Consider the following 144,179-nt stretch of genomic DNA (forward strand, 5'->3'; position numbering starts at 1 on the left):
CAGACAGGGAGTATCATCATCATCTAATATCATATTTTTGTTCTATTTTATAGACATTGACAATGAATTATGCAGCAATTAATGACCATGGTAAAGATAATGTAACCTTTCAGTGCACAAGATCTCCGCCACTCAGCAGTAACCAGCTCACGTGTGAGGTGAAAGTGAAACATACAGAGAAATTTGTGTTATTTTATTTAACTGAAATGGATAATAGGGTAAGTTAAATAATTATTCAGACATTAACTTAATATTAATTTTGAAACTTAAAAGGTTTAGGGTTAAATCCACAGAACTGATTACTTCAGAGTTGAAATCAATGCATATTAATTACCTGTTATTAGTTCCATGTGTCCTTCTAAATATGCATAACTGTAATGTACTAAGCACTGCTGCTATAATGAAGACATCTGACAATGTGATATGACTAATGTATCTGATTACTATATATGGTCATGTGACCTCGATAATATGCATAACTGCAATATCTTAAGTACTGCTGCAGATAGGGACATACCACAGGAACGATTATTGCGACATCCCCTGTGTAGTTGGTCATAGTTTTGGCCATATTTTATCATTTTAGGCCAAATTTTTACAATAAAGTGGTTTTCTGCATCTCAACAGACATTGTTTTATTTTCCCATGTGGATCTCAGTAGTCATATTATAGATCGTCAGGCCCCTGTGGGACGTACAACCGGTGCTAGAATTATGTTGTCTGACAAGATATATGACCAAAATATCAAGTCATCATATATGGTCATAATTTCATTAAATATTTATAATTGTTAAACCATAATTACTTAGAACCATCCTGATTATTGCTTGCAGTTATATTTTTGAATCCCGTTTGTGGGTTAAAATATGTGCATATTAATTACCTAATTTGCATAATTAGCCAATTTTTGTCTTTCACTGATCTTAAGTTTTAATTATTCCATTTCAATGAAACTTGGTAATAGATTCTTTAGGACAATGCACATACCTCAGCTTTTGCTTTTGCTTAAAATCTGTTCATATTAATTACCTAATTTGCATAATAATTCATAATTTGTCAAATAGGTCACATGACCTAGCCACAAGCTGTTTGTGAAATTTTGTTTTGCATCTCATTTGCATAATTTTTGACGAATCCACTAAGTTTGAAAGGTCAACTGCCATAGTATTTATTTCTAAAATGGCAGTCTCAGGCGATGAGCCGTTTTTTACAAGAAGATTTTAGAATGTTTTTCCATATTTTTTTCTCATATCCTGCAAAGCATCATGGGAAAGGAGAGGGCCCAGTATGTTCTGTCTGAAATATCTAAAGCACTGTCCAGATAGGGACATGCAACCAGTAAAGTATCAAAGCTTTTGAACAATAGATGTGATAAACATTTGAGAAGATCATATATGGTCATGCAACCTAATTAATATACATAACATAATATCTCCATTACTGTTTCAGATACAGACATACAGGCAATGCACTTATGATGGTGTTTGACCAGAGAAATTACTATTTCTTTTTGCTATATATGGTCATATGACCTAGTTAATATGCATATCTGTATTATCTTACACACCGTTACAGATAGGGACATGTAAAATGTTCAGTATGAAGGTTGTGCAATTTCATTAATGTATTTTTGTCAATGTTAATTTTGGAACACTGCTAATAAGTCACGCATGGCTCTAAACCCAACATTGTTGCAGCCTATCTATATTTAGTTTTGGGTTTATATACATCAATAATAAATACCTAATTTGCATAATAATTTACTTTTCAGCTTTCGACCATTTTTTTAGGATTAATCATCACATTATAATGAAACTTGGTACATGTGCACCCTGGAACAACACACAGACCTAAATCTATGCATAATTATTGAATAATTTGCATAATAATTCATTTGGTTCATTGGAGTAATCGACAGACATGATTAGTTTAGTATTCAACAACATGCCGATTGATTATCTAGCTAATTATTATTAGCCCATCTGATATCTCAAAAAATCAGATTTTAAAATAAATTTGTCACAGAGGTGTTCTGAAATGAATTAGACTGAAAACCACATTTGTAAAGTCAAGTATTATAAATTTCCATAATGTAGATCACATTGTGCATCTCAAATAGCAGACAAATATTAGTTGCGAAGGCTAATCTTAAATTTTGAATTAATTTTAATGCGTCTCCAATACGGGAGTTCTTCTTAAGCTTTCTTTGAATATTTGCTCTATTATAAGCACAAGGACAAATACAAGTCTATGGTCAAAATAAGACATACTTCAATGATTTTGCATGTAATATACACAATTTTTGCTTTACGTATCTTGAAGATGTGCTTCTAATACAGTAAATGGTCCTTATTTGTACTTCATGTTTCCAATACCTTCAGCGCACAAGAGTTCTTTCTAATAATGTACATTCTTTGATTTTAAAATATAGGAATCATTAAAAAAAGACACACCTGTGGGTCGGGTGAATCAATTTCCATATCTGACAGAAATCTGCAATGCTTTGGATCAAAATAATAATTGGAAATTACTTGCCAGCAAATTTCAATTACAAGATTTGAATATTACATCAGCTCAAGACATCAGTCCGACCCGACTACTATTAGATACTTGGATAGCGAAGCAGTCAATAAGCTTAGAGGGGAAACGAATTTTAATAGATGTTCTCAAGAAAATTAAAGAAGAAGTGTTGGCTAGTAAGATGCAGGATTATGTTCGAAAAGGTGAATATGTTTGATCTCTGATACTTGCTATAATCAAGTATAAACATTACATTATTCACTGTACTGTTAACCTTTTTTAAAGGCGCTACAGTCATCACACAGCGGGTGTTCGAATTTCGTGTAAGGGAACCTTTCTCTTTTATGCTATCAATAAAGAGCCGTGCTTGAAACTTCTGGCTATTTTGAATAGTTAATTACCAAATATTATCTACGTTGTTTACTAGTACATCACTGTGGGTTTCATATTGAACACTACGTGGTGCGATGACTGTAGCGCTTATAATTACTGTAGCAGAGTTGTAAAGTATTATGAATTTGTATGTTAATTTGACTCATTAATTGTGCTCACACACAGGAGGGAGCAGTGGTTAACACAGACTAAGGAATGCCCAAACTTTTTAAGAATATACAGAATCTTTAGTCATTTTAAATATGATTACGTAAATAAATAAATAAATAAATAAATAAATAAATAAATAAATAAATAAATAAATAAGAGTACAGTAACTAGGGAGGTATCCATGTTAATTCTATGGTTATAAAACAATACCAAAGCAAATTCAGAAGTGTAGATTTATTTGCAAAATAACAGGAAGTAGCACAGAGTCGCATAGTCGGTTCATTTTTTTCAAGAACAATATCTCTTTATATGCTTGCGTTGATTGTCATTGTCATGTACTGTGCTAAGGATCTAGATCGGGTCTTAAGAACAGGCCAGATGTAATCCTGGCTTAGCGTTTCTTAGCCCGTGCTACACGTTCTTGCACGCGAAGGTATTTTACCTATTAGTCCATGCTAAGAAGATGTGCGTGAATGATACAATGGAATGATGTGACAGTAAGTCATATATATATATATATATATATATATATATATATATATATATATATATATATATATATATATATATATATATATATATTATTTGCGTGCCCATGAAGAAGTGAAGGGAATGTCATAGATAGTAGTGGCAAAATGTCTGGATCACGGTCGGCGTTGTAGTAAATTTTTTTGTGGGCGCGATAACTACAACAATATTCAGCTGATCACTATCAAACCTATAAATATATGGTTAGGTATATTTAACTTTTACCTCTTACCTTCATAGTGTAGTGGTTGGGACCTTTGCCTTGCAAGTGGGTGATAGTGAGTTTGAATCTCAAGCTAGAAACTAACTTTTTTTTGAATGAGGAATTCTATTTTCGTTATATTTTATCTACGAATTATTTTTTTTTGCCGTTTTTCAGCATTCGCATTGATTTTCTCATTATGTTGAATATTATCAATAGAGAGCACCTTTCAACTTTTTGTTCAATAACGTCAATGTTATTTAATAACAAATATATAAGAACTGTTCACTAACCATGGTCAATGGTGGTAAAAATTAGAACTAAACCATTCGCAAAATAGGGAATGTACAGTTATGATTTCCAGCAACTTAACAAAGCTACTCAGGTTGATTTGTAAATTTTGTGCAAGATTATGATAAATAAATTAGCAATACCAGTAGTGTTGACTCTGTGAATATAAGGGTCAGCTCGTTCAACTTACATTAACAGCATGGATAACTTCAACAATTTTGTTTCTGTATTGCTGTACATAATGCACACTCTACTTTATTCCTGCTTTTGAATTTAAGGATTCACTATGAGTAACTTCCATATTGTTTTTCTACATTCTAATTAGGTTATCAGTAGTGATTACTATCCAACTAATACACATGTATGGTTAATCTGTATGCATAGATGTCTTTCTACAGCCTATGCTATGATCTTCCCTACCCTTTGTAGTCCATCTTACGTAATGATATCCCCACCCTATGCTATGATCTTCCCTACCTTTTGTAGTCCATCATCCCCACCCAAGCAAGCCACGTGTAGTTTAACTATGTTATATACGCATTTTTTCATTTCTCAGATTGTCTAGAGTCTCGGGAAAGCAAATTTAATGAAATGCTCTGCAGAATAAGTGAACAAATCAAAGAAGGTAACATGAAAATTAAACACAATGCTGGAGACATAGTCGTAATGTTCCACAAATTCTATTTTGTTTAGGGTAATAGTGCTCAGTAATGTATTTTGTTAGTCCTCTTTGCGCACTAAAAGTTTTGATTTTTTTGCAGACGAACTGACACGTTTAAAAAATCGATGTTGGAATATACCAGATAGTGAATTAGAGAAGATGAAAGCATATAATATTTTTAAATATATGCTCGAAAAACAAATAATCACCTTTGATAATACTGTGGAATTAGAAGGACGGCTGAAAAGCATTGGGCGAAACAGACTGGTAGAAATCGTGAAAGACTACCATAAAGGAGGTATAGCCATCTCAAACATATATATTTCATAATAATCTCAGTCGCTTTCAATAACATATCATAAAACTAACGTGTTAAAAAATAAGCAATAACATTGCAGGTTGAAAACCTATATTTATGTTTCGTTTCAGGGTCCTAGTGGTTCCAGTCTGAAGAAAAACTGTTGTTCTTTGATTCATATGTATTAATAGTCAATTCAAGCTTACTTTAATTGGAATGTCATGTGCTCACAGAATGACAGATAGCGTAATGTTAATCCTATATATAAGAATTGGCGAAGTTTATTCAGACTTGGTTAAGTCTCATTTCATAAATTAAAACAGACAACTAGGTCTAGCACATTATTCTAGAAATGCCCCCGTTGTGGTTAAAATATGTAGCTCAGTGGAATAAGAAATCAATGAATATGGGAACTAAGCAAGTTATTCTTGGATATAATTCATCAGATCAATTTGCTACTGAAAACTAAAAACAGAAATAATGATTTTTAAATAAAAAAAAAACATTTACATGTAGAAAAGCCTTTTCTAAAAATAAAGAGTAAACAAATTAACAATTAAAGATGTTGGTGCACCAAATGCATAGCACAATGATAGTAATGTATAGTTTGTTAACAATAAGCCCACAATTGTTGGTGAGACATACCATAATTTGTAATTACATGCAGGGATAGCACATATAATAAATTGTAACTCTCGGGCCGAACAAATTGTTGTCCAATAATACTTGGATTTCAAGGTTGACAATGTAGGCCTCTGTTCTCAAAAAAACCTTGAATCTGTTTTTGGAGCTGCCTTGAAAATGTAGGTGGGATTTGACATGTACATATATATCAGCATGACACTGGTATCCTAATTGTGCTCTGAACACAGAAACCAAAAATGACTTCCTGAAAAGCACCAGTACAATTTTTTTGCTACTTGATTTCTAAAAGATTTGTTCACTTTGTGATGTAGTTTTTGATAAAAAAAATGTTTATTTTCGTTATTTACCTTGGTTGTTGGGTCACATACCGACTTTTTATTCAAAAATGTTCTATTTCAATTCTATTAGTATTCTCATTAATCATAATGAGTGAAAAGCCATAGAGAAAACACAGTGTCACATTTCAGCAACATTTACTCATATTTGTGAAAAACATGGGTGTTTGAAGACATGTTGCATACTTTGTGGGACAGGACGAAAAAGGTAATTGTTACCACTGTATGCCCGCATTTATTTTATACATTAACATTTTGTCATCCTTAGATTGTTATGTAGGTTGAAGCGATTTTGACACACTATGCATCCAAATTACAAAACTATTGCTATTCAGTGTGGTGTTGATGATAAACACTATGCCTGATCAGTTTTTAAGCAATTCAAAAGGTTATCCCTTACAATTTTTTTTATTTTACTTTATAGCACTTCAAATGTATAAAATTGTTATTGTTCTGCGCAAGAATTTCTATGCAGTTATTTCAAATACTATATTAAGATGTCTCACAATTTGGCATACTCTAGTACTTTTTCATGGATTACTGTAAAATCATTAATGTTCACTGGTATAACATTTTACTATTTAGAGCATATTAACTGTTTTAAATTCATTTCACATGTTCATGTGGATTTAATTTAACAGATTTCAAATATCAGCGAAAATCTAGTAAATAATTAATCTGTACCTAACAGCCTGAAATTTATCGCATCTATTAAATGTTTCAAAATAATACATATACCTAAATAAGAACAAATGAACCTTAAACCTTTTAAAAGTTCTATATTTTTTTGCTTTGTAAATGTGTTTATGTAGGAAGATTGCCCTTAATGACCAAGTTATTGAACATAAATAAAGTTCTTTAAGGTAGCGAGACTATTATTTGTGTTGAAAATTCCGATTTTCACATTTATTTATTAATTGATGAAATGCACTATAAACTTTCATCTGACAAAGTCAACGTAAGCTAGAATGTCATGTAAGTTGGTTAAAATGTAGATTTTCTGATGGGAAGCAAGGCAGCTTCAGTAGTGTTTTCTAAAATCAACAACACAGGTTTAATTTGTGTGCCTATAAGTTTCAAAGATTAACTCAAGACAAAGCAATGTTAGGATGTATTATCAGTAGCTAACTGACACACAATGAGTGTTTCCAAACATTTGAGTGGTTTGTCTCCGCCCCTGTTTATTTCACAGATTAGTCATTTGCATATGAATGTGTCAGACACAAGGTCACACAGCCACTGAAAAAAATCATTGATTTTAGTGTTTTCATCTGCCGTTTTATCGAACTATAGCTATCCCATTCCTTTAATTTTTTTGGGTTTCCAATAGCCTTACACATTTGGATGCCCCTACACATGTTAAAACAGACCTTGATGGGAAAACAAATCGCTTGTGCAGATAAACAAGCTTGAAAATCTTTGCTGTGACTTCATCGACGTTTTCTAGGAGTTTATGTTTTTTCAAAATACAAGGTCTTTAACAAAAAATAACGTATACTTATTGTCGTTGGATTAACACCAAATTTTCACAGCTTTAAGGTGACAATGAGAAGAACTTGAATGTGTCCAGACAAACTATTTCATGGATTATTTACCAATGTGTTGTGGTTTGAGTTGGGGTCAATGCGACTAAAACAGAAATTAAAATTCAGGACACTACTTTTCAAAACGCGTTGCTTGAATAAAACTGATCAGACACATTCAATTTACCAGACTATTGAACAACTAGGAAAAGTGAAAACAAAACTTATTATCATCAGCATAAATGCGTAATTATTTTTTTTACAAAAAACGTAATTTTTCACTTTTGATTAAGTAACGCTCCGTAGAATGCAGATATGGGCACACACCTTTCAAAAGCTTGAAGTCTGGCGATTCCAAAAATATATACTTTCCTGGGTCTATTTGTAGTCGTTTGGTCCTAATTAGAAGATGAAAAAAAGTATGCAAATAATAGTCCCGCTACCTTAATTTCATGAATCTACTAGTTTATTATGATTTACATTCATTTTTTGTGTAAACACATAAAAATGTGATAAATAACTCACATGATACCACACTTTAAATAACTAAACCATCCAGCTGGTATATTGCAATGGTGAAGGTAGTGACGAAAAATTTTGAGATTGTAGTTTCAGAACCATTACATTAGCATTAGCCAATCTGTTGGCTTAAAACTAACAGTAATATGCTTGACCATCTATGGTAATAAAGTAATAACATAATCACATAATTCCGTTCAGTCAAAATGACTTTGAACTGTAGGCAAAGTCAGACGCCGATAGGTGGCGGGTTTCAGAGCAAACCGAAAACGATAAAAAGGGTGTCCCAGTCCGGGATAATACCCTCTACCTACGACCACCTAGTTGACCAGTGAAGAAACAGTGTCCTACCTTACCAATGCCGTCCCCGGAACAAAGCAAAATGCTGAACGGTGACATGGTTCGGTAAGCCAAAGAACGCTAGACCCAAATTTTTGGGTAAGTAGCTTTCAAAAGGAAAAACAAAACAGTTCTGCATGAGGACATAGGTCGAATGCGAGACCTGGAAAGTTCAAAGGAGTGCTGAGGGGAGAAATTATACTCTATCTCCTATGTGCAAGGAACCCTGAGGTCGTCCGCGCTGGCTCAGAAACCAAAGGCTGACCCGCAACGACGAGACCCTCCCTAAAAAGACCCTCCTCAATGGATTGGGTATCTCTTAGGTAGAAGTGGTAAAGACATTTTGCGTTCTCCAGAAGCCTGCCCTTAGCACATGTTCGAGGGGCACCCGACGCAAAAGCTAATGAGTTAGCAATCGCACGGACCTCATGAGCTCGTACTTGGTGTCTCTGTAAACCCTGTGTCAAGGAAGCCAAACGGTTATAAACCTTGAACCTGGTCGAAGTGATCCACCTGGCAATGGAAGTCAGGGAGGCTGGTCTGTCCTGCTTACCCTGGCCATAACACATAAACATGTGATTGCTGCAATGCCTTGACTCCTTAGTATGGCTCTCATAGTAACTCAGCACGCTCGTTATTTCGAAGCATAGGCTGTGTTGGTGGGATCCCTGTTCGCCCTGGCCAGGACGTTGGCGGTCCACTTAGAAAAAATCTGAGTGAGTCAACTGAGAGCCTTGATGGGTGGTACACCGCTGGGCTCAAAGGCAGTGTGCACCCCTGGTGTTTTGATTAACATTTCCAACAGTAGTAGAAAGCAGACCTTGCTTAGCCTGTTGGGTGGCACTCGTGTCAAAATGCAGGTGCACTCTTGTCGAAGATTCTCCAGTACCCGGTAAATAGTGGGAAGGGAGGAAGGGCGTACACGTCCATGTGAGTCCACAGGGTCGACAAAACGTCCCTGGCCCCTGGAGTCGGCAGGAGTGTCATGTATGTCAGGAGCTTGGCATTCCTGGGTGTGGTGAATAGGTCTAACCTTGGACCGTCCCACCGCCAAAACAGTCTGGAGGCTACCCCGTGGTGTATCTGATACTACACGTTTTGGAGACGGAGCCGCCACTTTTTCTTACCTCTGGAAGGTGCAGTGCAGGTAGCTCCACATTGTATTCCAGGTACCAAGACAGAATTTGCTCCACTAGGACTGACAATGATCTGGTCCCCCTCTTTGTTGCTATAAGAGACCCTTGCTGTGTTGTCCATGCGAAGCAAGACTTGTGGCCTCGAAAAATGGGTAGAAAGTGTATCAGTGCTAAGTGCACTTCTTTTAGTTTGAGTCAGTTGATATGACAGTTCTGAATCTAATGCAGGGGGCATATTCATTGGGCTTGTTCGTCCAATAGGTGCACTCCCCAACCTGTGAGGGAGGCATCCTTTACCAGAGTCATAGCAGTGGCGAGTGGGTCGAAGGGGACCCCCTCCCTGAGATTGGCAATTGCCAACCACCAGGACAAGGTATCTCTCGCTTGTCCAAGAGTGTTTCTTGCCTCTCCAGTTCCTGTAAGTGAGCCCGGTGTTGCGACAAAGTGTGCTGTAATGGATCGGCCTAGGGGAACAACCCCGTGAAAAAAGGTCATCATTCTGATGATCAGAGGCAACGCTGACTAGGCGTTCGGCTAGGCCGCTTAGGCAATGGGTCTGCAATGGCCGTACCAAACCCCCCTCAGTGTCAAACTCCATGCCCGGGAAGACCAACTGTTGTGTTGGCCGAGAATGAGACTTCGCTTGATTTACTAGAAAGCCATCTAGGTACGGGTTGATACGTACCAACGACCGGCGCAGCGGTAGCTCCGCCTGTTTCAACAAAACCCTGTACTTGACTACTTGGCCCAACTGGACAAATCAAGAGAGTCGCTGACTCACTGGGTGTATCGGTATGTGTGGGTAAGCATCGCTCAAATCTAGCAAGGGTCCCCTGGAGGTGAAGAGCCTCTGGTGTGTTACCCTTTCTAAAAAAATGAACAAGACAGGAACGAATTACAGTTAAAAGCTGACACAAAGTGATCCAACAACGTAGCCAAATTTTTTACCAGAGTTTTTCTTTCTTGTAAGGCAATGCACACAAAAAGACGACACAGGGGTAAATAATAAGAAAGGCAGCCGAAACAGCCCGGAGGCTACTACAGCTACTCTGTGTTCTGCAGACAGTGCCGCCCTGAAAGGGCATCTGCCAGACTGTTCCTCACCCCTTGAATGTGGTGTGCAGTTTGCTCCACATTGTATTCCAGGAACCAAATAGGATTTGCTCTGCTAGGACTGACAATGATGGGGAACATACCCGCCTCCTTCTTGAAAGAGACCATCACTGCGTTGCCTGTGCTGAGCAGGTCTCTATGGTCTCGAACTATGGGTAGAAAGCATGGTAGTGCTAAGTGCACTGCTTTCAGTTCGAGCCAGTTGATATGGTAGTCCCGAAACTAATGCAGGGGCCGTATCCTTGGGCTTGTTCGTCCAATAGATGCGCTCCCCAACCTTGGGGGAAGGCATCTGTTATCAGAGTCGTACCTGCGGTGACAACCACCAGGGCAGGGCTTCCTTCTCTTGGTCTGAGGTCAAAACCTGTCTATCTAGTTCCCATAGGAGAGCTCGGCGTTGTAACAACGAGCGTTATACTGGGTGGCTGCATAGTGTGGCCTGGGGAACCACCCTTTGAACAGAGGTCATCATTCCGATGATCCGCATTAGTTCTCGGAGGGACACTGAGGGAACGCTGACTAGGCTTTCGGCTAGGCTGCTTAGCGCTAAGCAACACGCTTGAAATAGCTAAGCCAAGCTTACCTCTGTGTCAAACTCCATGCCCAGGAACACCAACTGCGCGTTGGGTCAAGATGGAACTTGTCGATTTACTAAAGAGCCCAACTGGTGAAGTAAATCCTGTGTTAGCCTGACGTGTTTGGCTAATAACCCCTTGTCCGGGTTGTGTAGTAACCAGTCGTCTAGGTACGGATTGAGGTGTACATTTGGTGAAGCAGCAGCACTACCTGTTTCATCAATCTGGTGAACACGTAAAGCACTGTGCATAACCTGAACGGGGGGTACCCGAAATTCGAATACTTGGCTGAGCTGGGCGATTCAAAGAAGGTGGCAACTCGCTGGGTGCATCGGTATGTGCAGGTAGGCCCGCTTAAGTCTAGTGGGGCTAGCCACTTGAAACAGTGGATGGAGAGAAGAACCCTGAATGGTCTCCATGTGGAACTGATCGAGGAGCATGAACTGATTTAGTCTGCCTAGGTCCAGAACTGGACACCCGCCACCTGTAGATTTAGTACTACAAACACATTTGGGTAGAAGCCTGGACTTAATACTGGCTGATCTACCCTGTGTATGGTGCCCTTTTCCAGCAAACTGCTACTTCCTGATTGTTTCCGCCTTGCGGGAGTCCCCTGGCAGTGCCCAATAGGGGAGACACTGACGGGGGGATAGAGATTTCAGCCGTATCCCATAACTGGATGTCACCACCTGGAAAGGTCCAGGGATCGGTCACCCGCTGTCTCCAAACCGGACTACACCACAGCAATCTGTGTACGACAGGGATATGTGACCATGGGTTCGGCAGTTGCCAGGGGTGGGTGCTCTCTTCTCCCATGAGGTGAGTTTCTCCAAGGCTTGAAGTAGTCACTAAGTTGTGACCTGGCCACTCGCCGAGCACATGCTTGTTCCCCCGGTCGCAGAGGTAAGCGTCAAACACGCTTCCCCCTGGCTTGTCTCTTGGCTGACTCTGGCTAGCAGACGACGCCCTAGGGGGTTGTGTTTTCTGTGCTTGGGGTGCCCTCCGCTTAACCTTGGCAGGGCCAACTGGCTAGCGGATTCAATCTGAACCCTCTGGTCCATTGCACTCCGAAGCTCCGAGACTGTACCCACCATTCCCTGAACAAAGAGGATGGAAGATGTCCAGTCTGTGTCACTGAGGTGGGGACATACCCACTGACCCAGCTTGCCGGCGAAAACACACGCGTCTAAGGCCGCATCTCGTTGCACAGTAGTGGCCCCGGCCAAGAGAGCCAGGTGACACTAGGGGTTGTCGTACGTAGATGTGCGGTGACCCACCAGTAAATGTGTCGCCTGGTCTAGGAGGCTGGTGCGTTCTGCCTCCAAGGTCCCAGAGTCCTGAGCAGGTTTCATGGCTCAACACTAACATATTTGCCATTTCAGAAGCAACTTTCTTCTAATCAAGAGATATGGATCATTTTAGTATTGCATCAATTGTTTCATTAAGTGTAATAACAGAGCATGAAAGCATGAGGTTGGCTTTTTTATTGGCAGGGGCTTGTGACCATTGAAGTATAGTACATCAGGTCAAATTGTGCACTACCATTAATAATGTAATGGAAAATGTTATAAAGAAACAAAACAAGTCAGCAGTGTAAATGATATACCGGTCGTCCCTGTATTATAGATGCGAGATATATAAGCTGATGCAAGTGTGAAGATTTAACTTGATTGGTTCAAGCATGCATGAGGTAAGGCTCTGTGGAACTGCATTTGTTTAAACAAGATGACCACCATTCAGGCATTTTGGATGTGATGGTGACAAAAATGCATATGCATTCACCTGATATTATGTCTAATTTCATGTGTGAAGCTTGACCTTTATTAGTCCAAGCAAGTTGAATATATAAATCCAGAATTGCATTTTTTAAAACAAAATGCATGTAGTTGCCAGTTGGCAATCCAAAAAATAATGTGATTTTTATACATTTTTTGTCCTTAAAATGGCTGCTATTTGGCCATCAAGAATCTGATCATGGAACAAATGCATCTACCAGTAAATGGCTCCAGTTGACCAATTTAAACCAGCTCCGAATAATAAAACCATGTGCATCAAACGTCACATTATGTTAATTAAGTGTATGTACCAAGATCGAACAGAATCTTTCTATGCTCTATTGGAATCATGAACATGACTGATTTTGATACATTACCTTAAATCATGGAAAAAAATACATATTCACAGCACTTATATGTATGAAAGTATCAAATGTACACTTAAATGCTCTGGAACATCATCTGAAGATTTACTTACATTATTGACAATACAAAATAACCTGGTATCATTTCCCACATCATGGAATGCACTTCTGGAACACTGACAGTGTCAAGAAAATATTCCTTGTTTGCTATATTAATTGTGTTACTTTAATTCATTGGCTTTTACATTACCTACAAAGTAATTGGGTCGTCATAGCAACATGATAACATCAAGGGATGTCAGAGAATGCACAGACAGGGATTCTATTAGCTCTAGTTTAAAGAACTAAATATAACAAAAAAAAATTAAAACAACTTTTTTTGGCCAATTACATATCTTTTATTAATCATTAATAATTCATTGATATTGTTCATGATTGCAGCATTCTGCATCCATCTATGGATTTGATATTGAACACAATTGTTCTTGTAACATGTTCTTGTTTAAAATTTAGTTACTCCAAAAATAAATTCTTTCATTCACTGTTGCCATTAGCAATAGCACCACCTGTTTTTGCACGATGTTTTTGTTTCTTTCGTTTCCTCTTCCTTCCTCGATGTTTGACTTCATCACTGAAAACAAGTAAAAATTAGATATCTTAAAAAATTTTATACATAGACAAATTATTTATAAAAATTTTAAAGCATTAAATGCATAATGTCAGGACCACTAAATATCAAAGTTAAATTCCACAATGCTCCTGTATCTGCAATCATTGTTGTTTTATGAAAAAATATCTAAAAAAAATGAAATTTCTCAACAGTGAAAGAGAAATTACATTAGAGGTTAGGAGATCGAAATCCACTAGAAAGTTTTTAAAATTTTGCATACACAGGCTGAAATGAGATAGTTAATGTGCATGTGACATGGCCCTAATACTAATCATGTTTGCCTATTACCACACGGTACCTATGTTCTAAGTTTGATCAAAATCTATTCAGAAGTTTTGAGATTTTGCTTTCACAGGCTGAAATGACAAATAATATGCAAATTAGCTACATAATATGCATGGGAATGTATGCACATTATCCAAAAGTATCTATGTACCAAATTTAAAAATGTTAAATGTTAAAGCTAAAAAGAAATAGCTTGGAAAAAGTATCAATGACCCAAGCAAATCTAGTAAATACCCCTCTAGTGTCAGATCTAAGAAATAACTGCTCACCTGCCAAGCATAGCTTTTTGGAGAGCAGCAACTGCTATTTTGATTTCGCTGGATTTGCTCACAAGGGTAGTCAGCGCAAGTTTTTCTAGCAGTGTTGGGAAGTCAGTCCAGGTTTCCCTGCATCTAGACTCCTGGAAAAAAAACAGATTTTACAGAAATGATAAGTACTTGCTAACCTCTCATGATACAAGCTTTTGACTGTGACTGATAACAATTATCTTTGTTATAAAAAACAGCTCTGCCAATGAATGAGTGTTATCTAAAGAATGGATTTGATGATTGTAGTACAGGATATTCAGTTTGCCAAATTATTCCCATGTATCTATGTCCCCAATGTTTGATAGAGTTAGGTTATGGTTACCGATAGGTTATAAACATTTTGGACAGAGTTGGTAACTTGAAGAGTACAAATAGTCATAATATATCACAAAATAAAAAACTGTTGAAAGATTAACTGCAAACAAAACATTCGATACTTTGTTTTTGTATTTCAAATACTATATTCTGAAAATTAACAAGCAGCCTCTTGGTTGAGATAGCTACCCTGTTAGCAATGCACATTGCAATTAAAGAACTGAAGATATCAATAGAAAATGAACAAATCTGAGAGAGGTCTACCTGATGTACTTATATGTATTATTATATCAAAGCAATCAGACTTGCAGTTTTCAACAAGATGTTGAAAATATCACTTTTCACCAAAAACAATCATCAAAATAGGAGAATTTAAGATATCACCACGAAATGAACAAATCTGTGTGGTATCAATAGCATCAGACTTGCGGTTTTTAACAAGAAGTCGAAAATATCACTTTTTACCAAAAATATTCACCAAAATTAGAAAATTGAAGATATCATCACAAAATGAACAAATCTGAGAAAGGTTCTCATGTAGTACCTATATATATATAAAATTGGACTTGCAGTTTCCAACAAGAAGTCAAAAATATTCACTAAAATTAGAGAATTAAAGATGTCATCATGAAATGAACAAATCTAAGAGAGGTCTGCCCAAGGTACATATACACTAAGTATCAAAGCATTCAGACTTGTAGTTTCCAAGAAGAAGTCGAAAAAGTAAAAAGTTGACCCGGACGACGGCAGACAATCACTAATATGATAAGCTCAACTCGACAAAGTCAACAGCGGAGCTAAAAAAAAAACGGGTCACTATATGATACCATGCATCATGGCAATAATTTGAAACACTGACACTCACCTTGTTCACAGTGTAAGTTAAATTGACAAATATTTGCATCATTCTCAATAACTCTAATAAATATTTAGGTTTAGCGTTAGATTCATCTTCTATCGTATTTATAATGATTTCTTGCACTGTGCTGCTAACGGCTGTTGAAAACTCAGCCCACGACATACTAGAGTCCTGGAAGAGACAAATATATCATACAGCTACATTTTTGTCATCAAGTGTCTAGGCGAGCATCTATGGTTTGGACTAATTCGACTAATCTATGGTTTGGACTAATTCGACTAATCTATGGTTTGGACTAATTCGACTAATCTATGGTTTGGACTAATCTATGGTTTGGACTAATTCGACTAATCTATGGTTTCGACTAATCTATGGTTTGGACTAATTCGACTAATCTATGGTTTCGACTAATCTATGGTTTGGACTAATTCGACTAATCTATGGTTTGGACTAATTCGACTAATCTATGGTTTGGACTAATTCGACTAATCTATGGTTTGGACTAATCTATGGTTTGGACTAAATCGACTAATCTATGGTTTGGACTAAATCGACTAATCTATGGTTTGGACTAAATCGACTAATCTATGGTTTGAACTAATTTGACTAATCTATGGTTTGGACTAATTCGACTAATCTATGGTTTCGACTAATCTATGGTTTGGACTAATTCGACTAATCTATGGTTTGGACTAATTCGACTAATCTATGGTTTCGACTAATTCGACTAATCTATGGTTTGGACTAATTCAACTAATCTATGGTTTGGACTAATTCGACTAATCTATGGTTTGGACTAATTCGACTAATCTATGGTTTGGACTAATTCGACTAATCTATGGTTTGGACTAATTCGACTAATCTATGGTTTGGATTAATTCGACTAATCTATGGTTTGGACTAAATCGACTAATCTATGGTTTGGACTAATCTATGGTTTGGACTAATTTGACTAATCTATGGTTTGGACTAATTTGACTAATCTATGGTTTGGACTAATTTGACTAATCTATGGTTTGGACTAATTTGACTAATCTATGGTTTGGACTAATTTGACTAATCTATGGTTTGGACTAATTTGACTAATCTATGGTTTGGACTAATTCGACTAATCTATGGTTTGGACTAATTCGACTAATCTATGGCTTGGACTAATTCGACTAATCTATGGTTTGGACTAATTCGACTAATCTATGGTTTGGACTAATTCGACTAATCTATGGTTTGGACTAATTCGACTAATCTATGGTTTGGACTAAATCGACTAATCTATGGTTTGGACTAAATCGACTAATCTATGGTTTGGACTAAATCGACTAATCTATGGTTTGGACTAAATTGACTAATCTATGGCTTGGACTAATTCGACTAATCTATGGTTTGGACTAATTCGACTAATCTATGGTTTGGACTAATTCGACTAATCTATGGTTTGGACTAATTCGACTAATCTATGGTTTGGACTAATTCGACTAATCTATGGTTTGGACTAATTCGACTAATCTATGGTTTGGACTAAATTGACTAATCTATGGTTTGGACTAAATTGACTAATCTATGGTTTGGACTAATTCGACTAATCTATGGCTTGGACTAACTTGACTAATCTATGGTTTGGACTAATTCGACTAATCTATGGCTTGGACTAATTTGACTAATCTATGGTTTGGACTAATTCGACTAATCTATGGCTTGGACTAATTTGACTAATCTATGGTTTTGACTAACTTGACTAATCTATGGCTTGGACTAACTTGACTAATCTTTGGTTTGGACTAATTCGACTAATCTATGGTTTGGACTAATTCGACTAATCTATGGTTTGGACTAATTCGACTAATCTATGGTTTGGACTAATTCGACTAATCTATGGCTTGGACTAACTTGACTAATCTTTGGTTTGGACTAATTTGACTAATCTATGGTTTGGACTAATTCGACTAATCTATGGTTTGGACTAAATTGACTAATCTATGGCTTGGACTAATTCGACTAATCTATGGTTTGGACTAATTCGACTAATCTATGGTTTCGACTAATCTATGGTTTGGACTAATTCGACTAATCTATGGTTTGGACTAATTCGACTAATCTATGGTTTGGACTAATTCGACTAATCTATGGTTTGGACTAATTCGACTAATCTATGGTTTGGACTAATTCGACTAATCTATGGTTTGGACTAATTCAACTAATCTATGGTTTGGACTAATTCGACTAATCTATGGTTTGGACTAATTCGACTAATCTATGGTTTGGACTAATTCGACTAATCTATGGTTTGGACTAAATCGACTAATCTATGGTTTGGACTAATCTATGGTTTGGACTAAATCGACTAATCTATGGTTTGGACTAAATCGACTAATCTATGGTTTGGACTAAATCGACTAATCTATGGTTTGAACTAATTTGACTAATCTATGGTTTGGACTAATTCGACTAATCTATGGTTTGGACTAATTCGACTAATCTATGGTTTCGACTAATCTATGGTTTGGACTAATTCGACTAATCTATGGTTTGGACTAATTCGACTAATCTATGGTTTGGACTAATTCGACTAATCTATGGTTTGGACTAATTCGACTAATCTATGGTTTTGACTAATTCGACTAATCTATGGTTTGGACTAATTCAACTAATCTATGGTTTGGACTAATTCGACTAATCTATGGTTTGGACTAATTCGACTAATCTATGGTTTGGATTAATTCGACTAATCTATGGTTTGGACTAAATCGACTAATCTATGGTTTGGACTAATCTATGGTTTGGACTAATTTGACTAATCTATGGTTTGGACTAATTTGACTAATCTATGGTTTGGACTAATTTGACTAATCTATGGTTTGGACTAATTTGACTAATCTATGGTTTGGACTAATTTGACTAATCTATGGTTTGGACTAATTTGACTAATCTATGGTTTGGACTAATTTGACTAATCTATGGTTTGGACTAATTCGACTAATCTATGGTTTGGACTAATTCGACTAATCTATGGCTTGGACTAATTCGACTAATCTATGGTTTGGACTAATTCGACTAATCTATGGTTTGGACTAATTCGACTAATCTATGGTTTGGACTAATTCGACTAATCTATGGTTTGGACTAAATCGACTAATCTATGGTTTGGACTAAATCGACTAATCTATGGTTTGGACTAAATCGACTAATCTATGGTTTGGACTAAATTGACTAATCTATGGCTTGGACTAATTCGACTAATCTATGGTTTGGACTAATTCGACTAATCTATGGTTTGGACTAATTCGACTAATCTATGGTTTGGACTAATTCGACTAATCTATGGTTTGGACTAAATTGACTAATCTATGGTTTGGACTAAATTGACTAATCTATGGTTTGGACTAATTCGACTAATCTATGGCTTGGACTAACTTGACTAATCTATGGTTTGGACTAATTCGACTAATCTATGGTTTGGACTAATTTGACTAATCTATGGTTTGGACTAATTCGACTAATCTATGGCTTGGACTAATTTGACTAATCTATGGTTTTGACTAACTTGACTAATCTATGGCTTGGACTAACTTGACTAATCTTTGGTTTGGACTAATTCGACTAATCTATGGTTTGGACTAATTCGACTAATCTATGGTTTGGACTAATTCGACTAATCTATGGTTTGGACTAATTTGACTAATCTATGGTTTGGACTAACTTGACTAATCTTTGGTTTGGACTAATTTGACTAATCTATGGTTTGGACTAATTCGACTAATCTATGGTTTGGACTAAATTGACTAATCTATGGCTTGGACTAATTCGACTAATCTATGGTTTGGACCAATTCGACTAATCTATGGTTTTGACTAACTTGACTAATCTATGGCTTGGACTAATTCGACTAATCTTTGGTTTGGACTAATTCAGAAGTTAACTGTTCGATCATGATGTAAAATTGATGTGATGGACACATGGCATCACCTGCTGGAAGCCTCCACAGACATAAGAAAGTTAATATGGGGGGGGGGGGTGACAGACAATGTGCCAAGAGAATTTTCATACATATGGGTACACTCTAATAAGTATATAAAACTATAAACATTATTTAATGAAGTAGTAAGTAAATGCTGTGTCAAAACAGATGATAGTGTAAGGTTTATCAGCAGAAATGCACTCCATGGTTCAAACTATGTGATGTATTATGTGTACGAGGTGAATATATGTAATATATAAGTAATTTATATAGTGACCTTGTAGTTTTGAAATAATTCCTCTTATTATGCAGGGTCGATGACAAGAAAATATACAGAATACTCACAGTGAAAGCTGACCTTGACATCAACATTGCTAACATCTTACTGGCTTGAATCTACGATAAAATAACATTATATAGTAATCACTACACAGCATGTTCTTGTTCTTGATCCTGTATTTGGTAACTCGTCAAATACGACAAATATTTTCACAGTGTGCCCTCAACTATTCATATATCACTAAGTATGTTGACATTCTCGCCCAAATTTGTCGGCACCTTTTCCCTATATTCTTCAATATTTCTAGAAATGAACCCAAATTTTGGGACCAGACAAAATTTGAGTCAATTTTCTGTATCAAAAAATTTGGCTATTTTTGTCCTAATGTTCTGAGGGAAAGTGCAGACTATAAACGGGACTATTTTGTGAATTTGTGATGAAAAGATGGAACTGGTGGTGAAATGGTTAAAAACATTACTGGCAATCTTCTATGAACACAAGAGAATCCTTATCAACGCCATACAACAATCAATTTGTATCACTGTAATTTTGTTCCATACCTTTCGATATAATTGAACTCCATCTTTAACATATTTAACCAGTAAATCAGCGAGATACCATCCCAATTCCTGAATTACACAATCAGTCACAGAATGAGTGAATAAAACTGCAATATGAAAACTAATCAAATATCATTCAATTAAATAAACAATGCTGCTCTTTATCTGCATCACCTTATTTGAGCAGTATTCTGCTCAAAACCACAGGCAGGACTGGTGTGACATTCATTTTTTTCTGATTATATCATTATCATCTTAAACAACAGGAGAAATTTTACAGATCCGATGGTTAATATTTTCATACTATATCCAAACAGAGACTCAGTAATGACGTGTTACCACAAAAAAAGTTGACAGTTTATATAAAGTAATGACACTAAATCATCACTTACTGGAAGTCTTTCAATGAGTTCAGTAAAAAGTACAGGATGGAGACGACTTTGACGTTTTGATAAAAAATCATTCAATGCATTCCTATAGAGGGCGATCACTCTCCTCACATCAAGAATACCAAGAATTTCTTTGTTGTCTCCTGTGTCTTTTGATTTGGATTGTTTGTTTTTATTTTCTCGGTGTGACCTTGTTTTTACAGGAGACGGTTCTTGTACAGCGGTGTTGCCTTTCAATACCCTCATCTGTAAATAAGATTTTCATGTTGGTGACAAATGTACAATGAAATCATCAACAAAATATAAAATGAAAGGTTTGAAATTGATGATTAATAAAATGGCACTTTCTTAATGAATTCACTGTTCTATTTTGTGGCGTGAGGGACTCAACAATACAATATGTGTGAATTAAGTGTGTTAGGATGCAAAAATGATACAACATTGCAAGATACGTACCATAAAAAGGGTACCAGCAGAAACCAATGACACAAAATGCACTGATGGAGCTGCAAGGAAACAAAATACATGCATTATCTAATATGGTATGCCACAGCAACTGTGGTCTAAACCAAAGACCATGGTATAAACTGATGACCATGGTCTAAACCAAAGACCATGGTATAAACTGATGACCATGGTCTAAACCAAAGACCATGGTATAAACTGATGACCGTGGTATAACTTGGGCCATGGTATAAACTGATAACAATGGTATAAAATGATGACAATGGTATAAACTGATGACAATGGTATAAACTGATGACCGTGGTATAACTTGGGCCATGGTATAAACTGATGACAATGGTATAAACTGATGACAATGGTATAAACTGATGACCATGGTATAAACTGATGACCATGGTATAAACTGATGACCATGGTATAAACTGATAACAATGGTATAAACTGATAACAATGGTATAAACTGATAACAATGGTATAAACTGATAACAATGGTATAAACTGATAACAATGGTATAAACTGATGACCATGGTATAAACTGATGACCATGGCATAAACTGATGACCATGGTATTAACTGATGACCATGGTATAACTTGGGCCATGGTATAAACTGATGACCATGGTATAACTTGGGCCATGGTATAAACTGATAACAATGGTATAAACTGATGACCATGGTATAAACTGATGACCATGGTATAAACTGATAACAATGGTATAAACTGATAACAATGGTATAAACTGATAACAATGGTATAAACTGATAACAATGGTATAAACTGATGACAATGGTATAAACTGATGACAATGGTATAAACTGATGACAATGGTATAAACTGATGACCATGGTATAAACTGATGACCATGGTATAAACTGATGACCATGGTATAAACTGATGACCGTGGTATAAACTGATGACCGTGGTATAAACTGATGACCGTGGTATAAACTGATGACCGTGGTATAAACTGATGACTGTGGTATAACTTGGGCCATGGTATAAACTGACAACAATGGTATAAACTGATGACCGTGGTATAACTTGGGCCATGGTATAAACTGACAACAATGGTATAAACTGATGACCATGGTATAAACTGATGACAATGGTATAAACTGATGACAATGGTATAAACTGATGACCGTGGTATAAACTGATGACCGTGGTATAAACTGATCACTGTGGTATAAACTGATCACTGTGGTATAACTTGGGCCATGGTATAAACTGACAACAATGGTATAAACTGACAACAATGGTATAAACTGATGACAATGGTATAATCTGATGACAATGGTATAATCTGATGAGTAGTATAAACTTGTGATATAAATACTGGTAATTGTTGTATAAAGTTGTAACCAAGGTACAAACTGATGACCATAGTGTAAACTGGTGCGCATGGTATAAAATATTAGTACAGAGGATATCACAGTTTGCTATCATCCTAGTGTACGCCACTAGATGCTTACCTTTATAAACTAACTGAATAAAATCTTCAATATCTTGATGTAAATCTTCACATTTTTCATGAATACTATGCGGGTACTACAAAACAGTAAACAATGAAAAGTGTTAACGATGTTTGACTTTTACAACAAATGTGATACATGGAAATTGAGATGATATATAATTATCAAATCACGATATCATGGATGACTAAAAACAGACCCCATGCTAAACAGTAAGACATTTAATAAAGGTCACAGATCTAAGTGGCATGGCATTCAGAACTTTCGTCTTGCATGTGATGCTGCTTAACAAGGTTGATAGGTTTAAAATTCATTCATACTTGGAAACAAAATTAAACCACTTTAGACTATTTAAGTTTTACCTTTCTCATTCGGCATAATTTATTTTTATAAAGTGCTGATGCTTTTTCTGCCAATACGTTTTCTTCTTTACGATTCAATGCAGGCTTGATAGTCAACAATAATGGATGGAGTAAGGACTGAAAAAAATAATATAAATGATATCTACAGTTGAAAGCATACAAGGTTATTAACAGCGTTTCAGAGAAAACAAGACGAGACTGTCACAAATTTACAGATGTAAATAACATGTTGTCTGTTCAATCACACAACTTTTCAACATCAAGAGTCCAACACATGGTTTTGCTTGAAAAAGTTTAGAAACACCAGGAAAGATAATACTAGGCCATAAAACAAAGTGGAGTGAATTATATTTAAACAAGCCATGCATAACACAGTTCCTGTTCGTTATCGAATTTAAGATTCATTAATACAAAATGGCCACTAGTCGGCCATTTTAAAAATAAAATGACGTGCATCAGGAATCGATGTCCAATGTATGTACCAAGTTTGAAGAAAATCCATCCATAAATGCCAGAAATGCTTGATATTTGATGATGTTTTAGCACAAAAACGGCCACCATTCAGCCATTTTGAATGTATCTGTATATCTATGACATGATTTATAATGAATATTTTATATTTGAACATAATCAGTCTAAGCAAGTCAGAGATATGGCACTAGAACCACATTCATTAAAACAAAATGGCTGCCAGTCGGCAATTTTGAATCTTACATGTATCTGAAAAACAAAATGATGTGCATAAAGGTCCTATAATGTCCAACGTATATACAAGGTTTGAACAAAATCCATCTATAAACAGCTAGGAAATGCTTGATTTTGATGATTTTTTAGCACAAAAATTGCCACCATTGGTAATTTTTAATAGGATCGTCAAACCAATATATCTGTATATCTATGAGATGATCTATAATGAATATTTAAAATTTGAACATAATCAGTCAAAGCAAGTCAGAGATATTGCACTAGAACCACATTCATAAAAACAAAATGGCCGCCAGTCGGCCATTTTTAATCTTATCCGAAAAACAAAATGATGTGCATCAAGGTCCTATAATGTCTAACGTATATACCAATTTTGAACAAAATCCATCAGTAAACAGCCGGGAAATGCTTGATTTTAATTATTTTTTAGCACAAAAATGGCCTCCATTCGGCCATCTTGAATCAGATTGATGTGCATATGAATAATATCATGTATGATGTGTGAAGTTTGATTGTGATTGGTCCAGGCATTTCTAAGATACGGGTCTGGACGCACGCACGGAGGTCCGAACAGGGACTAATAATGAGTGAAATAAGGTATGGATTACAAACTCGGCATGTGTAGTTTGCTATTTACGTTTAATGTGAATGTCGGCTGTCAAACTCCTCCCATGATGCAATTGGTGAAACAATGAAAACCTTAGTATTCAAGATAGTGATAACTGAAGAAAGCGACACTGATTATTTCAATCGCAGCGAGTGACCTCCTCAATCAAGAAAAGAAGAGAGAACTAAATACATACCAGTACTAAGGGATTGGCAGGTTGTCTTTTAATAAAAATATCCAGTAAATCCAATACTCTAGAAAGAAAATTACAGATTTGTATGTCACAATGAAATGATTGCATTCACATACTGCCTTTGTCAATCATACAAGTGAATTGACAAGCACAGAATATCCATGTTATACAGTTTTTCTTGTCCCGTACAAATACTGGTACACAAACCACAGTATGCTTTATAAACACCAGACACTCAATCAGCGAATAGACTCTGAAGGTAAATGGGAGGCGAGATTTCGCTGAGAGGAAGACGCCATGAATCCTGTTTTTGCCCTTCAAATATTGTTCAATTCTCTCCTGTCCTCACGTCTACTGATCCAATTACCATGGTTACATTAGTCAGGAGAACAGTGAATGCAATAACAAAGAATGAAACACTATTTGAGAGAAAATAACATAATTTGCGCCTCTCTCACTCATAGCAGGATCTCGACAGCCATTTTACGTCCAAAGCCTTTTCACAGCAATGCAGCACTGCGATACATGTGCGAGCATGAACAGACATGAACTTCATAGAAATACCTGAGTTTAAAATGAATCATCATTTTCTTTGCCTGTATCTTTTCTTTCTTCATGTTTTTTGCTTTCAGTTTCTCTTTGAATGCTTCTGCGAGGGCGTCATCTAATTTGAACATCTGACTATCACTCATATCACTATTTTCACTGCCAGAATCACTATCCTTGAGGTGGGAAACAATCAGGAAAACAATAACATGAAACGACTGCTGCTTATTCTGCTACAAATACAATGTACACCATTATATCGTAACATGAATGTGGGGGTTAATCCTGGTCATAGGGTCGTAATTTTTGTTAAAGGAATACAGCAAACAGTTTTAATTTTGCAGGAGACTTATTTTACAAGATAAATCTGGAAATGTTGTCACAGTGAAATTTAACTTTGTTTCAGATATACACCAATTTTGGCAAATCTTTTCTCACAAGATCCATTAAATCATAAAAATCTGGAAAATTCTTAGCAGTTCACAATACTAGTTTACATAAGATAGTAACACCACAGTGGTCTGTCATGATTAATAGTAGTAGTCAAGACTAGAATAACTGCACAACATTTTAAATACAATATTGAATTCATAAGTGGGATTGAAAATATAAATCCTTGATATTGTAAATTGCATTTTTCATTGTATATTTGTATAAATTATTATATTTGGGTAGTTTATCTGAATTCAAATTTGCACAACTGAGAATGTTACCTGAGCGTACATGCAATGTATTATGGGAGAGAGCTATAAAGGTAAATTCACTATGAGTATGATTGAATGGAGAGCATGAGTAAGCGCCATCAATTCTAGAGAAGCAAAATGTTAAAACTGAGGTAGTTAAGCAAACTCGAAAACAAGTTTGCTAAGATCTGCAAGGTAAACTCACTTCATCTGGCCTGATAGCTGCATCACCCAATACTGCCATTAATTTAGAACGTAATTCTTCATCTACTTCCCCAACAGGTTCCTCCTCCTCTTCTTCCTCCTCATCCTCCTCTTCTTCTTCCTCTTCTTTTTCCTCGTCAGACTCCTCTTCTCCTTTACTTCCTTCCTCTTCATCACCCACGTCACCATGGTTACCATTAGTTTGTTCTTCTACATCATCCACATCTTCTTCCTCTTCAGAATCTCTCTTAATTTGAAGATTGCTTTCTGAATCACTAGATTTCTTTGGATCTAACACCTAGACAAAGATCACACAATGGAAATTATTTACAGAGCTGCTACATGTATACATGATGTGTAAGCTAAATCAAGTATGAGACACTGGTCAGAAAATGTTGTGAACATGACAATCGACAATGTATCAATCATGACCAAATAAGGAAATTTGAAACCAGGTCCAAGTTTTTATAATAATAATTTTCTATTTTCTATTAATTTTAATGGCACATTAGTCTGGAACCATTTAGAGTGCCCTTCCCAGTGCACTTAAGAATGGCCAAGTGAATACAGACGGCACAGAATTCTGTGTCATAACTGATTTTCTGTCTCCATGACTTTAATACATTACCATGGAAACTTGCATGCACAGAATGACCCATATATAAGGCCCACCCAAAGCCTTTTAGACTGATTTATTAGTCTATTATTTGTAGATTATTAATGATAATAGACAGCATCTAGTCCAATGGCACATGTACAACAATAATAATCCTATATTCAAAAATATTTTAATGGTAGGCAAACACCTGTAATTAACCACGGTTCCACCAAAGTTATATCTATTAGTGAATGAATCTGAACAATCTTCTCCAAATTGTATACATGGCATACCATACTTGTAGATGTAACACAGTGTCTATTAGGCTGTCGTGATTGGTTTCAAACGAAGTACAGGATTAGTTCAATCAGCATTAATACAAAGCAGAGCAACATAAAAACATTACTTACATCAAGTAGTAACTGCAATGCTTCCTTCGTCATATGCGGACAAATTATTTTGAAGACATTATCCACCACAATTCGTATGAGATGAGACGACTGTGATAATAAACTCAACAAAATCTCTGTTACAACTTCAATCCATTCTGGTTCGTCTTTTTTTCTGACTGATCTCCTTTTCTGTAGCGCTTTTTTCTCACAGTCATGCAACTCCTGTAATAATGTAATATATTCCAGTTTACAGGAATGAACTACCAGTTAATAATGATACAGTAGTGTAGTACATCAATAATCAACAGAAAATGTCTGATACAATGTTTGCCCAGGACCATATGAATTAGTGTGCCCTCAAACAAGACTTGTTTTTAAGGAATCTCGAGACAAAATGGAATCCCCAAAATGAATATGAGTCAGCTCAGTGACTGCCATACTCAAGAATAAACAAATATTGTACAGAGCTTTAAAGAGCTTCTGCAACACAAACTAAACTCTTGTGAATTTCCTTTGTTTATAAAATGTCATTTAACCAAATTACAAATTCATCAACATCATCAAGATGTTTACTTATATCAATGTATAAATTTGTGAAGCATAACTGACTGCACTACAAATCTCTGTACCCCATATCTGTTAGAGATATATGTTATCATATTTTCTCTATATAAATAGTCAGGTTAAACAACAAGAATGATACCTACCATCAACCACAATGCCAGTAAAAACTAATTTTTGTAACATTACATTTTATTAAATTAATCTTTTTGAACAGACTTTTTTTCTGCAACTACTTTTTTAAATCTGGACCAAATTCACATAAGAATGGTTTCATATTCTGATCTTTATATTTTCAAAACTAAAGCCATGATTATTTCTCAATATTTCAGCATTTCTGGTTGATTCAGTAGCAAAGATACCAACATTTCAGTTCATTTTTAGGGGTTGAAATGTTCTGGCATGTTAGTATTTGTTATTCAAGTGAAACAAACATGTTTAAACTCTGAAACTAACCAGCAGATATAATAATAGTTAGCATTCATAATAAATTACAGTAATGAAGTGCAATGCCCTTTTACCTGTACAATATCCATGGCCTGGGTAGAATCAGTAAATAACTGCAAACCAATGTGTAAATACAATAACTGGAAAGCATATGCCTCAGACAATTTCTTGTCTTTTGATGTTTTCTTGTGTAGTTTCTGCACAGCGGTTATGATACCATCCCAGCATTCCCTCACCTGCAATGACACAATAACAATGATGGACTGACTGACAGAAAGCAAATGCACACACAAACATAGAGGGCGCTATTGCTTACATGGACACAGATTCAGAGATGTTGAGTTTAGATGTAGCCTGACAAGTTGGCGTAGGTGGCGCCCTGGACTGCTGCGATCGCAGTCCAGGGCGTCACCTACGCCAACTTGTCAGGCTAGTTTAGATGCTGATTCATTTTTTTTTTAATACAGCGAGAATTTGAATTCTTCAGCATCAAGGCAAATTGATCATTTGTTAATAAATAAAATACATTTTAAATTCACATACTTTAAACAATAATTTTGATGTTACATTTAGCGCAGGTACCGGTAATTTATTTATTTTTCTATAATTTCTTCATTAATTTTAGACCAAATTGGCATAACTTCTGATTTTCTACTCAAAAAATGTTATTAATTTGCAACAGATGACTTTACTTTGGTCTTCAAACACTGAGTTAATTAGCACAAATATAATTAACAATATAAATTTGTTAATACAGTAGTATGTCTATCCATAGTTGGATGATGACATTGTCACATCAAATTATAAGTGCACAGAGTTGACGTCTATTCAAATGCACTATGATATTGGGTGACATTTTTTTGTTTTAACAACACATGACAGGCAATGTGAATTCTTCAATCACATCATACAGCACTGTGAAATCTGTGTTAGATGACTTCTATTAAAATGGTATATTCCAATAGAGCGATGTAGCTTCTATTAGAATATAAGAGAAATAGCAAATTTGTAGTTCTCAATTGTTCAGAAAGGAGGTGTGCGACTTCTATTAGGGATGCGGCTTCTAATTTTACAGTAAAAGTTTAATAAATCAAATCCTAAGTAAAGCTGGCAAAACTGAACACTGCTTCAGGTCGCTCCTTCAGTGATATCAACCATGTTCAGTACATGTACAGAAAACTGAACAATTCTGTAAATTGTTCAGTCCGTTTAGTTGTTAGAATAAGGAGTACCGGTATGTCAAAACAAAATACCACTGTAAAATCTGTTCAGTGTTTTTATTGTTTGGTTTAGATACTATATTAAAATATTACAAGAATTCTCTCACCAGAGCAATACTTCTCCAACACATTACCTGCTGAAAGTCACCATGGACAGAGTCAAAATGACTGGTATACAATGGTATCAGCAGGACATGTGCTAATAAGTAAAATATTAGAGTGACACCACGTACCTCTGTACTAAATGGTTCCACCTGGTCTACATGTTCATTGGTTAATAACTGCTCTACAAACATGACAACTCGGTAGACGTAGAATTCACAGTCATTCATCATTCCCAGGAGTCGAGGATAACTACCTTCAGCATCTGTCAACAGGATTAAACATAAAATTCAAGATGGTAATACCACAATACTGTGTAAAAATATCATGTATCTCCCAAATGAGAGGATGGATTTGACACGGTATGCACCAAGACAGTACAATAATTGCAGCAATCCACAGTACGGTAAATACGATTACCAGTATTCATTAAGCTATGATCAAAGACTAAGTTTTAAATTAGGTAGTGGCATTTTGAAGGGGTGGGCGCTTTGCCGAATGTCACCCTGAATATAAAAATTGCGCCAAAGTGGGAAGGGGGCACTTGACCCCCGGGTATGGGCGCTAACACAGTCGAGTATGGTACCATCACTATATTACATGTACATTCATGAATATTTCGTGGTATTCTTGTAATAACCTCATACTGTAAATGCATTAATTATTCACAGGTTTTTTTTAATTTCGCTATTTTTGCTGATGAGGTAAAATCCAGTAAATTTAATTTACATGAACATGTAAAATAACAATAAAACTCATTGTCAAAACATCGAAAAAGTGAAATTAAATGTCAGTGAGAACAAATGGTTTTACATTATTAAATATTTATGGAGTGGATATGGCTTTTGTGGTTCAAAGTCATATAACTGAAAAACACAAGATTGCAAAAGTGCATCGGCTGTATGACCAAGGACAAGAAAATCTGTATCCATGTCGACTTTATGAAGGTTTTATCATCTAAATAAACTGTTTGAGTTTCGAAATAATTTAATAGCATTAGTTTCACACATGATTAATTATTTACAAACACATTTGATTCAAAGTTATTTTCATGCAAAAAACTTCCCTGTGATTCACAACAATCACACAAAAGTCACAGCAAAGTAATGAAGTCCACATATAATACATTTTGTGTACAACATTCTATAGTAATGTCAGTTCTATTGATTTGACCAACTGGTATTTCATATATTTTAGTTGTAAGTCTTATTTTTGTTGGTTAAACTAACAATCACAGTGCAGTGTTAAATTTGATTGCTCACACAACTACCGGCAAAAAATTATAAAATGAGTGTGGTATTATCAGACGGCTCTCCAATATACGGCACCATGCAGGAAGAGATACAAGATAATAAATGTAAACATACCTGAAGATGATATATTGGATAAACAGTTTAACGCACTGAAGAAATATTGACAACAAAGTTTCTTGATTGGTTCTGATACAGCGTCTTCAAGAACGGCATTGCACTGTGAAGTAAATAGCGTTTTCATTACACAAAATTAGTTAGATTTTCCTAATATCATTTCTATTTTAGAATGAAATCTGAATTAATCTGTTGTTAGAGGGATAAAATATAGGTGCAAATATGATTTCTTCTCAGAGGACTTACCTCAGGTATTGTTTTGTCAGCTTTAGTAACCGTAAAGAACGCATGAGTAAGGAGAAACTTTGTACAATCTAACAACCATGTGGCATCTCTTGGCAGATTGTAATTACGTACTAAAGATAACAACTGAATGAAAAAAATGAGAAAATATTGAACTGTATTCAAGAGTTGATAAAGATAAGGGCAGGAAAGTGTCATTATAATGATTGGTAGAAAACCATTGACAATGTCATGGAAATTCCACAACATAACTTGTGTGTCTCACAAAAATGTTTTCTCTATAATATTTGGGAAAATAAAAATATGGTGACTAGAAACAACATAATTTTTGGATACAATATTTGTGTCACATGGTACAAAACTTACTTGGTTACAAACCCACTTCCTGTCAGCTTCAATTCCAGATAATCTTCCTTTACTATATAACAGTAATAAGAAAATAATTATTACCATAGTTATGATTACACAAATATATTAATATCTGACATGAGATATGAAAACAGGAATGTATGCCTAGTATGTATGTAGAGTTCCACCTAATAAAACTCACTCCACTAATGTCTAGATAGAATGCTAGTAATATCTCAATATGTAGCCTAGAATATATGTGGTGTTCCACCTAATAAAACTCACTCAACTAATGTCTAGATAGAATGCTAGTAATATCTTTATATAGCCTGGAATCTATGCAGTGTTCCACTTAATAAACCTTACCCCATTAGAGCCTAGCTACAATGCTAGTAATATCTCAATATGTAGCCTAGAATATATGTGGTGTTCCACCTAATAAAACTCACTCAACTAATGTCTAGATAGAATGCTAGTAATATCTTTATATAGCCTGGAATCTATGCAGTGTTCCACTTAATAAATCTTACCCCATTAGAGCCTAGCTACAATGCTAGTAATAACTCAATATGTAGCCTAGAATATATGTGGTGTTCCACCTAATAAAACTCACTCAACTAATGTCTAGATAGAATGCTAGTAATATCTTTATATAGCCTGGAATCTATGCATTGTTCCACTTAATAAATCTTACCCCATTAGAGCCTAGCTACAATGCTAGTAATATCTCAATATGTAGCCTAGAATATATGTGGTGTTCCACCTAATAAAACTCACTCAACTAATGTCTAGATAGAATGCTAGTAATATCTTTATATAGCCTGGAATCTATGCAGTGTTCCACTTAATAAATCTTACCCCATTAGAGCCTAGCTACCATGCTAGTAATATCTCAATATGTAGCCTAGAATATATGTGGTGTTCCACCTAATAAAACTCACTCAACTAATGTCTAGATAGAATGCTAGTAATATCTTTATATAGCCTGGAATCTATGCAGTATGCCACTTAATAAACCTTACCCCATTAGAGCCTAGCTACCATGCTAGTAATATCTCAATATGTAGCCTAGAATATATGTGGTGTTCCACCTAATAAAACTCACTCAACTAATGTCTAGATAGAATGCTAGTAATATCTTTATATAGCCTGGAATCTATGCAGTGTTCCACTTAATAAACCTTACCCCATTAGAGCCTAGCTACAATGCTAGTAATATCTCAATATGCAGCCTAGAATATATGTGGAGTTCTAACTACCGGAATAAACCTCACTCAGCTCATTTAATGCAATTTAGTTAACTATCGATACATACAATGTATGTAATGCTAAAGTTTATATTGAAAAGATCTGTCACTATTCCATTAATCTTACCCTGTTTGAGGAGCTCCTTTTATAAAAATTAGTTTCAACCAATCGATATAAAGTTTCACAGCTTGCAAGTTGAATCCATTTACAATAGCTGCAATTGTTTTGGTCTTGGTTATTTCGTCCATGTGAATACTACCTGTAGTTAGTAAGGACGACAAGACAGCGAATTGTTTTTTTCCACTCTCCATTTCTTTAACTTGATGCGACAATTTTGTGATCTGAAAAAACAAATAATTATTTGAAATCATAATATAATACCATATAGTTGCATATTCAGTGTTCTCCACAATCCAAAATAGCTGGTGAGCGGCCTTATTAGCATAAATTTGCATATAATTTACATACAACATTTTAGTATTTATGTCGTGAACTGCAATACACACTAAGTTATTTACTTTTTTTTTAATTTAATTGAAACATGTTACAATCTTTTGAAATACAAACAGATTGGTCAATATCAATATTTACGAAAATTTGAAATTGGTGATCTATACATTCTCAAATTATTCTGCGTTCATGAAATGCAATTCGAGTAACGAAGAGCAAGTAAAAAACATAGTTGAGTTATAATGTAGAAAATATACAAGGTGACTTGTCCCCAAAGCCAAAACGACCGATTTGTCAAAATAAAACCCATAACATTTTTATTTGTGGCATCAGTACTCACCTGTGCCGACGGATGATACATTTACGCATGTACGGTCACGACACGTTGCGTTGCGTTTTCACATGTTGTTTTGAATTCAAGAAAAAATGCTAGCAATCTGCTATGCTCTTGAAAGATTCGACATAAAAAATCGATAAATTGAAAAAAGTATGTGGAAAAGATAACTAAAATATGTATTCAATTGCCAATTACAAATACTCGCGGGTAAACTAATCCGGCAGCCATGTTTGGTGTTTTTTACCGCTTTCCGAATTCAGTACATGAACACCTAGAATGCGCTGTTCCCCTATGCAACTTAGATACTAAATCGTTATAGCGCCAACAGCGGTGGGTGGCCGACGGTCGTTGAATGGGGTGGACCAAAAGGTCATCAGTTTGCCTTCTCCATGCTATTTTCACTATAAAAATCAACGTTGTAAATACGGCTAGAATTTTAATGTTTGTTCGAGTTTACATGCAATCACTTGTTTATTTTCTGTGCATATACAATTCGTTCGTATTTACTTCCTTCTTTCGTGATCGGAAAACGATTATTAAAAATACAGCTGTAAATTGAAATCAATGTAGTTGCGTATTGTGAGCAATAAGTAGCAACAATGTCGGGCGACAATGAATTCAGGCGATTGACACATTGCCATGAATACACTTGATAACTGCTTGCACACTTCCAGTGGTTATTGTTTATGTCTGGACACTTGAAACAATAGCAAAATAAAGGGTTGGGCAATTACTCTTTTGTTTAGGCTTTGGAAGAACAATGCAAGCTTTTTACAAATAATTTCAGCTGAATGTACGTTGGTAGGCGGGTGTTGAGAGTAACTAGGCGAACGTAAAACTTGATGGCGGGCCGCCAACGTAAAACCCCTTGTTGAGAACACTGATATTGGTTAGTCTTAGTTGTGTTCAAGAATGGGAATGCCTACATTTAGTATGGACTAAGGAATAGCCAAACTTGAAAAGAATATAAAAATCTCCAATCCTTTTAACGTTATAAATTTCAGCTTCATAACAATGCAAATTCAGAAAGTGTAAGTTGCTGAACAGTAGTACATTTACAGTGTCTCATCAACACTTCAATCAATTTCTCTGGAAGTGCTAAGGATGCTTGTCAAGGTGGGAACATAACAAAATGAATAGTGATGAATAGAAAATGAAATCTTTCAAATGGACAACAAATTCAATGGTATCTTGTTGCAATGTTTCATCTCAGCGGACGCTTAAGCCAAAGCTGACCATCCAACAACAATTCGTTAATCCATACTAAGAATCTAGACTGCACTTGGATCAGATTTAGCTTGTACTAGTTATTCATGCGTGTTTTCTTAATACAGACTAAGGTCTAAGTTACCCAGCTAAGTTACTGTGTGTGAACGTGACTATTGGTTTTATATACATCTAAGAGAGCAAATAGCATAACGGTAATATATGTACAGTGGTAGAACTACCAGACTTACCAACTCCTTCGCTGCCTCGTGTAGAAAAGTTTGTTTGTTTACTAAACTATTCATAATACATCGCACCAAATCATGACTGAATATCCCAGACATGTCGTTGGCATCCACCAGAGTGACGGTCAGCTCCAGCAATTTAAAACTCAGATATTTTCTCTCGTAAGTGGAATTGCACAAAACTTTGTCAACAACATGATCCCAAAATATGATCAGTTTGTCGGAGTCTTCAGAGTATAGCATAAGCAGCTCCCTGCACACACTGTGTATGTTTGGATGAGAATTGATGGTTGATTCCTGTAAAAGGAGATAACATTATTGGTAACAATTTTGGTAATTTGTCACACCAAATTTCCATGCTTACAAGTACATTTTGCAGTTTTTTATGTATTTTTTTATGTATTTTTTTATGTATTTTTTAGTAATTTTTTGGTTAATTTTGGACCAAATGGACATAATTCTTACAGGGATAATTCAAAGTTACGTAAAAAAAAAATGTAAATAAAATTATGCATATGTATTTTGTGAAAGGTGACCAAAGTAGACTTTGATGCTTAGATGATAAAATTGAAGATCCAGACCTGACAAGTTCACAACATTATTATGGACTGGTGGCTACTGGTGTCAGAACCAATGTACTGTTAAAATATTATTCAGATCCTGGATTTCAATTTGTATACAAAGCTGTAACTGATTTATTAAACTAAACATTTTAACATGATGATTATACCATGGTTCTAGGAGTAAAAAGGACAGATGGATGATGCCATTTTGGATGATCAGAAATGTATGGAGTATTTTATTTTGTTATCGTATGCAAGCATGTTTATCTGTCCAATATGATTTTGATGTTAGTTTATAGTCAAGATTTAATTCTCATCTAAAAATTGATGAGAAGACATGTTTTCAAAAAGACTGTCAATCACTGTTTATTCAACTATTCCATTTATTTGGTTAGCAAATGATGAGGAGGTCATTCAAATTGTGTTTCCCAGAATGCACTAGTGCAATCCTGGGGATTGTGGCTCAGTACTTTAATACACTATACATGGTTGTATATTCAGCCCTCAGTAACCCCCTCTCTCCTCTTTTGAGAATAATGTTTAGCATTCCTTTCATTGGTTAATCAAAACCACACACTATATCCATAACTATTATCACCAAGGCAACTAACATTAATCATGGTCCTCAAATTCTAAACTTAGAGCAGGCAGAAAAAAACTCATCCTATGTGTTTTGAAAAGAAACAAAACTTACTTCTAAAACATGTGCAATGTGATTAAGATTTTCTTCATGTGTGATATCTTTCCGTGACCAATGTGACTTCAAAAACTTTGACTTCACGGCATGCTGAAATAAGGTAAAACAAACAGTACTTATTAATCACTACTGTAGTGGAGGTAATTACTTTCTACTATAAGAGAGCTTGAAGAAAATTCAAGCAATTATATTTCCCTTAAAATGTTTAACTCAAAATAATCATGTACACGATAGCGTACGGTGCTGTGTCATTGTTTTTAAATGAACAAGATACAATGATATTTGACACGCATATTTGAAAGGTTTCTGTGGTTGCGACAAAAATACCTGGAGATGCTCAGTGTTAGCATTTCACTATTTTGATCATGCTAATGAACTTGGCAGGGAAACAATGACTTCTATTGTTATTTTCCATGTTTGTGTAGATTTAATTTAGTGAATTTTACTTATCAGCGAAATTATGAAAAACCAACAAATAATTCATGCATTTACTGATTCATTATGGTTGCTATGGTGTCATTACACAATATATAAACTTACGGGAAATGATTTACGACAAATAAGAAGTAACTGTAATCTTCCAGGTGTACATTTTTCCCAACCTTTCTGTAACTCTTCCTTTATCACTGGCCATGCATACTTCTGGAAATCTTCAACTTGACACTAAAAAAAAAAAAATGATCATATATTACCGTACTTATCCGGTAAGAGCCCATGTCGGGGCAAACGCCCACCCACCCACCCACTTTTGACACAATAAAGAAGTTGAGGTCATATCGGGGCACATGTCCAGGGGGTCTTTTTCTACAAAAAAATAACAAAAAACTATTTTCTATTCGTTGACTGTGGTTGTATTAACAGTTGACTTTCCTGCAGTCTGTTGTGATGCTTATAAACATTCTTTAAATATAATTGTTAATTGCGTAAAACAAGGGGTGAATGCGAAATAACTGTGACAGCAAAATAGGTATTTCGCTTTCTGCCTTCAGGGCAGCACGTTCACCGCTGATTTACATTTATTTTGCAAGATTTTTTTTCAGAATCATAACAGTTGGCAAGTCTATAAAAATATATATTACAAAGCAGAAACGGTAGTTCTCTTTTTGAAATATGACGTGGCCCTAAAAAGGGCCGCCCGTTTGGTTTGTGCTTCCCTAGAAACGATTCAAGCAAATCGTATAAGGAGAGCTGCTAAGCAAGTGTCGCACTCGTTTGGCTTTAGCGTCGTCGACAATGAAACCAATGTTACTACATTATAGCAACCCGTACCTGGGAGAGTGGTTGAAATCACATTTTTTTGGCTTAATAAAATATTTGGTAGCAGCTTGCGAATCCATAACTGGGGCCAGCTAGTTTTCAATGTCATGCCGAAGACGTGATGTCATTCTTAACCAATCAGTAAAGCTGATGCACAAAGGTCAAAGATGATTGCCAGACTGTAAACAAAAGCATCGTGTGCCATCGCAGCAGAGCGACCCCATTTTTCTTGTCTCTTTATTGTGATTAGACATGAATGAAAAGTGCCAAGCTGACAGACTGCGAAATCCGTGGATTAAAAGTGCTATGTCCAAATTGTGTGGGACAATATCGACGAACTTCAGGAAGAAGTTGTAGGGATTTTGTTCGACGGTTACAGTGACGCCGACTTGGACTTTGAGGGTTTTGAGTTTGACGAAGATGGAGCGAAGATGGCAATAAACGTACACATAAAGATCTGAGAAGTTTTTTCAAACAGCTATGAATTTTTTATAATTTTTACTGGGTGAATTTGTAAATTATTATTGATCTTGTATGACAGTTGATTCGTAATTTGTCGAGACTGGAAATCATTTTACGCAGTTTAACCCCTGACATTTTAATTCATTTTGAGTTCATGCATATTGGGCGTGTTTGTCGGCGGGAAAATCCTAATTCAAATGATTCCTCACTGTCGATTTTTACTATTTCTGGTTTATTTGTCACATAATAAGCAATAAATTAGTTTTGTTTTACTTCTAATGCTGCATATTGTTCATTTATTTCTGTTGCATGTTTCCATTTGCCGTTCTATTCCCTGCCGCAGTTCGATCTGCGTGTTGTCAATTTTCGCGAATTTTTTTTTTTTGCCCGGGATATCCTGGCAAACGCCCACCCCTATTTTTGGCAATTTTCCATGTTCAGAACCCTGAGCTTATACCCGGGTAAATACGGTAAATATCAATCCTATTAAATATGAAATCATAATAAATGCTAATCATTGTATCAGCAATTAAAATTATATATAAATACATTCAAGTTCAATATTGAAGACCTGGTTTTGATTTCATTACCTCCAATGCACTCTGCATTAATAGTTGTACATGTACAAACATTCATTCTAAACTGCATGGTACACATGTCAATCACCTCATCCATGCTAATTGAGGGGGGGGTAAAGCACAACAAACAAATTGTGAAAGGATATCAGGACCAAATACAGTAATGAGGATGCGCATAACTGCATTCAGAGTCATAATTAAAGAGAACTGATCAGACAGAAGTTATACTACATACCTGTTTAATAATGTCAATCATTGCCTGCGTACAGACATCATTCAAATACGGTTTGATATGACTCAATCTATACAACTCTGTTATAAGTTTTTCTAAATACTGGTCTGGTGCCTACGAAATAATGAGAATACAATAACAGATAAATGAATGTAACAAAGAAAAAGTAAATTCAAACATTTCTGATTCTTTATAACACTGCAATGCAGAGAAGTACTGGACATTATATAAATATATATCATGCAAGTTACAGTTGTAGATCATTCTTTGTTGTCTTGATTTTAAGTTTGATGTTTTAATGACATAAAACATCCCTGTATATTTATTCATTGGCTGAGAATAATTAAAATATGTGCATGAAAAAAATTGTAAACTCTTCATTTATGGAGAGGCTGGGTGAATACCGTACATTGTGTATCGGTACATATTTCATACACAAACTACCGGGTAATGTAAAATACCGAGCTAGAATAAATTTTCTGTAAAAAGACATTTTGGTCGTTTTGTATGAAGTTTATTGTTGATCAGTAAAATGTAAAATATAGAGAATGGATATTTTCACTGAATTATATTATCCCTTCAACGAAAATAGCAAAAATAAAATCCAAGTGAAAATAAAGCACTTTACAAGACTGTAAGGTGTGTTATTCACACAAAAATTACTTAAAGTAAAATATAAGTTTTTTTTGAGGAAAATATACAAGATCCATTGTCACCTGAAACACTCTTCCTGACTGGACAATTGCGAGGAATGCGAAAAGTTGACCAAACGCACAACATCGTTCATCCTATGAAAAATGAAGAACATTACATGAAGAAAATTAAATCATAAAGGATTTGTAATTTAGTGTTGAAATAAACTATTATACATGTAGCTATGAAGTCTTACCTGTTTTCTTCCTTTAATTTCAAGGTGTTCTTCAATTAGATCAAGAATATCTTCCACTTTCACTTCACTGTTACTCTGTAGAATCTAGAGAACAATAACGGTTAATCAGTTGAGTACATAAGATCAGCTCAAAAACTCATTTATTTATTTAGTTAGTTACTAGTTAGATTAGAGATTGATTCAAATAGCCACAGTCCCTCTATCACTGTGAAATAGCAGAGTTTTACTGCTGTTGATTTATTTGTTGTGTCTCAGCTTTCTGCAATCCAGTGTATCCTTTTCAGTCATTACTATACACTGACATATGTTGTTGGTGAGTTGTGGCTGCTCGCAAAACAAGCTTTTTAGATGGTACCGGATTCTGGCTTAAATTCACCCATCCGAAAAATTTCCCTGGCGGTTTCACAGCTGGTGGGCCCTTATTTGGGGTTCAAAATTTCCAAAAATGATCATTAAATATTTTTTGAGGGCTTGCAAAATTGCATTGCAAAATCCACTTATGCCAATTTTCAACACCGGCAGTTGGACCACCCAAAATGCAAGAAACCACAACGTATCCCAGAAGCTAATCTAAAATGTTATACATTTTTTTCTTGCTGGATTAAAAAGTAGACCAAGCATCTTTCTCAACAACAAAAATCACATTAATAAACCTTGTGCACCAAATACAATTATTTTGTTTCATTTTATTAGTAACGAAAGTATATTCTAAAAGAAGTTTAAAATAAAAACGAACCCAATTGCATTGTTTAGTTGCAAATGATCACGGTAGCGCAATCCGAGCATGCTGCGTTTCACAATTGTTGATTATTACCTAGTAATGATTATAATAACGTGCAAAAAATAAATTCGTTGAATTGTTATGAAATGCAAATAAATTTCAACTTATTTCATCATAAGCGAATGATTCCGATCACATTTCAGGCTCATGGACGACACAACTTTGTTTGTTAAAATTGTGCAAGGCATGACAACTCATGCATGGAACAATATTTTCTGATCATGGAATGACAACAGTTTAACTCTGAGCATTGTTAATAACACCATCACAAATCACACTCAACTCATGCATGTCTGCAGTTCACACGTTTCAAATTTTTTTTATTTAGTAAATCACCACAAACAGACATTACCCGCTACATAATATGCTTTTGTTGTATTTCATGTAGTTTTTCTGTACTATTGTCATTCGAACTTCCAGTCATAAACAATGTCATGTCAAGTTATCAGTTTGTTTTTGCATTTGGGCAATTGTAGTTATTATTAATTACTATACAGCCAGCTATCACACTGTGAAGTACAGCAAAACATAGATTATAGTACAATCATCTAACCTCAGATAATGCCATTGCGTAACCTTGCCTAGCGCCTTTCCTTGACGAGGCCAGTCCTTTAACCAGTCTTGACAAAGTGTAAGATAGTTCTTTACAATAATCATCATTCTAAAAAACGAACAAGTATTACAAAGAAAGAATTACATGCATTTTCTGTGAGTTCGAAGTTTGTACGGACAATTACGAGCCTGTCCGAATCAAGTTATTTTGAAAGTTGCTCGTGTTTGCCAACATTAAAGTGAATCGTTGCTCTCTCTCTGCCCAGTGGCCACACATTAACATATCTAACCTGTGTTTCATTCTTTCGTGTTGTATGTTCCTTCTGTTTCTTCACAATAATCTCAACAAGCTTCTGTGCTCCGGCTACCCTCTTGCCGTCCTTCGGTGACGCAAGTTCCCAAAATGTATCCAGCAGCTGACGATCCTGTAAACTCGGACCGGAATCACCAGCAACGTGCTCACCATGAACAGCCATTTTGAGTTTTGAACTCCCTAAGCCAACAGAGAAAGATCCTCACTACGTTGATTTTCCAAAAAAATAACTAAAACTGAAGCAGAATATGTAAGATAAACTTTGAACAGTGCTATATTTAAGCTAGAAAGACTTCGGTACGTTTATCTGGATATAAAATGAACTGAATAAAAGGTAATATAATTGACACTTTTATTCCGAAGTTAAGCGGCTTTGTCAGCAATTAATTGTTTGTTAGACATTTCCTCGTGCATGTCAACAAATGCAGAGCGAATGCCAGGGCCACCTGGGAGCTGACGATTTTAAAATTTTTATTATAATATTCTTATTAACAGATATGTTATTCATATATTGCAGTCAACTAACCCATGTTTATAAATATATATTTCATTTTGAAATCAGCCTGGTTCGCAAAAGGCTCATAATCCACTAGATAACCAAATAAATCGATCAGCTTTATTTATTGATCATATTGTCAGACAACTTTATCGACTTCCAAGGCAACTTTCATGACTTTCCAGGCAATAACATCGACTTGCAAGTCAACTTTATCGATTTTCCAGGGCAAATTTTACCGACTTCCAAGGCAAATTTTCTGACATTCAGTGACGTCATCGACATTCTAGACACTACTTAGGTATTCGCATGAAAGGGATTTTTCCATACAACAACGAATTTTGCGGACCGTTTGGCTGTAAAATGTTGGTATTTGTTTCCTGGTTTTCGGGAATCTGACAAAAAAAAAAAAAAACGTTTCTCAACTTGTCTCTTCATTTAGTGAATATCGGTACTCATGATTTCAAATACCCAGAATTTATTCATTTTTTAATAAATTGTACTTCCGGGCAAACAAATTTGGGGTAAACCAGGTTAATTTTCGAGAAAATCATGGGTGTATTTTAGTGGCTAGTGGCCATTTTGGCAGTATTATAGTGCTTTTACCGTGACCATAGGGTTCCTATGGAAGAGATATTATGCTATATCTCAAATTGTAGGCTGGGGACATAGGCTGAAAAAATAATATATTGTTAATGATGGGGTACTTTTGGTTTTCCTGATTTTTTTCAAAAATCTGGGTTTTAAAAAGTGTCGAAAAATGAAATTTTTGTTTAACATTTTTTGTTTAACATCTATGGAATTGTTCCACTGGCAAAAATAGCGATGTTTGAAAAATATTAGGTCAAATTTCTCAAAATATGTCGCTGTAACACACAAGAGAAAGCTATTTTATGCGATTTATGACCAACTTTCTGAAAAAATAATGTGTAGGCTTGCATCGCATTATCGCTTGTACGCCAGCTGACTGTAGTCAGTAGACTGTAGCAACTGCAGCGTGGCAGCCGTATTTAGTTGATGTAGTATGACACCATAGTGTTGCCGTTGGTCCCACTAAGATGTGAATTCATATAAACACTGGGACACACGCGAGTGTGATTATCATAGCTGATGTTAGATGCAAGACATGTCCACTGTTGCATGACACTGTTTTCTAAAATACTACACAGTAACTGTGAACTGACTTTTTTTAGCGTCTCCCAGTACGACAAATCATTGGTCACAAATTGGTACTAGTCGCCAGTCATTCAAATGCATCTCTTCGAGCAAGATATCTTAGGATAAGGTATGTGTACTATAGATTAGTTTATTTTATCTGGTGATGCCGGCGGAGCAGTGCAAACAAATTGTTCATAGACTCGACAAATTTGAATTTACTAGTAAATAACGAGAGCGGAAGTCTCAGTGGGTAACTGAATGGATTTTCAAAAAGCGATGCGATATAAATCGTAAGCAGGCAAAAGAACACTTGCAGTTGATTGAAAATAAAAACGCCATCAACGTTATCGCTAGGGTAAGAAGGAGATTCAATGGATGATGCATTTCCCGGGCATAATCATCAGTTTGCAGGGAGAGCATAGTAATTTCTTAGTGATATTCGTTAATCAACTAGGGTGATACTTCTGTTGAATAGTCGTCTTGAATTTCCAAAATGTGATGTTCTACCTTGCTGTCTCCGCATACGGCACATTTATTCTTAGGGCCGCTGTTTAAATTTCTCGGCACAGGAATTTCTCTAAAATGTGCATGGGGAACATAGCAATCCTAAAAACTATAGGGGAGTATCCACATTTGGGAGCAGTTAATAAAGATACATGCACTGCGGAAGAGGAATGATGAATCTCTGAATACTGGAACTACATTTCATCTTTAGTCATCACCATCCACCAGTTTGGGAGTAAACAAGTTGAGTCACAGTGTTCATCATGATGCGTCACCAGAGTTCACGCGGCGAGTAGTCACGAAAGACCAATCCTGATTTCGTTAGCCGCACCGACAACAGGGATCCAAACAATTACAAAATCCCAATGACATTGCTAATTCTGCATTGCATTTGATAATAGTACGTGTTTATACATGAATAAATCAGTTTGTAGATTTCAAGTTTATGTCGTGCGCATTGATCTCTCTGGCATACCGGGATTGAAATAATTGTACCACGCCGATATGTATAAGAAATTCAACTAATGGCCGTTGGTTTACAGGATAGACCAAGAGACCGAAGGTTTTTTTTTTATGGAAACCAATTTCAGAGTTATAGCATGTTGAAAACGACAATATTGTGCGAGACAGAAATCGGTTACATTGCTCCTTGTACAAAGCTGAACACAGGTTAAATTACCCAAATACAAAATAGTTGTTATACACTTTGTCAATGGTTTATGGTTAATTCAATGCATACTATTCTTTCGTCGGAATTCGCAATGGTTAAGTCGTAGAGGCTATTGTTGTTGTGGTTAATGTTGTGGGTTCGAACCTCACCTTTGGAAAACTTGTTCAAGCTCCATTTGTGAAGAGGATCTTTCACAAGTTGTCACCTCGGCCTCCCGAGAGTACAACTTCACTGTTAAGCTGGGCATGTTTTACAATGACATGCTGAATTATTCGAGTTATAAATATCGAGTTACAATACAAAAAACGCCCATATTTTATTATCCGCGCCCACTTGTTCAAAACCACATCCCAACAACATTTAGTTTAGTTTACAATTGGTATCATATAAATACCAAACACGAGTTGATTTACAGGGAGTATACTACTCTTCGTCATGTGACTCACTATTTAGACCGTTGGCTTATTTCACACTTTTATTCATATGCTGTACATAACCTACAAACCTGCTATTGTAAGTCATACCTTTCATCTTGGTTATTAATGAGAAAATGGCAAAGCATACATCTTTCACACCCAAAGTAAAAGAACACGTGCTCATCGCTGTGCACTGGCAATGCAACACAGGGTTCGTACACCCCAGAGATGATAAAATTCCATGCTATTCCAGGCCCAATATTGATGAAAATCCAGGCTATTCCAGGCCAATTTTGTAGGGAAATATAGTCGATATAAAAGCATTTCAGTGGAATACTCATTTAAGTTTAACCCAAAGTCAATACCGACATTCTTTATTATATACACACAGAGTAAATACTACAATATAAACTTTATCAAATTTATTTATGACCAGGAAACATAAATAATGAGCGAAACAAACTGCAAGTTTTGACATTCCCAATTAATATCATAGTAGTGAATGTAACTGGACAGTTATGGTGTGTCAACCATGTTACTATTACATCAGCCAATTTGACAAAAACTCAGTCAGTTTCTATCAGGTGAATTTCTTTGCTATATCACTATCTGGAAACATCCTTCGAAATAACTGTCCAAATCATCACAACTTTTATAACTGTAGTGCGAATTAACGCATTTCATTGCCCACAAAACACTTCTGCTGTAAGACTTGCTGTGTCCATACCACAGTGAGTGTGTTGCTCGTTACTTCGGGTCTATTAACCTTAAAGGGCGACAGTCATCGTGCCGCGTCCTGTTCGATATGGGACTCATAGCAACATATACACTCGTGTAAAATACATTGTTTATTTACATGAAATTCGAACACCGCGCTTTAACTGTAGCAACGTCAGCTAATTTTCCAGTCGATGTTGAAGGCACAGCTTTCACAAAATCAAGCATACCGTTAAAGTCCTAATATAAACCGCGGTTTATATTACAATGTATCAATTAAAAAATTCGGATCAAAAGCTCAAGTTCGGGGTGCGGTTTCTATTTCGTACATATTGCAATCACTAAATGGGCGTGGTCATTTTTTCTGTCCACAACACATGCACAAAACAAACAATACACCGTACAATCTCTTGAATAGGCGTCGGGGAAGAGTGAAAGGCCTTATTTTGGTTCTAAAATAGGCGTTACGAAATGTTGAAATATTACAGTCAATCAAATAAACTGTCCACATGATAAAAAAATACTCAGTATATTTAATGTAATATGCATTTATTTTTTTAATTTTCTTGGTAACGAAAAGTATATTCTAACAGAGGTTTCAAATAAAAACAAACACGAATGCACTGCTTAGTAGCAAATGATCACGGAACGGTAGCGCAATCCGGCCATGCTGCGGTTCACAAGTGAATAACTTACTTGTTTTCGAAGTGTGATTATTATTCAGTAGTGATTACAATAACGCACGAAAAATAAATCCGTTGAATTGTTATGAAATGCAAGTAAAATTAAACTTAGTTTCGCCGTAAGGAATAATTTCAGTCACATGTAAACGGACGATACGATCTCCGCCATGTTTTTGAATGCACACGTGACGTTTTATTGACCGGATAGGTCATGTCGCTAATTAACCAATCAAAATGCTGGATGGTGCCCACGTGTCTAAATTACATAGCTCATTTAAATAGATAGATAGATAGATAGAATTTTTTATTTGGAACGTACCAATGAAAATATGAGTAAAGTCCAAAAATAACAATAACAAAACAAAACATTCAGAACAACAAAAACTTTCAGTATTAATACATATCAAGAATATAGAAAATAAATTTTGCAAAAATGCTAAGAATGAAAAAATCATTACTTGAAACAATAATAGGAAATAATTCATCCATGCTAAAATCTTCCAGCTTTGGGGCATAGATGTATAAAGCTGCAAGGAATCTAGATCTTTGTTCTTTGATTTGACAATTATTACAATATAAAATGTAATGTTTCTCATCCCCTACTTCATTGCATTCATGGAGATTACATAGCCTGTTTTCCTTCAAAATGCCTTTATGTCTACCGGATTCAATGGGAAGAAAATGTGCAGAAGTTCTAAATTTAGTATAAGCTATTCTATGATTTTTATTTTTAATTTTTTCCAAATAATGTTCAAATTCAAAATTTTCTTTAGCACACCTGTAAAAGTCAAGCTTACAATTGTTCAACAAATTGTTTTTCCACTTCATACGGTACAAACATTTGAGCTTCTCTTTAAAAATATCACAAAAATTGTTCTGATGTGGGTCTGAATTAGTTAGATCTGTTATGACTAGTAATTTTTGTATAAAGTTAAGCCATGGGTCATGCACAAGAGTTTTGGATTCTTCATAGGCTGCATCAATGATAGAATTGTTTGTTTTTTTACATACTAGTCTTTGATAATATTTCATAACTGAAACACAGATATCCAATATAAGTGGATATTGACCTAATTCACCTCTACATGGGTCATTAGATGCCTTCCTGTGCACACCCAGAACTCTTTTACAGAATTTAATATGAAGTTTTTCTGGAATTAATTTATCTGAGAAAAGTTTTGTTTCAAAATTGCAATTGTCAACTGTACATTTATTTTTACCAGACCCCTTGTAGATGTTCAGCATAACCCCTCCCCACACATCAGCCCCATATAAAGCTGTGGGTTTGATAATAGAGTTAAATAGTTTTTTAGCCAGACTAACAGAATAACATTCCTCACTGATCCAAAGCATTTTGTACATCTTGAACAGTGCTTTCTGTGCTTTGTCTTGTAGCCTAGACATAGCATTATGAAACTTACCATTTGTTTGAAAAACAATGCCAAGGTAATTATAATAATTAACACACTGTAATTTAGTGGCGTCCAAATAAAACTGAAATTTGTTTTCTAAGTATATGTTAATGACAGTTCAGCGATCTCATGGTGAACACGGAAGAGATTTACCGATAATGCAGTGCGATCTTTTGGCTTTGATTTCCATGGGAAAACAGCATGATTTTTTTTTTAAATCAAGAAATTATTTTTTTCGAAAGATAAACTGAGCATTGAAGAAGAATTTAACACTTTTACGGTGATAACAGCTCATTGTCGAAAACTTACGAAACACTGACGTATTCAGAAAGAGTATTGACAGAGGTTGCCGCCAGAACAAAAGTAGTCTCATTGCGTGTCTGACATCTTATCACCGCCGAACAATAAATAGGTGTGAATATTTTCAGGCACGTTGTCGAAACAAATGAATAGGATTAGAAACAATGCCGTTTTGGACCAGCTGGTTGAAACAATGAAGTCAGTCACGGTCCATGAAAAAAAACACATACAAGATTTCCTAGGCTTGCCTAAGTAGGCACTGAACGCGTTTCTACAACAGCCAATCAACAAGCCGAATTCACGCAGCTCATGACCTTACGTTGCTGTGACAACCAACATGACCCCTAAACCGGCAGACTTCACCACAGATCGACAATCGTCAATTTATAATCAAAAGACGGAGAGGAAAAATTGGAGAGTGGCCAATAATAAAAGAAAAATGGTGAAATTCAAGGTTTTTCCAGGATTTTAAATAAAAAAGCAGAATTTCAAGGCTTTTTAAGGCCTGGAAAAGTGATTTTCGAAATTTCAGTATATTCCAGGAATTCAAGGCTGCGTACGAACCCTGCAACATGCTGAATCTTTCAACTTTTTTTTTTTATCGCGTTTTTTTTCAAGCAGGGGGGATTGGCTTCGCTGGTTCCCGGCGTCCCTTCCGAATGGCAAGTAGGACCACAATTCCTCCACAAGGGACTATAGCAGGATTCCGGTCCAAAGGCACGTGACCAAGTGACGTAATTTGAAAACGTTCTAATATTTGCTTTCCGTAAATAAGTCTTCATTACTCCAATAACGCCATGCCTATACAAACACGAGCCAGGATGATTGGTCACGTTTCCATCCACACTTTACAAATTTGTAAAACATCACTTCCAGAACAAGTTAAACAAAACAAGTGCTCGAATGATTCTGTTTTAGCTGAACAAAAAATACGATACATTAAAGCGAGAGTGTCGTCACCTGCGCTGCTCCATGCTCGGGAATTGAGTCCCAAGTGATGATAACACACGCTAAAACCGTAAAGGCTCATGGGTAGACGCTTATTTGTAAACAGTGACGCGCTATGGCCATCCGACGCATGCGCAGGTGACTACTCCGCGCTTTAAAATTTAAGATGTTTCTGGCATTTATCGCAGTTTCTGTACAGATTGATAAAAAAGAAACAGTTTTTTATTCGTCCAATTTTCGAAAGTAAAAGGCTGCTTCAGAACGGCCACGAGTGTAAGCACTGACGTCACGTAACCAAGGGAAACTGGAACAAGCAACGAGAAAATGATACATACCCTCCTAATTAGCAAGGGGGGGTTAATTGCATGACACGATTGACTGGGAAAAAAATAGTCTCATTTGCACAAATTAATATATATTAAGCAATGACAAACTCTTCTCTAGTAAAACTGCGCCAAAATGATTTCCACTTGCCAACATGGTAGTTCCAAATTGACCGATTTTTTTTTTTTACTAGCTGAAAAAATCTAAAAGAGGATCAGACGTAAAGTGTTTGAGAAGCATTTTTTATCAGAATCCAGTGTAAAGTGTTTGAGAAGCATTTTTTATCAGAATCCAGCAAACGTTTGAAAGAAACCAGTTTTTTTTCTGAACGTTATTGCAGAAAGTTACGGAATGCACGGAGGCTCGTTGATATTTCACTCTAATAGTAATGCTCAAAATTGTGATTTTCAATGACAAGTTTCCCTCGCTACTTCTCGACTTGAATGCTGTCGTTTTCATGACATTCTGCGTGTACTGATTAGCTGAAACAAAATTATCCGGCAAACCTTTGTCACGTCTACTCGTTAGTACAAACGCTTAGTACACTTTCCTGATATACTGTGATAATGGTACAATAAAAGCGCTTCAATATGTATTTTACATGTATACTAGTACATTGTGTACGTCACTGAGCCCCCCCCCCCCTCCTATCGAACACTACGTGGCTGCGCAACTACTGTAGCACTTTAAAATGGTCGATGAAAAAACATTCAAGCGCTGAATCTGGACTGTAAACCACACCGCCAAAAAAATCCGCAGAGGTTTGAAGAATGCAAAAACATGGCAAACATAATTTCAAAAAATACAATACTTTATTAATCCAAGCTTACTAAAATCTATACACACACACACTAAAACACAATTGCTACGTTCACACGACAGCATTTTATCGGAGCCCAAAGGCTCGAGCCAGCAAAAATGGCCGTGTGAATGCGTTCGGCTCGAGCCAAGTTCGGCTTCACTAAACCCTCGGGGTTGAACTCTGATAGGGTTGAGTCCCGGCATGGCTCCGAACGTGTAAACGCATCGGGGCCCAACTATCGGAGCCGAAATCACGCCCTCAATCGTCTTCTTCGAGTAACCTCTCATTTCAATTATGGCGGAGACAACATCTTTCATAGTTTCACGCAATTTCCCGCTTGAATAAGAGGTACGCGTCCTAGTGCATAGTAACGAATCATTGCGATAGATTGATAGCTCAATGGGAAACAAAAATGGCGTACGAAATTATGCGACAAAAACTTGAAAGAACGATGAACGGAAACTTTTTAAAGACACTAAAGATAAAAATCGTAGAAGCGATTGCGGTACGGTGACGCTCAGACTAGTAATACAACAGACTCGCAACGCATATTGTTTAAGGTGTTAATCGGCTTAATTGTAAATGCTATGCGTGCCACGCTCTGTAGCATTGGCATAGACACGGTCGAAGTTTACCGAGCACAGGATATTCTGCACACTTCGCGCTCCTTCGGAAATTGCGTATTTCTTCGTAAAACGGATCCGGATATATTTAAAAAAAACGGGAGATGCGTTCTGGACATTTTGACCTTTGCAGCTGTGTAAGAATTTTAAGAATCGACCAAGAATCAGGGGAGTTACAAGTAACTGAATGTCTTAGTGTTTGTGTATTCAAATAGTTTTTGAATATATAATGAGCAACTTTGAAACGATATTTCTCGCTGTTGCGGATTTTGCGGAAGGTTTCCAATATTTTTTTCGGAGAGATCTTATCGCTGCGTTTTGAACGATCATACTTCTTTGTGTGTTACCCGTTTTGTTTTCGTGTTCTGGGATGCCGAAACATAAGATAGCTAGTGCCATGTACATATCTCTCTCAGCGTATCAGCGTGATCCAGTAACGGTAAAAACTGGAGGTGCGTTATTGTTGTCGCGTTCGACTTCATAGTACGCGATCTACGCGTTGTTCAGTGACTGTTTCAATTTTCTATTGTGTGTCAGTATTGTTGCAATTTCGAGTTTCACTGATTTTGTTTGACTTCCGTCATAGTTTTGTATAAAAATAGCCCAGTATATTTCTTTTTATTCCTAATTTCAGGAAATGAAAAACACGAGATCGATCAGGGGTTGCAAAGTTCTACAGAGAAATTGTCATTATCTTCGTCAAAATGTTCTCCTAAAATAGCTTCCCACTCGTAATTATCGTCTTCAGATTCGCCAAATTTTTCCGTAAATGCCATTTTCGAAGTTCACTGACAGCTCCTGTCGTCTATGTCACTTCCTGTCTTTATGTCTCGCGATGCATCGCGATAGTTGATTGTATTATGAATAGATCTCGCGTTATTTTGTGAAATATAATGAAAATGTTGTTGCCCAGCAACGTTTACTCGGTACGATAAGAACTGATAACCTAAACAAACGTGGCACGCATTACTTCAAAAGAAAACTTCGCGTTGTTAGTCTGTTGTATTACTATTCTGAGGGTGACGTGTTCCTGGTAGGTTTAGATTCTTCCATAGTCCGTCTATGATAGATAGAGAGAATCTGTGATTCTTCCTAGCAGTTTTAATAGATATCACCACAGTTGAATAGTTACAAAATGGTAATTTTGCATGACAATAACTTGAGCGAATAGGCTGTATTAAACGTATTTTAGCTGCCGCGTTTCCCGTTTATTCGAGATACTAGTACCAAATTTAAAATACCAGTCATTGTCTTTTCTACCTCCATGGTCAGGCTCCTTTTTCTGCTAGCTCAACAACATCATGCCATGTAAAGAAAAAAAACACAAGCACGACACTAAAATCGTTTTCAGTCACTAATTATTCAAGGGCACTGTTACGCTCGGCTCTGATCGAACTGAATCTAACTGGCAGATCTCGGCTCTCGTTCGGCTCCCGACCGTATGACTATCAGGGGTAAATCCTCTTCCACGGGGTTCTCCACACTTGTCAGGGGGGAAACTCGTCTCTCTATCGCGTCCCCTTGAGGTACGGGATCGGGAAGTCACTTATACTTTACAGTCAAATAAGACACACACAACGAAATACGTTTCAACTCTCGTCTTAGTCGATCTTTTGGAGCACTCTATAAGACACAGCGCCCTGGGGGAAAAGTCCCCAAGACTCTCACAAGGCTGAACCAAGACTCGCCCAAGACTGGACTCTCTCAAGGCTCGCCCCTGGACTGGACTCTCTCAAGGCTCGCCCCTGGACTGGACTCTCTCTCAGACTGGACTCGACTGCCCAAGGCCGCGTCTGTCGTGGAGTATTCGCCAAGACCAACTCAAACTCTCTTTATTCATTTTCAAAACTCTAACCAATTACAAAGCAGTAAAAAGACTCTAAGGCGTAAACTTCAATCATAAAGCCAATCAAACTAAGTACTGAATACGTCATATCTTTTGATTAATCGTTCACTACATTAATAACTACGGATACCAACTGTCAGAATGAGTAGTCTAAAAAGCGGCGGCTATCTGGTAATTAGTTCCAAATCACTGAGCCAAGTTCCGTCCAAAATTTCAAATAGGCCTACACGATGACAGACATAACACAGCAATTCGCTAATAATCAGTTAATTAAGTCGGTTAACAGATACGCGAAAACAAATTCATGACATGACTATGAACGCATTGTAGATAATCTCCTGTTAATCCGTGGGAGGAGCAGTAGTTCGGCTCCGATAGAATGCCGCCGCGTGAACATAGCAAATAACACGCAATCTATTGACTCGCATAGTGGGATCAGATAAATAGAATCTGCTGTTATTTACATTTAGATTTTTGACGAATTATTACTTTGAATAGACTTCTGATGTGCACAGAACAATAAAAAACTGCCATTTCACTCAAAATACACGAAATAAAGTTTGTCACTGTTCTCATTGTACGACCGAACTGAAAATTCTTGTCGCGGTGGGTACATTACACGCTTACACTTCTGACAACTGCATGCCATCTGCACAGGTGATATCGGCCAAGTCAGAGGCTCTATTCACGCACCCTGTGATATGTTACATCAAGATGGCGACAAGTGCGCACATAGTAAACATCGCTCTTTAAACTTTTGGTAAAATTGTTGGTAACTTGGTAATTCCACGATCGTTGGGTAGCTGTTCGTTGTGTTAAAGTATCACACTTATCACTGGTTAAACATGGAAGCTGAGAAACGAATTAGAAAAGAACTACGCGATCCGATGTATTCTTACGAAGATCTAGACAAAGAAATTGCTACAGTACAAAGGAGACAAAGAAAACGAGAAGGTAAAAAGAAGTTTTATGCCGTAGCAAGAGGCCGATCAGTTGGCATATTTAATACATGGGAGGAATGCAACAAGCAAGTTGATAAATATTCAAGTTCTCTTTTTGAGGGATTCTTCACTAGAGAAGAAGCGGAGAATTTTCTGCTTTCTTGTGATGTTGACCTCAAAACCGGCGTTAATTTGGTGTGCAGTTGCGATCACAGCGACGAGAACATTGATAGTACTATCTCCGAAAATGTTATCACTGAGACAACTGAGACAACTACTGCATCAGCACATGTACCCACCACTAAAAATGTATCGCCAGATGGAGTTAAAAACACTTTTGAACAGTCACTTATGGAGAAACTAAAATCAACACCTACGAATTCTAAACAAAGCTCACCACAATCAATCATGGCGGACTACCTCAGACGCGTCCAAAAGTCAACAGAAAAACAAGATAACAGTATTAAATTATTGGAAGAAAACTTTACAGCGATCGTGGATAATAATAATGAAGAGAAGCGTAAGACTTGGACTAAACTAGAAGAAATCCAAAAGAATATCGATTACTCATCGAAAGAACGAGAGAAACTCACACAGGAAATTGACCAGACTAACAAATCAGTTACGTCATTGCTTGACGCTGTTGATGCTAAATCGTTGGCCACTCAAACAGAAATCAACATACAAATTAAAGATAGTTTGGCTAATATGCAGCACCTCACTTTACAGACTGTACAGGACATGATCATGAAATTACAGTGTGACCTAGAAGAAAAGATCTCATCGGTTACAACCAATTACGAAACAGCCATTGAAAATTTAAAAACTGAACACAAGATGGAACTACAACAAGTACGCGACGAATTACAAGAAGTAACAGTCAAATACAAGGCTTGTTTGAAAAACGTAGATGATTGCTCAAACCAGGATACTGCCGTTACATCAATGTCTAATCCTGAACATCATTCTCACCCTCAACTGAAAACCACCCTGGATGTTGAAGCCGACTGTTTTGAACCACGTGGTTCTGAACCTCTTCAAACGAAAGCTGAAACAAATGACGAAAGTCCCCAACCAGAAAAATGTCTTGATGGAACTAACTGTAAATCCCAGCAGGGGAGTGACATTCATCATGAAACTATAAACGCAAACAAACTAATTGTAGGCGATTCTATTACACGTCATGTCAAAGCTAGTAAAATGTTCCCGCGTACCTCTGTTGACCATCGTAAAATATATACCATTGCACAGGCCATTGACGCAGCTAAAGTTTTCATATCACCGTCAGTGGACACTGTTGTATATCACATAGGAACCAATGATTTAATGAGTGGGAAATCGCCCGCTGAATGCATTGACCAAATGGTTGAACTAGTAGACACTACGACTAACAATATGCCAAATGCAAATATAGTAATCTCTGATGTATTGAAGCGTCATAATAACAAGAACGTGAATGATAATGTGCAAGAATTTAACCTACTTTTATTCAACAAGATGAAATTACGCAAGAAAGTGACAATCGTAAAACATAATGAATTGTCGGCAAATTCCGAATTGTTTGATGATGATGGTACACACTTAAACATCAGAGGCACCGCTCAGCTGGTCTATGACATCAAAAATAAAATCAGACAAAGATTGATACCAAATGAAAACAGAAGTGCAGGCAAGTATCAGTTCAGAGAGCAGTACAGAAACGGCCGCAGTGTGAACCAAAATAATCATCGTCGAACAGGAGGATATTCGTCCAAAACTGTCTACCAAACAGAGTGCCCTCAGCAGCTCAGGAAGACGCTTACTTTGAACGCCGAGAAATCGCATAACGATGAGAACGCTATGTTTTCCAAATTCATGAAATTCATAAACCTTATGAACTCATTTTAAATAACTGTTATCATGGAGCCCATGGCTGGGGCAGAAGTACGATGGACGTACATTCTTTTGGATAAATTAGGTATTTTCTTTTTTGTTGTTGTTGCTTTGCTCTCTTCTCCCAAGTTTAATACCAAACAAATACCAATTGTTTTAAATTTGATTGTTGTTGTTTTTTCTCCCTCTCCTTTACTTGGAGGTGCCAAACAAACTTGTTTCGTTGATTTTATTTCTCTAATCTGATTATTTTTAACCAAACGAATACTTATTGTTTCAAATTTAATTAACTGTTTTACTAGTACATTATATTTTCCAGCCCTGTTACCCCCTTGCTAACTTTTATTTCCTTCAGTATACTAAGTGTGTAGTATTTTTGTGTAGTTCTTTTTTTTTTTTTTTTTTTTTTATATATATATATATATATTTTTATTATTGTATTTTTTCGCTTGCTGGAAAATGTCCAACTTCAAAATAGGTAGTTGGAATATCAATGGGTTGAATAGCAGTAAGCTGTCAAATGCTGATTTTATTAATTACACCTCTTCCCTAGACTTGGTTTGTTTCCAAGAAACGTGGCTTAGCAGTAACAGTAGTGTTAGATTAGAAAACAGCCTAGATTCATATGAGGTGATACGTCAAGACAGAAATCTTGGTCGCTCAAAAAAACAAAGAGGGGGTGTCGCTGTTCTATTTAAAAGTAAATACAAACAGTACATTACTCATATTTCTGGCAATACAGCACATTTTATTTGGTGTAAGATTGACAAAACAATCTGTGCTACTAATAATGATTTATACATTGGTTGTATTTACATCCCACCTGAGAACTCATTCCTTTATAAGAACAAGAATGTTGATCTGTTTAGTTATCTGGAAAAAGATATTTTACAATTTTCATCCAAAGGTGATGTTCTTCTCGTAGGGGATTTCAATGCTAGAATTGGTAGCCTTGATGATAGAATTGATGATAGCAGAAATTTGCATCTACCCTTACCATCCTACTATATTAATGACAATTTTGGCAACAGAAATACTATGGATGTTAATTCATCATGCTGTATTAACAAATTTGGTAAAAAATTAATTCAGTTGTGTATTGATTGCAACCTCATCATTCTGAATGGTAGAACTATTGGTGACTCTGCAGGAAAATACACATGTCACACTCCCCGGGGTAGCAGTACAATCGATTACGGGATAACTTCAAAGAACTTATGTGACTCATTACAATATTTTAAAGTAGTCGATTTGTCTCATTTATCAGACCACTGTGCTTTAACTTTATCTATGAAGTTTAATGTTAACATGTGTCTAAATGAAAATAATAAAAGCAATGATAAATTAGATCCTTTACCATCAAAATATATGTGGAATGACCAGGCTAAGGACAATTATCAAACAAACCTTGAAAAGTTAAATAATAATGAAATTAAGAATTTTATGAGCAAACCTTATAGCATTTATGAGTCAGAAACTGCAGTCACAGATTTTGAAAATTTAATTACAAATATTGCAGACAAATGTCTAAAGAAAATTACTCCTAAACTTAAAAAAAATAAACGCAAAAGTAAACAAAAAAACTGGTTTGACCAGGATTGTTGGTCCCTTCGTAAGGAGTTAAGGAGCCTATCACGTTTATTACAAAAGTATCCTCAAGATCCATATATCCGAGGGAAATTCTTTCAAACCCGTAAACAGTATAAAAAATTAATCAAACATAAAAGTAATCAGAAAATGATTGCACAACTCAAAGAATTGGAAAATTCTAAATCAGACACATCTAAATTTTGGAAGATTCTTCGTGAAATGAATGGCGAGAACCCCAGTAATAATAACGGGAATGTTCAACCTGGTGATTGGTTGGTTTACTTTAAGACCCTACTTAATACTGATAGCAGTACATCAAACTCTGAGATTGCGAATGAACTGGAGAATAGTGAAAAGAGTGCAAGTAGCAACCCCTATTTAGACAGACCAATCTTAAAAAATGAAATAACTAAAGCCATTAGACTTCTTAAAAGTAACAAGGCTTCGGCAGAAGATAGAATTTGCAATGAATTGTTAAAATACGGTGAACATCACTTATTAGATGCAATACATAAACTCTTTAATATTGTTTATAGTTCAAATAACTATCCACATTCTTGGAGCACTGGCCTGTTGGTACCAATCCACAAATCTGGGTCGAAAAATAACCCGGCCAACTACAGGGGAATTGCCATCTCTAGCTGTCTTGGCAAGTTATTCAATAGTATTCTAAATATTAGGCTGACATCATTTTTAGACTCTAATAACATTCTTTCCAGTCGACAGTTCGGATTCAGGCATGATTGTCGAACTACAGACAATCTTTTCATACTAAAAACCCTGGTAAATAAATATCTCTACAGTGGTAAGTCAGAGTGCGCCAATAAACAAAATAACACAAATATTAAAAAATCAAAAAAATTATATGCCTGCTTTATTGACCTTAGAAAGGCCTTTGACAGTGTCTGGCATGATGGTCTATTCAAAAAATTAATCAAATATGGTATAACTGGAAAAATGTATAAAACTATCAAAAACATGTACAGTAAAGTAAAATATAAAGAATGTAAAGAAGGCTTAACAAAACAATTTCAGTCCAATATTGGTGTTAAACAGGGATGTAATCTTAGTCCAACTCTCTTCAATCTTTTTTTAAATGACCTGCCCACTATTTTCAATCCTAATACCTGTGATCCTCCTTATTTAGAAAACTCGCATGTCAGCTGTCTACTCTATGCCGATGATATTGTGATACTTTCTAAAACTAAACAGGGATTACAGACATGTCTTGATAGTTTGGCATTGTATGCTAAAACGTGGAAGCTCTCTGTCAACACTGACAAAACCAAAATTTTAATTTTCAATAAATCAAACAGACGTTTGAATAATGATACATTTTTTCTTGGAGGTATCGAACTTGATACAGTTAAATCTTATAACTATCTGGGACTAGTCATTAGTGCCAATGGTAAATTTAAGGATGGCCTAAAAAACCTTAAACGTAAGGCTCAAAAAGCTCTGTTTTCAATGAAAGCAAAGCTTGGCTCAATACAAAACATAAGTATAAAAGTTTCAATTTCCCTTTTTGACAAACTCATCAGACCTATCCTCATTTATGGTTGTGATGTTTGGGGTGATGAGTTCTCCACTAAATCACCTATTGAAGACGTTCAATTAAGTTATTGTCGGTATCTACTGGGGGTGTCACAACACACACCAATTATGGCCATGTATAGCGAGTTAGGCAGATACCCCCTAGACGTATTTATAAAAAAACAAATAATTAAATATTACAGTCGGGCCATGAATTCTAATAATGCGTTACTCAAGGAAGCTTTTGTGGTTAACCAAAGCATTAAAAGTAAATGGTATCTAGAAGTGACATCATTATTAAACAATATCCAACTATATCATTCAGTTAACAACGGTGATAAACTAACCTCGGCACAAATGAAACAAATTGATTTAGGCATCAAGGATTTATTTCTAACAAGATGGAAAGGTGAGGTCTATAATGATAACCGCACCAAAGCAAATGAGAAAAACAAACTAAGAACATATCGGCTAATCAAATCAGATTTAAAACTTGAGCCATATTTAGTCAAGCTAAAAAACTTTGAACTGCGTAGTGTGCTTACCAAATTCCGTCTTAGTGACCATAGTCTCAAAATTGAAATGGGTCGTCATAAAAAAATCCCACTAAACAACAGGGTTTGTGACATGTGTAACAAAGGTCTAATTGAGGATGAAATGCATTTTCTGCTGGAATGCAACAAATATAATGAGTTGCGTGCCAAACTGTTCAATAAAGCTAAGGATATGATCCTAGCATTTGAAAATAAACCTGCAGAGAAAAAATTCATGGAATTGTTACAGAATGAAAACATTATTATACCAGTAGCACAGTTCATAAGTAAAAGCTTTGAAGTCAGGAAGCAGGGTCTTACTTGACATCTTAATGCCTGCTGTCAATTTTGTAATTTTATATTAGATTGTATTTTAGAGATTTTGTTTTATTTAGTAATTTAGTGATTGTATTTGTTATTTGTTTTTTAGTATATTGTGTTTTTGTTTTGTTTTTTATATATATATATTTCTCCTTGTACTTTGTGACCATTTTCTTTCCCTCCGGGGATTGTGTAAGAGTCAATAAGTAAATAAATAAATAAATAAATAAAACTAATATTACTGGCTATAACTGGCTTCTAGTCTTGACCGTTTCAACAACGCCGGAAGAAACTGCAATTTCATCACCTGCAAATAAATTTCAAAAATTTGATTAACCAGGTAATATTACAACCGCAAACCTATAGTCCCCAAAATTTCACAGTTCGAATTAAGCCGAGGTTCATATTGGCCGATGGAATCACATGATTGGAATACTTTCAAATTACATCATCGCGCATTACTGGGACGTTCTGTGGATTCGGCTATTGCCATTTATAAAATGGATTCGTGGTCGCATTTGTAAAAAGTATATGAATCGACTGTACAAGTGAAAACTATCTTGTGGAGTTTTCGAAGGAAAAATTCGGTCTGGTTTTGTTCATTTCTGATTTCTTACAGACCGCCAGTCGAATGTTTAGAGACATACCACGAGGCAGAACTACATCACAATGTCTAAACCGAGATTGTGGAAAAATAATGTACTACTCCAAGATGAAATGCATTTATACAATGAGAGAGTACAACCAGTGGCAGTTGTTTATATAAGCAGTTTTTTTAAATTACTTTATTTTTAATATCAAACCATACCACGATATTATTTTTTTAGTAAAATGTATTGCAATTACCAGTTTTTTCCTCTTCGCCGTAATAAACATAGCATGCCCTCGCCGTTTTTTCATCACATTAGCCCAGCCAGGACCGCCATGTGTGCTACCAGGTTTGCATGGATTTATTTATAAAAGGCACGTCGCTTGGCCACCACTCCGGCTTCTTGTCTTGTTGACCCCACTCAGGTTGACCACATTCGGTTGTTTTTAAAACCAGCGTTGCAACCAGTTTTCGTACTTGTCTGTTCTTCAACTAACTTACTGAGTCGACCGCAATCCGATTGCCTGATGTCTGGTAATCCCACAACACAATCCGCGAGCGACAGATTTGAAAGTGCGGACTCTGACAATAGTATGCCTTCCAAGTGCTCATTCATCGCGTGGTTCATCTCGTCAGACCCACCATAAACAAAATACCGCGGTTTACCACTGATAGCGTCGAAGTAAGTTGTAACTATAACAGCCTCATAATCGGTTCTGCTCTCAAATTTATCGACATTTTGACACAAAGTTTCCCACGATGCTTGCTGACTGACTGTGAGTTTATGCATGTTACAATATTTACTAGATATTTCAGGATAATATACTCTCGTCGTATCCTTCTTGTGCTATGAGCGCCTTCTTGTTCTGTAGCCATTTTATACAATTAGAACAATAGATGGGCGCATTCATCACACCTATTATGGGTAGGATAAAGCCCCCTCACCTGGATTTTGGGTTGGAAGTGCTCCGCAGCCATATGAAAATTTGACCCAAAACAATCGACATTGAGGGCGCTTTTGACTAAAAAAAGTCCTAAATTTTACTAAATGTCCTTTTGACTAAAATAATGTACTACATTTTACTAAAGTGGCCAAATTTTTTTAAAAAATAGGGTTAAAAAGATCAGCTCGACCGTGCAAATAAGGGACAAAACAGCGGAGCATATCTGTATACTTCAACTACGGGAGGGCTCCCTCCCCTTTAGCCGGGATAAATTGCGACCACTCTTCTAGGATATACAGTCTGACCCTAGATAATATGTCATAAACCATCTATAGATATATATATTCTCTCATACATTTGAAGACATTCAGTGAATCCTGTAATCTATTTTCGTGATACGAGATGGGACCATTCCCCTATTTTTAAATGGAATTCGAATATGCTTTTAAAGTCATCAAATATTTGTTGCGCAATGCGTGTACACGCGTGCGTTGACATTTCAGAAATTGCGGTCATTGTGCTCATGCAATTTGCATTATGTAACTAAAGCAGGTGGACCGTATACGCAAGTATGGGTGAGATTAGCGCCAAAAATTCAAATTTTATCAATTTGTCAGACTCGAAATGTATTGTGTTTATACTCTTGGTCATGTGACCATTGCTCTCGTCATGATACAACTGTATTTCTGTAACTCCACACCTGGTCATTTGTCTCTATGATTCAATCGCTGCAATCGTTTTCACATGCTTATTAGTAATAACCACAGTTTCGGCCCAAGCCTGACAAGGTCGCGTGAGTTGCGCTCTCCGAGGTGCTCTAAACCACAGTTCCTCAACGGTGTCTAAACGGGGTCTAAACCCAACACCGTGACACGCCTGACAGAACGATGTAGTTGTTCACTTCCCCCCGCCGATGTAGGGCGCCACTCATGCCTACATGTCAAGCTATTTCGATTCGTGCGCACGTCACGGTAGATTGGTAATTCGCACACTAGTGTCTGGCATTTTTGCAATTGACCAGATTTGGAATTTTGGAGTTGAACAAGAGTTTTTTGCCAAACGATTGAAAAAGTTGGCTAAGTTGGGTTTGAACCATCACTTTTGTATTGGTAGTCAGTAACTGTGCTGACAGTTGAACTTGTTATACTTCAGATAGGGAAATCGATATCTACTTCATTATTTTCGTCTCATATGAAGTCATTTGGGGATTACTAATATTTCGTGCACGAAGTCTTTGCGGTAGCTGTAAGACTTGTTTACAAAATTTGTAAGCTAAACACAGAGAGAAAACAAATGCATACAAAATGTTGCAGGAAAAAGATATTGGTACATTCAAGAAAAATAAAAGTGTACAAATACCCTGTGTATGTATGTCTGTTCCATCAAAAACAGCTGGTCAGATTCGTATGTAACTTGGTACAGTTTTGTAGAAAATTGTTGCATGCCTTAATTAACCTAATTTTCGTAGTAAATATCTCGGGTACTTATCTTATTTTAATGAAGACAGCGACCCGACTAGTTTTGGGTTCAACTACATTCATAAAAAAAATCTAATTTGCATGATAATATACTTTTCGGCTTCATTCATTACATTCTAATGAAACTTGGTATACATGTGCCTGGGCAGTGCTAAAGACATGATTAATTTTGAACATATCGATTGCCTAATTTTCATGATTAATTTCGAGCATACTAATTGCCTAATTTGCATTTCATTGCAATTTGGTAGATAAATGTTTTGGGTAATCCACATATATGATTCGTTTAATGTTGAAAAACCTGCAAATCGATTATCTAATTATTATTAGCTAATTTCTGATATCTCAAAAAATCTGATTTTAAATTGAACTTGTGGTAGAGCACACAGCGCTCTGGAATAAATTAGACTGCGAACCACAAGTGTACAATCAAATTTATTTTCCGTGAGTATTATAATAATACTTCAATAATTTGGATCCACGGGGGGGTACTAACATTGAAGTGTTATATGTATATGTGACGCCAAAAGGGGTCCCAAATTCACCACTTTTGTCTGAAAAGTCCATCCCCGGGAGTCCACCTGCTTTTCCCTTGGTACCATTTATGCTTACTGTCTGGAAAGGGGTTTCAAATATCCACAGTTTGTCTGAAAAGGGGTAGGCAATTTGAGTTTATTTCTGTCTGATAAGGGGTAGAGGTTTCAAACAACTAGCTACACACCCCTGCCAGAATTTTTTGCAAGTACCCCCTCCCCGGGTGTGGATCCCATTATTTTCATGTTGTGCATCTCAAAAAGAAAACACGTCATTTGGTGTGAAATTAGCACTGATTTTGACCCGTACTCCACATCCACACTGGCTGGTGCTTACTCTCTGCATGTTACAGCCGCGCCTGACACTTTTAAACGCCCACATCTTCTATTTGTTTACTTTGATTTGACAAAGTACTTACCACGCTGTTCATTCAGTGTTATTTACTTGCCTTATTATTTTTCTATCGTCATATTCAGGCTACACAAAGGTATATACACAGACTAAGATTTAAGTTAGAAGCCTACTCATGATTTCAAATGTCCAGAATTTATTCATTTCGCAATAACTGTACTTACGGACGATATAAGGAGTATACAGGACTTTAAAAAGTTGGGGGCCCCAGCTTAATTGTCGAAAAAAAAGTAGCAAAAAAATGCAATTTTTCTTTGTTTTAAGGAATTATTAAAATATTAAGACATGTTTCTCAAAATACGTCACTTTAACACACAACAAAATGCTTTTTCATGGTTCCATAAAATATTTGCTTCATGTTTTTACATAATAAACCAATGAACATTGTCATGCGAGTTATGACAAACTTTCTCAAAAATTATGAGTAGAATCCTACCTACCTTAAGCTAATCTTATATGTGTGCATATCGGCCATACTCCATTGCGTTCACACATAGGAGGGAACAAGAAGTAACACGGGATAAAAAACACCTAAACCTGTAGTTATTTTAACTATGGTTACTCAATAACATGTTAGTTCCATGGTTATAAAACAATAACCATGCACATTCAGGCAGTGTAGATTGCAGAGTAAACGGAATTCGAAGTAGTACAGAGTCCCATCGTTTGTCTGTTTTCGGAAATAATGTCTCTGGATGTGCTCGTGTTGATTGACATCTAGAAAAATGGCATACGGAGATGAATAGTTGTGAATTTAATAGTAAAACTTCCAAATGAACATTGATACAGTGATATTAATGGCGCTTTCGCGCACACTTCGTTAACCCACGGTTACATCCCGTGCTATATAAGGGCCTAGATCGGGGTCAGATTTAGCCTGTGCTTGCCTTTTCTTAGGCTGTGCTAACGTATGCGCACATTTGCTTAGCACGGGCTAACGTTTTTTACCTCTTAGCCCGTACTAAGGAGCTTTCCGCGAACGCAACATAGGTCAGCAGATACAACAATTCGGGTGGGGAGGGGGGGGGGTGCATGACACGATTAGTCGAAATAATTAATATTCATGAGCAATGAAAAACTCGTCTTTTCAGTAAAATTGTGCCAACATGCTTTCCGATAACATACATGATAGTTTTAAATTAACTGATTCTATTGTTACGAGCTGAAAAAATAATCGAAAAACTGATGTAAAGGTCTTTTTTGAGACACGTTTTTGATCACACTCCAGCAAACAGTTTTTCTTTATCCTGATCATAGCAAATTACGAAATTCATAGAGAATACAGAAGTACGTTTATATTTCACTTTAGTAATATTGCTCGAAATTGCTCAAGTTAACTAATTAGTATGCATTTCGAGAGACCACAGTGTGTGTGCATGCGCAGTTTGAAATGGAACAATTTTGAAGGCAATAAAGTCACGCGTAGAACTCGGGCTCCAGCAAGATATTGTGGCGTCAACTTTGTGAAACTGGCTGTCGGTTGAATTGTATTGCAATAGACATAATTTTAGAACCGGCATTTTTCTATGAAATGTTTCCAAGTTTTATTGAGGATTATTCTGTAAGGAAATTGCTGACATTATTTCATCTGTTCGTAAAAGGGACGTTGTTGTTGTGACGATGGGCTACGGACGATTGACTTCGAAACGTTCCATTCAGATCGAACGGCGCCCACTCGTTGCCAATCCGGGCTTCTACCGCGCGCTCCTCGTGACAGGCTTAGAACTGGCGTATTCCATCAATGGAACCATGGCAGCTTGATGGACGAGAAGCGCATAGTAACCAGACATATTTTGACGACCATTTTTAGTGCACGAATTCGGAATCGTTTCTTGGCATTGCATTTGTATGGTGTTGGTAAGGATATTTAATTGTCATTGTGTAAAGGACCGCTGATGTGTTCCCGAGAAGTTGGTAAGTTACACGTAATTCCGTGTTGACACCACAGTTTGTGATTCTGATAAAGAAATCAGACAGTGGCATACATTCATATCGTCCACATCATTAGATAAGTCAATTTACTAGTATTTCCGGTGTCATTTTGTTTTCGCGATCACGCCTCTAGCGACGAATCAATGATATTTTTTCCCGATAATGCCACAAACTTAGAGGGCGAAGTCGTATATGAGCCACGCTGAAAAGAACGTTCCGTAACGAGATGGTGAAATCATAGGAAAGGCACATTACCAGTACTCGTAGTTTATTTTATTGTATATAAATAACATGATATTTATCCAACTTTAAGTATCGGCGAGTTCCGAGTCTTCCAATTACATTCAGCTTCACTAGTGGACGCGACATTACATATTCTTGATATGAGCGAAAGTTTTTATCAAATAAATGAACAACAGGGGGTACCTGAACTTGTTTCTATGGAGACAATGACCTCCAAATACTCTGGCGGCCATTTTGAATTGAAAAAACTATCAAAATCAATCAACTGGGGTTCCTAACTTAAAAAGTAGCTCGGTTACGCCAAGATTTTAATTTTAAACTTGAAATAACAGTAGAAAACAAATCACAGAAAATGCTTTTGTCAAAAGTGTGTTAGTCGCGTTCATCAATATAACATTGTTTTACATTCACAAATCGGTCATTATGTTCTTGTACCTGACAGATTCACGGACTATAGACGTGTACTAACATATAACAGACACAGACAATGAAGATAAAGACGGCGCTATGTATATCCATCGTTCTCATTGGAATTACATTGGTACTGGATGTTGCTAATGTTATGAAAATACGTATTGCTTATGTGAAAGGAAATGACGTCCGCTTCTGGTACGTACGTTAACTTATGGGAAGGAGGGGGGGGGGGGGGGCTGTTTCATAGGTTCAAGTTGAAAGCGGTGGCGTTTTGTCATGATCACCAATATAGTGGCACATTTGTATTGTTGTCGGTAGTGACCTCACATTGGGTTTCAGTTTATAGATACAATTTTAAGGGTTCAGTATTCAATGGTATATCTGTGAAAATATTGACGTGATAGGTACATAGCATTATGTATTTGCTTTTCAACAACCACTTCCTATTTACGTAAATTAACCACGCGTTCGTGAGCTGAATGCTGTGGAGAGAATCTTTTAAATTGTCAATCGTCCTTCGACGTATTTACGTTTTACAAGATGTAAACAACAACAGTGTGGTTTGTATGAAGCGCACATCAAGTTGCGCCCTCTAGCGACGAAACACTTCTGTGAAGTCAGAAATCAAACCGACAATTGTGTTTAATTCTATAGTTTCTCAAAAACATCATTTTCATTAATGGACTACTACAGATCAAAACTATATCGACGTGTTGAACGGCCTTCGTCTCATTCGTCATTTTCGTCATAGAAGCGCTTCATTTGTAGAAGGCGCAACTTTGACATACTAAAACATGTCAATGAATGCTCTGTTTCATTGTAACATAGGAACGACCCTGTCCTTGCTGTGTGTGAACCACAACACCAGATAGTATTCATCAAAACCCACAAGACTGCCAGTACGACCACATGTACCATCATACTGAGATACGGATATATTCGGAACTTATCGTTCGCACTGCCACCAGTTAGTCAGCGTAAATTCCCAACCACCGAACTGTTTACTGCAGATAAAGTCGAAGAATACTCAAACGGCATCACCAACGCAACTTTCAACATCATTCCCTACCACTTCCGGTACAATCGCAAAGAACTAAACAAAGTGGTACCTGGTGCGATGTATATAACAATACTACGGGAGCCGACCGCTCAATTTGAGTCGGCATTTGGTTACTTTGAGGTGGCGAAGCATCTAGATTTGGTAAATATCTCGAATCCTCTTGCAGTGTTCATGACGTCACCAGATCGATACTATTCTGATGAAAGGGAATTTAAAGGGAAGACCCAACTTCGAAACGGCATGGCCTTCGACCTAGGCTTGTCGGATGATATTCACACGAAACATGACAAAGACATTGAAAGGGAAGTCGCTCGCTTGGACCGAGAATTGAACCTCGTCATGTTGGCCGATTACTATGAGGAATCGTTGATACTATTGAAGAAGTTACTTTGTTGGGAATGGCGTGATGTCCTGTACATTCCAAAAGGCCATCGCAGTGAAAGTCTCAAGTACGCCCTCAATCAGACATTGGCGGACAGTATACAGAAATGGAACAGCGTAGACGTTGCTTTGTATAACCATTTTAATAAATCATTTTGGCGAAAAATTGGAGAATATGGGCCAACATTTCAAAGAGATCTGTCGGAATTCAGAAAACGCCAGGCGAAGTTTTACGATGAATGCGTTGACTCTGTGATATCTTACAAAGACCGGCGAGAAGACCGTCTAACTTTGAAACAAGGGGCGTCTCATTATTGCGAACTGTCTTACTTTAGAGTCCCCGCGTACAATAAGATGATTCGTTTGAAGAAGTATTCTGAAGCAAATAATCCGAGTTAAAAAAACTCACACTGACAAGGTGATACAGGCTGGTCGTGTACATAGTTTCAAGGAACAAACCAACCCGGAATGAGTGTATTTGAGAACAAAGACCACCACAAATGTTTCCCAAATCGCTGAAAAACATTCGAAAACATTCAATGTCTTGTGAAAGGTACGTATCATTGGCTTAGCCCATCTTTACCAGCTGGCGGGGACCACCAGCACTAAGTCAGACAGCCATTTTGAAACAAGACAACATCACCACTCACCTCAATGTATCAGAGACACTATGTTAAAACACTGTATGTATTGCTTCTATATATGAGTTTACTGTGCGAAGAAAGGAGCCAGAAGTTGAAACGTTTGCTCCAGTCTACCACCGTGGCGTTTAAGTTATGACTTATTAGTATTTCAGTGATTGAGGGCGCTGTTGCATTCGAAATCGAAATCGGCCTCCGTTGTTATCATAACATCTACTGTGAAACATGCCGAAATAGCTACACGTCATTTAATGCATGAATTAACAGTCTTAATTTAGCTAATGTGCCAACAATCTCATTTAATTTTAAAATCGCTACATCTTGATTTAGTGAAATTTACTAAAATAACCAGCTAGCTAAAAGACATATTTTACAGTGTAATCCCCGCCCACACAACTTGAATTGGTATAAAATACATATATTACTCGTAGTTTTAAAATAAAGTCATAATTATAATATAAGCAACTGTTTCACAACAGAAATTCACACGAACTCATAAAAGCTACACGTGACCCATCCGAGGCATGTATAAATGTCAAGTCTATCTCTGGGGGCGCTACTCATGATAGCGAGTACAGAATGCCGTCACGAGATATATCCACACATGAAAAAACGCGCATTAGACGCCATTAATGTACAGGAAAATTGTGTTTCTGATCCGTTGGACTAATCAAAACAAAATAAAAAATACATACACACATTAGCTAAAGGTTATCCATGGGCATTCAACATATCCAATAAAGAAAATAAATCATGTTTATGTTTCGTCCATTTTTTAAAGTTGATCATACTTTTTTATCTGAGCTTTATAACAACAGCATAATATGAAACAGGAGATATTTAAATACTACCTTGTGGTAGTAATCCATTGACATTTTTGTGAACATTAGTCACACCCGCTTGGCAATATTTAAAATTTGAATTAATATATAAGTTGTTTATTGAATGTACTAGGAAAATATAAAGTTTGTGACCATATAAGATTGAAAATTTTAGAATTCATTTACTAGTAATAAATCCGATTTTTGTTTATACTAGATTAGTCTATTATTCACTCTCAATTACTGATCATGCACTACATATTCATTCACAAACAATTTACCCGGTGACATAACTAGTGATTTGAATATTCAATTTCATTGCATATATTATGCATGTAGCAATATATATCCGTAACAATTCAATTTGTGATCTGATAAAACTGAAAAGACCGATTTGCAACCATCTTGCATGGCCATATTACTCAATCTTGGCCTTGAATAACATTTCTCTTAATCATGATTGCAACGGGGCTGTGTCATAAATTAATTAATAGAACATAATGACATTTGGAACTTTTTTTTCATTTATGAGCAACCTTATGAATTTTATGATATTTGGTCTCTATGGCAGATAAGCAATAATGCATATTTTAGATCGTATGTTAAGAAACGTTGATAACTACTACGACAGTATGCACAGTTTAAGTAACGCTAACGTGGTAATGAATCTCATTTATGCAAGATGGTTTCCAGCACTCCTATCATGCATTAGTGAACGGAAGTAGCCCACACCATCCACGACGTCATGTTCTGTTCTCAAATTCTTCATTTTAATAGGTATGATAAATGCCAAGGTCAAGTTTAACTACCGAATTAGTATTTTCTTAATATCTATATGATGTTACAATTGCGTCTTCAGTCGCATTTCCAGCTATAACATACTTTCACTCTGGAGTCAATTCTTGAAATAAAACATTGATTCGTAATCTGTCATATGTGAAATTGTTGTTTTATGTCATTCACACGAGGCCCAACGTGTCTGTAGAATACATGTATACTAGCACTCTATAGACAATTTAGGAAATTCAATCTTGCTGTTTCAGTCGAGAGGGCGCCCCAGGAAAACGGTAAGGATGCGCCTCCACCTGTTCAATCATTTCCAGACAGGCGATTAGTCGAACAATAGAATTCTGTTTTAGAGTCGCATTATTACAATGACGCATTACATCGTACAGTATTGCATGATGGGTAAACAGCATTTGTACCGTAACTGTAAATACAATGCCCAAGTCGTCCGAGAGGATGCTGCAGGCGATTCTTATTAATCATCTCAATGACTAGACTCGTTTATTGAAAACAATTTGCACGAGTAGTCGCATATCTCCCAGTGTCTTGAAGTGCATATTACAGTCTGGTCTGTGATGATGAGATAATGAAGTTAATTCAGTTCACTTTAAACAGCGCCTCCAATTGTTCGAAGTTACAATTTGCGGCCGCTGGTTTTACTTGAAAGGCTTTATAAATTTTCAATAATGTTTTAATAATACATTTTAACACTTTGTGGTACCAACTGAATGCACAGGTACACAGCTAGAGCCTTTGTTCGCACAACAATTCATTTCTACTATTTGCATAAATGTGGGTCACATGACCTGACATATTATCTTGTATTATCACTTGATACCACAGATGTTCTTTCAGTTCAGTAGTGAAAACAAGTATATGTTCTGCGAATCACCAGTTTCATTTTTGCGAACGAAGTCAAGCACAAACTTGCTTTTAAAGTATCAGCTTATGTGGACCCAAAGAACGCACACAGCGCCCTCTGTGTCAAGTAAAGTGTATGAGTGAATGTTATTCATTTTTCTTACTAGTAGATTACTTCGTTTACTCAGTGTGTATAATTTGTATAAATATTATAATTATTAAGCAACGGAAACTGAGCGCTCGAAGTAGCGAAGTCATCAACTATAGTCCAACTCACCACAATTGTCACTTATTCCTGCTGAGTTGAATTCTCAGCGGGTGTCACGTGATAATGGGTATCCAGGGAACCAGGGTCGGTTGTTTTTGTTATCGACCCCAAATGGCCGTTGTATCCACAAATCCCAGTGATGTATGCAATGGTAGAATCGAGGAGCCAACTTTGGACTGGTTTGGGTTCAAACAATTTTATTTGCGACATTTTCAGATTACTGCATGAGCTGAAATTCATAATAAGTCACGTGATACTAACTATTAAAGTGACTGACAGTGGGGATATGGGATTCTAGGGGGTCCTCCTAGTAATAGTATTGGATTTGCCATTTTAGTAAGGTTAGCCTAGCGAGTTGACTGAAGACTCGGAAGGTCGTCCAGGATACATTTTATTTTACGACCGTACAATTATTTTTAACTACCGTTCCACACGCACTCCGCGACTACGCATGCGTTTGTTTGATAGGGGTGTCTGCGCATCTGAGTTGAGCATACTGGACGCCAACGTATATATGTCACATTTCATTGCCCCCGTCATTTCAATCAACACATAATTTATCGCTCGACAATGTTTGACCTCGTCTCAAAATCGATGTTTTGGACCGTGAAAATGCAATTCATTTTAGGCTTTTTTGTTGCCTTAATTTTCTGGTCGCTCCCCTAAATCTGTTCTTGATTGCGAGAGCCTAATTTCGGGCCGACGCAAAAGCCCGTGAAAATCCCTGTAAGTCGCTAAATCGGGCAGAACTCGTCGGTGCGCAAGTTGCGATGATTGAAGAACGAGCAATTTATGGTCGATTTGTCGCGTGCTGCTTCTGATAAGACAACAAACAGTTGTAATTAGAACACCCGAGGAGAGATTGGACCGTCAGAAGCGTCCACTTACTCACTTCACTTGGTAATTCCACCAATTCATTTTCCAATCGCTAGCCTGTTAACTTGTTCACGAAGTCTCGCCTTCGGTGGGGTTGACGCGATGATAACACCGGAGTTCTAGCCAAACTCGTCATTAAAAACGTTTTCCATATCCGTTTAATCGAGTTAATGTTAATGGCTGTCGAATTTGACGTAGTATTACGGATCAATATCTATATCTTCACTGTTATTTCGAGAGAAAAAGAGAGAATTCTACACTTCATCTCGACAAGGGAATATTGATTTACAACGTGTGGTGCAAGTACGGTCACTGGCGTTCGTAGTAACGAGGTCAGATTAGAACCGATGCTATCAGCGTAAGCTACAAATTAAACAATCTCGGAAATTGAGACAATTTTGACGGTAAATTAGAGTTAGGCATCTCCATAGGCTAGTAAAATTAATTAATTACACATCGTACGCTATAATATGCTCTGATTGAATCAAATGAAACAGAAGAATGGTCATATTACTGGAATCGCGAGAGTAATATGTTTTTCGCCCTAATTAAGGTAGGCACTGCACATAAATAGCTGTTTGCGGTGTATAATTCAAGTTCCTAAACTTCCAGCGTCAACTACAACGTCATATATACCTAATTGAACCGCTGAGTGAACGAAACGTGTCTCTTTCATTTTTTTTTCTGAGAACGATATCGTTTGTTAATATAATTGAATTACTGTTATAGTATATACAAATCAATGTGGGATAAAGATATGTTTGTGCTTTGAATGTGTTCTCTGTCAGTGCGTACCGTACGTATTTTAATACAATCTGACGTCTTTCACTGGTTTCTCTTGGGCGTCTTCAAAAAGAGCGGCAGGAAAGTTATTATTTTCCAGTCGATAACAGCTCATGCTTTAAAATGTTGCCTTTGTGAAGAACTAATCGCCAATGATTTTTACTGAGAGAGAACAATTTGTTTCATGATGGACTGTTCAATAACTCCTTAGATACTGAATCATAATAGAACAATTTCAATTCATTCAGAATGCATTTTGTTTCATTCCGGGTGATCACTCCAGCGGTTCTTCACCGGCGGACGTTGTAAGTAGGGTAGTCTTCAATAATTCAAAACATCGACTCGATCCGGCTAAAACAATTATTTCATTCATTTTACTTTATTTGGTGAAATAGAACATTGACAAATAGATTTAAAATGCCTATATATATATAGAAGAAGGGCAACTTTAATCTTGGTCTACCCATTTTATTACACTTTACCGAAGTATCTGGAAGTAGTTCGAGAAGAAACCACAAGATGACGCACATGATATGATTTTGGATCAACAAATATCTTAAGTGCAGTTACCCTGTTTCGTATTTAGTACATTGAGTCCTGCGTTGTGTACCAGATACCATTTCCATCCACACGACTCAGGTCGTTATTACGCGAATAATATTTTATCACCAAGTAAAAGCGATGTCGTGTCGTCGCGCAGCGCTTGCATGCGTGTACTAATTTCGCGTAAACAATGTAATCTACACGCTTTGTCTGTGACCGAAGTATTGCTGTTTTTGTACCTCGCATGGGACTCATATTGAACACTTCGCGGCGCACCGAATGTGGGACTTCAGTTTCCATTGGTTTAGTGGCGTTACGGGCAACGTGTCTGTAGATCTAAAACTATGACACCCAATATTTCACCCAGTCCCCTTCTAATCCGGGAAACACATTCTAAGTGCGTTGTGTATACTGATGAAGACGATCACCCTACACGTGTTTGTTTACTCAGTCCGTAGAAAAATAAGTAGCACGAACTAGATTTACATAAAATTCTAATAATAATTAGTCTTTTTAACACATCCCTTTAAATATATTATATTAAAAGTGAGTTCATAATGGCATAAAAGCCGATTATAAAAATCTGCAATTTGTGCTGGGACATCGGGCATGTTAAAATTGGATTATTTCTAATCTTCAATACAGTTTAATTATACATTAAGTTTACTTGTAAAACCACTGCACGTTTCGCCGTTATCTATTTGGCAGAGCCGCTGATTAATCGCTCTCGTTTGGTGGCAGCGCGGGGAAATATGTCGACGAGGCGGATTGTTCTAATAAGCCTTGAGAGCCGAATGCTCAGATGTAGAGAAACGGCAATCGAAGCATCATTCGATTTAATGTTCTGTTAATTTGACGTGATGGGAGATGGGAATAGCGAGACGAAAGCATTTTATTAAGTTAAATACCTGCAAACAATTACATTAAAATCGTAATCCGGTCAACGCTAAGTCATTGAGGCGCCAAATGTCGTGTCCCCAACCAGTATACAGGTCAGTCGCTTGTGATTTTCAAGCAAGCGGGGCTTATTAAATTGATCATTAAAATATTGATGCATAGACATCAACGATCGTAACGTGGGCATTTCCTTACTGTCAGAAGTATGACTTTCACGAATGATATTAAAATAATCTTAGTAAATGCGTGGTTGTCATAGGTTAGTAAAGTTTTCCCGCCACCTTTAGAGTATAATCACTTTATGATGTAATATGTGTTCTTTCACGGGCAATTAATTTCATAAATCACCGCTAATTAAAAGCAAAAGCCAGACTGTCGAGTTCTTTTCAATGATCTTATTAGGTATTATAGGAAATTTCGGATTTTTACATCGTACTTGGCAGAAATGTACGACGAAATTGTCCTTTTCCGAGCACAGATGGGAATGACGGTATAATCATTTTGTAAGTGCAGAGATCTCCCACCAGATTAAGCTTCGTTTGCTGAAATGCACGGGAATTATTTTTTACTATAAATTGACGAGAAATATAGAAAATATTTCCACGTTTTAACTCCGTAAACTCCCCTTCGCCAGTTTTTATTTCGATTCCGAAATTAATTGCCATCTCATTTATCGCAGCCTAGGTACTCCCAACCACTTAGCGCTTTAATAATTCCAACATTTCCCGTCTCCAATTCATCGCTTTTTTAAAGATATACTTTGCTTTACAGTTATGAAGTGGGTCTTGTGATTATTAAACGTCATTAGACTGGGTTAGAAATTGCCACTCTATGCGATTATAACACACGGGCCGTGATTGCTGCAATTGCATGTATTGAATAGCTGGGAAAGGATCAACACAACGAGTCTTCAGACACAATTAAGAGATGTCTTTAACTTCTGCCCATTCATTCTTTATGACAGATTTAATCCTAAATAAATTAATACACTTTTTATCACTCTTGCGAATACGCGCCGTTTTATTTCATTGGTAATCGGCTCTTTGTTGCGTAAACTTGGAATATAAAGAGTTTGATCCGATCATGTCTTTTGTGTTGCCAGGCCTGCTTTCATTAGTTTATCGCAGTTCCCCCAAGTCTCGTTCCCACGGTGAGATTTCGTTCCCTAAGTGAGACTTTATTTCAGTTATAATATAAGCCGCTTATCAAATTCAAGCTGCGGCGGCTTGGTTTGTTTTTCAACGGACGGCGCCAAGTCGAGCTGGTCTACAAGACTGTGACTCCCTTGAAAACCCTAAAAGACTAAATTACGACAGTTGTCCATCGTCAAATGACTTGGGGTACATATTTTGTGTTAAAGTGTTTAACCGTGTTGATCGTCCAAAGACGAAGCATTTTGCCGCATGGGTGAGATGTTGACAAATTGGGTGGAAACAGGATGTTGTGGACGGTTGGTTGGACACTAGAAATTAAGTTGGTACTTAGTTGGGCGTGACTTCATGACTGACGGGTCAATAAATTAAATGTGGGGGGGGGGATAACTTTTACAGAGTGGCACGGGTGACGACGCACGTACTACGCAGCCACTACGATTACTGCCATATTAAAAATAACATATACGAGGAGCCAAATCGGCCTGTACAGTAGCTTTAAAAGGCCTAAGTCGTCGCGACGCGTCTTGTTCGATATAGGTGCATGAAGTCTGTGACGCTTCACAGTAAACGCCATCTTTTTACACCCCACCAGATACATACATACACCCCACCAGACCCCAATACAAGTACTCCCAGTTCACTACGGATGTAGCAATACCATACAACACACAACATACACAGAGTGATATGCCAGTTTTATTGTCATTTTCATTAGGACAATATAATCTCAACTCCATGTCTCTAACTTTGAAACATTTTAAGTATTACTGCCTGACGTCATTTCCACCAGTCACTGGTCCACGTGGTACCGAGGCGAACATGAGTATTACGCAGATTACGTGTTAAACATAATAAGTATCCCATATGGGTTACGCTATTTCATAAGTGGCAAGTGAAGCTTGGTCTGACCAATGGCAACTACATATCACGTCTCTAAACACCTCACCCGTGGTCATACTATTTTTCTGGCAAAATATTCCCTAGAACAGAACCGTATGATTTCAACTCGCCTACTTTTTATTTTGAACAGATTTGAAATGAATGTACTTGTTGCGCATTTCAATCGTGGTCGATTTCACCGTTTTACGACACCTCAAGATTTACGTATCATTGAAAACAAGTACAATTTTTGAGTAACCACAACGTATCCGTGATTGAAATGCCCAACTTATTGAAAGAATGCATTTACTAATAGCAAAGGAGTGCATTTAAATTGATCCGTTTCTTGAAATGAACAAGCTGTTTGTTCTCAACTGTATTTACCATCAACGCAGCCATGTCACCATGACAACGGTAATTGGGATCAGTATCACTGTCACGAAAGTAAATTCTCTCGGTCTCATCACAGCGACAACAACAGGCCATTTTTACATTGAGGGTAATATAAAAATAGTCGAAATTATAGTTTAATATATTGGCCGCTGGTAATCATGTATTTTGACAAAGACGCTGATTTTTTCGAGTTTTGGCTGAGCGTGAAATCCGCCTCTCTCGCTTCGTTATGCACCTGGCGGCGGCAGAATCAACGAACAGTGAGTGGTTTTCCGTGGCTAAACCAGCCGAAGAAGATTCAATTTTGCGTGTCACGCCGTTTGAGGAAATACTCGTTAATTTGGAGTCTGTCAAACTCAATAACATACCAGCGAAGTGGAAAAAATGATGGTGGAAACGAAATAGAAGGAAGAGACTGAACTAAATTGGTCAGGAAATGAGACTCCCCTTGTCTGGCAGCATAGAAAAAACAACGTATGAAGTGCATTTTCCCGCTCAAAATCATTACATCCTCAAGTATTGATTTGAAGAATACAGTTTTCCGAACGCAGTTCGGTATTTTCGAAATATAAGACATTATGATTTCAACAAATTGGACGAAAGATTAATTTTAGGATGTCTTTTCAAGTTGAAGATATTTATGTATTCGTGATGAAAGCGAAATCTGCGCCAACTTTGCGTGGGGCAATGATTTATATCCACTGAAGCGTTAAATGTTTCTGAACTCTCTGGCCAGTTTGCCCCGTGTGCAGATACGCCGAGCTTCCAGCAAAGTGTGAACGAAGCGTCCTACTAGTTACGAAGATCGTTTATTATAATGCGTGTATGTTTCCATTATATTTTATTAATTAAACGTGAGTGTTATCAATTTATGGTATTTGATTGACGCCAGCAACATTGTTATTACTTGAATATGTAATACCTGAAGCAATGATATCGATTCTTATAATAATATAGCGTTTATTTTAGTGAATTTCAAAAGAGATAATAATCTCCTATTGTATTTTAAGAGGAATGTATCAAAGCGCATTGTTATATGTGCAGAAATATGCTCAGTAGCCACAAACCTGAATTTGGGTTGAACATCCTGTAAAGTAAATTTTGACAGCATTCAAGCTAGAAGTCGATTATTTAACATGAGACGGTATATTGTAGAAATAAACAGGGGGTTAGGATGGCGTCGTTTTTGATGTGGGTCTCAACGTATACAACGCGTGTAAATACACAAAATTCGACCGCCACCACTTCCGTTAACTTAATGCGCAATGACAATACTTAGCGCATCATTTTGAGAATCGAATTAATGTATGCTTGTGTGAAAAATAACAGTGATAGGAACGAATCGGATGTACGTCGTGTAACAAAGATGGCTGCCATACAACATTGGTTGTATTCGCTGTACTTGGATAACGTATGGTATAGGTGTGGTATACTTCTGTGTAATATTTGGTTTAGAGAAAAAGAATATTATTTTGTTTTAAATGGAACAATTTACAAAATAGAATTCGGTGTCAAGTACAATAATAAACATAATTTCTTTTTAATAATTGCAAATACATATGATTTGTTTACGAAACACAATTTCGATATTTTCGATGCGAAAATGACCATCGTTTTTTTATTTTGTCGTTGGGTAAAATCATTTCTATAAATCGTACCATCAAGTGACAGTGTATTTGGTTGTTTAATCATTTATAATCTAAAGTATAGTAAAATTTGAGCGTCTTACATTCCACCAATTTTCGTCAGAGAGGCGCTTTATCTCTAGAGGGCGCCCCTTTCATGTACGGCGGGTACTGTTAGTTTGGAGGAGCATTGTCAGTGGGAACAGCATTTTTTTCGGCAAATATCGATCGGCATGTATCATCAAGATACTAATCAATTAACAATCGATCTTCCAGCTTCCAGACTATTATTATAATTATTATTTTAATAACATATTATGGTAGTTCTAGTCGAATTCACTGCTGATCATGATGCTGCGCAAATATGCAATGCATTATGGGAAAGAACTTTTATCACACTGGAAACTCACTAAATTAAATGTTATTCAACAATATTAGGAATAATATCAATAATAATATGTGACTTTTCATCCCGTGTGGCAGAGCAAAATTGCGCGGTATTAAAAAATAATTTCACCATAAAAAACAGTGAAAAAATGTTATTTTTTCTATAAAAAAAAGTCCAATGACCCAATTATAATAATGACCCCAAGCATAATAATGAAAGCATGATAAAGATAATCTTCAATTTGACCCAAACGTCATACATACACCCGAGGACAGAATAGTGTGTGCTTATAACATACAAGTTATCCTCACTGTCTGTGTGTTTGGTTTATCATCGCCATGTCTCTTTTCAGTGGCAGTGCTTTTTAATTTCACACGCTTCATATGAATTACTATACAAGGCGCCAACCCAGTTGACGGATACATGACAAGCAATGTAGTAAATACATTTAGGCGCGCGTGCACGGCAATCGTTCCATCGGTCATGAAACTGTCGCGGTTGTAAGTGGTTACACATAGAGCCACAGCTCTTGACACGAACGTGCCACTGGCCGGCTAAGGGCTATATGAGTTTCTGTAATTAAAAGAATTTTGGTTCAAATTAAAATAAACAACATGACGTCTGAATCGTCCCAGAAGCAGATTGTGTGGTAAGATTATGATTCGAATTAATACGGAGAAAAGGGCGGAGATTTCATTGTTTTATTTGATGTTGTATGCTATTACCACCGCTGTTCAATGAAATACATTAGGTCGATATTTGCATAAAAAGCGCGGATTCAAACGGTCATGATTTGTCATGATTCGTCAGCACCTAGACAATGTTTCTATTACATTTGTTTAAACGAAAATCTGCTTAAAATTTGTGTAACTGCATGTCAGAAAAATATTTCAATGTTGATTCTACGAAGGCATGTGATTGGATTTGTTATGGTGCCGATTATCGCCGTGCAAATGCACACATGGCAGTCTGGATTGTGATTATAGAAAATCAATTCCAAATTCTAAAGAATTCCCAACCTTGAATTTTCATTATTCCTCCCCAAAAACCCGACTCTTTGTCTACGTCGTCATATCCGCCGCATTCGTCCGATCCACGATTATTTGAAATTATGACCGATAATGATCATCTAAATATCAAAAACTTTTTGTCATTGAATAGTTGATTTGAAGTCTTGCTCACTACTACCAAAAGTTGCTAAAGTAGGTACGACGCGCGCCTTGAATGAACCTCGAACGAGGCTACAAGTTTCTGACACTATCGAACAAAATATCACGTGACTTCGGTAAATGGTCTGTGGAAGGCGATTCGAAGATGCGCTCTTCGGCAATGAAGGCCATGAAAGGCGGACGTTATTGTATTTTCATTTGATACATTTGTATGTATTGGAGTACTACGAGACATGAATGAGTTGAAGAAACCGACAGAGTCGGAAATATGCGGCGTTTCAAAATACGTCTAGCTAACCAAATATGAACATTGACGTAAACGGTTCTTAATGGGATTAGAAGGCGGGCAAATACTCGAAGTTTATCGATCTCCATCTCACAGCTGAAACATGCAAAGGGTCTGTAACACACCGAAATACACTGAGATAAATTGTTCTAAATTGTTATTGATTTATTTCGAAACCTACCTTGGGCATCGGGAGGCGAACCTCGAAGTTACTTCCAGTGCGATCGTCAAGGTTAAACGATTGAAAAAAATGCACTAAATTATACCACGTATTTCCATGGCAACATCACAGCTGGAAGTATGTTAGAATCGACTTGTGTAGTTTCTTGAATTCTTTCAGATTTTACGGCATCTATTTATATTATATTAAATGCCGCCGTGTTCGTATGTTAGTGCGCGAATTTAGCTGGCGTTGCTTCTTCAAAGTTTCCTTTGGTGTTGTGGGATGGATACAGAATATTTTTGATAATCGTAAATTAATTTTGTCAACAATTAACTATTTTAGCCAAGTACATGGCGTAATTGTGCTCGTATATGACGTACGTATGTTGTGACGTTTGAAAAAAGAATGGGAGTGTCTTTCGTTCCCCAATACTCGATTAACAACCGGCATGTTGATTTAATTTACCAAGTTACCAGTAAACCACTCCACAGTGACGTCACACCGTGCAATTACGACTTACAAGGTCACGTCTGTGCAATATCACATACCACTGGCGTCACGCCACTGAACACCACGATACGTTACTTTGTGTAACGCTACGCTCAGCAATGTAACGCTACACCGCGTCATACAATGTTACACCTTTGTAACATAACGTACTACTGGCGTCACGCCACTATACGTCACTTTGTGTAACGCTACGCCCAGCAATGTAACGCTACGCCGCGTCATCCAATGACATGCCTATGCAACATCACGCCATACTGGCGTCACGCAATGGGATACCGCGACACGTCACGTCGCGTAACACTACGTCACGTCATGTAGCTCTACGAGACGCAATGCGTGTGCAACGTAATGTCATACTGACGTCATGCCATAGAAGACTACACGTCACGTCACGTGATAGTACATCACGTCATGTAGCACTACGCTACGCCATGTAATGCTTTGTATCACGTCATACTTACATCACGCCATTGAACACCACGACATGTCACGTCATGTCGCTTAAATCATGTCATCTGGCACTAGGACGGGCCAAATGAGGTAACATCGGTTCAACATCACACTACACTATGCCACGCTGCACAAGACAACACTGCACTCAGCTGCACTGCACTAAACCACTACACTATATCACACTATACCACACTATACCACACTACACTACACCACACTACACTACACTACGCCACACTACGCTACGCTACGCCACGCTACGCTACGCTACGCTACGCTACGCTACGCTACGCTACGCTACGCTACGCCACGCCACGCCACGCCACGCCACACCACGCCACACCACACTACACTACACTACACTACACTACACTACACTACATTGTACTGTACTGCACTGCCCTGCACTCCAATACACTGCACTGCATTCAGGAAGGCAATGTACTGTGAAGTAATGAAGCGACATGTAATTTGAAAAAGATTGATAAATTGTCTGCCGTGATGTTTTTACTGTACTCTTTAACTCATTAATTTAGCAATTACCCTCAACCAAATGGCACAGGTGTATGTCATGTAGGCTGTTATGAAGAACGCCGCACCCCTGCGGAGGAATTCAAGATAGATTTAACTCAGTGATTTTAGCCTAAATTGAACAGTTGTTAACATGCCGAATTTTCAATTATTTCTTCCAGACACGAGTCTCTTTCTGTTTATTGAGTGTCTACACAAATAAAATATGGAGGTGGCTCGCTACAACGCGGTCAATTTAAAACACTACACAATTCTTGCTGCACAAAAGGTTCATGATCAAACAAATTACAAAGAGCAAATAACATAATAGGATATCTGAACTTGAAACAATGACTTCCCGGAAAGTTTCTGTAATGACAAGGTTTATAATTAAATGTAAAAATGGACTAGTAGCAGATTTCTCTCACGTCGTTATATTGTACTTTGGTGACCATTTTGGAGCAGAATGCATACAATTGAGTTCCACAATTAAACAAATAAAATAGTTCGGAAATATCACACAGACAATTATAATAAACTAATTTAGCAATATTTAGAACAAAACATGTTAGACTTGTTTAACCACAAAGGGATCAGGGATCCTTCGATGGTATAGGATCATAATACCTGGGAACAAACTTCGAATGATATTGATGAGAAACAGAACGCCTTAGGTAGTATAGGACTTGTGACACACACAAAAAATAAATAAACTGTAAAACATAGATGATGTTTATTTATTTATTTATTTATTTATTTATTTATTTATTTATTTATTTATTTATTTATTTATTTATTTATTTATTTATTTATTTATTTATTTATTTATTTATTTATTTATTTATTTATTTATTTATTTATTTATTTATTTATTGAGAATGCCTATCAGCAAGAGTAGGGAGCCATAGGTGGAATGTGACTCATAATGCCAGAGAATGTCATCAATTGGGAGTAGTAGTTGCATGTGATATAGAAGTTATAATGCCACAAAGTAAACTCCATCGATGAGAAGTAGAAAGCCATTGTGATATAGGGATAATAATAATGCCAAAGGCGATAACATAGAACAACATCGACAATAAGCAATCGGAGCATAGGTAGTATAGGACTCATAATGCCACAGCATGGAACTGAGAATGTCATAGATGAAGACCATGATGTCATGGGTTATTTTTGTGCCGTTAATTCCACGCCTAAGACAACTAAGAATGGCATCTACGAGGATCATAAAGCCATTGTTGTTATATGACTCATAACTCCAAAAATGGCATTGATTTGAGTCCATAGGTGGTAAATGACTCAAAAGGTTGCAGAAGAAAACTGAGAAGCTATCGACGAGGAGCAGAAAGGCATAGTTGGCATATAACTCATAGTGGCACAGAACAGGTAATGCCATCGATGATGAGCCAGAATTCATGGGTAGTATAGGATGTCAAAGAAAATAATTCAGATTATTTATTTATTTATTTATTTATTTATTTATTTATTTATTTATTTATTTATTTATTTATTTATTTATTTATTTATTTATTTATTTATTTATTTATTTATTTATTTATTTATTTATTTATTTATTTATTTGATTTAAATCTAACAATTTTCTTTTCGAGATTATCAATTTTGTTTATTTCCAGGTATTTCCCGGTCCCTATTTTAACTAAGCTATAAGAGTGTCGATCGAAATTGTAGATGTATTGGATGATTTTCGACACCAATCCGTCACGTATGACGTCGCGATTGAGCAGTGATGGACATTTGTCACGGCGATTACCTTGTTGGTGGTTTTAAACCAATTCATTTAGCTTTTAAACCAAGTGGGCATTATTGTAATGCGAGGGCTTATGTAATTCAACTATGTACGCTGTACCCAAATGGTTAATAATTAAAGTGTTATCATCTCGACAAATCAATGACTCAAAATGGCGAGCTCCCGTTGCTTAGTAACAGGCGCTGGCGATTAACTGGGCCGTCATCAAATAAGAAAGAGAGGAACTACAACTGATAACAGTTTCGTAATCAGAACATCAACATTCTGTAAAATGTCATTCGGTTAACCATTCATATTTTTATTTTTTAGGTTATCTGCATTTGAAAATGATTATTATGATTAATTAAGACCGTTAACAAAAAAACTGACGGATACAAACATTTTAACTATAACCTTCATGTTGGTGGGAAGTGTATTTATATCGCTTCTCTGAGTTACAAGTAACTTCTTCTTCCGACAACATTATAAAATTCAATTTAATTTAATTTCACTATAAAATTGTTTTCCCTCCAACATTGTGATTGCCCCCAGTCTCTCATCTCTCATCCAATCTGATTAAAAGCTGATGTATTGCGCGGCATGTATTTTATTTTATATATTTAATTTATTTTTACTATTTTTTTTTATGTTTTTTGTTACGTACATGTGATTCGGTATATTTTTAACTATCGCCACATACATCTGAATCAATCAAGTACCAAGATTTCAACGAGACCTCTGACTGGTTTAGTCAACGAATCACAGACCTCCTTCTATAGCGCACCTGGTGACATCACCGGTCAGAATCAGGTCACAAACACACTCAAAAAAAATGGCGGGTTATACCGAGGCTAGCGATTAAACGATCGGGTAAAACACGGTTTTTGGTAAGTTTATCATTGTCAAATACAACGAAAGTTGGTGTACACATTTGTTGGAAATAAAAAAATGTATTCATTGTAATGACAACAATTGTAAAATGCTGTGGAATCTCTCTTGTAAATAAAAATATACTAGTAATTTTCTATCAATGGTTTATGCAAGTTAATTTATTGAGCCCTACATGAATTGGTGGGCAAAATATAATACACAGGAAGATTACAAGAATATTGCTACACTGAAAAGTATGAATTGCAAAAAAACATATAATACTAGATCGAGAAACTGACACATTTCCGCACCTTATCTACACTTGATATTATTCTCGCCACTGATAGTTTTTCGACGTGGTGGTGGTGTGGAATTTTGAATTAAAACAGTTTAATGACGAGAATCCAAAATCCCACTGATAATTTGTGAGAATTATCGAAGGGCAACAACAATTTGCAAGAAAATGCACGGGAGAAACAAATTATCACCAACACTGATGAGAACATGAAGTCTTGCCAAACTGCGAAAAGTATGTGTATGTGCTTCTCACACAATTTGAGATGCGAGTGACAGTCATAATACTGAACTTGAAGTCAATCTTAATGTTACTGTAAATCAAGTTGCATTCAAATACATTCTTTATGCTGAAGAAATTTTAAATTTGCAGTTGTATTTTCGTGTCAATCGTAGCAGCCACCTGCACTATCCCCTCAACAATAATTCCTGCTGGACAGGGCTTCGCGATCGGCGGTCAACCGCACATTTAGATCGTCGGAGCATTGACGATCTAGATGGTACATGTCTGGCAGTGTTTTGTGCAACTTACAAGAAAATATGGTCAAAAACTCGTCACTGAAGGAAAAAAATTGATAAATTGTCCGCCGCAGTACACGACAGAATTTGTTTAGCCTTCAAAGGCAATTGCTTTTCCCTGGCCAACCTTTGATCGAGATGATTGTCTTCAAAATGAAACCCTTGCGACGCAACACGATCTTTTTTTCTTGTACATTGGAATTGTTTGTTAATTAGTTTCTCCAATGAAAAAATGAAAAAAGCCAAAACTAGGGTCTTATTTTAATCAGATTGATCTCTCATCATGAAAAATAACTAACATACTTCGACACGATAGAAGATGACATTGTTTACGTTTGGTTAGTTTCTCTAATTCAATAATTTCGAAGCAGAACGATTGTCCGTTAGCTGTAACCCAGTTATTCACTAATAATCCGTCAACTTCGGCTCAATAAACAGGACACGGGATCACCCCAAATCACGGTTAGCAACGTCGTCCAAACACAACGCCTTGACAATTTAAAGCGGGGTGGTCGTCGAGCAGCGCGTGTTCGAATTTCATGTAAATAAACAATGTATTTTACACGCGTTGTATACGTCGCTATTCGGCTATGAGTTCCATATCGAACAGGACGCGGCACGACGACTGCCGCCCTTTAAAGTAGAAAAAAGCAATTTTATCCCAACTAACTACATTTCCAGGGCGAATATAATTTGTGAAACTTCCCGAGTTAAGTTTATTAATGGTATTTTTTAATTTTTTAATTTTGCCCAATAATTATTTATCGCAGTTCGAATTTATTCAAAGGTCAAAGATAAGATTTGTTATAAAATACTTGCCGGTACGTCGTTTGTTAGTGTTTGCATCACGTGACGCTAATACGCCGGTACCTCCGACCACCCATGGTGCATTGCGTCTACGTATCAGTAGAATGAAAAACTCAAACTGAAAATGTTATGTTCAGCAAAAGTTTTTTTTTACCATTCCTAAACGGTTGAGACCAAGGTCAGTCGATTTGTTCAGAAATGTAATTTTCAAAGACTTTAATATGAGAACATGAAATAATAGTGAAATATTTTACCACGCCTCTTATATATTCAATCAATGCACAGCATTACAGTAAACTAGGGTTGATTTTTGGCGGGAATACAGCAATGTCGTTTGCATGTTTGAATAAAAATACAGAATATTCTGTATGCTGATTGAGTAACTCAATTTTATATCGACAGATTGACGGATATTAAGGGCATTATAACAGGAAAACAATAGTGTACTTGAAAGTAACGGGAATTGCGCCAAAACCATTTCAGCGACAAATTATAGGAAATTGGAAGCTATTTAATTCTTTGATCAGCGGGCCGAAAATACTTTTTTAAGTCTTATTTTGTGTGTTTTTATACATCAAACGCAATCTAATAAAACTGGTGATTATCGTCTCAGCTTATTTGGAGAGTCACAATTCAGGAGTCATCATGGCTGACCTATTTCGATTTCATCACTTGTGCCCGCTTCACGATATCATGGCTTTATTTTTACTTATTCCAGTTATCCCAGTTTCGTACACTACAGATCGATGAAGCAATTCCCTCATAGCCCCATCCCCTCCGTATATCCACAGTTCTATCCACGCAAATCTCAATGATGCGCCTATAATTGTACACAGTGCCAGTGGCCATAGTGCTATAATATGAGCTTATGAGCACAATCCATCGTGTCTGTCGACAATTGCAACCATTATATATGTGAACGCATACTTCCAGTGCGACACTTCAACACAACTTTCTGATATCCAGTAAAACAAATATATTGTTAGAACTAATATTAGAACTGTTATTTTTTTTATTATATTATTGTTAGTATTTGATAAATATTTTCCAGTCTGGCGCTCTGTTTTACTCTTTCACATAACCTACCACAGGCATTATGACTGCAGGAGTCTAGCCTCACGGACTCGTCGTTCTTTGGTGGTGACGGATCCGAAAGCGACGAATTGTGCCAGTGTTCTATCACGGTTTATTGAATATTATTGCTCCCATATTAATCCCGTACGGTATCAATACACAATCTACCGATGTCCATGGCACATGACAGTTTTTGTGAATACTTCGACGTCATCAAATATTGTACATTTCCCAAAATATCCGGTTGGCGATAACAAATTGTGGTTCGGTGCAAATTTTGTATTCCACGTGATCGGACGAGGTTACACGTGTGAGCTCTGCGAACGAGCCTGTAGTTTGCATACGTCATCGCAAATAATACCAGGCGTTTCAGTAACCCGCAAATAGTTGTCAGTTGTTAAATATACCAGAATATATTCTACTAAACACCACCATGATACGCGAGTATCAGGTAATTAATACAGAAGTCATCTGACGGTCATCATGGCAAATAACACTAAAAATCAACTATAATATTCCAATAATTTGTGTAACGAGGAACGGTACTCGTAAGTAAAAAAGACGTAACTTTATCAATTTTGACGTATGAGAAAAATATGAAATTGACTGTAAACATTTCTGGAAAAATATTGGGTAAGAAAAATAAGTAATTTTTTTATGTAATAATTATTTTTTACTAATATCTCAAAATGTGTCTCGGTGCAAAGTGTTATAATATAATAGAATTACTTGCCAAGCAGTTTTTAAAAAAAATACGCATTTGTTGGCGGGCTGAATAAATGTCTCATTGTGATCTACGTAAACTGTATTTACATTTTATGTTTAATGCTCGACAAAAAGTGTACATACATACTGTTGACTAATATTGGCAGATTTTGACATATTGATAATAAAAGGCATATGTGCACTACAGTATGTACAAATTTCGTATATTAAAAAAAAATACGCAAAGTGACGCATACCGCATAGAAAGTGTGAAACCTTAATTTAGATATCGGTTGGACGTCACCAGCTTGTCACGGTATACTGGTAACTTTGATTGTTATGATTGTCACGTTGTGTTGTCTAATGATATACTAGATCAAGCCCCTGCGCAATCGTACGTTTACCATCACAAATTCGTACATATAGTATTAATAAGTTCGCTAATTTATTTGCTGTCATTTGGCTGAACAAACTCTAGAATAGACACCAAGTTACTGTATATGCATATGAGTACCAGCATTACCCAGAGCACGCATGCCACGCGTGATGATGCGATAACAAGTTTATATAACACTATTCTCAGTTACCTTAGTGTCAAATGTTGATTGCTTAATATTCAATTATACAATTAGGTTACATAAAACTTTGAACCTTCACACACACTTACGTGAATCAAAGACACGTCTTTCTCCAGCGTCTTTGCGCAAACACATGTACATTTAAACCATGATTAAATTGTATTTTATGTCCCTTCTACCCTTCTGTTGATGCACAAAGTCGTTTTATATGTAATGTATATTTACTGTGTATCGAGCGGAGGAGAAAACAATAATTGTCACACCAATATCGATTTCAGATGGGTATGGTGAAATACTGAAATCAAACACAAAATGACCAGTCCATTTTCAAAAGGAATTCCATTAACGTATCTGACGAGATGTTTGTATTTTTCTCTCCGTTTTTTAACTAAACTAACAAAACACCTCGACTAATACCTCTGCAAGACAGACATGATAAGTCAAATAGACCACAGATGCCACACTTCAAATCTATATTGCGGCCTCGAGTGAGGTTCAATTTGACAAGTGGGTTCAGTGGTATTGATTACATCATCATTTAACGCAGTTAGGTGATCAAATTGCACGCGTTACGCCATTGTTTGTAATGTGAGGTATATTCTCCATCCATATCTATATCCGTCGTACTTGATACCAATATTGTGAATTTGTGGATGTCACGTAGTATTTAGCGATTTGTAGGATTTTTCGAGTGTAATTGCATACACGAATTTACAAAATGCTACTAAAATGTGTCCCTGATTTTTTTGATAAGTACAATAAAATAAAATAAAATAAAATAAAATAAAATCCCTACAACCGTTGGTCCTCGCAGGAACATTATATGTTATTAAATAATATTGGATCAACTTCAATAATATTAAAAACCTATCACGGAGAGGGGTCATTGAAGAATGAAGAATGAACGCGGATCTAGTGTTAAAGTTATGTAAATATGTATCTACTGTTAGGACCGGTAGATATAAAATATAAACAGTAGTAGTTTTTAATCCTGATCTATAATGATTTTTTAAGTTAATCATTTCATTGCATTACCAAGCATTGTGGTTACTACCTACCACAAACTTAGAACCAGCACAACCAATTATGCCAAGTAATATATATATAGACCAATGACCAATCAGAACATAACCCAGGGCCATATCGTATACCTGGTTTTATATTTCATCAATTTCCTACTTCGAGGCTGAATACATCTACGGATTATGGTTGTGTGACGTCACAATAAACATGAACCTGGGAGTGACAGGATGGAATCATGCACACAGCTAAGTTTGAATCATCTCAAAACACCACATATCACTATGGTCTACTTTAATTCCTACATTTTGTTTATTTATGGCACACATATAACCATGGTAATTAACATACATTACATTTATCGGAGGAAAATACTAATCAACTGTGGTATTTATTCCAGGTTCATTTTCTACACAATTGTAAGAATTTCAGAAAAAAGTTGAATATTAGTTTTGGACACAGCACAGAGTTCTTGTGTGATCCAGGTGCCCACGATAATTACGAGTCTGCCCCACATACCAGCAGCTATAATAAATTGGCGGTATCGTAACAGTATTTTCGTTTTCATATGTACGCCAAGTATATCTTTCTGTATATAACATAATAATAACAGGCACAACTGATTCTAATTTTACTTTGTAGACATGATTCGTGCGTGCCTCGATACCGAATAAACTATGGTAGACGAGGAATTTATATTTGTCCCAATTTCTGAAAACGGTCTGAGAAAATTCACAAAAATAAATAATAAGAATACGCCGTCCATCTAGTTTATTGGTTTTATTATTAATCCATTAAGGTGGCCCAGAGGGGATTCCTGATCACCGAACGGTGTAATTGGATACCAGAGTTCCGCATGATCATATCAAGTAATTAAATTATTTGCCGATTAATTAGGTTGTATTGTAATAATGTTTACACCGTTGATTGACATACTACACACCGTTATTGTTTATCAATTATCACTTTATTCATATCGGGACAGATGTGTGCTGATAGTTCAATAAGGGTTTGGTACGTGTGGTAGTACATTGTTAAAATTGAAATGAGCTGGTGTTGTTCATCTAGATATTTACTTATATAATGGATCACAAATGTTTTAAAATGTAAATACAAAATAATACTTTGTTAAATAAATAGTATAAATAGTAACTACTACTCCCAATTGATGACATTCTCTGGCATTATGAGTCACATTCCACCTATGGCTCCCTACTCTTGCTGATAGTCATTCTCAATAAATAAATAAATAAATAAATAAATAAATAAATAAATAAATAAATAAATAAATAAATAAATAAATAAATAAATAAATAAATAAATAAACAAACAAACAAACAAACAAACAAACAAATAAATAAATAAATAAATAAATAAATAAATAAATAAATAAATAAATAAATAAATAAATAAATAAATAAATAAATAAATAAATAAATTTCGTTTCAGTGACACGTGCTTGCGGCCATCGCAGATCGCATATTAAGAATATTAAAAAACTGTGGGTTTCATCAAGCATTGTTAACATCATATTTTCCGAATACATCGCGGCAACACGTGGTGGTACGTCAATTATGGCTCCCTTCTCTTGCTGATAGCCATTCTCATCTGTGACATTATGTGTCCTACATCACCTTCCTGTTCCTCATAGACGTCATTTTCTGTTCTCTAGTGTGTATTAAGCATTCATCTTCTTTGTTCATAGTACTACAGGTTAATAGTTTATTAATTAACAATTAGCACGATCTCTTAATTCTCGTCATTGAAATTTGTTGACATTTATAGTCTAACTTTTCTCATTTATGTATGTCAGTTCATCCTCATCTTATAAGGCATTTCTTGTTTCCTCTGTGATACCTGTTCACCAGGCATGTTATTTTAATTATCCGTGATGTGGTTTCGTCAAAGACATGAATGGTCATTGTCTATAGCAAAACAATCAATTCCAGAGACCATTATTAGATCTTACCAGGACATTCATATTTTCCTGGCCCTCGTTTCTTTCTCTTCCTTTCGTTAGATTTGTCTTTTAAAGACATATTTTTTTCTACCGTGACGATATTGCCTTGCATGAGCATCATCCTAGACAGATGCAAATTCACACATTTGCATGCACATACTTATAATTTCCAAAATCCACTGAGTTATACGTGTTTGCGTAGTTACCAAGTGTGTACTGACATCTTATATCACACCTACAATTCTCATTGACGACAATGTTGTCTCACCAGCCTGCGATTGGTTAAAATGATTGCAAATGGGGTCGCGCACTCGTCTGTAATTCAAATAGTTTCATTTGCGAAGTGTGTTTAACAACTCATAAAGGAAGAGTCACGTTAGCAGTTGACATTGATACTTCAGAGTGTCATTTATTGCCAGTTGGGGTTTCTTTTTAAATAAAATGGTAGTAATCGTTTGAATCGTATGTCTCTTCTCTGATCACATGACGTCTATTTGTTTGTTTCTTGCAATATAATTCCACTTTGTTAGATACATCGACAGATGGTTATATTGACTTTTAACGATGCTTTGCCATCGGTTGCTCCTTTAGAAACCGTTATATCAATAACTATGTTCGAATACTTAATAACGTATGCCTGTTCTGTCATTTGTATTAGGACTAACGGACTTAAACTGAATAAAATTAATTCTAAAATGTCAAGTTAAATTTCCGGGTATAAAAAACAAATATAGAAAATTAATATTCACATATTCGCATAATTCAATGTGACATCAGTCATACAATCAGTGTAGGAGATAAAACATTATATGAATTTTATTTGGTTTTCAATTATGCTCAGTAAAACTGACCGGATATCTTTTCAGTCCGGCTCTCGCTGTTTTTATTTCCATATTTTGTTTTAATCTGTCACGGCTTTACGGTTGAACAAAGACAGTCGCGGCCGAGTAAATAACTACATAATGATATCCGAATTTCCAGCGTATATAGGATTCAATTGTTAACGGCAGTTCATGCGAATTAAAAAATGGTATTTTTTTATCATAATAGATTGACGAGGAAGGTATATTGAATGAGATCAATTACTGATCAATTTGTTTTTTAAAAACTCTGCGATTTTAAACATGTTTGGACAAGAACTTCAGTAATGTTAATCAACCTGTCAGCTCATCTCAGTAAATTATTTCAGTGTTATGAAAAGTATTTATGAATAGACATAATTGACTGAACGTTTTTCGTTTTAACTTGATTTGTTTGTTTTTTGTACGCAAATGTAGAGTGAAGCCGGCGGCTACGGACACCGGTAACACTCTGAATGAGTCATTTTGAAAATCAAGTTATACATCGCCGCGCATTAATTTTTTTTGGTGATAGAATTACACGTCGTTGGTTTCGTTGTTATATAGCAGAAGTTATAATGTGACGTTGTTTATGTGGCTTCGTGAAAGCAATATACATGCTTACGTCACAGCCAACTCCAGTAAAATGCAGTACGTCAATGAAATAAACTCCGTGTCTCTATTGTTGAAGGGACACCTGTTGAATCACTGTTAGGCCAAACATATTGCTATGCAATTAGTCCTTTACATTAACTCACCCCCCCCCCCCGATAATGACGGGTGAGTATCGTCTAACCTGCACAGATGTCGGCCGGAATTTACTATTCCAGAGTCATGTGACCCAGCCAAAATAAACCCGCTAACGCTATTTGCGAAAGTAATCGCAAATTATCCCTATAATTCAACTTGCTAACATTCAAATTATAACCGGTATCTTTGTTCTTTTAAGAAGTTTCCGGTTCCTCCGTGACTAGCGTGATGTTGATCAATTCAATCTTACTTTTATAAATCCAATATTGTTTCCACGAAATATGATTTCCTGAATAATTTCAATTGCGAAGAGCCATTAAAGATACCTTACTTATACAACGCATGGTTGCCATGGCGACCAAACTGCATTTTCGCCGCGGTGCGCACGTGAAATATTCCACTGATCCCCGAAATAATTTGAATCAAGTGCGCCACTAATTTATGATATTAATATAAACACGTGTTTTCTCAGCTAATATGGCGCTAAATGATGTATATTTCCCGAGCTACAAAACAAACACAATTCAACTTTTTTGAATGGCAAAGAGAATCTCAGTATATAATACGCGGAATTAAATGAGAGAAGAGAAATATATTGGATTTCGACGAATATTTTTAAATAAGCCAAGTCAATCGCATCGCGGTTACGAAGCAGGTAATATATTCTAGAGATCTTTGAAATTGGTAAGCCAAACCAGACCCATAACTCAATTTGCGGGGTGCTCGGCGCTCGTCACCTTTTACATACCGATGAAACTGACACTCATGCTGCAAAAAATAAACTGCCTATTACAGCAACGTGATTACCTATATGAATTTAGAGTCTGCTTGGAGGCAGAATTTCCAAATTTATGTTACAGTAATTACACCTAACCCAGTTAAGTAAATGAAAAGAGTCGGTATCGACGTTTAGTCATATTCTCGGTAAATCCAATTTTGTTCCACACATGTCGTACTTTATGTACTTAATTACTCAGTTTGTTTTGTAATTGCGTCTACGCCAAAGCGCTTCCACGAGATGGACTATTCACTGTGATGGCCGATGGCGACCAGGGGGGATTATCTTGTCATCAAAGTATATGGAAGACGTAATTCCTTGCAGCTATCATGGTGTTAGGATTATTGTAGTTACCAAACACAGGAGATAAGCCATTATTCAGCATTCAGTATGGGAGGATACGCCATCAGTGTCTGTGTGGGTGGGTGATTGGGTTGATTAGGAAGGGAGAGGGTCCGATGGGTAATAGTGTTGTCGATTAATTGACTAAATTAACTAATTGGATGATATATACGGCATTTACATAAATTGTGATACAACTGATTATTAAATTTTAACTAAACGTTATTTATTCACATGTTAGCAATTACATTTCGGATACCTTCAGAACCGATATGTAAAAATCTTTAGGCTGTAATACAAAACAAAAACAATGAAAAAATGAAAAAAAAAAGTTTACAAAACAAGCTTTTGACCTGTGGAATATGCAAATTTTGTATTACATTGTCATGGTTACGAGTTACTGCAATCCAACCCGACGAACGAGCTAACAGAAACTTGAAATTAACGCAGAAGCCCGAGGAACTATATTATTTGAATAAATACAGGAGGTTCTGTTCAACGCCACTCCAATAGTATAATAACAAATATTTTTGCGGTATACACGTTTTTTCCATGCGTTTATTTGTAGTGAAGCACATCTATCTTGAATAACGATTGTAGACAGTGTCTCCTGTAACTGGAAAAAATGAAACAATACAACATTTTAAGAATGGTTTTCAATAGTGGAGTGAATTGTCTAGTTGTTTTAAGTTGACAAATACCTAGACATTGACAAATCTGCTTATGAATAACAGCTTCACGGATTATCTTTGTGAATGGGTTATGACTGTCGGTATTACTAAATACGCATTTGAAGAATCGATTATTACTATTATGCAAATAAACCGCTATCGGTGATGGAGTACACTAAATTGATTTGTCTTACGGGTTTGAACACTTGCTTTGTTTTCTACACCCGTTATTAAATTATAGACATGCCTCAAACAAGGTCATTGGTCAGTCATGTAGAAAAACAAATCCTGCACATGTTCATGCCATAATAAATCATGCAGTCTAACATCGGTGTTAATTGGCTATCCAATCACTGCACCGATCAATTCGACCAATCAGAGAGCAGCTTGTTTGTTGACAATATTTTTTCGACGTGTCAAATTCTGCTTCGACTCAACTGTAGTCCCGAGACCTAATCACGTGACAGATCACAGATATCGCCGTATTTGATATTGTTTTTTTGACAAGTGAATTGCACTGCTCATCCTCCAAAAATATATGAAACTTTTCAAGTTTTTCAAAAGAAACAAGTTGTCCAATTTTGCTGGACTCGCGCTGACAAGCAGTTTGATTACTCATAATGTTGCATGCATAACGATACGTTGATGATATCCAGGCTACATACTGCACTAATTAATTTAACGATTATCCCATTAACAATTAGCAATAATAAACATGAAAATATAACAGGGGCACTTTGGAATTGGAAAAAGTGTGCGAAGATTGGAAATAGTAGAAGGATAGCTCAAACCTTTGTACCAAGCCTGTAGTCGTACCAACAACAACAACATCGACTATATTTTCACGTGTTACTGATGAAGTGCCATTGCTTGAAAAGTCACACCATTTTGAAAATTTACCTAGGACAAAGTTAAATCAGTGAAATTACACTGCCATATATGGTCAAATCAGTGGAATTATACTGCCATATATGGTCACATCAGTTGAATTACATTGCCATATATGGTCACATTAGTTGAATTACATTATCATATATGGTCACATCGGTTGAATTACACTGCCATAAATGGTCACATCAGTTGAATTACATTATCATATATGGTCATATCAGTTGAATTACACTGCCATAAATGGTTACATCAGTTGAATTACATTATCATATATGGTCAAATCAGTTGCATTACACTGCCATATATGGTCACATCAATGGAATTACACTACTATAAATGATCAAATCAGTTGAATTACACTGCCATATATGGTCACATCAGTTAAAATATACTGATATATATTGTCACATCAATGGAATTGCACTACTATACATGGTCAAGTCAGTGGAATTACACTGCCACATATGGTCACATCAATGGAATTACACTGCCATATATGGTCACATCAGTTGATTTACACAGCCATATATGGTCACATCAGTTGAATTACACTGCCATATATGGTCACATCAATGGAATTACATTGTCATATATGGTCACATCAGTTGAATTACACTGCCATATATGGTCACATCAGTTGAATTACACTGCTATATATGGTCACATCAGTTAAAATACACTGCCATATATGGTCACATCAGTTGAATTACACTGCCATATATGGTCACATCAGTTGAATTACACTGCCATATATGGTCACATCAGTTAAAATACAGCGCCATATATGGTCACATCAGTTGAATTACACTGCCATAAATGGTCACATCAGTTAAAATACCCTTCCATATATGGTCACATCAATGGAATTGCGCTAATAACATGGTCAAATCAGTGAAATTACACTGCCATATATAGTCATATCCGTTGAATTACACTGCCATATATGGTCACATCAATGGAATTACACTACTATACATGGTCAAATCAGTGGAATTACACTGCCATATATGGTCACATAAATGGAATTACACTTCCATAAATGGTCACATCAATGAAATTGCACTGCCATATATGGTCACATTAGTTGAATTACACTGCCATACATGGTCACATCAATGGAATTACACTGCCAAATATGGTGACATCAGTTGCATTACACTGCCATATATGGTGAAATCAATTGAATTACCCTGCAATATATGGTGAAATTAGTTGAATTACACTGCCATATATGGTCACATCAATGAAATTACATGGCAAATATGGTCACATCAGTTGCATCACACTGCCATATATGGTCAAATCAGTGGAATTACACTGCCATATATTGTCACATAAATAGAATTACACTTCCATATATGGTCACATCAATGGAGTTACACTGCCAAATATGGTCAAATCAGTTGAATTACACTGCCATATATGGTCAAATCATTGGAATTTCACTGCCATATATGGTCAAATCACTGAAAGTACACTACTATATATGGTCAAATCAATGGAATTACACTGCCATATATGGTCATATATTTGTCCACTAACTCATTATATCTTTCAAAACAAACGATGAAAACACATTTTGATTTAGTAAAAAACAATGTCGTTTTAAAGTTACATTATACATCAAGTGATTATTTTGATTACCATGGGCAATGATAAAATCAGTTGGTTTGCAAAATCCAAAGCCAATATTATAGTTACAGGGATTAGTGAAATTTTTCTACAGATTATATGAAGTGGGAATTCTCTGTAAACTGAGATTAATGTTCGACTTCTACCGTAATTCATTTAACAACCTGGTAAATTCCGATTTGTAGAAGCGTGTAGGCCATGGCCAGCAGGCCATTCTTTCTGTATCTTATTTGAGGGTTTCTTTGCTCGGTCTGGTTGTTGTGTTGGATAACAAAGATGGGATACTATATTTCAAGGTGCTGTCCTGTCGCTGATACGAGTAACGGTCCGTGAATCTGTTTAAGTACCTATGATGTATTTATGCACTCTCTTATTTTTCTGCCATCCTCTATATATACGACGTTCTCGAAACTATGGTAACACCTTGTAGTGGATTTGTTAATCTTAATTAACCCAAACTGGTTACATACAACAAAAGTTATTAAGATTCTTTTTTCTATATCCTCATATACTGTCATAACAAAGAAATATGAAAGTGAATATTGCTATAATACCTCTCATTATTACAAATACGTGTTTAACTGAATCGGTTAATGATACATGTATTATTTGAAGTTATGTTAATACAATTCTACAGCATTGATGTCTCCATAGTTAATTAATTGGGTTCATCAACGTCTACATATATATTGAAAAAACACAATAATAAACTATTAAGTAATTAAACAAAAACCTTGAATTATTAATTAGATAATAATATAAGTATCACTGTCATATGGGAACAGTAACGCACATTGTGCTTAATATAATTGAATGAATGTCACATGTTCTACAAAGCTTGTTTTTATACGTTTTTTTGAAGATGGATGAATGCCCTGTTCGCTTTCCAAACTTCATAATCACTCGCGTATGATAACACGGTGTTATAATTGATTTCATGAAATGTATTGTTTTTTCTCAGTATCAACAACCACATTCTTGTTTGTCCCAAGTAATTTGCGTTTCACTCTCGCAATAAAAATAATCAAACCCAACAGTCGTCGCTCTGCGTCGCGTTCGAGATGGGTCCCATGTGATGTTTACATCGCGTTGAATGTACAGTGTATGTTTACACGAATTGTAAACAATTTATAAATAAATTACTATATAGAGATTTCTTAAGTTAACCAAAAAAACACCAAGTTTAAAACCATTTTGGCCTTATTTTTGGTTTTAGTTTAGTAGTTATGAATAATTACTTGAATATTTCACATATTAGTGAAATTAAATTTATCACAATGCACTATTTAGTGCAACAAATTAATAACGATTCATATTAAGCTAAATCAATTAGATGGAATATTCTGTTTAACGCGTAAACATGTGTGAAGAATCCCAGCCAGTCTTATCACAGATGCAAACTCGGTTTCTGTGTTGTGTTATATAATAAAAACACCATGCTCAATGACCAGTATAATTTGAAACCATTGTTGAGCTAATGTCACACAGTTTTAGGAATCACTCTAAACAAATATTGTATGGGTAACGGACGCTGGTTTTATTCTTAATTGCAAATTTGGAAAACAGTTTTCATTTTGGTTATATAATCTTATAAATCTGCCTACTTAAATAACCCATGTTCAGGCTTGGTTGTCTTGATTTTTAAATTACTAGGTATTAACTTAGTTCTAAGTGAACTCAAGTACCTCATGTAGCTTCACATAGTACCGAGACTTTCCGGGCTGACACTCTTCGCACGTCACATAGTCCTTGGATGAACTATCGTAATTCATTTCATTTAACACGTGTTAATAACATAACGCGAGATTATCGAGGCCACATTAGTAAAGCATTCATCGCGAGCAAATAAGAAAAATATTGTTATTTACTCAACGGGATGTGAATGGTATATCCAATCTTGTGATTGTTTGTTCCTTGTGATCGGTCCCACGATTAATTTCAGATTTGACATGTGATATGGTGAAGTAGTTTCTAACTAAATGACGATATATATATATATATATATATATATATATTTCAACGTGGTGATACGTCTATTCAGACACGCTGTGGTGTTAATCGTAGGCATATGATTCGATTATGCCCAGTACGAGATAACAATGTGTATACGGACTGCTTAATAACAGTGAGCTGAAAGTTATTCACACATTGGCCCATTAAAATTGCATTGCCTTACAAATTGACGGTGCGGCGATTTTTAATGAGCGATGTTAGCATATGCAAACAAACCGTTATCAGTATTAAAGTATGATCTTTCGTCGACCTCTATTCTCACGGATCGGACAGACTGGAGCGCATATTCATATAGACAATAGGGTATACTAATATACACACCTCAATAGGTTAGGCTGATTTTACTGGCGGTGAACATACCGCGAATTTATCCGGGTTTCTCCCTAGCTGGATTCGCATATGTGAGAAATAGTCGTGCGTCTTGCACAGTAGTCAAATACAGTACCCATTCACCGCAAGACACTAACGATTGTTTGGGTAAGATATTTATTTAACGGTTTGCATCAATCAAAAAGTTGATTTAGTCACATGGAAGTTGATCTATTGAGAATACCTCTCTTTATCAGCTTTGTTTTGAGATCGAAAAGTTACGTATCAGCTCGAGTTGCGAGAAAAGCCGACGCTGTTAATTTCCTATGCCGGCGCGATGATGCCGTAAAATAGTCTCAGGGTGGTTATCGTCGATACCACGCAATCTTTCCCCTTCCCATTGTCCTAATTTAAAAGTTTCAGAATGGTATTCAGGGTATGATGAAAAACATAGTGACCAACTCGAAAGTGTGTATTAATCCTCACTCCAGGCGTTTTGTAAACTCGGATACATGGTTTCCAATGATCAGTTGCGACTATAACGGAAGTCTCGGATAAAGTTGTTTTGTAAAAGAGCTCAGAACAACTTTTGTTCATTTTGTCTTTTCCAAGGACGGTTTTTGCCGGGTATTATTAAATAGGAGGCTTTCTTAGTTCATTTATCATCCATTTATCGGCATAAATTGACCAGGGACTGTTTGCGTGATCGCCTTTCATAAGTCCTTTTGGAACCTGGACACCAGCGGCCAACTAGCACACCACCCTCCTCTACACCATTTCACCTCTTTGATGACCGAGTTGTCAGCTGTCAATCAAAGCTATCACCTTGGCAACACACGTGATGATGCCGATCATCATCACCGCGAGCAAAACGTGACGTGTCAAGTGAAGCGGAATATGGACTGTGAATAAACGGCTAATACCAAGCAGGCGACCGGTGCTTGATATTTCGATTTTACGTGAAAAGGAAATAGAGAACGCCACAAGTATACACATGACAGACATCGGTTCCTCGATTCAGCTATTTCGCCCACAGAACAGTGCTTCCTCATTTGTGCCAATTACTAAATCGCCCTATTGTCGGGTACACACGAGAAGGCTGGGGAGGTTAGAAAACGATGGGGATTAATACAGCCCGTTAAAAAACCATCAAAGTCGAGTGCGTCAAAGGGGGTATTCATTAACAAAAAAAAACCTCGCCAATCATGTCAATTTCATGGCCAATTCTAGTCATTGTAACAGTTAAACTCGAGCATTCAAGTAAAGAAAATAGTATCATCGGAAAAGTGGAACTATCTATTGCTCCAATCGATCATATTTGAGTATTTATATACCATTGAAATTGAAATCGTACATAAAATGCTACGGGTGTTTTTGTTTTCACAGTAATCAACATTATGTCGGTAGCAAAGGTGGTGGTGTCACGGTATCAACGGGGGGTTTCCACTACAGTCAGTGGAGGTGGTCAACCGCGACGGGAGGTGACACTATGACCCCACAATAGATCTCAATAAGGGCTTTAATTGGTCAGCGTTTTTTCTTACTTAACAAAACAGCTTCATTAGGCCAGTCAGCCTGTCTCACGATAGAGCATTGCAACCCCCCCTCCCCACCCCTTCTCATGTCCGGCTGACGACAAGCGTGATGTGCTGCACTTATTAATGCCACATTCCTTCTTTCGTGTTTCAGTCCGTTTGTAGCAATTCCGAGAACAACACATTTTTTTCATGCGTAAGATATATTATTATTAGTAATTCTACTAAAATGGTGGAACATATCGCCATTATTGGAAGGAAAATTCGGTCATTGTAGCCGTGCAAAACGATCGGGCAATTACTGTAATTGGGGTACAAACAAAAGCCCTCCAACAGTATTATATGCTATACATATTTATATAATTGCGAACGCTCGTCTGAGTCGACCCAGAGGGAAATTAAATTAAGCTATATACCATATAGGTCATATGATTAAGTTAATAAACAATGTTGTTCAATGTTTATTTTACTGAGGTGTCATACACATTATCATCATAATTTAAGTATATGGTTGTAGTTTATAGTTTAACGCAGTCAAACGTTACAATTATGGCATGCGCGACCGTGTATATCGTGTCTGACGACGTTTTCCGGTGACTTTAAAAAAAATATCGGTAAAATTACAGAATACTTTTATTTTCCGTTTGACAAAAACTCACAATTAAACAAGAATTGGAATGTGAATAAAAACAAATGTGTATTCTCCGCGTACGGCTCTCTGAAACAGCGGAAACTAAACAATTCACATTATGTTTGTAGTCTCGGAATGAACGAGTTACTAGTACTACGGCAAAATCAACAATTACCATCAATAAACATGACACATACGGCCACCGTTCCATTATTATTCCTTTAATATTCTTAAATATATAAATATATTTAAAAAATTTAAATCCTTGCCTATTATGATTGGGCTGGCGTCAATACTTCGGTAAGTATTCTATAAATTGAGACTATAATGCAAGGCTTCCGAAAGATGCCGTCTGATTATAGAACGCTTCGTTGCTTGAATAGGGTGTGTTCGATATGAAATAAAGTAAGCACTAAAAGTGAAATGTACAAAGGAACGGAAGAGAGCAGTACTGTTGAAACTGACAATTCCTCTGATATTGACAACATTACCGGTGTGAAAGAAAGGTACAGTGATTGGCATTAAAGCGAGCGATTTCACTGTCTGTGTATGTGCACGGATACAGGGCGCGGATCGATTCCCGAGACTTCGCATGTGGCTTGTTTGAATGTTTTATTGTATTCAACAAACAGGGTTTCCCATCCTGGCAGTTAAATATCATATAGACTACTATCACAAGACGTTTTCGCGTAGATTAATCCCTTGCGTCACAAACTTGACATTGCTATGGTAGTCTTTTAAAGAGGACTACAACAGCGAGAGACACCCCGCACTGCTTCCAAACGTGTTTATGATTCTTTAACAAGACGAACAATTGAAGACTTATTAAAACAACAATATGTTTTTTATATATACGATACAACTATGGTTTGTTGGGTTTTGATATATTTACGTGGTAGGGAGGTGGGCTAATACCAGCCCAGTTGTACTTTTCTAATTGCTGCTTAAAGGTCTAATTAATTAGGGACGGACAATGGCAGACTAATGAATACTTCTTAAGACTTAATGATTCATAATAGGCTGCTTTAGCTTGGTTTACTCATGCTTCAAAAGAATAGCTCTTCCCTATTCAATCGTTTACCACGGACAAAACAATGCACTCTGCATTGGCTAGTGGGATTTCTACTATGCTGGTGGCGCCAATCGAAGTAAAATTAAACAAGTGCTTATGTTGGTTTTGTTTTGTTTGACTCCACAGCGGACATAATAGTATTACATGTCCGTTTTTTGCCCACACCTACACTGGCCCATGGCTCTTACCAAGCAGCTGTCTAACGCTGATGCCAAACTGAATGCACCAATGGCCTCACAGTGCCCGACAGCGCTCAGCGAATAACGACATAAAAACATGCATGATATAGTAGCGGTGTTTTACATGAGTTAATTAGTATAAAACATGAATTGTAATCTGTTTTTTTTACTTGATCTGTAAATTATTAAACCCGCCTCACATCATTCATATTGATAAACACAAACTATCCCCGAGAAGTTGAAGCTTCCAGCGTAGATGTCCAATGTCGTAACGTAAAACTATCCCCGAGAAGTTGAAGCTTCTAGCGTAGATGTCCAATGTCGTAACGTAAAACAATCGTCGGCAATTAGTAATCATTTAACAAAATATTGCTTTGGAGTAGATAAATTTCCTTCTTTGTAAAATAAAATTATATCACATTGCTGAAATTAGTGTGTAATCAGACACGCGGGTCAAGCACTGGCTCGCATGGATCAGCTGAATCTGACTTGAAAATGACATGTACTATCACGTACTTATGTGAGTAAGTGGTCGCTACGTTATCATTGTTGTACGTTACACACAGTCAATGTTGTTCAATTTCACTTGTGTGCAAATATACATCAGTATGAAGTCAATCGTAAAAAAATGAGCAATTAAGGTCGCTTTTGAATTCAAAATGAATACAAAACAATATTTCAGCTGGTTTACATCGTGTACGGTAAAACCTACCCGAGGCCATTTCGGGCAAGTCATGAAATACCAATCCTATTGCGTGTTTTCGATGTGCCACGCATGTGAACTTCAATGTAACAGAAGCGTTCGTAATGGTATTGATTTTGGAACGTTTTCTGAACTATTTATAGCATCGTTCTTTAAAGCTGTTGACATAAATATACCATTTTATGGTGGTAATATTACGTAATAATTTAATTTATTATACATTTCAATTCATTGTTAATCTAAATTAATTAATATGGAATTTTAATTACGCCTTCAATGTTCTTACATCACATCGAATACTCGACAACGTGGCGAGATTTCGCTACAGTATCAAAACAAAATAGGTCCCCGATATATGCCCGTATCAATTGCCGTACTTAAACCAAGTATAGTGTTGGCAAATATGCCCCCTCCTGACTGATTTAAACAATCTGCCGTCCCGAGGCACCGTCCTGATGCATTTAGAAAGAGTTTATAGTGTTTGCAAGATCCTTTTTTTATGCTGCAATGTATTAAGATTGACGAAGACAGAGCTGACAAATTCCCATTCATGACACCAGGTACAGTGCCCATAGAGGAGATCTGCACAATGCCAGACATATCAAAGCTTTTCTGTTTGTACTCTTTCCATAGTAAATCCATTCAGTACTGATTCAAGAAACGCATTTAGCCGAGTCTTTTCGCCGAGCCCTCATGAAACAAGCTTATTTTTTTTTCACAAAGTGATAGCTAATGGCCATCTCATTGAAGTCTTTAGATAGCTTGCAACACATAAACCAGGGTTTCCCAATTCACTGGGACCCATGTAGTGTTGACGTTGCAAGGTTTGTTTCTCCTCGTGAGCAAGCTGGGCCAAGTATATGTAACAACATCATTCGCGAACTAGATAGTATAGTTGCCGTGGCTGTGGCATTGGCCAGGATTGGCGAGGATGACTGTCGCCTCTGGCCAACTGCTATTGAAGGTGAGAAAGCAGTGACCGTGTAAACATAAAGACGTGATAATTCAAAGTGGGCAGGGTACCTTTCGTTAAGACAGTCCCCAAATTTGCACTTATACGTGTTAAAGATTATGGTTTCATTTTGTCTCGTGACATTGAACATGTCCCGAATATACCGAATGGGTAAACAATTTTATATACAGTTTTATTTTCAGTATTTTTTACTTTTCTCTTTCGACTTACCTACTACAATCTTTGAGAAAAGTTTGTCGAATTCCCGTTCGTTTCACGTATTGTTTATTATGAGACCCATCAAAGCAAACGGATAATGAGCGGATCAAAGGCTCCTCCCATTCGTTTAGCATTGAAAACAATACGGACACAAACATGGCTTATCAATACAGCCAAACATTCACAGTGCCCTGTCATTCATACTGCTATTGTTTCTTATACTTACAGCCCGTGTGGCTATGCGCATTGCCAAGTCTATTCCCGTTGCGTCAACGTATTAAATGCACAGTCTCGTTAATTGGGCATACGGGCGCGGTGAACACCCTGCCCACAGCATTTCAACGAATGAAATACACACCAGAAAACAGTGCTTAGTATTATAAAAAGAAATAAACACATACGGTGATAGCATTATCTCTGTTCCTGCAAAAACACACATACAAACGGTATTTTACGGTGAATATTTTCATAATCTGAATTATTATTAATTATATTTTGCCGAATAATGAAAGAAAACTGTGCTAGCTGTTAGAGGGTTATAAGAATGTCACCATTTGGGAATATACATATATTACTCAGTACAACGGAGCTCGTTTGCCACATTTCCCAGACTGGTGCAACTGTCTATCATAGGATGTCACTATAAACAAGAGTCCCGCCCAGCTAGTTAATAAAACATGTTTAGTTTTGAGGTATCTGACAATGGGTAGTCTAGCTGACAGGCGATCCACCTATAAGCGCTCAGCTGCAACAAGGTCGACCATATATACAAATCCGCTGTGCAACGAACGAACTGAACGAAACAAGCTTGCAAACCCCCATCGGAATCCAACGGAACGCACAACTCGTCAGTGCCAACGTTACTTTTCTTTTGTGTACAGAGATCCTCAGCCAGCCTGGCACCCCATCCACCCATGAGCACTGCCCCGGCTTCCGTCACATCACCGTTAGCGAATGCAAACGGCGACGGAGCTTGCCTCGCTGCGGGAGACAGGACGTCAAACACGCCGGCATGCCCTCCGACAAGCCACAGCAGTCCGAGCCACTCTATAGACGCTATCCTGGGCCTCGGTTTCCGTAGGAAAGAGATGAACAATATACTACACGAAGGGAGTAACGGCGTAAGCAGTCCCATCGAAGATGTCACGACGTCACCCCTTCCACAGAACACGCTATGTGACGATAAGTACAGTATGTTGGAAGAGGAACACGTCACATGTACGTCATATTTACCTTATTTTTAACTACTTCACCATTCCACTCTTCTCTCCTCAAACTACACACATTTCGCTAGTTGTTTTGGTGATGAAATGTACACGTGTGTAGTGTTTATTATTCAATTGTTTTTTATAACACTTTTAATTGACGCAATCCACGTCCAACAATGTTAGCTAGTCCCAAAATTTTCGTTGGGTTTAGGGGCGATATGTGGCTTCTTTCGAGGTTAGGCATTATCTTATAAAATACGGTTTTAGATAAGTTGTTCTAGACACCATTCGTAAGGTCGCTTGGTGGCATTTCCGAGTTCTTGTCCCAGGGATTACAAATTCGTAAACAAAACTATCTAAAACTGTCTCCTCAAAAAAGATTCCTCCGTTAGAGTTATAACCTAGCTTGATACAAAAACATTGTTTTATTTCTGAAAGAACCTGAACGAAGAAATACCACTGGTATTGTAATGTTGAAAAACAACGACATGGTCTTTGCTGCAGTGTGGTCGATCGGTACGTTTCAGACAACAACTCACCAACACGATACCACGGATTGTACCGGACGAGCCACCCTTACTATTGACCTTCATTTGCACCAGTATTGGGGCTATTTGTAAATTGCGTTTTCCTAAATATTATTAAAATATTTATTAAAATTGGATTTTGACAACCGGTCATGCACCATTTGAATTGGTCGGAAATATCGAGCAGCTGGCCCCGAGTAGGATACACGGTTTTCCGACTCGTCATAATCCTTTGCAGCTAAAAGCAGGCTATGGTATATTTTATGAAATGACGAAGTGAAATATACATCGTATAATAAAATTATTAGTAGATGATACGTGTTGTGATTAGATTAGATACCCGGCTACAATTAAAGTTTGTCAACAACAATTTAACCGGTCCATGTTGCGAGTTCCGTGCCCTCGACGTGGATATTTTGTTGAAAAATAACTTTGGTGATATGATAACATTTATTATCAAATGTGTGTTTCTATTTTCAATTTCCTTAATTAGTCGTAAATAACATAGTGGGGAATACTGAATTAGTTCGGTAGTAATACGCGTCTGTCTTGTATATGGTTCAAAACTCAGGCATGTACACATGGGGGTGGTTGGAAGCTTCGACCTGCTGAAACGCATCTAAATGTTTGTCAGTATTGCGTATACTCCAAGCATACTCACTGTAGGACGGCACGAAAAAAACAACAATAAATTGATACAAACAATCCCCATGCTTGGGTAGTTACGAACGTGAAATACAACAGAATCGACCGATCAGTCAGGCGGCGTCGAAATCTCGTCAGTATCATCCCTCGAATCCCCCGGGTCTCTCCCCCAGTGAGCTGTTACAGCTACCATCGATGTTATCGTTCTAAGTGCAATGTTTTTCTTGCGTATATGCATGACTATCCCTTCTACGCCGATGCACAAAGTTACTAAGATAGGTGGCTACGGAAAGCAGTATACGATGGAGTGCATGTACTCGTTATAAGCGATGCCACGTCAATGCATGGCACGGTAATAGGTAACATGACGTCCCAGATGCATACTTCTCAAGCACTTTTACGATTTTACTTTTGCCTTCTTCTGAGTTGAATATTTTACAGTAAATATATACTAAAACATGTTTAAACTGCATTTTTGGACGGGTTTAATTCTTTTTAGCATCCAAATATATTATTGCAGATGAAGATATCACTGGGTACGATGACAATGAAGTGGGTGTAAGCGATACCATGCCAAGGGTTAACCCAACACGGGTGCAATATTGCCTGAGATTTTTAAAGATGCCAACACAAAACGATGTGAAAAAAGTTTAAAATAATATTGAACTAATTCAGAAGTTTTTACTTTATACCGAGTTATCTGGTTGGTGATTTAGAATGTCATAATCATGACCCCTTTTTGCATAATATATTCTTAAGTGGCACTATGACGCGGTAATACTAGTATGTGCAAGAGCAGTTTTTATTTATTTGCTTTAGTCACCTGCATCTTGAATTGAATTTTAGTTTGAAATTATCCCTTTCCCTTAAAATAGTTCTTGTAGCATGCAGCCCATGTAGTAGTCTTGTAAAATTCCCAAACAGCACAACTGATGTCACTTAACTACCGTATCATACCGAAGGGTGCGATAGGGTCACACATTCACCATCACATGGTATTTAACATTTCAGCGACAGACGAGGGTGAGCGGAGTGAGCATAACGACAAGTTGGGTTACAGTTCCGACGAAGATATGAAGCACTCACACGATGACTCGATGGGCAACGATAATAATAACTCGGACGAGCCAAAAAAGAAACACCGCCGAAATCGGACTACCTTCACCACGTTTCAGCTTCACGAACTGGAGAGAGCTTTCGAGAAGAGTCACTACCCAGACGTGTATAGTCGAGAGGAACTGGCGCTAAAAGTAAACCTGCCGGAAGTACGAGTGCAGGTAAAGGCCATTACTTAATATTACAATGTGTGTCTTGAATATCATTCTTTGCAATTAAATCTACCCATTACCAATTCCATCAACATTAAATGCTCAACCATTCATTTCTGGCCGTTCTTTAAGGTCGGTGGTTGAGGTAAGGTAGTTAAACCCCTGCAAAGTGGATTAGTGAATTTTGTAATCACTAGAAAAAAAGAAAAGAAATACAATTTCAAGCTCGATATAGAAAGGATACGAACTTGAAACTATTTAGTTGGGAGATTACACTGGTGTACGGAAGAGAGGAGTAATATGAACATACATACATTTTCGAAACACATCGTGGTTGGTTATCGTTTTATTTCATACGCAAGGGTACATTTCTGTGGACCATGTGGACGGACCTGGGGACTCCGCTTACCGTGTCGAACAATGTGTATTACAATTCTGGAGTTCACCTCACCGTTTGAAGACCAATTGAGATAATAAAAACAAGTTGCTTCTATTATTTATATACCCATCCATAATTTATAACCTGGGAATGAGGTATACTCGTAAGAACGATTGCCCTATTTCCCTCGACAATCTCCCCGTCTAGTAAGAGTATCGCAGCGTGACTTCGCGGTGGGCGACTCCTATTGCGGCCATAGAAATGTCTCTCTCCCGCTCAGCTTCACGGCGTGGCGAGACAGCGGGAATGTATCGATATACAGCTATAATTTAACAATTGATGATAAGAATATCGCGTTTGTATAGGCAATAATAAAAGCAGTTGTCGATGGTAGTAATTTGGCTCAGTCGGGAGAAACCTGTTCAATGTGTTTATAAATACATCATTCTACGGTGTTTATTGCATTTTTCACGACTTCGTCACGAATGCATTGTCATCTATGAGCAGTGCGTTTGGTTCGCTGTGTGCATGGCCTCTTTGCCTACATAACAGCACACAAATACAATATGTTAAGGAAAATAAAATAATTTGCAGTTTTCTATGCATATTATGGAGGTGCTGTATTTTCTTTTATCGCGGTCATGCCCGTGTTATACACTTGCTTGAAACCGAAGCCCATGGAATGTTTCGATATATGGATGTATGCATACTTACGAGTGCCAATTGGGTGTCGTTTTAATATACCTCGTAGTATTCATTTCAGAGCGCGAATGAAGATACCTCTTCTTATTCCATCACATTTACTACTGCCGGGGTAAGGAAAGAAATATCTTCTCAAGTGTTTTTACATTTAATATTTATAACAAGAGACGAGAATTTCTAAAACTAAAAACACTGGTGTCAGGTAGATTTCATTCCATCCGTTCATTACCACGCTGAAAGCTTCATGTCACATTTCATGATTTCCAGCATTTTCATCTAATTATATTTTAGCTCATACTTTTTTTTTTACTTTTCATCGCTCGTTTCACCAGCTAATCGCGCCAATTTTGTATGCAATTTTCCAAAGTCAGCCGGCTGACACAAAGCAAGTCGCATTCAGCAACTCAGGACATTTGTCAAATCGCATGACAATAACCTTAATCGGCGAACCGTTTGTTTGGATGCTTACATGAGTTTGGGTTTGATATCGACCCCCCTCTCCCAATCCCACATCTGCAAATCGGAAAAAACGTGACAAACTTCATTTGTTGTATTCAAAATCTTTAGTTTTCTCCAACAGATCATTTTTAGTTTCAGAGTCGAATCGAGATTCTAACACTAAGTCATGGATACGCTCTTTAGAGTGGAGAATCTGTGATGACAATAGTATGACTGCCGTTGATATCGAACAATCCCTCATCCCCTATGTCACACTAATATTAAGCATTAAGTGCAAGCCGTCTCTCTCACTTGATGCTACACGGATTGACGTTATTTTATTGCATCATTTTATTTGGCTAAGATTTGTCGGTTAGATCTATAACAAAATCTGTTGAGTCTGTATAACTATTCTATAGTGCTAGTTAACGGGATCTACATTCTCTTCTACTTTCAAAGCTGAATCCAGAATAATAATAAAACAACGTCAATGAATAGCTTTTTTCCATTCTGTGCGTCAAACCGTCAAATCATTGATTTAACAACAAAAAATTAACCGGAATCTATTCATTGTATTCGTATAAAATCCAAATTGACTTTAAATCATAATATAATTTTTTTGCAAAAAGACTACAGTGTAAAAACTCGGCATTCATTGAGGCTATTAATTAGCTCTTTTCTTGATCGATTTCAATGACGAGCGGGAGACGTTGACTGAGAGTGAATTGTGTGACAACTCCCCAACACTGAAAAAAAACTTCGGCTTTTGTCGTACACTTCGTGTCACAAAAGCTCGACAATTTTCAGTCTTTCATGATAATTGTTAGCTAAAACGAAGCCCAAAATATTAGTTTTGAAACGGAGAAAGCTTTTATGCGCGGTGCATAATGTGATTTGGGTAGCAACATAACCAAATTTATGTAGAGGCAACAAGACAAAGTGATAAATTGAATTCTGGGTTCGCGTAAATAGGTATGGACGCCATTTTCCAATTTACACCATTAAGGGGGGTATTACATCTCGTTAGTAGAAGTCGGTGGATAGGAGTGATTTCAAGCGCCTAGAGTAGAGAACGCGCCTCACAAATACATTAAGAACTAAAAATCTTCCGCGTGTGAGGCTAATTGTATCCTGGTGTTAGTGGCACGGCGCTGAAATGCCGAACTTTTGGGCTAGCCCCGGAAACAGAGATGCCCTGCCGACCGGAGTCTCGTAAAGTCAGCTCAGTATATGCCATTTCCCAATAAGCAAATCTGTAATTCAAGACAAACATATACAAACAACGAGTTTAATGAAATCACACGTTTAGTTTGGTCATTAAATAGTTTGCCATTCAGAATGTGACACCGTCGAAAATCGAACACAAGTGAAAGTTTCAGCATCTTACAATTCTCCCTCCCATTAAAATTCCTCGAATACTCCCCTCAGAAACACAACTAACGGAAATTGTAGTATAATCTTATAAGGTAGCTCGATATGTTTTTATAACTCTGTTATGTCGCATTCTGTATTATTTAAAGACAGGGATCTGTAATACAAATCGAAATTCTTACGAATATTGTATTTTGCTTATCGCCAATTGAGTCTCGGCTCGTTCCAATAAGCTGCAATATTTGGCATCACTTTGACATTACATTGTATTAGACCTAATGAGTTTTAATGAAGTCGAAACGGGGGTGATGCGCTACTATTTTCCCCCGGACTTTATTACATTACTTCAATTTTCGCGCAATACAAAATGAATTCAATGCTTTTAAATGTGATTTTCATGCCAAATGCATATACATGTCCTATTGTAATTGATTACTGATGAGGTGACGGGCGAATGGTAGCATATAATATTATTGGGCCTTTAATACGGCAGCGAAGAGTGACACAGCCGCCCTAATGGGAAGCCCCAACCCCAAAACAATTACTACGCGTAGTACGAAGCGCAAATAATTCAAATAAATTTAAATAACTGATACTTTTATTTTTAAAAAGTTAAAAATTTTCCAATATGTGTTAGGAATAAATGTTAATTAAACCTAAAACTTATTTTTGTAAAGAACGAAAACCCACTTCTGTGGAGATATCGTAAGTATATGTATTCATATACCGACTAACAGAATATAGTCGATTATTTTTATCAATTTTCAATATCGTTAGCAGCTTTACAGGGATTATATAAATATATGTGCCGTCAAAAGTTCAATCACGACGAATACAGAATGAAGTTAAAACAAACACCTAGAGAAGATTCCCTTTTTGTGTTATTTTCGGTGCCGACGTTAACAGTATCACAGCTCTGAGCGGAGAACTGGGAATCCAATTTCGAACTATCCCTTCAGGGTGATCAAAACATTAGATTATATTTACATTATCGAGTTTCGATTAGTGATGTTTAAACAATGATTAGGAAAGTGGTCCGTTGTCGGGCTGATAGTGATAATAGCTCTACCTGTATGTATTACTGCTATATTTTCAACTCTCACCATTGCTTAGCTGGAGGCTATCCTGCCATACCCACGCACACAATCGCTCTACGTATACACTTAGGAATTAACGCTGGTTACTTGCGAGTTACTTTTTAATATCTAAACATAATATTTATACAGATGATCATATTTACCCGTTAGCTTCACCAGCAGGGTACCGTTGCCGCGTTAGTCCGATTACTGTTATTAGTGTGGGCAGTTCTTATATCACACCGCTCCTCACACAGATCCCTCTCCCACAAGATTTAAACCGCGCACTATTTTCACTAAATTGCTGATTAATTTTCAAGACTGAGCGGCGACTTGAGAACACATAGAATAGTTCACCACTTAGAAATCGTTTTTGATTTTTTAAAAATTGATTATAGTCCTCTTGAAATTTGGTTGGCTTGTGCTTAGTTTTTAATTCCCGCACCTTCGCAGATGTTTGTCTTAATGTTGCTGTAATACCATGGCAAATCGGGATTGTGTGTTACGATATCTTGATTCTCTAAAAAGCGAAATTATGTGTGTCGATTTCAGTCAGATGGCATCGATTTCATGTAAACGTTGTCGAAGTCTGGGTAGACAAAAAGGTTGCATCTGCCGATGGCTGCACTATGAAGGCTAGGATAATTAGTAACGGCGCAGAAAACTATCATAAACAGACAAGGCGACCCCAAACATTAAATATAGAGTCTGAATACTGGCCTGTATTAAATGGAGCCAGAGTTGGAGACAGGCGATCTAAACATCGCGACCACCTGACACGTGTAGCCAAATGAATAGACAACGTATCATATCAATGTCGTCATACTGAGTTGACAAAATCTCAAAAAATGCGCGATTTTAATTTATATTTATATATATATATATATATATATAAATATTATACGTAAAACGATAATTTTATTTAAAATGGTGATAATCTCTGAGTTCGATGCAAAGTATGCTGTAAGGACAGTGATTATTTGTTGTACATAGAGTTGGAAGTTTTGTCAGCACCATTCTATTAATTAGGGTGGTGGAGGAACAGTTCGGTATGAATAGAACAAGAACGACGCTATGTGTACTGTTTTTGTCCACAGAATTCTATTGAAGATGGAAAAATCAAGCTTTCTATTGCAACGCATCGGCATAATTTTCTTTTTAGTATTAAATAAAGCCGACTCTTGAAGCGCCTTTTAACAACCACACAGTAAGTACTAGCGGAAGGCAACACTGAATACGTGGGAATGACGGAGGCCAGCAAACGTCTCGTCAATTCTAATCACCGGGCAGACGCATTAAATCCCTGCTGTTCTTTGCATAAATTACCCGTCTTGTGTGTTAAAATGACGCTAACAAACCCCGACACATAGAAGATACTATTTTGTTAAGTTCAACAGTAGTAAATCTCGACTCAATATCAGTATGATCAATGCGTAGAGGTCGTGGGTGGAAAAAAAAGATTTTTCTCAACTTAAATGGGCACTAATGTGTTGTTGACGAACACTCTGTAATCAATTTACCGGGTGTCGGGTGATAGGCGCGGTTTGGGGGTTCTTTGAGCACGTCAAATTACATTTCACTCCAGGCCTGTGTGTTTTTCTATTTACCGGAATTCAGTAAAAATATGATTTGAAAATATGTTGGATATTTCATCTCCTTGAGTGACGTCACCCTGCATCAATCGCCGACGCATGTAGGCGTCGGGTTGGATCTCTTTTACACAAATTGGAACAAATTAGGGGGCAGGTGAAGTCGACTTCAAGTCTAGTAGTCTCCCACCTTATCTTGATGCCGATCAGAATAAAGTAAAAAAAATACGCGCCATAAGGAAGGGGTATCCTTTTATAATTAATTGTATTTTAAATCAATTTTTAAAAACCTTCTTTCATTGCTATTCACTGGGTAATCAATCTAAAACGGAAGTGGGTCTGGGTCTCATGACGCTTGACTGTCGAGTCGTTCGCCATCCCTAGTGACAATGGAGCAGAGTGTGAAGAATTAGTGTATGAATGTTACCACTGTTTACCGTCTCAAATGTGTTATGTGCGTTTCGTAAAAGAATGACGCACGTCGAATATTATAAGCAGGCCCAGTGACATTTCACGTGTCTTCTTTCTCATCCTGCTACCATGAAATAGACACAAGCTCTGTAACAAATGTGCCCTACTTGTCGTATTTCTAACGTAAACAAATTGTGTCGGGTATTTTATTCTAACGCAATGTTTCATCGTCATTTTAACCGTTTTATTGATGAAGAATTATCGCTATCTAAACAAAACTTTAGACAGATAAACAATCTCGCTTGTAATCAGGTCAACAAACCATATACACCACCCGGTAATATAACGAGAAACAGTAATTTTTCATCAAGGGCCTCAATTTAAATACAAAATGCACTGATTGAAAACGTAATTAACCGGTGCCGGGTATTGAGGATATCCACCTGGTGGCGGTGCTTACGATTCAAGGAGCTTCTCATGTACACGTGTATAAATGCCACAAAAACAAACATGGCAATCAAACACACGATGGCGACTTTTCAAGTTCATCGCACACTGATTTTGGGATCTGCCGTTCGTTTTATGGTTTTTCAGTTAATTGTCCGCAGCTTCGGTTTTACCCTGTAATGTTTTATTCAGACGAAAAGGATTTACCTTTTTTGTGACGCAATGAGAACAGCCAACTTACTGTGGATTACGACGGTTGACAATGTATAATGCTCCAAAGTCGGGACAGTATTCAGCATCTTCTCCAGCACAACACGCCCATCACCTTTATCTGTAATCGTGCATTCATTTCTCCGCTTCCTGTCACTATTATAACTAAGTCATTTTAGTTGCAAGCTTTAAATATTTGATATTATAAATGTTTTGCATTTAAGCGGAGCAAAGATACACATAACATACTGTATTAATTTTTAATATTTTTGATTATTGTTGTTGCGTATGGTTGAATGGCTATGCTGACTGTCTTTCATTTCTTGTCCCTCCACAGGTATGGTTTCAAAACAGACGAGCGAAGTGGCGACGTCAAGAGAAGATGGAGGCACAGCAGATGAAGTTGCAGGAGTATCCGATGACAGCACTGCAGAGAAACCACGCCCCTGCGAACTACAGCAACGCTTTGCCCATGGATCCATGGCTTACTCCACCTATTGCTAATACCACCGCAGTTCACGCGTTGCCCGGTTACCTGCCTCAACTAGGTCCGGGAATCTCTACTTATCCTCTCATGCCACCGACGTCAACCGCCCTCAATTCGAACTTTAACACAACGCTAGGGTCAATCAACTTGAATCCAAAACTAAGTTCCATCAGCCCCACTACCGTCACTGCTATACCGCCGACCTCGCCGACTTCGGATCATAAACTAGACGACAATGATCCGCGTAGTTCTAGCATCGTATCTCTGCGGATGAAAGCAAAAGAACATATAGAGAATCTCGGAAAAACGCCTTGGCAAAGCGGAAATGATGTAGCTCACTGATGCATGCTGGGTGAACAGGTGGTTTTGATGCGCTATTGACGATAGGGTGGCAACGATCACTGTTTGAACAACGTAGATGTGTACAAATGGCAAACTCTCGTGTATTTTGGCATTTAGTTAGTTTTACTCATACATATGGCAAAGGATTACGTAAGAAAATTGAACCCTCCGCACTGTATATTTTAGAAAAGGTTATTTTTTATATATATATATAAGTACATGCATAATGGCTAAGCAGTTTGAGCTATGTAAGAAAGTAAAGTCATACAACATAGTCAATAAGAAATACTGGCCCGAAATGACTAATGGGTGATGCAAGGATTTATATGTTAACACAAATGGCTTCTTAACACATGACACTATTTAATGCATATGTCGAATAATGTAATTTAATGATGTCTATGCAGTCTATTGTAACGAGAATTTGAAAACAGATAGAACCCATCCATCTTCCAAGCTGTCTTTGGATGAATACCCATCAATACCATCCCTTCGTGAGTGCCAGGTCCCAGCTGATCAAAATAGTCATTGTAAAGAACAGTAGATCGGAAATGAACAATACTACAATTACGTCGATTTGTTTAACGTATGAAAACCGAGAGGTCTATAGTTCAATGAAGAGAATTTTGCAATATTGTTAATTGACCGAAATGCAAATTTAATGATTATTAATTTGCCATAAGGCACAACATTAGTTGTAATGGATTATGGGTTTATCGTTTTCATACGACGACTTGTCGATGAACAACATGCACCCGCGTCAATAATAACAGAAAACAGCGACGTAATTAGTTTGAATACCCGAGATTCTAGTTTTTGATGAAGGGATATCCTGATCATATTTTCGTCTGAATGCCATTTTTGCATTAATAACATATTTGATACTGCCATATTTGTTTATTTAATCTGCGGGTAACTTTAAATAAAATTATAGCCAGACTTGTAAACTTTAAAATCGGGTTTATTTAATTTCATTACAAGCGTCCAGTTTCAGAACTTGACAAGTTGGGACAATGAATAAGTGACTAAACCGCCTGATTGGAAGAGAAAGCCAGAATGAACATGATCCTTAATTAGATAAAAAAAAACATTGTCCGATTAAGATCTAGCATAATGTGAGTCTTCAACATTTTTAGTATTTAATAAAACCAGTTTGATTTTCACCATCTTCTGTCTTTGACGAAATACGATTGTCAAGTATGGGGAGAACGATAGTAAAATGTCGCCAAGCAAAAAAAAATTCAAAAAAAAAATCTTATTTCAGAAAGGAATTAAAAATGTGAGTGGAATGGACTCATAGCAGGAAATACATATACCATGTTCATATCTAGACATGCATGCAAACCGGAAGTTTCTGATCAATTAGCGGAGGCGATTTCGCCTTCTGGGGATTGTCGGGAAAGGTGGATGGGAATACGGGAATAGGGTATTAGGCAACTAAAATATGGAGGTTTCATTAAAAAGGAAGTTATCGTCGAAGCGGATGAAATACGACGTGTCATTTATTGAAACCGACATATAGTACAAGAAACCCTTCAAATTATAGACAGGAAATTGGCAAACGATGAGAAACTAAGTTCAAGAAATCGACATTCATTCAACGGCGAACTCAAGGACTTGAGGTCATTCTTATATTCAAATATTTTCGTAGTAATTCAGATTTTTTAAGAGCGAAAATAACAGTATTTTTAGTGATACATTCTCCAGGCAAGCCCGAACTCAGTAATATTTGATACCGGTTTTTCACGACTTCAAACCAAAGCTAACCAACCCACTGGTGTTTGGGCATAGAGTACAACAGGATGCGGACGGCGACTGCATATTGCATGAAGGGTTCCGATAGTGAAAGGTGCAAGTTATGTTGCTTATACATTCACTTGCAACATAACCCGGCCAATTGGCCGTTGTTTTATTCAGGAGAAGTGAAAATAGAAGACAAAGTTAATGTCATAGTTTGTTTTCCCTAACGGGGGCTAAATCTCGCGAGACGACGCGACATTTATGTGCTTAGTTCGAGAGACGCATACAAATCCAATGTCTTTTTGACAATAGATGTTGAGTTTGTCGAGAAAATGTTCGTAGATACATTTGAACTCAAATTGGTTGGCAAGTATTTAGTGTTTAGTATCGATATTTTTATTTGATTATAAAACCTGGTCATGCCGACATTCACTACATCAACGATTAAATGCTGAACATGAGCCACATTGTATATATCGTTATAAATATCCCTCCAATAAAAAGAAATCTGCCATATTAAATAGATAATTATCCAAATGCATCTTTTAACGAATCGGGGTTCATTAATCTACCGTTATTTGTTTTGAAAAACCAACAGAATCACTGTATTTGTTTTAATACGGTGTTACCCAAAATGCCATAATCGACTGTCATTGCATGTTTTGTTTTTTTCATAAGCGACCACAGAATACAAGTCCACGATTTTTTGTCTGTATATTTTTGTTTTTCTAAATACTGTTTTCTGTATCACAAAAAATAAGTATTTTACTGTATATTTGGAAGGAATTTTATTATTTAAACATTTTTTGGAATGGAATAAACTAAGTGATCATTACTGAGATATCTAATGTGTTTGTCTGGGTTATATATTGATGTTAGAAAAAGAATTAATCACTTGGTGACTATTAAGAGCATTAGTTCACTGTAAGATTTCTCGCACATTGCGTGAAAGGCGAGACCCGTCCGTCTGCCACAGAAATAGAAAATACTGAGCACATTTTTTTAAGTTCGGTTTCACGCAAAACGCGGGATCTCGCAGTTAATGGTCTAAAAGACGACATACACATATTGGAGTTATGTAAGTTGCTGAATGTGTTCACAGTCTTGTCAGAGGTGGGGCGATTCATCTGTGATTAATCTGCGTTCAATTACACGGCTCCCGCAAACTGTATTGAAATGACGCGATGGTCTTATATGTTGACCGAATACTATGGGAGAAACTCCACACAATATTACAATATCACAGCGTAAGAAATCCCTACTTTTCATAATCATAAAAATATTTTTTCATGTACAGACAAATTATTAAATTACTCGCATCACACATGGAGCTGCTCAGCACTTTAATGTCAAATATTGAAGATAATTACATAAGTCACTGGTGAGAATGATGACACCCATTCGTCTGTAAATTACCCTACGGACGTGTTAGAAAACGTTGCAGACGTGTTAGAATGTGTTACGAGCGAATTTCTCATTTCTATTCGATTGTGTGGAAAGCGTAGTAGAATGTCAACTGTCCTGCCATGTAACAGATCACATCAGTCTAAACCCCCGTTATTAATATATACTATTTTTCAGCGGCAAAATAAAATAAAATAAAATAAAATAAAATAAAATAAAATAAAATAAAATAAAATAAAATAAAATAAAATAAAATAAAATAAAATAAAATAAAATAAAATAAAATAAAATAAATATATTAACAAAATCAAATTAACCTGGCAGTTTTAGAAGATAACTCTTGATATAGTAGTATGCCCGCAACACGTTGTTGACTGGTACGATTGCCGCATCTTCACGCACACTCCCTTCTGGCATAGAATCTGTTGTTTATTTTTTATTAAACATTTAACTAATAATTATTTTAAATTATTAATTTCTATGGCGAAAATTAGGTTAATTTTTACATCATGTGCATAATATAATATCAAGAAAAAGTCTATCACATAATCAGTCATAACCGTGATCCCGTATCTCCACTCCCTTTTACTACTTTTCTATGACATCCCGTTATTACTGGAAATGCCCCAAAATTCTCCCCGCAAATCTAGAGACAGCTTTGTGAAGATAGACAAATTACACCTTAATATTTGTCGTGTTGGGAATATTAATAAGATTAATAAGTTAGTCGACACAAGAACAAACTCTATAACCACGTCTTAGAAGGGTTTAGTGGAACGAGTATACAGTGGACATCTGGTAAAGCGACTGCCTCGTGGGTTGGCATTATCCTTACCCGGGCAAGTTTGATCGCACCTTCAACTTACCGGCAGGTGAAGAACGAATGAATAACTTAGGTGCCACTTCATAAATTAAACGTTTCCCAATCCTCTCCTGTATACAGTGACCCGCCTTGCCCCAAGACTCGAGGCAGCTTGCACCGTGGCGTTCTTAATTGCGGTCTCTTTAGCCCAGTCAGCTTTATTTGTCAAGCTCGTTCCAAATCTGTCAATCCGACTCGAACCGGCGTGTTTACTGCCGGCCAAGACACATAATACGAAAATGGAATGCTGTGATTTTTTTCCTTATAAACGGAGAGGTCTGTTCCAGAACAATGTCTTTGATCAACGCATGAAAACCCATTGAAGGGTCAGTTTCATTGATCTCGGTATATAGCTAAGGGGAAGGGATATATAGCGTGTCGTATGAATACTCAAGCTGCCCAAATAGTCGAGGTTTCTGACTTCGACTGCTGTTGCAGCGCTTATTAAGCGTCCGAAAGCAGCCTATTAGCGCCGTATTGTGCACTACTCAGTTTTAATGCCAGTGTGTGAAAGTGGGAGGAGGCTTCTCATTCATCGTCAATCAATGGAAAATTGGTAAGAGGGGAGGGCTTCCGATCAGCCTGAAGTACTTGCTATAGACGATAAGCAAGAACTGTGGCGCCGGGTTTTGCAAATTGGACAACCGGTCAGCTGATGATGGTGAGTGGTTCATGAGGGAGGACATCTTTATCTGCCAACGCGGACGCATCAATCAGACTACCTATACTAGTGCAATATGCTGATCACAACCAGTACAGCTATTCGAAATGATCTAGTATTGTTACGAATCTGGCAAGAGCGATTCGATCTCTCGAAATATTGACACTAACATCTCAGTCGGTCCAAGAGAATATGTCTTCATCACGTGATACAACATCTTGAGCTATTGTAACATAACGTTACCATGGTATTCAACAACTATACTGACGTGCGAGTACGTCATTATTTTCGCCCAAGATGCTTAATTATACACTACTTCGAAGTTTGATAGATCTGCTGTTTTTGTCAACCCTAACACATGACTTCTCCGACTACACGTGATTATACCCGACATACCTATTTCAGATGAATTTATGTAAGATCCATTTCATACAAAGCATTGGTTACAAGAAACTTATCTCAGTAGTAATTGCGCACATATTATTTATTTAGCTTCTACATAAAATAAAAATACAACTCGATTATTAAATGGCTAGAGGATAATGGGAATGCGATGCGGGTTATGTTATCAAAACAAATCAAAATTGAAGATAGAACGTCATTTTGAAAGGGAACTAGAAATCGGGATCCAAAACGGTAAAAAGTGACTGGTTTTCTCTGGCGATGATTGACTTTTAATTAAAGCATTTTATTGGACGTACGTTGTTAAAAGAGGTGCGCTTATTAATGGTAATGCCACCGTTAGTAAATTTGTTGTTACAACATGTAGAATTTGCAAGGTGTAATGTTCCAGCTGCAGTTTGCTGATAGATGGATGAACGGATGCGAAACCGTGCAAGTGGACGATGTTATTATTACTAACCATATTTGGAATAACGTGGAAACTTACAAATATGGAGAGCTGAAACAAATTTTCCGATAGTTGTGTCATTGCCTTGTATTCTTAAGCGCCTCATCGGCGTCTAGTTCGACCTATCCAAGCAGACGCCGCGCAGAATGGCGATCATATTTCGCCGGCGGTCACAGGAAAATCGCCATACAGCCCACGAAAATTGTACCAGACATGAAATGAGATATACCGAAAATAAAATTCAATAAAATGGTATTATAGTACGCAAGTAACCAACTTGAAGTAGCCGACCAGTAACTGGTCCGATAACTTTCACGACATTCTAGTAAAAACAAATGTATGCATGATTTTAGTTTTGGTCCTCCCAAACATGCCATCTGTCTCCACCTTTTGTTTGATCTTTTCCTATTGTTATCTTGGCGTTGTCCTCCAACTTGCAGTGTATATGAAGAGCCCGGCAATTGAAATGTGCAACCGCTTTAATAAATCATTAATGATTTATTTAGTGTCGAGTTCTCTTTAATTTTGGCTTTAGTGGAAAACGACAAGTTAGATGAAACAGTTGCATGGGCATTATTCTGTAAGTATGCAGATTATCTTGTACCACCGGGGAGAAATTATCAGTGACTATTTCACAGGTTTGCGCAGCAACAATTCCTTCTTTTTCACAGTTGTACCTACCAGTGGAATGCAATGCCATATATCACCAAGTCGATGTCATTTAAGCAAAGATTCAGAAGACAACTTGTGTAGTCTTTATTGGTGTAGTTATAGGCCACGAGTTAAACATTTCACGTCCACTTTTGACCTTACAACGCCCACTTTTAATGGGGAACGACACAATTTTAACCCGGAATTCATGAAGACCATTTCGCGACGTTGACACTAGTGTGTAACTAAACTCAACGCCACTTTTTTCGAAAATGTATTTTTTTTTAAATCTGACCAGAACACTAAAGCACTATTTCAGAATTGTACACAAAATGTGATTGCAGCTTTGAACCAATCACATTCATCACCGTAAATGAGCCATCTATTACACATAACAACAGTGAGTGTGTTCTCCTAACAACTGCTCCCTCACTGTGAGGCACAGTAAAGGTGGCTGCAATGGTAGTTAGTCCATCCATAAGGGATTTTGTGTGTAGTGTGTGAAATGCTGGGATGTTGACTATTAAAGTACTGTTGTCAGATTTAAAAAGTAATGTAAGAAAGTTTTCAAAATGGAACAGTCAAGCGATTTCATTGGAATTGATCATTAAAGAACTTTTGTTCTGCCTTGATAATTGGGTAAAAGTAGGTGTGGTCGATCCAAAAAAAATAACTTAAAAGTGGGCGTGGCCTATAACTTGGAGCTCTAATATTAGCTGAACTTGTGTTCCCCACCCAACTCACTCGAATTGTCCCACATCTAGCAGTTGAAATATAAAACACGTTAGTAAGGGTAGGAGACCAACCAAGTATTCTGCAATTTCCCAACATTTAACTAAGCAAACCCAGGACATTTGCTGTTGATATCATAATTATGGATGAACACATCGAACAACTGTGATGCAGAAACACATGGATTAGTTTATCATATTGTTATTCTGTCTTTTATTCTTCTTTGTTTCTACTTTTATAAAAGAAAAGCTATTTGAACCACGTATTCTCCGTCGGGTGCGATTTCCACATACATTGGCGGTCACCAAAAGCCCCCATGGCCATCTGGCGCCGTTCTATTTGCGATTTAAAGGGATTTATCATTTATTAGATTTAATATCAATATTGAATTATATTTAAGACTGATATTTGACGGTGGCGTTTTAAAGAGTATCAATGTAACATATCGACCAAGTGGACAACTTTGACATTGACAGAAAGGTGATTTTCCGACCCAATGGTGATTAATTGCAGTTGTCTTTCCATGATTGGCGAACTGTTACATTAATAGAACAATAGTCTCACTATCAGTGGTAAATGTTACGTTAAGATACAGACAAATATGTAACCAATATATTACATTGTTAAATCTACTAGCAATGATAACAGTAATTGTTGTAATAAATGAAACCATTCAGTATATCAGTGGTCAACTCTACGTTGGGAGAACAATAGTCTGTTTGACCATGGAGATATAACATTATCTCCATCTTCTGATCTACCAACAGCCAACTGTTAAATGTATGTTGTACAGTTATAAGATGTATTTTTATAAAGAAGTCAACTGTTTTCTTAGAAATAAGTAATCTAAACGATCAATCAGTGACGAAGCGTTAAGTTCAGAAAAAGTATTATATACGAGACTTAACTGGCAATCAACAGTCCCATTGACATTAAGTCTTCTCACTGAGCAGTTATTGGTAAATTGTCATAGTAATGATGTCTTAGCGAAAACGTCGCTAAAGTCCATTTCACAATTTTCAAGAAAAGTTAGTTACTGCAGTTTATATTACAAAAATAGCAACCGCAAGGAATCTGATAAACAGAAGACAACCTAATCCGTTTTGTTGTCCTGACAACAACCGAAATGTATTACTTTCCTATTCAAGCAAGAGTAACGATATTGATATAGAATGACCTGAACAATTGGTTTATGGTTGATAAATTAATCAGGTAAGTTACATTACAATCAGAAACAAATAATAAAAGTGGAAATAACATACAAAACAATACAAGAATACAAGTGCCATAGATAATACAAGTTCACGGACACAAAACAGCTACCAAACAAACATACAATAGATTACAAAACATTGTCAAATCAGTGAAAGTACGGCACATGGTATTTGAGGTATACAACCAGTAAGAGTTATCAGGTATTTCAAAATCAGTGAACACATCCTGCTCCAAATGTGGCATTATCAGTCCGCATCATAATTAAACTTTGAGGAATGTGAGGTCTACATCAGACAAGTTACATGAATGCCATCTGAGATCATCTCTGAAACAGTGTTATTATATTTAACCACAAGCCTATAATTTGTACGAAATAAGATAATGCTTGTACATAAGTACTACAGGTCCGGGTATAGCGAATGAGGAATTTATATCTCATAGGTAGGAAAGAGTGAGATATTTCTATGACGATATGGACAATTGATGATGGTGAAAGTAAAATAATCCTTTTTTTGTCAGATGGCACATATTCAAGATGTAGGTTTTGTAGACTTCTTGATCTCAATTCCATCTGAATGTATAATTGAAATACAATTACAAAAAATATGACTAGGACGTAAAACTGAAGGACTCATTTCTTTTGTACTTTTTTGTTTTTAACTAATTTTTTTATTGCCAGCAATTTGTTGAAATACCGATAATGTTTTGAAAATTATATCCTCCAAACGCAAAAATTCCAGCATACTAATAATGATAATCTTCAGTATAGAAACGTTTAATAAAGTTGGTAGAATCAGACCTACCAACTATTGATCTTGATTTGTAACGATTAAAACAATTTACAAATATTTTGGGAAGAATGAAGTCATATATTTCCAATTTGTAATTCAAATATCCAACATGTTTTGAAGTATAAAACTGATTGTGTGCATCAAGCCATATCAATAAAAACATTCCCGACTGTCAACTAAGTTGGTGGTCCACGAGTGTATGTCATTGGTAGACCAATGCATATCACACAAACCTTAGTCAAACGTGGTTAGTTGGAAATGGCAATGTTTATGTGACAATGGTTGACCATTAACTACCATGGCTGACAATGCTTGTACATGTATTTCATGTATCACAAATCTATATTTAGCCTTTAATGAGAGCATTATAAATATATCATTTATTTATTTATTTGAAAAGTACAGGTAGCATTTAAACATATAAGTTAACTGTTGTTATATTTAAGTAATTGATAAAGCAAATAATTAGAACGCCGTACATGAGTTCATAGAAATACAATATGTTATAATGTTTTCAAACTGACATGAATATATATGATACATTGGTACTTGATTGTCAATCATTGGTTAACTAATCTCAAAGAAGATTGTCAGTTACGATCGACCGTCGTAGTCTACGTTTTTGAACGTATATTTACCGACATGTTTAGTGTCAATTAACATTGACCCTACTGTCTCGGATAATAATGTATCCTGCTGCATTTGTTGCATATCTCAGTGCAGGGGGTACTAGTGTTCTTTTTCACCTGAATATAGGTGTGTATTTTAGTTTATATTTCTCATATCAGATTGGTGGTCAGACAGAGATACATATACATCACAGACCGATTACATTAATATCTTACACATACATAATTGGTCGTATGATAAATATGAGCATACATTCGTTTAGCTACCCAACGGGTGCAATAAAAATGTTTTATTGTCCACATACATAGTACATTATAGAACACACGTGTAAATATATTGTGTTTGACACAACCAAATAAAAAGCGAACAATCGTAATGCTCACCAGTATGAGATGGCGCCAAAAAAATTAATCTTTGACGAAAATGAACTGGTGCTAGCGGACGATTTCACTAAAATTGACCTCAAATAAAATGACTAATGAAATGACTATAGTGGGCCTCGTGGCAAAACTCTACCCACATCAATATAGTTTATAATATAAGCTATAAGCTTATATAAGCTATATAAAGCATTTACCGAGTTATACGACGACACACAAACGCGAGATTTGGGATAAACAGTTGGTCTCAATACGACACTACTGACTTTAACGGCTGAAGCTAATTTGCATAACCAAGAACAATTCATTGACTTCTTTGCTCATCCCCAAACCATTGAGAAAGTTGGCAACGGGTTGGGTTCGTGTTACTGCAGAGTCGGTTGGATGAGCAATGCAAATTTAACGCAATAATGTCCTTTAGCAATGACAGTGTCATGCCAATGAAAAGCTACTAATTATTCCGATATATCGTTATTCTACTGATAGTTGTAGTGTGTACTAGTATGTGAACTTACATTGTATTCCGTGGTTGAATACAATAACACTGTCATACAATTGCAAATAATCACCCTGTGGTTTTTCAAACAGAAACCATATGAGTATGACTCAGAAAGATATATGGTGGGTGTTATACGTGGAGCGGTATGAGCTCATTCATTTCTGAACACCTGGCTTCATGTAAACCATGAGGTCCATATATTTATTCTTGTCTATATTGCGTAATGTACTTGTCAGTTAATTGTTTTGTTTTTGTGGAATGTCTTTTTCGATTTGTTTTGTATTCTATGTGACTTGTCTTCAACGATATACTGGGTATATGTTCTTGCGCTGTAGGTCTATGCCAATCAAGTCGTTGTATTGCACAATACCAGTAGTATATATATTGTGGGCAGTATAGCAATTAGTAATATCTCTAATTTAAAATGTTGTTGAGCAAAACGATTGTTGAATACGCAATTATTCACATGTAATCCATCGATTGTTAGAGACGTCATTATCTGTGAACTTTTGCACACCAACTCAAACTGGTACTGTTTTGCTATGGGCAAATCGAAAATGGTCGACGCCAAATTACAACATGAATTCCATGCAGGCCATATCATAATTACCACCGACGTTCAAGCCATTCATCAGATACTGGTCAAATCAAATCTCAAAGAAATAAATAATTTATTAAAAGATATTGTCAGTGTATTACCTAGTTCAATTAACCGGAACTGTTTTAAGGTCACGGGAACAGAAAGTAGATCAGTGAGAACAGGAAGTAGAATGGTTGGCGCTCAGATCAATATAAAATAGTAGTCTGAGGTTGGCGTATTCCTGTTATAAAACTATGTATAAATATAACAGTTAACGTAAATAATGAATATTATGTTCACAAGATACCTATAGTGAAGTATGTAATAATGACTATTATATATTCGCGGCATTGTCAAATTGTGGCATCTGTCTTTCACATCACAATGCAATTGATTACAAATATTGATTGGTTTTGTAGCGTAGCAAAAGCTAATTAGATAATTAACTTATTTTTATTGGAAATGCGGCGCATCATGATGCATCATTAGCCAACGTACACACTGTGTAATTGTGTGACCACTTACTCATGTGTGAATGGGCGTCAATGTTATACGTGCAGAATCACCGTCAGCGAGTTGTGAGATAATATATAACAAACAAATAAACATATTTTGCATTACGATGTAAACAAAATATGACGTGGTTTAGAATTATTCTTTAAAATGAGAACAGCCACTTATACAAAAATATATTATGAAGTTTTATATTTTGACAAAGATCCACCTATTGGTGCCTAACTGTTATGGTCATAGAAGGCATTTTATCGGATCAATTAGTGGTAAACTGTGTATTATGTATTGAGATAACTGCAATCTTTCCGACCTATTAACAGTCAATTTTTAGATTTGCATTATACGTAGACCACTGATGTGCGGTCATCATGAACACTTATAAAAATCAGTTGAATTAGCCACATATCCGGAAATATTGGCACACTGAAGATTATGGTGTCAGATTGGGAACCTGAAACATTAGGTGACTTTATATATTTAAAGACATGTGATACTACGTCACACCAATTCAACCACATACTTGTTCATTGTGTGCAATAACTCAATGCCATTTTATTACAGTACAACTAAATTCGATGTCATGATTACATTGAATGAACTATTTCACAATCAGAAACCCTTATTATGCTCACAGGGGTTAGTGAGGGGTATTCGAAGTTGGGAAACAACATAAAAATTAAAGGACAATAATCTATTTCTAGACTCAACCTTCATAATGTGTTAATATGCTTGTGGTTTAATATGACAACTCAGTAATTATTTGTCATTCTTATCAAAACAGCTGACATCAGTTCCTGTTTAGATTAAGACTTATATCTCTTGTTTACTGGTTTGGCAATGACTGTGGTGTACTTTTTTTAATGATTGGAATGACGATTGTCAGTCATTTGTTCAAGTTCTTAGACTTGTAAATTCGCTTTAATGACATGAATATTGTTTGGGTAATATTGCTATACGTCCTGTCATATTTGTCCTCGACGTTTCATAAAGGAACACAATCATTTATATCCAATAGAGCAGTCAATAGTAATAGTAACAACATTACATTGTCTGTATATCTTTTCTAGAATCGACTGAATGCATCGTTACAAACCATAAGACCAATGAAGTAAGTTGTTTCTTATTGATGTGGTTAAACACACACTATACTGGAAAGCTAAAGTCTTCAATTTCACATTTATATATAATGATAATGTTGTATCCATCGAAACTCCCACATTTATTTATTAAATTCTAGTGAAATATTCATCTGAACTTGAGATTTGAAAACCACAGAATATTTACTTTGAATTTGATTCAGTGATCGGTTTTTAACAAATGAGATGAGATTACTATTTCCATTTGTTTTTTGTTTTCTAGATTAAGTCTTAAGCTCGTTTCGCCATTCCAAAGATTTGCTGACAGAAAACATGAGTCAGATATATTTGTTTTCAAGATGATATCACAATAATTCACTGTCACTTGCCTGCTGTATGTCAGACATTTCTACCCTCTTTCATTATTCTGAATATCTATTGATGATCATTAATGACGATTAATCATTTGACGCATCTGCAATGGACAGAATAATAAGACGACTGTGTTTTGTGTTTTTGACGTTCGATGCAAGCGTCAGAGACATCAATGTGCATACCCGAAAACAGAACTGCGGCTGTAACCACATATCATTTTTCAATTGTGCAAGTGAATATTACAACAATATGGTTTGAATGGTCGCTAACATATGGAGCGTTGCACCTAAGCTTCCCACACCGATGTGATATGACTGTAAAGACTGGGGCACATGTCGGCCGGTGTAACAGCATGTATAAGAGTCAATAACCATAGCCTCCACAATAGGCGTATTCTGCCGATAGTCACGCATCGCAACTGGGGAAGGAAAGCGCTTCTTTTGCTCGTAGTCGCTCGGTGATGTCAAAACCACGCTGTAATTAATCATACCCCGGTGTGGCCGTCGGCTTACTGGAAAGCTTACTGTGATGACATAGGGCGTAAACACCAATTAATGAAATATTTATGTTGATATGAACAATTTACGCCAACATGGCAATACATCACATGGGTTCCACATTTATCAATAATATGTAATAAAATTAAAAATAATTAATTTAACATGTTGAATATATTTATAATTAGAACTTTTTACGTAAATTGCCATTGTTGGCACTAGTTTGATGGATGTAAAATACATCGGATCAATTTCGCTAGTATTGTTATGCGGCAAGAGTTTACAAAACAAACTGCATCGATGATCTGCATCGGTCCTGAATTGGAATAAATTCTGAATCTGTTGTTGCAAACAAGTTGCACGTGTCATATTTTTACAGACGACAGTAAATATCACTCCACTAATAAGATTAGCTTGTTAATTAATTAATTAGTTGATTGTAAATATATTTTAAATTTAATTTAGCGTGCACATACTGGCTATAATTATCTAATTGATTATTTGCTTCAATAAAAAGCTTTATTTAGATTTTTTATTGAATAATTAACAAAGGATCCAAGGCAACAATGCGTCACTCATTTTACTTTGGCTGTACCGGTATGGTATTTTGTTGGAACAAAAACATTTAAACTGAGGGAATTTGGTAATTAACGTTAGTCTTTTGAATTAGATGTATTAACATGTGAACAGTCTGATAAAACACACTCAGATACCATACCGTTTAGTAATGCAAACTTTGTTTGTTTATTTATTATATACACCCGCCAATGTCGTGCAACCGACGTAATTATGGTGGCAGATCCGATGGCATTGAATATGGCGATCAAAACCACAACTTACGGTGGTTTCATTCATGAGGGAAAAACACAGGCGGCGTTTGCAAATGAACTTGGCGTGACCTCTGACGATGAAATCTGAATTTGTTTTCGGTTAGTAGTGCTTTAGTGTGATATTTTGGAGAGATGTGCTTAACGACCTTTCACGTTCTCACTTTTTGAGAAAATGCCGGCTGTTCCCATCGCCCGGAGAAAGAAAAAGTAAATTGACAGAAAAAACATTGTTAATGTCCAGATAACAATTATTGATGTGTTGTGAACGAAATCGTAATACTGTCATTCTGTGGAGCTTGGAATTACCACAAACATCTCTTTCTTATGTTCTTGTTGGGATGGGGGTTCTCGATATATTCTATTCACAGTTGGAAAACAAAGAAAAACTACTTAGCAGCTAAAAGCAACGTTTTACTGTTCGTGTCCCACTCGTTGTTTAAAAAAAGCATGCTGCTACATTCAAACATACTGTGTATGGAATATCAATGGAATAACTCAACTTATAGTTTCCACACAACGTGTTGCCGGACGTTTCTATTCGGGCAAACAGTATTATCGTAAGTGATACCACTCTTTATTCCCATTGAAAATCATACATCTGTGCTTATCCCGGACACGGGTGAAAGTGAAGCCTGCGCGTAAACAATGAGTCCAGGAACTGCCACAGGACGCGTATACTTATTCGAACACTGACTGTTAATTTACAAGTGATTGAATAATTGATTGATTGGTCGATTGTTGATGTTCTTGAGATTAATCTTTTTTTCAAACAAACTGTAATTTACAACAAGTTACAGGATTAAGTAATTTTGGGGGAATCAAAGTGTTTACGATGAACTCAATAAAACCACGCTAATCATAATAAATAGTCAAGCTACATCGCTGATATCAAACCCGAACAAGACTTGCACCGTAGCCATACGATTCTTGTGTTTTTTATTGTTTTTTTTTTCGGGAATCGGCAGATCTGTACGCCATTAGAATAACGCAATGTGAAATGAACAAACATTAGAAGGTGAAGGACCCCTACACGCAGATGGTGCCTAGCATTGTAAACAGCATTCTAAGAAATTTGTTCTTTATGTGGACAAAAAATGAGTGAATATAAAGAACACAGACATGTATTGTCATAGCGAACTTCTACGGGGCTACAATACATACGACGCCCGCATTCTATGTTTCATATTAACTAAACATTGTGCTACGCCGAAGCCCATAGCCGAGCACTGACGCATGGAAAGGTGATTCTGATTTATTGTGTAATAATAATATTAAATCATAATATCGTCAATACAATATGCAAACGGCGGCGTTTCATGATTACGAACAAACACATGTCGTAACGTTGTTGCGAACGTGGCTGTAAATTACAGTGAGAGAATATGCCAACTTGGAAATCTGAAATGTTTTTTGTTTCAAAGTGAGGCTTCAAGTCTTCTGAAATTGTAATGCATTATGAGTTGGATAATGACCCTACCGCACCCCACCCTTTGGCACCCTCAATTATATGATCTCAGTATGGTTGACGTACAGAAATTACTCAGTACATTAAATGAAAGATTAGTTTCATAATGTGCAAATACTGATGTTTTAACAACAGGTAGCAAATAATATTCAATTTAATCTCGGTTGAATACAATAATTTGCTTGATGTTTAGACTATATTTACAATGTAAATAACAACATGCAAACGCTAGGTTTTACAAACTGATGCAATTTCTTGAGATACGACATTGTACTTTACTTCAAGGAAGATTATCTGCAAACATTTGACTATTTGAGCATTAAAATTACCTTGAATATATATATATAATTATATATATAGATAATTGTACGTTATTTTGTTGCTGCTGACTAGAAACTTGGCGCATGCGCCCCGCAACTGTGTGCCCCGTTCCGCCACATCGCAAAAAATAAGCCAAGTGTTACCAGAAAAACAATCTTTAGCATGTTACTGTGGTGGCCAATAACAGCATAGGTATGAAACCAATAAATACAATTTTCCATCAAAACATGTTTCGATCTACTCCGACAAATTGACTTGTTCAATTTGTTCAATGATTAATGAAATCTTCCAAAACTAAATCGACATGAACGTGAACATGTATATATGCTAATTTACGTTAAAACTTCAAAGACGGAGATTAATGAAATTTAACTCAGTTAATATATTTAAAGTATGAAAAAATGAAATAAATACTTTTGGAGTTTCAATGCATTTATATTTCCTTGAACCGTTCCGCCACTGCAAATAGTTTGTGCACAATTAACTAAAATATTCTGTGGGTCACAACTTACATGTGTTGCCGATAAGCAAAAAGGGCAGTGAGAGTACATTCAAGTCCCAAATATCAGAATATCAGGAAAAGCATTTTCTACACAGTAAACTTTAATCGATGTCTCACAAAGATTAACCATGAATACATCAACATATAGATGGGATTTTACGTCAGGCACACAGTTTCCGAAAATTTAAATGTGTCCGATTCTTCAGCTAAGCGGTTTGTAATATAACTCGTTTTTTCAGCTTAAACCAACAGAACACGATTAATTAAATAAATGAACTATGGGTGTGAACTAAATTACTTGTTCTGACTGTTATATCTTAGAACCACTTCTCGCGATGTCGACATGCCACAAGATTTTGCACAGGATCTCGATGAGGGCGATGTAGAATTATAGTATCATATTATATGAACATCAAATTGGATAAACAGTCAAACTGCGACTATAATATTGGTGATTGGCTATATTTATCCTAGACATCTACTGTATTTCATGTGCATTGTTCCGGGCTAAGTGGTGTGGCTTAATACCCGGGCTTGACAATGCTCATCATAACACTGAAGTCCTCTACTAATTACCGATATCATTTCTTTAATGAAGACAATTCATAACAATGGAATGGGATTATATCATTGATACAAAGAGATAGTGAAAATCGTCTCCTTGAGTTTTCTCGTTTTCATAGCCCTGTTCTCAAACTAACTTATTATATGCTAGTTTGAATTCAAATGAGGGTAAAAAGAGATTAACCAGATTGAAATTGAATATAAACAAACCACGTACTAATACTAAAATAATGAATTATAGATATTATTTGATAAGAAATATTGTCACGCCTATATATGCTCAAATATACGTGGAGGTCAAATTGATTCAACTTTTCTAAATATATATCCGAAATAATTCATTTGTAGCGTTTGTTGAAATTGATGTTACGCGTAAACCAGGCTTGGTTGGGATTTGATGTTACCAGTAACGGGGTAAAGGGTACATTGCCATGGTAACCGTTCTTTTAATTTTATTACATAGCGTCACATGACATGTATGTACTGATTTTGTCCAAATTGATAACGTGCAGACTAAAGTCCTCTTATGCGGACTCTGTTGTGATACAATTCGACTCGCGTAGCAGCATATTCTATTGTTGGCAAAACTCACCTCCCAAACCATCTATCTAATCTCTCTATATATATATTATATAGATATTATTATACGTTTTATTCATTTGGTGAATGCTGCTATTTATTCTGCACGAAATTTTTAATAAGAAATATAATATATTTTACTCCTAGAATACTCTGCGGCAGGTGGATCCTATATACAAAATCTGCATGAGGATCAACTTATGAATATTCATGAGTAAATTCGAAACACTATATAATCCAAAAGCCATTGTCTGAGGTCGTGGTTCCAGATAGCTTAATAGGCCTCGTGTCTGTCACATTGCACGCTGTGTGAACTCAACTTCTGTGGTTTCTTCCTCGTACATTAAAACTAGGTTATTGTGTCATGTCATGTGATCTATAGAAAAGTTATAGAACAATTATGGAAACAAAATGATTTGTCTTGAGAAAACGATAAACTCAGCAACAGTGTTTACAAAGTCATTTCAGTTGAGTGTGAAGTGCTTGGTAGGCTTGAATTATGATTTAAAGGGACGCGGTCGTCGCATCGCGACGTGTTCGTGTTCGTTTCATAAAACGCATTTGACGTTGACATTATATTTAGGTAGTCTGTGGTAACGAGATGAAATACTCGTTTCGTACGTAAGTACATTTGTATTACGGTTTTCAAAGCAGAGACGTACTAGTATTTAGTTGTGAGGTGAATTTGATAAAGATCTTAATAACATCAACACATTTATTTATATTTTATGTTTTTTGAATATGAGATTTATTCTTGGATTTATCTTTTTTTCAAAACCCTAGTGACAGCATGGTTTATAATATAATTACTGAATAAGGATCAAGTACTTGTTATAGTTATTACATTTTATACATCTAATACATTTATATATCTGAAAAAAATATCCAAGAGCCGTGTGACTGGTGTACAATATAAGGTCACTGTGATACAATATACAATTAAATAATTTCCTAATCTTAGATTTCGTGAAGTGTTTGTCTCTATTATCGCTGGGATTTGAATTCTGTGATCTACACTGTTCATGTGAAATCAGGGTGTGCATCGATACAATCCTTGCCTATGATAGTGAAGAATGTGTTGCTAGTATTTAATGTCGTTTGTGGATAAATAATGATATTATACTATATTCTGTAAATGTGCACATCTAGGAAGTTTAGCAAATAATGAAACTGATCCCCTGTATGTAATTAAATATAAATAACACACATTACTTTATAAATAATATACTATACTACAATTATATCATTAGGTTTGTATATAAAAGCAATAAAAAGCTATTTTCAACATGACTGAAACATGATTCTTCGTTAAACTAAAAATGTTGAGTTTGCAGGACACGTTAGATGAAAAATCAAAACCACTAATACGCATGCGCAGTTATTGTTATTGTACGTACCGAAACAACCAGTGCACAAGCGTATTATTTCTTTGTTTCATCGATGTGTGCTACAAGAACAGCGATAAATCGTAGTTACATGTATTTATCAATATAAAGTATCAAATAACACTACTAACTTGTACATGTTTTTCCATCTTTGAACACATATGTTAGTATTGCCACGATAAGTCCTTGCCTAAGTTTGTTTATTACAATGGTGCTCCTCGAGGTGAAGGTTGACTTTTGTATAAAAGATTTCTAAACGATAACTAAACACGTGTCCTAAAATCAGGTTAAATACAATGTAACATGTGAATAAATCGAACCATAGACCCTCTAAAAATAGAGGGTCTATGATCGAACACGATTGTTTTAATGTGTGTTAAATTTCTGGTAGAAGCAGTGAACTCAAGGTCCCGATGGACTCGAGACAGAATCACGTCGCATCAGTATTGTAAATGTGTCCCTTTGATGATGTGAGAACAGGAAAATATAGAACCAAAATACTGAAAAAAATTGAAAATTCATATAAGACATGTGTAACTTTATTTTTTAGTGTGTTCTACCTGTGTCACATATAGTTTATATATTGCAGCGTGTTTTTGATAAGGGCAGTTTGTACGGATGTATACAGGGGATGAAACTGAAAAAAATATGTTTGCAATGAATGACAAATTTAAAATATAAATATGATATGAAAATTCCCCGAGAGTTGTGATACTAAAATAGAAACAAAACAAGTAAAAATATTATGGGTTCTTTACAAATAATCGAAGACTAAAAATTGGTAAAAATCTCAACCAGAAAAATGCCAGCAGTAAGCGTTGGTATAAATGGTCGTATTACTAATAAGTAACATTCAAGCGATATTATTTATAGTCACTGCGTAATGATATTATTCAAATATTATTCAAATTGTCAAGTTATCATTGTACAATTACCGCTTAATGAATATTGCCTCAGATTTCGTCGCGGTGAGCCTCTCTTTAAAAATCCTCTTCAATCACCAGACATGCAATAATTCGTTTCGATGTAAAACATTGACACGCAATGCTCAACGTGTTTTCCCCCTGACCGATAAACAATGGAAATTCGACGGATGACAATACACAGCTCACGAACTGCGTCTCGTCTGCAGCGCGGCTAACTCGATTTAGTTCTGGTGAAAAATTAAAATTGTCACAATAGTAGCTTAATGCCATTATGCCCGGGTAATACAAAAAGGAAAGGGGCATTAACTAATGGAGGAAAAAATTCGACAAGTTCCGTTTCGTTGATGACATTTATGCACTTATTGTGTGATTTCTTCAGCCGACCACTTTCATCAATCAATGTGTGAAAAAAAGAACTGTTTTGATCTCTCCGTCGCATGTTCTGTTGAGGCATTCACATTTTAACTCATATTTGTCTATAGAAATATTCATCAGAGATGCGCCGAGTCACTACTATACGAATATGATTTCGTGTAATTTGAACAAGAAAAGTAGATGTATTTTATTTTTTGGATAGCATTTTTTTTCAATGAGATATAATGTAGTTTGAAGAGTAATTGGGCGGGATAACATAACTACCCTCTCAGACGTATATCTTCACAATTCCTTATATAAACAGCGATATAATAATTGTGATAGAATGAAAAATGCGAATTTCATTCTTATAGATATTATATTATTTCTGTTCTTGCTTCTAACGAGGAAACCGCAATAGGGCATAAGTGAAATGGAACAGCATCCGCAAAGTAGCGACAAAAGTATCTGTGCAACTTGTTTCAAAGCGTCACTGACGTCACATCGCGTCTTGTCCCGTAAGTGTCCCACGCGACGTTTACAACGCGTGTAACACGTTGTTTTTTACGTGGAATTCGAACGCGTCTTTTTGCGTGAAATTCGGACGCATGGTGCTAGGCGCTTTACTTATACATAAAGATATTTTCGTAAGAATGCTTTTTGATATGTTTTTTAAAAACCACTAAGTACATTCGTTTCAACGAACCTGCATTACATCGTGTGCGCTGCGGTCATTTCAGTTGAAATTCGGTTGAGGGATTTTATTTGAATGTACATCATCCATGGTCACAGCTTTCGTGATAAAGACGGCACCGGATTCACAGATGTCAGAGCTATTAAAACATGTGCCCCGTGCCATCAGAGATCAACTATGGTGTACCACACTCAGATTATCATTCGGTGAACGCATTGTAATGAAATGTACATAATGTTAAGACCCCTTTTTTCTCCATCTGCGGAAGGACCGGGTTGAGAGGAAATGTAAGCGTCATAATCTACCTGTTTACGCACAATGTCATCAAAAGTCCACGTCAACAAAAGCGCCGGCGTAACCTCACGAATTGACGTACCACCACGTGTTGCCGCGATGTGTTCGGAAAATATGATGTTAACAATGCTTGATGGAACCCACAGTTTTTTAATATTCTTAATATGCGACCTGTGTTGGCCGCAAGCACGTGTCACTGAAACGAAACTACTGAGGATCGAACTGTCGAATTTATTTATTTATTTATTTATTTATTTATTTATTTATTTATTTATTTATTTATTTATTTATTTATTTATTTATTTATTTATTTATTTATTTAGTCAGTTATTTAGTCAGTTATTTAGTCAGTTATTTAGTCAGTCAGTTATTTATTTATTTATTTATTTATTTATTTATTTATTTATTTATTTATTTATTTATTTATTTATTTATTTATTTATTTATTTATTTATTTATTTATTTATTTATTTATTTGTCTGTTTGTTTGCGCCAAAAATCGACTGAGATTCTTCCTGTCCCCACCTAATCAAATACTTCTCATTGTTCTTACGTCATTGGTTATCGGCGCCTTTGTTCCAATATCTCGGCGTAAAATACATCATTTCCCTTAGGTACCCCGAAGTGACCTATCACTGGCTCTTCAACTGTAAATTGAAACATACAGATGAATAAATCGAAAGGGCAATCTTATTTAGTGTTCCTTGTATTTGTGGGGATGTTGGATACATAATGCCGTGTTAATACAAGGTCTAGACAGGCATGGGTAGGCAGAGGTGGCGATGAGCTATGCCTTTCTAATCTTTTATTGCATGTCGATCACAAATAAATATGTTATTTCTTTGTAAAACACACTCCAAATACATCTCAACATCGCTCCCAATTTATGTCTACCTAATTGCGACGAACACAGATGCGTATTTACTGACAAAGACCCGATAATTATAGCAGTCTCTCTTGGGCGAATTTATTTGCTAATGTGTGAGGTCGAATCGTGATTCGAGAAACTACAACACCGCCACTATCATAGCCACTTACCGTCAACGCGCTAAAACATCTCTACGCCGCAGCCAACGTCACCTTTCGTTCCTATCAATTCTCATCAATACGAAAATTTGATAAAATTTACCCGGGGAAAATTGAGTTTGTCGATCCCATCAAGGCTCGCTTTGCTTTGATTTTTTTCTGTCAGTACGTAGGCAAATTCAATTAGCAGCGTAATGGAGTGCTTTATCTCGGGTAAATAGTCTATTATTAAAATAGTGCAACTGATTGTAGTCCTATTCAGCATGCAAAACATTATCTGCACCAGCGACAGTGGCACGTGATAGCAATCCGTGATGGATATCTCACACTGCGTCATCCCTGTGCTGCGACGATACCCGAATATCCAACAAATCCCGCCCTCGAATTGCAGTCGTATTACGAACGGGAAATTGGAAACAGTTTAAAGCGTTATTAAACTACGGGAAGCACTATTTGATTGAGCTGCAAAACTCGTCCGCGGCTTATCTCGCCGCCAAATTGTTCCCAATTTGACGTGAGAGCGAAGACTTTTCCGCCTTGTAAATTACGCACTGCCAGCTTGTTAACGTGAAGAACAATACAACCGAGATGCGATTAGAAATCAGTGAACCGAGTATAATTACTCTATATCTGATTAAGGTCTGTAACAGCACGGATACAACACATAGTCAAACCCATCATAACAACAAACCTCATTCTAATACGCATATTGTCTTTCATGCTGCTCTCAATAAATCACCAGCGTTATCAATGAAACCTTAGATTAGTAAATCTCAAATTTAGTTGAGAAAAAAGTAGTATGAAACTCGAATTTTCTGTAATGGCTTTGAAAGTGCTTATAAGTGAATTGTTTCTCCGTTGACCATAGACGTTATACAGCGTGCAGCATTACCTGTGTCGATTTCCTTAATGTTGCAACAATCTACTACACGTAATATTCATAATAAATACAGCTTAAATCGAGATATGTTATCACGTAATTGTGATGTAATGATCTCCATGGAAACATAATACAGTTCCACTATTATCATAATTATCCCCTGTCATTATGTCTCCCAGCGTAGATCACGGTTGGAAACTCAAAAACAGGTCGTGAACGAGATAGTATTCTGAAATCCGAGATTCAACACTATTTTTTTTAATTAGACGTTCTGTTTTCTCAATTTAATACATTTGATGTGTTTTGTTTTAATACCTCCATAATCTCTCAGAATATTGCGGCGCCAGTAGCACGAAAATGAAATATAAGCAAATGACATAATAAGTATATCTACAGCTGTTTCTGTTTTAATGTACCTCTCTAGGTTGACATCGTTTCTGTGCATTTCTGAATTAATATTTTGGAACACGGAGCTATAGTGACAGTTAATAACAAAATGTTTCGGGTTTTTTTTTTTCTGAACTAAATAACAACCTTATTAGCAATCCCCTGATATTGATTTGTGATGAGCTGTGTCGTATTGTGTACGACACATGCACTGTTCAGTCAGTGCTATCGAAATGAAAAAAAAACGTAAATGTTTACTCTTGTCGGGCAGTATGTTAGATTATTGCTTAAATAAGCGCGCACGCAATTGTAACAACATTGCGGGAGACAAGTGGAGAATTGTTGTTTTATGGAGATGCACTTATAATTAAAAAGGCGGAGTAAATTTACAGGCAATTTAGAAAGAGTTATTGAACAAAGTGTACGGCTCTGAGGCGACTTTTTTTAAGCATCGAAGTCGTCGCGCCGCGTCGTGCTCGATACGGGACACACTTACACATGCGACATACACAAAGCGTGTAATAAAATATACCGTTGTTTATACCAAATTCACGCCCCGCATGGTGACTATCACGAATGTTTAGGCCTTACTGGCTCATAATTTACAGCCAGCATTGTGAAATGGAGCTAGTGAAATGGTATATTGACTGCGAAAGGGGCGCTATGTTCGTTGCACATGTTAAGCGTTTAATACAAGTACTGAGATGTCTTCAACTGCTGCTAGATCCATGTATTATTATGATACAAATTAAACATGTCACTGTTCGTGAGGGGGGGGTATTCTAGTTTACACCGGGAAACAGAAAACTATTCGCCACGTCGTGTTCGATAGGAGTTGCATACGACGTATACAATGTATATGTAATATACACGTTCTTCTGTAAATATAATATCGTAACGCGATCGATGTGATTAGTGTGGCGTATTAATCTGCAATTCATTGCTCACTGTACAAGTACTATCCGACGCCCATGTCACTAAATAAGAATGCGTTCTCGTTATTTTTTAATCGTCGCAATGTGTTTGTTTACTTTTAAATTGTTCTTGCAATGCAACGACGCACTTAAAGGGCGGGATATTTTCATCCAAGTTCTTAAACTATGAAGAAAATTTGCTAAATAAATGTAGTCTAACATCTCTTTTCTACTTGTCTTGACACTTAGCATTCGGAATGGTCCCCAAGGACGTCGCATTAAGGGGATTGAAGAGCAAAGAATTGTCCCCATAGACTATATTGAAAATTGAATAGCACCCAACAATAGGACGTTACATCTCCCGCTGCTCGATGGACAATCTATTGATTTCTTACAGCAAAAATTCCCGCCCTTAGCTAAACCGTCAGCGTGCCGGTGGGAGGTAATTGACAAATTCCATGAGAATGAAGAGAAACCATTACAGAGATGCTGAAACCATTTAAATGCCAACAAGTGTCGACTGGAGAAAGATCTTAAAGATGCTGATACATGGTCTGAGTCGTCTGTAGCTTCCTTCAGTGTGACGTCATAGCACGAGTGACGGAATGTGGTATTTAATTGGCTCATTGGTCTGTTGACACCTAATCTGAACGAGCAATAGTCTGTTGGTTCATCGGCATGAATTATATTATTATTTTCAAATTGTATTATTTGTATATTCCACAAATGTTTGCACGTTCACCTAAAAAAGATAGACAGTGCAAGGCCAGCTTATCCGATGACATACCAACAAATCATTGAAGACATAATGCTTCCCACTACTCACCCTGTGTTTGTTCAGTCGAGCAAATAATACAAGAGAAAGAGTGTTCGGTAAATTAATTCAGTTTGTTGTCTCTTTGACCGTTCGTCGCCCCATTAGCGACAAAATGACCGCCCTCTTCACCGCTAATGCAGCCCTCTTTTTCTCCCCTTTCAAGGCCTAATTAGGGGATATTAATTAGTTGAAAGCAGTCATTGATTTTCCTGTTTATGTTAACACTCCTTAGTAAAGACCATGCGTTAAGGCTGAGTGCACCCAACCCCCACCACACGTACATCTTCGTGGTGTGTGCCCGCAGCCTCGCTGTCCAAATCATACGGGTGCGAACGAATTAAACACTATCGGGGATAGTTTGACAAACTACTTGACTGGGTAAGCTATCTTTTATTCAAGAAGAGACAGCATATCAAATGAATGCTTTCAGTATTTATGTTTTTTTACCATTTTAAACGATTGTTTGATTCCTTAATTAGTACGAATGTAAACTACATTGAATGGCGATTAGTGTTGCTGACCGGGACCCCGTCCGAGAACAGAGCCCACGTGACTAATTAGCCCATTTATACACCAGTGTGTGTTAGCGTCGGGCACCCTGCCAATCAATTTAACGTATAGTAGTTTTTTTTTTTGCTTCTTGTGCAAAAAGAGCGAAGCGAATAATAATAACCATCAACAACGGAGATTCTAAAAGAATCGGCAGAGTTTTGTTGGTGACAGTGGCTTACAAAAAAGACTGCGCCCCCCGTTGCTTTGATTGTAGGTAATTGGCAGTGAGTTCGCATAGTTTCTTGTTTGTTGCACTGCCAACAGCATCAATGTGTTTTATTATTTTCAGTTTCTTTATTTTGGTTTCGAAGTTGGCTTTAATCAATCCAATCGTGTACTGAACACTGACGCAAACAGTGGTTGTATTCACAGAGATGCTCAACTCTGTTTCTTGTTGGCATGCGCTTATATTTTAAGCTAGTTTCCCAAATTAATGGTTTTCTGCCTGGCTGTGAAATACATATCGACAGCTCATAAATTAAAGTGTATTACGATTATACAATACACACGCAGCAGTGGAGATGCAACTGGTAAAGCTCGTCAAAAGATGTTTATCACACCGGATGAGGAGTGCGTAAAATTCCAAAACATGTAATTTTTAAGTGTATTTTGCTGAATGTGCGAATGAATAGGATCTTAATTTAGCTAAAATTCCAACAATGAATTAGCGGAATATAGCGGGCTAGCTAACATACTATATGTTTTACCGTAAGGACGTATACTTTTAAACCAAACCAGTCGTCTTCATATGCGCTGACTGCGGCACCAGCGTGTATCCAATTAGTGCGTTACGTGGAGAAGTGTGGGTCTAATCGTTGTTTTTTTCTGTCTTGAAATGTTGAAATTGCGATTGATAACATGTGGTGTGGTACGCGGTTTACTTCGTTTATACTGCAGGTGTGTAGCACTCTGCATTCAGAGCATCTAATAGAATCACTCGAAAACGTCTTGTAAGAACTAAGAGGGCGCATGCCAAAAAACAAACGATGGTTAGTGAATATCAGACAGAATCGTTCTTTGGTTTTTGGCGAGGGAGACAACCGCATTACTTTAATACAATTCAACCAATCTTGAAGACAATTGTTGTTCCAAATTACAATTCACATATGTGATGTATTTCGTATTATTAGGCGAATCTGATCAAGTTCCCCGTGTCAAAATTATTTTATTTTGTTCTTAATCAACTTTTTAAATTCTTATTGTCATTGTTTGCAACATAACATCATTTTTCTGATATTATATCAATGCTTTGCTTTGCTTTGTTTATTTAAAAAAAAAAAACATTTTAATGAAGTACCTCAGGATGGCCACTATAAACAGGTTTGGCTGTATTTTTAAAAATACCCCTGCAATGACAGACCTGTATGTCCGTTGGAACGCGGGACTTATTTTTAAGTGTTTACGGCATAATATGACTTCCTCGCCATATTTAATGGACGCCCCTCAAATTGTTGGTAGAAAGCCAACTTGTTCGTCCGTTTGTATTCATTTCAGATTTACTGAGCCCAAAAGAATCAACTATTTATTCATATCGAATTAATTCATTAACATTTCAAACAATTTTAGCAGTATTATTTTTTCAATGTCCCAATAATAGAAGCAGTGTTTAACAAACTCCATGGCTGAAATTTTGTTCAAAAAAAAAAATTATATCGAACAACTGAACACGAAACTAATCCGATTTGTAAGTACTGTGCAGCTAGGAAGATTTCAACTTGTTTTACGTCATTATTAAGTCTGTTTGAGTTACAGCTAGATTGATTACGCTCTGTGATTGCAATAAATGCGAAGTTAACTAGAGTTGTAGCGAGAGAACATAATTTGCTTTCAAATTACCAAGTGCACGTCATTCCGTGTTATTATTGAAGACTGTGTTGATGATTGATTTCATTTAAATTTAGTCCCAGATCGAGTTTTTATCATTATTGGCGGAAAATGTCGATAAATGTGAAAACATATAAGCATACAGTCTGGAACCCTGTGTTAATATAGTATAATATATCGTGAAAGTAGATTAAGCTTGCAAAACCATTGCTAGTTATTTTAGAATCTTGTTTATATCGGATATTTATTGAATTTGTCGTTAGTTGGCAGCCATCTGATTGACAAGAAAGGGAGTTGTTCGACTGTAAATCTATATGGAGATACCATTATTAGACTGTATAACTAAACTCACGTTTTATGGGGTTATAGACAAAATTAATTTAATTATTTGAAGGCAATATTTTTTATCATTTTTGCGGAATTTAGTCTGTCCGTTTAAGGGTCTAATTACACAGTTCTGATTTGTCATTTAAAGCGGAACATTTTTCAAAACACGTAGCGTTCGATGTGAGTTCCATGCGACGTGTACAACGCGTGCAAAATATACTGTTTACTTGAACGCGCGCCACATGACGACTGCGCTATTCAATAAATATAGAAAATAAAACAAAACCATTAGTGGGAAACTTTTTCACTTTTTCAGTGACGAATCACAATTTGTATCAATACACAGGGTCTCGTAATCAAATTTTTTTAATTTGTTATTTTTGGAAAGTTAAACGCAAGCGATGTCATTTTCTTATCACCCGTCATTTAAACTCTCGCGACTCGGGGACCAATATTTAGCCTCACATAGCAGTAGTGTCGAAGCATATATGCAAGGCCGAATTGTATACGTCAAAAATCAAAATGTCAACAAACAATAAAAGCTGCTATCTGATTGGTTTGATTGCTTGGTGTTGAACTGATGTTGGTTTGAACTGATGAATTTCATTTTCTACTATTTATAGTGACTTGTCAAGATGAATATTGACACATTTTTCTTGATATCACCCTGGTTCATAAATTCTGAGTACTTATACATGATATTCAATTATAACAAAATGAATAAATGGGATAAGAGTTGTTTAAAAAACGGCTTTGCATATATCGTGTGTTAGTCAGATTAATTACAACTGTTCGTCGCACAATCGTGAAATTAACTAATGCATCATGTCATGGGTCACATAAGCGCGTCATTGTTTTGTCCACGTTAAATTATAACCCCCCAAATGTTGATAAAAAC

General features: G+C 36.5%; 4 protein-coding genes across 5 annotated transcripts; 3 read left to right on the forward strand and 1 right to left on the reverse strand.

Annotated features, from left to right (window-relative positions):
• Positions 1 to 13,742: 13,742 nt before the first annotated feature.
• On the reverse strand, positions 13,743 to 41,493 carry LOC100367194 (myb-binding protein 1A-like protein). 2 transcript variants are annotated; one of them, XM_085506897.1, is made up of 27 exons: positions 41,291 to 41,493; positions 41,002 to 41,109; positions 39,668 to 39,751; positions 39,495 to 39,566; positions 38,782 to 38,892; positions 36,790 to 36,912; positions 36,247 to 36,339; positions 34,996 to 35,286; positions 32,878 to 33,092; positions 31,522 to 31,573; positions 31,159 to 31,281; positions 30,913 to 31,015; positions 29,677 to 29,810; positions 28,298 to 28,459; positions 27,234 to 27,437; positions 26,227 to 26,523; positions 25,357 to 25,514; positions 24,796 to 24,853; positions 23,288 to 23,404; positions 22,926 to 23,001; positions 21,443 to 21,492; positions 20,990 to 21,232; positions 20,598 to 20,666; positions 20,103 to 20,153; positions 15,812 to 15,976; positions 14,593 to 14,723; positions 13,743 to 13,999 (listed from the first exon to the last, which is right to left on the reverse strand). In XM_085506897.1, exons 1-27 carry the CDS (start codon positions 41,474 to 41,476, stop codon positions 13,903 to 13,905), a joined length of 3,573 nt encoding a protein of 1,190 aa, XP_085363023.1. In that variant the 5' UTR covers positions 41,477 to 41,493; the 3' UTR covers positions 13,743 to 13,902. The 2 variants fall into 2 exon arrangements, with proteins under 2 accessions (XP_085363023.1, XP_085363024.1); XM_085506898.1 differs by lacking the exons at positions 13,743 to 13,999; positions 14,593 to 14,723; positions 15,812 to 15,976; positions 20,103 to 20,153 and having other exon boundaries at positions 20,665 to 20,718.
• A 13,991-nt stretch (positions 41,494 to 55,484) lies between these two features.
• LOC146734970 (uncharacterized) lies at positions 55,485 to 59,768 on the forward strand. Its single transcript, XM_085507290.1, has 2 exons — positions 55,485 to 57,398; positions 59,622 to 59,768. The coding sequence occupies exons 1-2, from the start codon at positions 55,485 to 55,487 to the stop codon at positions 59,766 to 59,768; spliced, it is 2,061 nt and encodes a 686-aa protein (XP_085363416.1).
• Positions 59,769 to 65,620: 5,852 nt separating this feature from the next.
• LOC100367045 (galactosylceramide sulfotransferase-like) lies at positions 65,621 to 67,387 on the forward strand. Its single transcript, XM_002731161.1, has 2 exons — positions 65,621 to 65,742; positions 66,376 to 67,387. The coding sequence occupies exons 1-2, from the start codon at positions 65,621 to 65,623 to the stop codon at positions 67,385 to 67,387; spliced, it is 1,134 nt and encodes a 377-aa protein (XP_002731207.1).
• A 37,476-nt stretch (positions 67,388 to 104,863) lies between these two features.
• rax (retina and anterior neural fold homeobox) lies at positions 104,864 to 115,369 on the forward strand. The gene is given in 3 exon segments (NM_001164903.1): positions 104,864 to 105,302; positions 107,476 to 107,741; positions 114,693 to 115,369. Coding segments are annotated over 3 exon segments (1,062 nt in total). The 5' UTR covers positions 104,864 to 104,998; the 3' UTR covers positions 115,185 to 115,369.
• The last annotated feature ends 28,810 nt before the right edge of the window (positions 115,370 to 144,179 follow it).

The sequence above is a fragment of the Saccoglossus kowalevskii genome, chromosome 13, assembly GCF_978046115.1.
Source record: "Saccoglossus kowalevskii chromosome 13, keSacKowa6.1, whole genome shotgun sequence".
Lineage (NCBI taxonomy): Eukaryota > Metazoa > Hemichordata > Enteropneusta > Harrimaniidae > Saccoglossus > Saccoglossus kowalevskii.

Bases quoted from the DNA above. Each gene is read 5' to 3' on its own strand.
- LOC100367045 (XM_002731161.1), top strand. From the start codon at position 65,621: ATGAAGATAAAGACGGCGCTATGTATATCCATCGTTCTCATTGGAATT. The intron at 65,743-66,375 runs GTACGTACGTTA...ATTGTAACATAG, and splicing joins GGAAATGACGTCCGCTTCTG to GAACGACCCTGTCCTTGCTG.
- LOC146734970 (XM_085507290.1), top strand. From the start codon at position 55,485: ATGTCCAACTTCAAAATAGGTAGTTGGAATATCAATGGGTTGAATAGC. The intron at 57,399-59,621 runs GTAAATAAATAT...GATTTCTTACAG, and splicing joins TTTTCATACTAAAAACCCTG to ACCGCCAGTCGAATGTTTAG.
- LOC100367194 (XM_085506897.1), bottom strand. From the start codon at position 41,476: ATGGCTGTTCATGGTGAGCACGTTGCTGGTGATTCCGGTCCGAGTTTA. The intron at 33,093-34,995 runs GTAAGTCTGGTA...TTGTTTTTTCAG, and splicing joins ACGAGGCAGCGAAGGAGTTG to ATCACAAAATTGTCGCATCA. The intron at 21,493-22,925 runs GTAAGCATCTAG...GTTTCCTTGCAG, and splicing joins TATTCAGTTAGTTTATAAAG to CTCCATCAGTGCATTTTGTG.